The sequence below is a fragment of the Artibeus jamaicensis genome, unplaced genomic scaffold (genome assembly GCF_021234435.1).
Source record: "Artibeus jamaicensis isolate MK-2021 breed Jamaican fruit bat unplaced genomic scaffold, CSHL_Jam_final contig_64, whole genome shotgun sequence".
In the NCBI taxonomy this organism is placed as follows: domain Eukaryota; kingdom Metazoa; phylum Chordata; class Mammalia; order Chiroptera; family Phyllostomidae; genus Artibeus; species Artibeus jamaicensis.
The window spans coordinates 45,191-189,369 of record NW_026521911.1 but is presented as its reverse complement, the minus strand read 5'-3'; the positions used below and the strand labels follow the sequence as shown (position 1 = coordinate 189,369).

General features: G+C 38.8%; 11 protein-coding genes, 1 non-coding gene and 1 pseudogene across 17 annotated transcripts in view; 6 read left to right on the top strand and 7 right to left on the bottom strand.

Annotated features, from left to right (window-relative positions):
• Window positions 1–6,136, bottom strand: part of TRIM68 (tripartite motif containing 68) — a 7,937-nt gene extending 1,801 nt beyond the window's left edge. The window contains exons 1-7 of one of the 4 annotated variants that reach the window (XM_053670874.1): window positions 6,068–6,136; window positions 3,100–3,581; window positions 2,355–2,450; window positions 1,238–1,495; window positions 848–870; window positions 180–280; window positions 1–50 (exon numbers count right to left, since the gene is read on the bottom strand). The exon at window positions 1–50 is cut by the window's left edge and continues 1,801 nt beyond it. In XM_053670874.1, coding sequence (XP_053526849.1) covers window positions 1–50; window positions 180–280; window positions 848–870; window positions 1,238–1,495; window positions 2,355–2,450; window positions 3,100–3,525 — 954 coding nt within the window. In that variant the 5' untranslated portion in view covers window positions 3,526–3,581; window positions 6,068–6,136. Of the gene's footprint in view, window positions 51–179; window positions 281–847; window positions 871–1,237; window positions 1,496–2,354; window positions 2,451–3,099; window positions 3,582–6,055 lie in introns of those variants that run through there. The other 3 variants (XM_053670875.1, XM_037135730.2, XM_037135733.2) reach the window with 3 other exon arrangements.
• Window positions 6,137–17,132: 10,996 nt separating this feature from the next.
• On the top strand, window positions 17,133–18,101 carry LOC119042138 (olfactory receptor 51D1). The gene has a single exon (XM_037135740.2). The coding sequence runs from the start codon at window positions 17,157–17,159 to the stop codon at window positions 18,099–18,101; it is 945 nt and encodes a 314-aa protein (XP_036991635.2). The 5' UTR covers window positions 17,133–17,156.
• Window positions 18,102–31,183: 13,082 nt separating this feature from the next.
• LOC119042121 (olfactory receptor 51E1) lies at window positions 31,184–32,196 on the top strand. The gene has a single exon (XM_037135713.2). The coding sequence runs from the start codon at window positions 31,243–31,245 to the stop codon at window positions 32,194–32,196; it is 954 nt and encodes a 317-aa protein (XP_036991608.2). The 5' UTR covers window positions 31,184–31,242.
• Window positions 32,197–43,018: 10,822 nt separating this feature from the next.
• Window positions 43,019–43,981, bottom strand: LOC119042150 (olfactory receptor 51I2). The gene has a single exon (XM_037135763.2). It carries the CDS (start codon window positions 43,979–43,981, stop codon window positions 43,019–43,021), a length of 963 nt encoding a protein of 320 aa, XP_036991658.2.
• Window positions 43,982–51,305: 7,324 nt separating this feature from the next.
• Window positions 51,306–52,268, bottom strand: LOC119042135 (olfactory receptor 51G2). Its single transcript, XM_037135737.2, has one exon. It carries the CDS (start codon window positions 52,266–52,268, stop codon window positions 51,306–51,308), a length of 963 nt encoding a protein of 320 aa, XP_036991632.2.
• Window positions 52,269–61,126: 8,858 nt separating this feature from the next.
• On the bottom strand, window positions 61,127–65,800 carry LOC119042103 (olfactory receptor 51E2). Of its 2 annotated transcripts, none has more exons than XM_037135694.2 (2): window positions 65,644–65,800; window positions 61,127–62,884 (listed from the first exon to the last, which is right to left on the bottom strand). In XM_037135694.2, exon 2 carries the CDS (start codon window positions 62,833–62,835, stop codon window positions 61,882–61,884), a length of 954 nt encoding a protein of 317 aa, XP_036991589.1. In that variant the 5' UTR covers window positions 62,836–62,884; window positions 65,644–65,800; the 3' UTR covers window positions 61,127–61,881. The 2 variants fall into 2 exon arrangements, with proteins under 2 accessions (XP_036991589.1, XP_053526782.1); XM_053670807.1 differs by lacking the exon at window positions 65,644–65,800 and adding an exon at window positions 65,223–65,278.
• Window positions 65,801–65,805: 5 nt separating this feature from the next.
• LOC119042104 (olfactory receptor 51F2) lies at window positions 65,806–79,505 on the bottom strand. 2 transcript variants are annotated; one of them, XR_008392576.1, is made up of 2 exons: window positions 79,331–79,505; window positions 65,806–65,942 (listed from the first exon to the last, which is right to left on the bottom strand). XR_008392576.1 is itself a non-coding variant. In XM_053670808.1 (2 exons), exons 1-2 carry the CDS (start codon window positions 79,337–79,339, stop codon window positions 71,998–72,000), a joined length of 939 nt encoding a protein of 312 aa, XP_053526783.1. The 2 variants fall into 2 exon arrangements, 1 of the variants encoding a protein (XP_053526783.1); XM_053670808.1 differs by lacking the exon at window positions 65,806–65,942 and adding an exon at window positions 71,998–72,927 and having other exon boundaries at window positions 79,331–79,339.
• Window positions 79,506–80,825: 1,320 nt separating this feature from the next.
• LOC119042152 (U1 spliceosomal RNA) lies at window positions 80,826–80,988 on the top strand. Its single transcript, XR_005081163.2, has one exon. It is a non-coding gene; the product is annotated as a U1 spliceosomal RNA (small nuclear RNA).
• Window positions 80,989–87,418: 6,430 nt separating this feature from the next.
• LOC119042125 (olfactory receptor 51F1-like) lies at window positions 87,419–92,470 on the top strand. The gene is made up of 2 exons (XM_037135718.2): window positions 87,419–87,460; window positions 91,502–92,470. The coding sequence occupies exons 1-2, from the start codon at window positions 87,419–87,421 to the stop codon at window positions 92,468–92,470; spliced, it is 1,011 nt and encodes a 336-aa protein (XP_036991613.2).
• Window positions 92,471–104,173: 11,703 nt separating this feature from the next.
• LOC119042122 (olfactory receptor 51F2-like) lies at window positions 104,174–105,124 on the top strand. The gene has a single exon (XM_037135715.2). The coding sequence runs from the start codon at window positions 104,174–104,176 to the stop codon at window positions 105,122–105,124; it is 951 nt and encodes a 316-aa protein (XP_036991610.2).
• An 8,140-nt stretch (window positions 105,125–113,264) lies between these two features.
• On the bottom strand, window positions 113,265–114,217 carry LOC119042123 (olfactory receptor 51F2-like; annotated as a pseudogene).
• Window positions 114,218–124,687: 10,470 nt separating this feature from the next.
• Window positions 124,688–130,854, bottom strand: LOC119042133 (olfactory receptor 51F1). The gene is made up of 2 exons (XM_037135736.2): window positions 130,772–130,854; window positions 124,688–125,675 (listed from the first exon to the last, which is right to left on the bottom strand). The coding sequence occupies exons 1-2, from the start codon at window positions 130,852–130,854 to the stop codon at window positions 124,688–124,690; spliced, it is 1,071 nt and encodes a 356-aa protein (XP_036991631.2).
• Window positions 130,855–134,698: 3,844 nt separating this feature from the next.
• Window positions 134,699–137,961, top strand: LOC128628259 (olfactory receptor 51F1-like). Its single transcript, XM_053670815.1, has 2 exons — window positions 134,699–134,818; window positions 136,972–137,961. The coding sequence occupies exons 1-2, from the start codon at window positions 134,699–134,701 to the stop codon at window positions 137,959–137,961; spliced, it is 1,110 nt and encodes a 369-aa protein (XP_053526790.1).
• The last annotated feature ends 6,218 nt before the right edge of the window (window positions 137,962–144,179 follow it).

Here is a 144,179-nt window from a genome sequence, read left to right as displayed (position 1 = left end):
AGACACGATGAGGCGTGAATAAGCAGTGTCTGGATCAAGGCGCACATCAGCTAGGGAAAAAGATCCTGGTTGGTGACACTGGTACAGAGTGAGGGGCCACCCAGAGCACACTGAACCACTTAATTTTTGTGGGGAGGGTTCCCCCACTGCCCATCACAGCCTCCCCCAGCATTCATTACCTGCGTATGTCTTCAGCATCTCTCTTAGGCCTGGCACACAGCAAACTGTTTTTAGCTCCAGGGAGACTGGTTCTGGCCGCTGCAGGTTCCAAGAGTTGCTCCTAGTGGAGGAGGGTTAAGCCTTGGGACAAGAAGTCTTAGTTCTGCTATAAGGACCTTCCCTTCTTTCCCTTAGTACACAAAAGAGGGGCTTAGCAGGGAGGTGTCCCTCTCCTGCATCACCAGGCTAAGCAGAGATGTGATGATTATTCAACTGAGCTGAACCATTTGTGGCACAGGGAGAACATCTGTGCTGTGAGTAGGGTTATGTGCACCTGATGTGGGGAGAGGAACACGGTGTGCCAGAAGAGAAACGCTACACTGAAGAGCTTAGAACACTAATGGTTGCATCTGCAGGGTTTTTCACTCCTTGGGAGATCTACTGGAAAACATATGTTGTAACTTTTCTGAAATTCTTACTGGTAATACTTGAAATGAATCTTACCAAACACAATGAAGAAAAAAGAAAGATGACCAAAGCTTCTTTGGCCAATATAAGGAAAGAGGAAGAACATTATGGAGCAGCTCCTGCTTTTCTGTAGTACTGGGTCTCTGTTACTTCTCCACTTCTGGCCAGGCCCCACTATCCCTCCCAGGTTTGCCTAGGGGCTCCAAGGATGAGGACATACCTGTTTAAGACTTCCTGAATACCCTGGAAGGAGAAAAAAATGAAGCACATGAGTATGTGCTGTTCCTGGGAGGGATCAGATGGACGATGAGCTCTGGAAGGGGGTTTCTCTAAGGGCAGGAAAGGTGGTGAACAAGGCTGGAGAGAAGGTATGCAAAGGTGGAGGACAGAATCCTACAGGAAGGGAGCAGCGCAGGCTGAGCTGGACTGGTCGATTCCAGGCTCCATCTCAACTGTCTAGCTGAAGGGGAAGGGCTGGTTTGATGCCAGAGCTGCCTAGACACTGCTCCACCTATGTGCCTACAATGGGCCGAGTTGGACAACCAACCAAAGGTAGAAAAAGAGCAGGCATTAGTGAGAATGGGGGTGGATGGTTATGAGAGTCACTCACCTGCAGCATCCATCGGACAGGCCTCTGAGACCTCTCTTCCAGCTCTGCCATCAGCCTGCACAGGACCCGGCTCTGCTGGATGAGTGCGTCGTGATTCAACTCTAGTTTCTGTCTGGTCTCCCTCTCCTCCTGCTCCAGGCTGGCTAGAGCTGTGGCTGCTTCTACGTCCAGCTGCCGACCTGGTGGTTTTTTCTTTAGTAATCGCTGATACTTCTCAAACTCCCACATGATACTCTGCTTTCGGGTTTCTACCTGCATCTGCACAGCCAAGATCAGAAGCACTGATATTGTTTGTGTAAGAGCCACCTGGGACTGAGGAAACCTGGGTGTGTGTGCACGCGCACGCACACACTCTGGAATGTTTTGGTACCAACTGTGTGCCAGATACTACAGAGGCCAAGACAAAGTACACTATTTTTCCTACCTTTCTGTTCCCACATGCTTCTGTGCGTGCTCCTGGGTCTCTATTCCTTATTCTTATCGGCTCCAGTCGGGCCCAGGACATTATCTTGGTACTGTATGCTCTACTTCCTATTTTCTGAATAATATATCCTATTCTCAAAATAACAACCAGAGCATTACACTTAAGCCTTTAAGGCACTGTGACAGCTATAGTGCTAGATGTGTTTGCTTCTTTCTGGTATTATATCAGTTCAATATGTTGTTTTTGACTGGTTCAGGTTATCTTCTATTGATCTAAAGTTCTGATAGTTTGGTAGTTACGGTCCTCAAATTTATTTCAGAGGGGATTTTCCAGGATTTTAATAACTTAATTTTTAGTATGTATGCTCTACCTGGGGAAAGTGAAACAGAAACCATGTTTTACTAAGCATTACACAAATTGTACCACCACGAACTAACATATAAGTGAGCTGTGTATAAGGACATATGAGGACATTAGGCCAGAGGTTACCCCAATATCACAAACAAGAATCTGGGATGAGAAGTTCATGGCCCGCCTGTGGCTGCACACCTGGTAGAGAAAGCTGGTATGAATGTTCCTGGCTCTCTGACCTCAAACTCCACATTCTGCTTCACAGAGATGAGGGAGCTACCATAAGCCAGCTCTAGAACAACACTGGGACCACCCAAACTCCTTCCCCAGGTGGCAACCTGCCTTCCAGGTGGCAGTTCGTTTCCTCTCACCAACTTCCAGCTTCCAGGCCTCTTCTTGCTCTTTCCTCAGATGTTCCAGAGCCTCGTGGAGTTTCCACTGGAAGAGATTAAAACCTCATGAGGTCACCCCGGGCAGCTGGGTTGCTAATGACGCTCCCTAGCATTGGTAGGTAATGGGAAAAGAAGTGTCCCTCAGGTGATGAGCCACAATAAATGCCAGGAGAAGGGGGATGCCAAAGGAGTGGATTCCTGCCTACATGACATTCAAAGTAGCTTCTGATTTGACAATCACTTCAACTCCTGGAGTCTCTAAGTTTCTTTAGAAGAAAAGGACTGTTTCCAAGCTTGCCAGAAAACCACCTTGGCCTATCCACACCTCTTTTTATCCTTACTTGCCAAGTTATCCTATGGCCTCCTAAAACCTTCTTTGTATTCCAAGAACCCCAGATAGACCAGACTGGTCTTCAAATTCCCAGTAAGGAAGCATCTTTGAGTAAGGCATTAACCCACTTAGGAACTGAGGATGGGGTTGGAGGTGGGAGGGAAGGAGGTCAAAGGAGATCAAAAATGTTAAGGAGAGATGTGGCTCACTATATCAGATCCCAAGATTCTATGGGCATGAGGACCAAAGGTATCAGTTTTCATTTTATCTCTGGCCTCTGGTCCTCTGGCCTGCAGTCCTTAATTTAGAGATAGCCAAGTGAGGAGCAGGGGAGAGACTGGGGTAGCTAGCCTCTCTCTCCCACCTTATACTCCCAGGCGACATCTTCCATGGGCACGACACTGTGGGCCTCATGCTCAGGGGACCGGCTGCAGGCCTCACATATGATCAGGCCATCCTCTTTGCAGAACATCTTTAGCTGCTCTCCGTGGAGATCACACACATTAGCCTTCAGCCCCATTCCTGGGTGCAGCCCAAGCAGATGGACTTTTTCTACCACACTGGCCAGCTGCCAATTGGGCCTCAGGTTCCGGGGCTGGACAGGAGCCCGGCAGAGAGGACATGTGTAACCCCAGTTCTGGGATTCCCCTGGAACCTCCCAGAGTCCAGAGAGACAACTGTGGCAGAAGCTGTGGCCACAGTCAATGCTCACAGGATCCCTCAGGTAGGTCATGCATATGGGACAAGCTACTTCTTCCACCACGGCTTCTACCAATGCTGCAGGATCCATGGTTCCTTTTCACAGCCTCCTCAGAACATGAACAAAACCAGGCAGAGGAATAAAGGCTGAGAAGAAAAGAAAAACAAATGAGAAGAAAAGGTAACAGAGGAGCAGAGGAATCAATAAAAGGGAAAATTAATGAGTGGAAAAAACAAGTTTCTCCTTTTGATCCTTCATTGACCATATTTAATAAGCACTGGACTTCCCAACTGAAGTTCTGTTTGGGTGACATTACTCACACCACAGAGGGACAACTGGGGATGCCTAAGCAAGTTGGAAGTTCCGTTTTATTCATTTGGTCACCTCTGACCCTCCTCTGGGTTTGCCCACTCCACCTCAATCATGCTCTCCAAATCAGCATTATTTCTCTTGAAATTGGATGAGGTCACACAAAATGTGATGTTTCAATAGCTAAACTAAGACCAGAAATACCCCAGTCTCAGTCTGTGGTATGTTTATATGTATACTTTTACACCTCAAGGGGCAAAAAGGTAGTATGCCAAAACCCCATTGCCCATGTGCTTAATTGGTTTTCTTGTGAAGTAGAAGAGCACAAGCAATCCTTTCCCCACAGCCTGTAAAGCCCTGTTCCTTATCCAGCACCAGCTTTCACTGAGATGCTAACATTCTCAGCCTTCAGTGATATGCTGGAAGCAGAGATGAAACACCCTGTGGCAGATAAAAACAAAGGTCACCGGATGTTAATCAAACCTATACGATGAAGTCACTACCTCAGCAAGAAACCGGGGATTTCTGCCAGGGCCAATTGTTTGGAACTTACATGGCCAATGGTAGGCTCTTGGCACAGTTGGCAATGTTTACTTGTTTGCTTTGCAAGTTTGTGTTGGTAGCTGGAGTCTGTAAAGGGAAGAGGCATCTTGGACTTAGTGCTATACCCATAGCACCTAAACACTGCCTGAAATGTAGTTACTGCTGAAGAAATATTCCTCAAATAAGTAAGTCATTTAGACACAGAAGTAGTTCCTAAACTCAAAATGCTTTTATAATTGGTTAACTGAGAACATAATATTAATAACAGCAAGTACCTCTTGATCACTTATACTACATACCAGACACTATTTTCACAGTCTTAAATAGAAACCATTATTCTACTGTTCTCATTTTACAGATGCTTAGTCCTGGGCCCCACCATTCTATCTTGGGCAATTTACTAACCTCTCCAGCTTCAACTTATAATAAAAATTCAAGAGAGAGAGAAACCACTGTGATTTTGGGTATTCCAGTAAGTGTTCCTAGAGGAAATGAAGCAGCAAGTAGATTTTGCAGGACTCTCTGTTAAAGGCTAGCAGGACGCCCACCCTGTCTCCTGCTTTCTTCTGCTCCCACTATCATTACCAAACTGTGGGATCCAGTATCCTAAAACCTAGTTTTATGAAATCACTAACTCACTGAGGAGCCTATCGTGGTTCCTGAGCACCCAGTTCAATAGGAAGCTCTTGCTCTTCATCTTTGAAACTGTCTGTGTCAAGTTAAGCAGAGAGAGTAACTTCCACACTTCCCTGGAAGCCCCACACCTGTTTATTCTATACTACCTGGGTTCCTGCTGTTCTCCCAGCTTGAAATGACTTCTCCATGATTCTGCTGTTAACATCATCTGACATGTATGCATTTATTTATTGTCTTATTTCCCACACTAGAAGTTTCATGAGAATAGTGACATCAGCAATTTTGTTCACTACTATATCTCCAAGTCCAAGAACAGTGCCTCCAATATTTTTGAATATATGTAATTAAATGTAACTGTTGAGGGTCAGCTAATTGTAGGCTGTAGTTGGAAGAAGTGTCAACATCCTCATGTAATACAGAGCTACCACCTAAGGCTGACAGGATACAGGTTGAAATCTATGATTGAAAGCTGCAAAGATCAACATAAGAACAAAAATGGAAATTGAAAACTGGTGGGAGTAGTGAAGTGAGATAAAGAAATCTCAAAATGATAAATCAAGAAAGGCGGTGTAAGCATATTATTTAGATTTAGTGGGGTGATAAAAAGATCTGAATATGAAAATTTTAAAAGCGGTGACCTCCGCAAAACGGATTTAGGGGTGGGTAGGTATTGGTCTTAAACAAAAAACCTGTTTCATAGTGTTCTTTTTTATTATACATAAACTACTTCGACAAAACTTTAATTAGTAAACGTTTAATTGCTTCCAAATTGCCTTTAGCAGGGTGGGGAGTGAGTCAAAGAAAGACATTTATTTAGAGGGGTGGAGCTTGTTAAAGACTCGCGAGCAGGGGCCAGAGTGGGGAGAGTAGCAAGTGGGGCGGTGATCTCTGGGTTTGGGAGCAAAGGGGGATGGTAACCTTCTGGCCATTGGGCGCGAGGCAGGGCCCCGGGGCAGCGGGCGGGTAGGCGGCAAAGACGACTCCACAGAACCTATGACTTCAGGAGAGGCACGGTTGTCTACCCACATCTCCCTCCTTAGCCCGGACTAGCGCCCACAGGTGAAAGCCGAAAGTGTAAGTACTAGGCTCCTACTGCTAAGTGTCCAAAAAAGTCAGAAGCCGCTATTCTTACCACAGCACTTACCGCAGGCCCCGAGAAGGTCCCAACAGCGTCCAGCTCCTCAGCCTCCAGCAGGGCTCTCAGGCTCCGCCCACGGGACCGAAGCCAATGAGCGGTGGGCAGGGTTCTGCGCACTAGGGGCATCTTTAAGGGAACAGCCAATCACAGACAGGGATGAGGAAAACCCTAGCCAACCGGAGGAGGGAACGGAGACTTGCTCGCCTCTTGGCTTCCCGTTTTTTTTTTTTTTCTCCGCTATCTTGGTTTTTCTGACCCTTTCTGCAGCACAGGGTCCCTCACAGGTGTATAAGGGCCAAAGAATCAGTCCCAGGACGGGGCGAAGGGTGGGGCTTCCGGGTGAGACCTATCAGACTCTGCTTTAGTAGAGGCCTAGCTGGCTGTGGGTCCGAGGAACTATTCACGTTTAATGCTTCCGCTCTGGCTGACCAGTAGCTCTACTGAGCGAACCTTGTTCCTTCCGGGTGACGGTACCTGATGTTCACTTGCCAGTTTCTCTTGTTGAACTCACCAGCATGTGAGATCAGCCATATCTGGTTCAGTGACCCAGTTTAGCGCAGAGCTGGACACATACATGCTGTGGGCTTTCCAGTTTCCAGCAAGATGAGGGATCTGTACTGGCCCCAAGCTGCACATACTGGGTTCTTGGAAAAAAACTTCCCTTGTGTATTTCAGAGGCACAGTCTTACCACTATTTCCACAACCTACTTTAAAGTTAGAAGCGGATACTGGGAGCTGGTGGAGTGAAACTGGGATAAATCTCTAGGCACGAACTGACATTTAAATAAATTTAAAAAAATTTTTTTTTTTTTTTTTTAAACAGCGGGTACTTCTTCCTCCGCCAAACACAGGGATAAACACATACTGCTACTTAAAGTTGTGATTTGGGTTTTTCTTGGACTCCTTGTAACTTTTCCTGATATTTAGGTGTTTACTGAATAAGCAAATGAAGGCACATCCTGTTCATGTGGAAAATAACAAAGAACTCTTCAGTTGAAGCTCACTTCCATTGTTTGGATTTAAACTCTTTGTGTCTTCAGGCCAAGATTAGGGCCCAAGATACAGTTGAAATTCTGAAGAGTTAGGCCCAGAAAATTCCTGAAGCAATTGGGGCCATGAGCAAAAAAGATGTAACTGAGGTCTGAGCTGGACCCTTTGTCTCACCTGATCTAGAGAAATGGCTGCCCTGACAGAAGAGTGAGTGAATTAATTGAAACGAGTTACTTTAAACATTTATTAAGCATCAAGTTTTTGCAACATTTTGTGCTGGATGCTGGGATTATAACTGTGGGTCACACAGTCTCTGCTCCTAAGGAGCTCAAGAGCGAGTTTGTTGTATTTCTCTGGAAATTCTGTAAAGTTAAAACAGTTAATGTGGAGATCTTTTTAATTTATAATGTGAAATTATCCATAACCATAACCCCAAAGTATCTGTTTGCTAAAAGTCCTGGCAAAAGGGCACTTTAGAGTTTCTGGGGTTTGAGGCTTGTGTTCATGAAGGGGGAGGGGGATGCTGGACAGAGAGCTTTTGGAGACAGATGAGTCCACAACCCAGGCACAGAAGCTCTCTTTCCCAGTCTCCCTCAGGGTGCTTGTTTGCTGCGAGAGGCACACAGGTGTGTCCAGATAATGCTCTGTCTTTGATACATTCCTTTGGCTGCAACTGCAGACCTTAACCCTCCACCCTCTGCCTAAATCAAGAAAGATCAGGACAAGTTGAGTGGCTGTAAGATGAATTTTATCTGTGCTTGGAGAGGAGTGGCAGGAAGGTGGTGCAGATATGGAGGAAACCTGGCTAAGGAAAGGGTAGGGAGCTTGTACAAAACCCTGGAGCCCGTATTTGTGGAGGGAGACTAGAAACTGACCACACTGCATGTCATGTAATCTGCCTTGTTGAGAGACCCAATTGGTTTCTCTCTGTCTCCCTACTCCCTGCCTTAGTATGTGCCACAGCTTAAGTTTCATACAATTTTAGGTCTGAATTTTTTCATATTTAAAAAAATTATGTATTTATTTATCTACTGCAAAAAAGACATCTCTAGAGAAATTGTTATAGCTGTGAGTAATCCGCATTAATATCTGAAACAGTGAACTGAACAGATAATTGAACATATGTAGAGAATTGACTCACTCTATTTGAGGTTTGTTTTTTCCTGAAATCTATCCCAAACATTGTTATAAGGTTTCTATATGCTCCCTTGTTCCTTAGTTTCTTGTAGTTCATATATTGTCTCTTTTTAAAATTTCTATTCCACACATTTTTTGCTAAATATCCTAACACATTTCTCTGGTTAAACATAGATGCTTTCTCTCTTTCCCATCTCCCCATCCACCTCTGCTTTGGCAACCATCAGCTTGTTCTTGTATCTATTGGTCTGTTTTTGTTTTGTTTTATTTGTTGGTTTTATTTTTCCTTGATTTCACATATAAGTGAAATCATAGTGTATGTGTTTTACTCTGTCTGACTTGGCTTAGCATAATAATATCTTCCAATTTTATCCATGTAGTCACAAATGGCATGATTACATGCATTTTTTTGTGAGAAAAAATATATATAGATAGATACTATATATATAATATTAAGATATTATATATTATATAATATCTATATTTATTCCATTTATGTAGGTCTTCTTCGGTTCCTTTTAAGGATAACTTCTAGTTTTCTATGTAGAAGATCCTTTATATCCTTTATTAGATTTAATCTTAGATACATGATTTTTTATATTATTGTAAATCTGTTTTTAAAAAATCATATCTATTTTTATTAAAAATACAGTGGAGTCTTGTACATTGGCCTTTTATTCAGCAGTCTTTATATACTTACCTATTAATTCAAATTATTTCTCGATAGATTTTTTTTGCATTTTTCTACATATGCAAATCACTAACCCACAAATAATGATTATATAATTTCCTTTGTCTAACTCCTATATCTCATAGTTATTTTCTTGCCTTATTACAAGTTATCAACATAAGGAATCACTTCTATCTTCAGGCAAAACTGTGCTGTTTTCTTTGAGGGTGTTTGAGGCTTTGTGTTGACATACCCAAATCTATAGCATTACTCATCTGCAAATGGAATTTGGATACCCTTGGAGACAAGTGAACATTTTCTTAAAGGATAGATATCCTTGTAAAAGCAGCACCTAAAATGGAATCTAAGAATGGTTAGGATGTATAGGAGGGGAACAAAGAGGTCGACCATTCCAGGCCAAGCCAGAGTTTGAACAAATACTTAAAAATAGGTATGAAGAGAAAGAACTTGCATTCGAGGAACTGAAAGAATACCATACTGAGGGACAGTTAAGGTGTCATGAGAAGGTGCTGGGGAATTATCTGCAAATCCATGTCGTGCGGGGCCTCTTAGGACAACAATTTGAGTACATTCTCAGCCAAAGTTTTTCATTATTGGTTGGACATTTTAACATCCTGTTTATGTTGATTGATTTGCTCCTCTTTCTTGTGAAACTATTGGAAAAAATATAGAGATATAGTAGTACTTTAAAACCCACACCATGATCTACCTTAGCAAGTATCATTACTGTAACAAGTGCAAAACTGTTTGAAAAGTTCCTGTGAAAAACAGCCATTTAAAAACTGAACCAGCTTGGTACCTGATGTTAATCCTCCAAATTTAAGGGAACTTCTCATTAGACATGTCTGAATTCAAGCAGTGTAAATGTGAATTATGAGTGAACATCAATGAGAGGACCAATAATCTTTGCATTGAGAGCAAATCAAAGAGGATTCTGTAAACCTCCTCTTATGAATATGCACATAAATGTTTATCCTCCTTACCAAAAAGGAGGATAAGATCTGCTCAGAAGTATGACAAATAATTAATTTCATAATGTTAAATGCTTTAAGTTAAACAAAGAGAAAAGGGTAAAGAACGTCTTGGCCGGAAGAGGTTCTAGACTTCTGGCCAAGAGAGAGGTGTAGGCAGACATACTGTGCCTCCTTGCACAACCAAAAGAAGGACAACAAACTTAAAAACAAAAAACAACCAGAACTGCCAGAAAATCAAACTATACGGAAGTCCTACCACCAAGGAGTTAAAGAAGAAACATTCATCCAGATGGGTAAAAGGGGCAGAGATGGGCAGCTGGGCAGAGAGGGCCTGAGGCAAGGTGGCAGCTGGAGGACCGGGGCAACCAAGGCTGCATCTGGTGTGGCGGTTGGTTGACCATGTGTGGCATTGAATTGCAGACTGGGCAGACCCACATTCGCGTGCAGTTAAACTGGAAGGAACAACTAGGGAGTGAGACAGATGGAGTTCCAGCATGGGGGAAATAAAACCTCAAAACTCTGATTGAAAACATCTGTGGGGGTTGAGGCGCCAGTGAGAGAAACTCCCAGCCTCACAGGATAGTTCATTGGAGAGACCCACAGGGTCCTAGAACGTATACAAACCCACTCACCTGGGAATCATCCCCAGAAGGGCCCAATCTGATTGCGAATAGCTGGGGAAGTGACTGAAAACTAGCAGAGAGTGAAGCAAGTAGCATTATTCCCTCTCATACACCTCCCTGACATATAGCATCATAACACAGCCATGTGGGTTGCCCTGCCCTGGTGAACATCTAAGGCTCCACCCCTTACTATGTAACAGGTGTGCTGAGACAAAAAAAAAAAAAGACCCAAATGAAATAACAGATCAAAGCTCTAGACAAAATACAACTAAGCAATGAAGAGATAGCCAACCTATCAGATGCACAGTTCAAAACTCCTAAGCAGGATGCTTATAGAATTGGTTGAATATGGTGGCAAATTAGATGAAAAAAATGAAGGCTATACTAAGTGAAATAAAGGAAAATGTGCAGGGAACCAGCAGTGAAGGGAAGAAAACCAGGACTCATATCAATGGTATGGACCAGAAGGAAGAAAGAAACATTCAACCAGGACAGAATGAAGAAACAGAGATTAAAAAAAATAAGGAGAGGCTTAGGAACCTCCAGGACATCTTTATTCCAACATCCGAATCACAGGGGTGCCAGAAGAAGAAGAAGAAGAGCAAGAAATTGAAAACTTATTTGAACAAATAATGAAGGAGAACTTCCCCAATCTGGCAAAGGAAATAGACTTCCAGGAAGTCCAGGAAGCTCAGAGAGTCCCAAAGAAGATGGACCCAAGGAGGAACACACCAAAGCACATCATAATTACATTACCCAAGACTAAAGATAAGGAGAAAATCTTAAAAGCAGCAAGAGATAAGGGGACAGTTACCTACAAAGGACTTCCCATAAGATTAGCAGCTGATTTCTCAAAAGAAATCCTGCAGGCAAGAAGGGGCTGGAAAGAAGTATTCCAAGTCATGAAAGGCAAGGACCTACATCCAAGATTGCTCTATCCAGCAAAGCTTTCATTTGGAATGGAAGGGCAAATGAAGTGCTTCCCAGATAAGGTCATGTTCAAGGAGTTTATCATCACCAAGCCCTTATTATATGAAATGTTAAAGGGACTTACCTAAGAAAAAGAAGATAAAAAAATATGAACGGTAAAATGACAACAAACTCAGAACTATCAACAACTGAACCTAAAAACAAAAACAAAGACAAAAACAAACTAAGCAAACAACTAGAAGAGGAACAGAATCACAGAAATGGAGATCACATGGAGAGGTATCAGTGGTGCGGGGGGGGGAGAATGGGGGAAAGGCATAGGGAATAAGAAACATAAGTGGTAGGTACAAAGTAGACAGTGGGGAGGTTAAGAATTGTATAGGAAATGTAGAAGCCAAAGAACTTATATGTATGACTCACAGACATGAATTAAGGGTGGAGGTTGCTGGGCAGAGGGGGGATAAAGGGGAGAAAAAAATGGCAAAATTGTAATAGCATAATCAATAAAATATACTTAAAAAGAATTAAGAAGAACAGGGAATAGATGTGTATCTTTTCCGTGTGGAAAAATATTTGAAAGCTGAAAAGTAAGATAAGGCATGGCACATTGTAGCCATGGGATAATTTTGGTACCTCTGGGACTTGGTATGAAAAAGGAGAGGAAGACTTGCTGGAGATGGGGTTATAGAGATACACTGAGATGGCTCATTGAAGCCTTAGGAGCTGGGTTAGGAAGTATGAACACCAACTTTTCATTCTAATGTCACTGGGAAGATACTACAGACTGATTTGTGTTTTGAAGATTATGCTGGCCACTGTGAATTGGTAAGTAAACTATTCAATGAGGCTCAGCAGTGAACAAATTATTCAGCTGATTTAGGCAAGATATTTTCTTGGCTTGAACTGGAGTAAAGGCAAAGGAGATAGAAAAAAATAATCTAATTCATGAGCTATCCAGGAGAAAAATAAAAAAGACTTGGTAAATTTTTCTTTAAAAAGATTAGTTTATTTTATTTTAAAATTATTTAATTGTCGTTCAAGTACAGTTGTCTGCATTTTACACCCCCTAGCCATCCCCACCTCCCTCCCCTAATCCTACCCTGCCTTGGTTTTGTCCAAGTGTTCTTTGTAGTCGTTCCTGAAATTCCTTCACCCATGTCCCCCTATAATCTCCTTTTACCTCCCCGCTGGTTACTGTCAGATTATTCTTAATTTAATGTCTCTGGTTATATTTTGCATCCTTATTTGTTTTGTTGGTTAGGTTCCACTTAAAGGTGAGATCATATGGTGTTTGTCTTTCACTGCCTGGCTTATTTCACTTAACATAATGCTCTCCAATTCCATCCATACTGTTGCAAAGGGTATGAGCTCCTTCTTTCTTTGTGTTGTATAGTATTTTTCAATTACAGTTTAATTTCAATATTATTTTGTATTGGTTTCAGGTGTAGTTAGACAATCATATACTTTACCAAGTGTTCCCTCAGATATTTCCAGTACCCATTTGGCAATATACACAATTATTAGAATATTATTGACTATATTCCCCATGCTGTACTTTATATCCCCATGATTATGTTATAGCTTCCAATTTTTACTTCTTAATCTCTTCACCTCTTTCACTCAGTCCCTCAACATACCCTCCCCTCTGGCAACCAGCAGTACTCTCTCTGTGTCTATGAGTCTGTTTCCATTTGTTTGTTTATTTTTTTCTTTAGATTTCACATGTAAGTGAAATCATATGGCATTTGTCTCTCTTTAACTGACTTATTTCACTGAGCATAATACCCTTTAGTTCTAACCAGGCTGTTGACAAAAGTAAGATTTCATTTTTTATGGCTGAGTAATATTCTGTTGTGTATATGTACCACAGTTTTTTTATCCACTCATCTGCCACAGTTTTTTGATCCACTCAACTGCACTTGGGTTCATTCCATACCTTGGCTATTGTAAATAATGCTGCAATAAATATAGAGGTTCATATATTCTTTCAAATTAGTGTTTAGGGTTTCTTTGGCTATCCTCAGAAGTGGAATTGTTCAGTCATGAGGTAGTTCTATTTTTAATTTTTTGAAGAGCCTTCATACTGTTTTCCATAGTGGCTGCACTAATTTGCAATCTCTTGTAGAGCACAAGGGTTCCCTTTTCTTCACATCCTCTCCAATACTTGTTTGTTGATTTATTAATGATAGCCATTCTGACAGTTGTGAGGTGATATCTCATTGTGGCTTTAATTTCATTTTTCTGATGATTAGGGACATTGAGCATCTTTTCATATGTGTATTGGCCATCTAAATGAAGAGGACTTGGTGATTGATTGTATGGATTTGGAGAAGGGGGGGAGAGAGAGAGAGAGAGAGTGAGGCAGTGATGATGGCTTCCAGATATCTGGGTTGGGTAACTTAGTTATTTCTGTGATAAGAAATAGAAAACATAGAGTGGGAGCACAGATGGGGGACCAGAGATAATGAACTTGTTGGAGGTGCTGAGTCTGAGGTGTCCCATGGTAAACTGAATGGTGATGTTCTATAGACATTGCCATGTCTTGAGTTCAGGATATTGGTATGGATTGTTTGGGAGATAGAAGCTATGGAAGCAGGTGAGACTGCTCCCACTCTACTCATGGTGACCATGTAGAGGGGAAAGCGTAGAGAGTTGACCAGGATCATAGCCTTGAAGAACCACTAGTAATATGAGAAATAAAGGACAGAGAGCCTTTCAACTAACTCCATCCTGTGGACATTTGTGTTCAATTCTCTCCTGGCTCCAAAATATGCATTTAAAAAATTTTCTAGGCTCTATTAGTTCTTCACATATTGCTCATTTTATTGATTTTTGTCATGTACAAACTTATTAAAAGAGTTGTGTATATTCACTTTCTCTACTTCTTCCCTACACACTCCTTACTCTACTTCATTCAAGATTCTGTTCCCACCAGCTCACTTCAACAGTTCTTTGCAAGGTAATCAGTGAGCTTCTGTTTTTAGTCTATTTACTGTTTGATCTCTCAGCAGCCTTCTGCACTGCTATCTACTCTTCCTTCCCAGTGTATTTTCTTCCTCTGGCGCTTGTAGCACTATTTCAACTGGATTTCCTTCTATGTTGGCAGCTCTTCCAGTTTAGAATATAAACACAAACATTCGGTGGAGAGTTACTAATATCTCCTTTTACTTTTCAACTCAAACTGAGGCTAAGGGTGGTCATACCATTAGTAAGTGGTTGGACTTGAATTTGGACACAAGTCTATTTCTTTACAGAGTCCTATATATAAAAACCACCACACTACGCTGTCTCATTTGGGGGAGAGCAGAAGAACTACGATTAGTGGCTCAAGAAAGAAAAGGTGTCTTGAGAGGGAGGAAGAGCTAAGGGGCAGCACAGTGCTGTGGAATGAATTGATTCAAGGTCAGGTCTTTGATCCTTGAAGTCATTGTCATACATACGGCCCAATCAGACACGGGGGTGCAACTTCCCTAGATTGCCACAAGGGGGCAGTATCAAGAAGCGAGAAGCTGTCTGAGCCTAGCTCTGATTCCTTTGGATAGTGCATTCTGAACGTGAATAGGAATATGCAAATGCAGGTCTGTGTGCTTTCTCATGTGTGCCCACACCTTCATTCCGGTAGCTTCTTTCTCCCAGCATGGGTCATTTTTCTTCTTCTATCCACCCTAAGGCACCTGCCTTCCCTCTCATCTCTTGAGCTGTCCTTAGAATGGTAACAGCACAGTCCCTTTGGGTAGGAGTCAGGGCTTAGCTTTCCTGGGGCATCAGAGCAGAGTGTTGCTCCCAGGATGCTCAAAGTAATTCACCCTTCATTATTCCTCATACTCCCTAGGGCCCAAGAAAAGCTATATATAGGCAGTGGCCTTGGACAGAGGTATTGTAGGTGAGTACGCCAGGCTCAGTCCAGGGAGGCGATCTGACGGGTGGCTTGTCACAGAGACCTGGAGGGGAGGAGGTATTGCTGAGAAAGCCTGGCCTTTGCTCAGAAAGCCTGTTTGCTTGGAGAGGTCTGCCTGCTTCTACACCTCCCAGATTACAGAGACCTGGATCTCAGACCTTGTTCAGGGACCTACTTAAAATGGAATTTCTTTAAACCACTGAGACCTATTCTGAACTTCGGACTCTCCAGTTCTAGCCTCCCACCCTTCATTGAAGAAACAAGGCAAGGGCAATTCATTTACCCAGGGAAAAAATATGAGTGTGTGTGGTGTTGATTAGTAAAGAAGAAAGAAAAGGAAGCTGGGTGGGAAGTTACATTGGAGGCACACTGCGAAGGGCCTTGGATGCAGACCTGGTGGTTTCAACTCTATCTTGAAGGCTTTGGGAGTCACTTGTTAGTTGCTAACCAGGAACCTGACATGTCAAGTTTGCTTGTGTAGGTGGTAGTGATGTGAAAGGTGGATTGACACAGCCTGGGTGTGGAATCAGGAAGGTGAGTGAGGAAGCTCTTTTCACAATCAGAGCAGAGTGGATGATATAATGAGATTGGGAGGGAGGGAGGATGTGTTAAATAAGAGAAAGGATCATAGATTAATTGGAAAGACAAAATCACATTTGGCAGTGAAAAAGCAGAGAAATTAAGATGGGATTAAATGGGACTGAATGACTGGTGTGACTGAGTGGTACCATTCTGAAGGAGTCCTCTTTGGGGCAAGATAAGTATGAGGCCCATAGGCTATTATTAGGTAGAAGTATGAAGAGGCAGAAGGTTATATGGGTCTGGATCTCTGGACAGAGACTTAGAACAGAGTAGTCTGTATAGTGGAAGATGAGCCTGGGGCATTATGTGACCACCAGGAAGAATAATGGAGGAAGGGGGTGTGTGCCTGTGGACGCCAGATAGCATCGCAACATGACTGGTTTTATTTTTATGTCTCAGCTGCATCTGGTTTCCATGTCACATCGCAGCCAAACACAATCTGGGTCTGACTGTCATGTGGGCCTTGAAAGATCCTGATGAAAGAGTCTGATTTTTCTTGGGGGCTAGGAATAATAGTTTTTCTTCACCCTCCTCTCCCCACCTCCCAGAACACCAGACTAGCTTTTCCTCAGCCTCTCAGATTAAAAAAAAAATCATCTTAAAAGAAGACTGTTTTTTAAAACCAGATTTCTGAACTCCTCCCCTGAGAATTCTATTCTCTGGTCCTGGAGTAGGACCCTAAAGATAGTGTTCTCAGTAACTGCTTCAGATGAATCTATCAGGGAATCTGTCTGAGAAAGGCTGCTCAGGCCTAAACACAAACTTGTCTCTTGAAATCCAGTCCCAGACTGAACCCCTGATTACTGCCCTAAATCAGATCAGAGTGGTCTTAAAGGTAAACACAGACTGAGCCTCGAACTCTGGATCCAAACCAACTCTAACCCCACATGCACAAGAAGAGCCAGGGTCCATGTGGGAGGTTCTGTGCAAGGTCATTTACTCTGTTGGGGAAGTGGCCAAGAGCAGTACCCTGGCCAGCTACATCTGCTCTAGAAATGAAGAGCTGTTGAACATGTTTTCTGAGTGGGTCGTCACATGCTGAGATTAATGGGACCTCTGAGGAGGTATGCACAAGGAGACTTAGAGTAGAGAGAAGCTGGAGTTCAGAATTACTAGAAATACCGGTCTTTCTCTTTGCTACTGTCACTGCTTCAGTGCCCTTTCCTTACATCCCTTTTCTCTTCTGAGCCACTAACTGAATGATGTTTCCCCTTTTCCCTTTCTTAGACCTTGGACTTTGATTCAAAAGCCTCAGCTCTTGGGTTCTGCCATGGCCAGTCCAAATGGAACTGTGGTCCACCCAGCATACTTCCTGCTAGTGGGCATCCCTGGACTGGGACCTAACATTCACTTTTGGCTGGCTTTCCCTCTGTGCTTTATGTATGCTTTGGCTACCCTGGGCAACCTGGCCATTGTTCTCATTATCCGCATAGAAAGGCGCCTGCATGAGCCCATGTATCTCTTCCTGGCCATGCTTTCCACCATTGACCTAGTCCTGTCCTCTGTCACCATGCCCAAGATGGCCAGCCTCTTCCTGACAGGCATCCAGGAAATTGAATTCAATGTTTGTCTGGCCCAGATGTTCCTTATCCATGCTCTGTCAGCCATGGAATCAGCTGTCCTGCTGGGTATGGCTTTTGACCGCTTTGTGGCCATCTGCCACCCACTGCGGCATGCTTCTGTGCTCACAGGGCCTAATGTTGCCAAGATTGGATTAGCTGCCCTGACCAGGGGATTTGTATTCTTCTTCCCACTGCCTTTCATCCTGAAGCGATTGTCATACTGCCAAACACATACTGTCACACATTCCTTCTGTTTGCACCAAGATATCATGAAACTGTCCTGTACTGACACCACAGTCAATATAGTGTACGGACTCTTCATCATCCTCTCAGTAATGGGTGTGGATTCCCTCTGCATCGGCTTCTCCTACATCCTCATCTTGAGAGCTGTGTTGGAGCTGTCCTCTCGGGCTGCAGCAATCAAGGCTTTCAACACCTGCGTGTCCCATCTCTGTGCTGTGTTGGTCTTTTATGTGCCCCTCATTGGGCTCTCAGTGGTGCACAGGGTGGGTGGCCCTACCTCCCTGCTTCATGTGATGATGGCTGATATCTACCTACTACTACCACCCGTGGTCAACCCCATTGTTTATGGAGCCAAGACCAAGGAGATTCGCTCACGGGTCCTCCATATATTCTCACAAGGTGGCAGGTGAGCAGGATAACCTCCCTAGCATCCTCAATTTCTACCAAATGTGGGAGGACAGGATCTTGTTCACTCTCCTGGTGGTTGGAGTGTCAAACCTATTAGGCTGTCATAAAGTTATCTGAAGATCTCTTAAAGAGATTTCTGTTTCCAGGAATGTGCCAATGCAGAAGAACTTATGACCCAGTCTGGACAAGCCATCCTGGAGAATGCTCACCCTAGTGTGTCTGCTCTGGTGGTCTTGCCTTATTTCCCTCTTCCAACTAGAAAACACATACAGTTTTGACATGGTAAGGCTGTAAATGCCACAGCTCATGATTAATTCCTGTGTTGATGTATGATTTTAATTATTCTTACTCCCATAAATCCACGTCAGTGAAGCTATGTGGGCCTTAAAGACTCTTTCTTAGGCCTTGAGGTGGCTACACAGTTAGTTTTTGTGGGGGATGATAGTAATGGAAGAGAGGGGAGGGAGATAGTAACAGGAGAGAAGTCAGTTCTCATGAAATGTTTACATTTCTGTATGCATGTGGGAGTATTTATATGGAAACTGCCAATGTTCATCTATGTGGCCCTACTGGAGACTGCTTTCCCATAAGAGTACTATGCATTCTGATTGTGGCTGTGAGTGTGTAGGTATATTTATGTGAGTATGAGTGATTTTCATTGTGTGTGTGTGTACAAAGAAAAGGTGCCAGTTATGCATTTGTGTCTTGGTGAATGTGGTAGGTGTGTCTTGACATGCATGTTTCATGGGCAATGGATCTGATTGCACATTGATTGTGTTTCTGTGGACTGTGTCAGTTGGCATGTGATATGCATCTACTGAAAATGTTGGATAATATCTTTGTAAGTGTTTGATAAAAATGTTGCCTCTATTTTTATTCACATTTGAAATATGAAAAGTGCAAAATATAAAATATTATACATTTGTAACAATTTATATAGAATATCTAATACGTATGAATATGTGGAATGTGTGGAATTTGGATGGCTACAGTTTTCAGCATGTGTGGTTCTTGTATTTGGGCATATGTCTGTTGTGTATAGTATTTGTGATATGAAATCCTTTTGTATGATACAAGCATCTTCAGTCATACACAGATGGAATATAATGTCTGAAGGACATGTATGTATGTGGGTATGTGTGGTGTGTGTATGCAGTGTTTGTGGATATTGCATGTTAGGGCATGCGTCTGGTGCATGTGTTTTAGGGCATATTTCCTTTGTGTGGTAGCTGATGATTATGTGGCTCAAGAGTGAAGACAGCATCTGCGTTCCTGGGTACCGACTGCAGAATTGTGACTCCATGTATTAGGGGTGGAGGTAGGAAATTACGGTGCTCCTGGATGTGGAAGTAATTTCCAAGTCTGAGAGCCACCTCTGGGGCCCAGTTTCTTGGACTGGGCTCCATATGGGTATGGCTCAGCCTCTGGGAGTGATTGGAAAGCAGAGTGCTTCCTTTTCACATCTTCTCCAAGGCCAGATCACACCTTCTTTATCCTGACCAAAGCACTTTAGGTGCTTCTGTCACCTCTTCCCATCTTTCCTCCCATACTTCCCACCCATCCTGAGGTATTGATCTTCCTAAATCTCTGGCCTCCTGTGTCAATATCAGGTCCTAGTACCTTCTCCTCTCCCTCCCCTTTCTTTCTGGTGTACCAAACATGTTTAAATGTCCTTGGTTGCAGGGAATTTCTCTTAATCCCTGTGGGGAAGCAGTGAACAAGAAAGAGGAGTGGGGCAGGGAACCGATATGAGACACTGCAAAGGCTCTGGCACCTTCTATGAGCCTCTTGCTGTAGGTGTAACCACTTAACTTCCAGCTCTTGGAATCTGTTACATCAAAAATGTTCACACTGATGGAAAAATAAGAAATAAAAAAATACATTAAACATTTTTCACATCGAAGAAAACAATGCAGGTTCATTTGAGGCAGAGGAAAAAATAGTAGGACTTACGAGGTTGAAATCCTGAATCATCATAGAGTGGCACACCGTGTAACCTCTCTGGATCTCGTTTCCTCTTTTGTGTAATGAGAAATCACAGTAGTGATGATGTTGTGAAGCTTAAATACTGTGCACACCCTTTGTAAATTGCAAAGTGTTGTAAAAATGCAAGAAACAATCATATTCATGTTTGCTTAATTGTATTGCTTTTGGAAACATCCTTCACATCATGGTCTAAGTGAATGGTGCCTCAGAATTGTGCAATGCATCACTGGTTTGGCCTGAATTATGGTCATTAATTAAAGCAACATTTTTATTTTTTAATAAATTGTTTTCATGAAGCTTCAGAGAAGTTGAAATTCATTTTCCTGTGAAATTCAAATCTACCAATGAAATGCAATGAAAGCTTTTCAATGAAAAAGCTTTCAATGAAAGGTAAGAAATTCTTTTAAATGTGGTTGATATCTCTTTCAGGAAAAGAGGCATTGTGGGATTGAAATTAAACATCATCTATGTTAGGATCACTAACATAGATATTTGGACATGGTACCTGGCCATACTGAACCTCGGTACTTTTGGAAACTGTAAATACTATAGAACAGAAATATATTGTGGCTGTTGTTGGGTGGTTGCAGGATTAAAGGGGATAATAGATGTGAAAGCACATAGAAAATAGAAAGTGATCAATAAATGTTGATGGCAATAGAGTCAGTCCTTACTTGAAGTCATTGATAGGCCCTGTGATTTTAAGTGGAATGACTTAGAACAAAACCAGTTCAACCAGAGGCTAACTGATATAAGCAAGAGTTTAAGTTCCTCATCAATGTTATAACAAAACGACATTGTATAATGAAACTGATAAAGTGAAGTATATTTATTCCATTATGGGGGATAATATTCAAAAACACAACGTCTTTGTCTATCATAAGCACATTCTGTGAAAAGGCTAGAATCTAATCCCTTGTCTCATTGAAATGCTACTGGTTTTAGACTAACTCATGGCCTTCTTTCTCGGTAGATCTTGGTACATCTCTGAGTCCTCTAAAATCTCCTTACTTGAATAACTGATGGTGACCAGGATAACTTGCTGTTGGAAAACTTGGCTAATGCTAATTGGATTAAGCACTTCCTCTAGGCTTCCACAGTCTCTGTGCTTCCTTCTATCATAAAACTTAACCTCTATATTCCAACTGGATGATTGCTGCTCTGTCACAGAGCTTCAGTAGTTACATGATAACTGTTTGTTTATCCTCCATTATAGAACTTAAATAGCCATATGATCACTGTCTGTCTCCCTTGAGGACAAGAACTAAGTTTCTTATCTGCACAGCCTGGCATATAAGGTGCTTATGGCTGTCTGGCTGGGGCCTCTCTGAGAGAGGCAGAGGCTGAGTGGCTTCTTCACTTTACATAAACAAATTCACTCTGATTTCCCCATCCATTCTCATGTCTTATTCCTTTATCTATAAATTATAGTGCTTAATTTGACCTGTGCTATTTTATGAAGTCCACAAAGTAGTATATTTTGCCATGCATAGTGTACATGGTTTTGCCCACATTTTGGGGGGAAAAATAAGGATGTGCATTATACATTGGTAGTATTTGAAATACATTGTATCTGTTCTTGTGTTTTGTAATTATTTGTTACATAAAATTTTCTGTACCATAACATGTTGAGAAATAAATGCTAAAATTTCTTTATAATACAAAAATAAGCATCTAAATATAAATAAATAAATAATTAAATTAAAGATTCAAAAGAAAGTTTTTTTCTTGAAAGTTTGGGTTGAAAACATGGGTGGATATTAGACACAGCAAAATATGGTATTGTACTTTCCACTGCTATTAATGATCAATTATGATCCAAACATTATACTGTAGACAAAGTTTGATTAAATATTCCCACTACTGAGGCAAGATACTTCTGCATTCTCTACTCATTATCCTGTGATTCTTAAAGTTTTCTAGTCTGGCTGTTGAGAACAATCATTGTATCTGACCCTAAGTGAACACTGGGCATGCTAAGTCTAATATTATCTGGTGGAATTTTCCCCAGCTTTAGGTAGCTTGCTCACACACATGTGCTGATCAGTGGTCAGCTGAATTTTTGAAGAGGACCCTCTACATATCTCTCTGTAGAGTTCTCTCTCTCTCTGTAGAGCTCTCATCTCTAATACTCTGCCTTCAAATTCTAGCTAGCTTGGTCTTCCTGAACTCTCACTTCCATATCCTCAAATTATGGTGTGCTCTGGACTCTGGGAGCAATCTCCATTGCTGTGCTACAGCAGGGAAACTCTCTCAAGGGTTCACATCACGTGTTTCCATGTCTCAGGGCTCACAGTCCTTCGTTACTCAGTGGTTTACTCACAAACCACTGTTTTATATTTATTGTTCATTTTAGGTCTCTTTGTGTGAATGTTACCTCCTGTTACTCCATCAAGGTCAGAAATAGAAGTTCCTGGGGATATTTTCTTTAAGTCTTCACACAGTGTAAGTCTAAAGAGGAGGTTGTGGGAAGGGTTCAAAGGTGATGACAGCAAGTGTCAGGCTGCAGGTTTGAAGGTGCCTGGAGCTCTTTGTGATCATGAGTTTTGATGTGGTCTGAGTTGAAACGGCCTGATTTGACATTGTCTATTTTTGCACAGCTGAAGTCAGCACCCCTTGTGCTGTGAATTTAAAACTTACAGCTGGGAAATTATCAGTAAAAAGTAAGGAGAGACCAAGTAAAATTCACTTTGCTTTATTTATAGACATGTATTTTTAAACTTATTTAAATATGTAAGGTATTTACTTTCACATTCAAATTGTTCTCTAACTCTTTAAATATTCTCTTGCTATTTTTGCCTTTAAAAGAGAACCCAGACATCCTTGGTCTTATATGGCTGGTGTTGGGGTTAGAGGAGGATTAAGGAAACCATGCCTTCCTTTCTCAGCCAGAAGTTCAGAATCCAAGGCCAAAGAGAAAGGCAGAGGCAGGGTCCCCGGGGAGCCCTGGTATGAGTTAGCTAGACAAAGGACATAGGGCCTGGGGACAAAGATGTAGCCCTAGAGCTTTGGGGAAAGGGAGATGGGTCCATTAGGATCCAGACTTAGTAAGAATCCAAGCAGACACCACCAAAGGAAAGAAGGTGGAGGACAGAGAAAGCTTTGGGAAGGCTGTGAGCTGGTGCTTAATCATGGGGGTTTCCCAGAAAGCTTATGCTACTTTTCCTTTGGCTGAGTTTGATGAGTCTGAGGAAAAACTTTGAGAAAAGCCCTTCACGCAAAAGACCATGGACACACAAATTTGTTTCCCGTAGCTTTTCCTCACTCATTCCCCGTGCCTAACTTCATGTTGGGAACTGGCACAGGGCTCGTCTGGGGAGGACTCCAGGGATCCCCTCTCTTTACTGCTCCTCCTTCCTTATCCCTCCAGGCATTCCTTCCCAGGACACAGATAAGACAGAGAATAGATAAATAACCCTGACCAGGGAGGTCCACAGGAGGGGGTAGAAGACAGAGAGAGCTGCACTGCCAGACCTGTTCAGAAGGAGTGCCTGTGAAAAGGGCACACATTCCTGCAATGCAGCTGAAGTGAGTGCAGGAACGCAGGGGTATGTCCAGGCATGAGGGTTGCTTGTATCTAGGAGTCTCTCATTGACTTGCTGAGTGAGTGAGAAACCAGGCTGTGAAATCATAAATACAAGGATGGGGCCAGGGATATGAAGGTGGCCTGACTCAGAACAGACAGCCTCATCAACAATTTCTGTGTTTGTGTGGTGAAAGGAAGCACAGATGATGTTAGATGCTCTTGTGGGGAGTTTTCAAGCAATTTTCACTCTACTAGGTGCCCATCTAGAGCCTGGCAGGAGTTGGTTTAAATGAAGGTAAACAGGGACAGAGAACAGATGGGGTTGGAACTGACCTGGAATTAGATTGGGGTTTGTGTGAACAGGGCCAGTCCAAGGCTGGTAGTATGGTCCTAGCTCAGCTTGTGATTAGGAGTCACACACTATATATAATTCTGTTTGGGCTCTGAATGGGGTCCAGGCCAGTTGGATGCTCTGCTTCAGGAGTCAGGCTATGACTGAGATTGAGATTTAACACTCTTCCCAGGCTTCTGTGTCTCGGATCAGGGTCAGTGTCCCATTTAAAAAGGGAATTAGGGTCTACACTGTAATGTCCCCTGCCTTGTATTCTTTCCTAGCCACATTGAACTTCTTACAGCTTTCCAAACAAGGTATGTTCTGTTTAACAAGGTATTGGTGTGTCCTCTTTCTCTCTGGGTCTCTGTATTTATGAGAGTGCACTTTTAAAAACAAATTAGAGCTACTACCCTTTGCAACAACATGGATGGAACTGGAAAGCATTATGCTGAGTGAAATAGGCCAGGTGTCGAAAGACAAATACCATATGATCTCACCTTTAACAGGAAGCTAAACAACAAAACAAACAAGCAAGCAAAATAAAAACAAAGACACTGAAATAGAGAACAAGGGGACAGTGACCAGAGGGGAGAGGGGAGGGAATTTAAGGGGAGAAAGGGGAGGGATTTGGAGGAACAAGTATGAAGGACACAGGGATGAGGACTAGGGGGGGAGGAAATGGGAGGGAGGGGGGGCATGGGGCGGGGGGGGGGCTGGGATGGGAGAAATAGTCAAAAAGCTGTACTTGAAAAATAACTAATAAAATAAAAAAAAGGGAACACACACACACACACACACACACACACACACACAAATAAAAACAAATTAGATCAGGTTTGTTGCTTAAATTCTTCCAGATAACTCATAATCAAATCAAAGCTCCTCACCTTGTCCTGAAAGCCACTACATGATCTATTTCCTTCCCCCCTTCCCCCCTCATTTTCTAAAACTGTCCTGTGCTCTCGATACTCCACCCACATTGACTTTCTGTCCTGAGAACCCCCAAATTCATTCTTGCCTCAAGGCCTTTTCTTCTTGCTGTCTCCTCTGGCTGGAACCATCTCTCTCTAGATCTTAGAATGGCTGGCATATTTCATCACACAGCTCTCAGCTTATATGTCACCTTCTCAGAGAGGCAGCACTGACTTCCATCGCAAATATGAATGCCCGTCCCTGCCCTTTGTCTCCTGTTATTCTGTCTTGTCTTGAGTGCACATGTGTTTGTCTGAAATGGTCTTGCTTATTTATTTGTTATTTTTTGTTGTTACCTTCCTAATGCATGAGCTGCATAAGAATACTGATTTTTTTCTGTTTTATCTCCATTTTGGGGAAACTAGTAGACATATGTTTTTGTTGTCTAACTGAATGTTGCTGTCCCCATGCCCCTAAGCCTACCTGGTTAACTACTACTGGCCTCACAAGTCTTGGCTCAGATGTCACCTTCTCAAGGAAGCTCTTTGAGCATGACAACCTGGTGAGTTAGTATCTGTTTGCTCCCAAGGCTCTTGTACTTACCCTTGTCCTAGCATTTTTCACAAAATGCTATGATGGCCACGTATTTGTCTCAGTTAATCCCTACTGCTGGAGGGCGGACCTATGACTTGTTCACAAGGTACAGATATCTTAATATCTCCAGTGCTTAGCACAGAGTCTGGTCCATAGTAGATATCCAACCAATAATTGTTGAAGAAATCAGTATTTCTTCAGCTATTCCCTATGTGCAGGCAGCAGCCAGAGTAGCTGTGTTGGGCACTGATAACTAAGTCTAACTGTCCAGGTCTCTGGGACTCATTGGCTCTGGTCTTCCTTGGGAAGTAGAGGGGCAGGAACCAGAGCCCCTGGGGCTCTGCATAGGAGTGATTTTGGAGGGCCAGGCTGACTTGAATGAGTAGAGTGGGGCTGGGAGCCTCACTTTTTATCTAGTTAGAAATTGCACTTTCTTATCTTTCCATTATGGTCTAAAAAGAAAGGGCAGGGTCCTGCAGGGGTTCATTTGCTTTATTAAATACAAGCAAGGTATGGGGATCAGAGTATGTGATAATTTGGAGTGGATGTGATTCTGGGGCTACCACCCTGATAGATTATTAGGAAAATGGGCTTCTCCTTTGTGAATTGAATGATGACCTCCGGCCATCCTTGTTCATTACAGCATTGCTCCTGATGTTGGCCTTCACTCTCTGGGCCTGGGACCAGAAGCTAGAGTCTCTTAGATGTTTCTGGGCTTCCCTCTGAGACATTGTCTGTCACATGTTCCCACAGAGGCCAGCAGTGGTGCACGAGATGTCTACCCAATGCTGTAGGCATGGAACATTCTCTGTGCTTAGCCCAGATATGGAAGTGACCACAAATCCCCTCTCCCATCCCCTCATTCCTTTTCCCCACTGAACCTGATCCAATGCCCTGAGTTCTCAAGAGGCCCTCTAGACTCATGGGTCCTCAGATTTCGGATTCCTTGTAAGTTAACATTGAAACAGTCCTTAAAAAGCGTTGACCCATTCTTAAGGAGTCTGGTGAAGAGGCAGGGCAGTAAGTAGCCTGGCCTATTGGAAAGCACATGGATTTGGCAATGAGAAAACTAACTAACCCTCAACATCCTTATCTGTCAAGTGGAATTAATAATACCTGCCCGGCAGGTTGATGACAGACTCTAATCATATGTGAAGGAAGTACTGGGTAGTGGGTAAAGCTGTTTAATTTGTACTGTGTGGACTGCCCATGCCACAGTCAAAGAAGTTGGGGCTGAAAGGAAGAGAGTGCCCGCATCTCTGTCAGGAGGGTCTTCTTTACTTTCCTCTTGGGTTCCCTTCCCAGGATCTACCTGGGCCAGGTGTTCTATTTAGCACACCCTCACCTACCCTTCCTCTTGGGAAGAATTTATTAGCTTTCAGAAGGTGCACAAAATTAAAAGCATCCTAGAATAGGGGAAAATGTAAGGCCTTGGAGTTAGCCAATCTAGGTTAAATTTTTACTTCACCAGTAAACTGGCAACAATTTTTCCCCCTTGGGACACCAGTTTTCTCACATACAATATTTAGAGAAGATCCATAGAATTTTTATTATAAGCTTTATGCAATATCTGCAATTTTGTCGGCACTCAATGACTTCTGCTATTACCACAAAACAATATAATCTGTTTTGGGAGTGACCTCATTGTTCTGTTGGGTCAGAAGAGATAGAGCTGATAGCCGTGGCCTATCTCTCTGACTGCTTTTACTTGGGTCTCTGAGAAGGCAGGAGCTGAGAAAGTTCTGGGGAAGAGTGTGAGCAAGGGCTGGTCATGGGGTCTGAATTGGCACTGGGGGACAGAGTGTTAGAGGCCGGGGGAAGGAATGAAGTGGACTAAAGACCTCAAAGTGGATTTCTACTCTTTGAAGCTGGGGCTCCTGCTCCCTCATCCTTGAGAAAAGGCCAGCATGTCCTCCACAGTTCTCCAAGGGACATTTCTGGGACTTGCCAAGACAGTGCGACTTTTTTAGAGAGAAATCTTAAGCATGGGATAATTCCCTGGAGGTGAGAGCAGTGTAGGTGGCCTTGCTAAAAAAAAAAAAAAAAAGAAAAAAGTTTCTGTGTTTGTTTTTCCTTGATTGTGCTTTATTTTTAAATTAGAATGATTTAGTTCCAATTTCCTTCGTAGCTCCAAATGGTCTGTCTCAGAGTATATGCCAGTGGTTCTGATTACCAGTAGTTGTTCAGGCTGGAAGTCATTTGGTCCCTCTGCCTGCCTCCTGGTGGGACTGTGGGAGATTGGGATTCCTCAGGGGTGGGCAGTCTGAGGGGTGATTCTTGAGCCCTCTGGCTGGCTCTCTCTCCCAGTCCTTTCTTTCTGTCCTGCTGCAGTCTTCTGAGGTTGTCTGATATTTTACCTCCAGCGATAGCTGCCCATTTCATGCTGCTGAGACACTGCCCTTCCAGTGCAGATGAATCTTCCTCTCTGATTTCTCCATATCAGTGCTCAGTCTTTGCCATTGTGAGAGACGAACTGCTTGTCACTGTGTGTGTGTATATTAGTATGTGCTTGAAGTAGAGTGGCAGTGAGGTGAAAAATAAGAGGGAAATACATAGTTTTTAGGAACTTCATACCATTTCAGAGATCTTGTCTCCTGTTTTTATGGAAACATAAAGAAAAAGTGCTTTGCACACTGATGCGGTTTTTACAATGCCTTTTGACATGCCTTATCTCATATAATTTTGCAGCAGTACTGTGAGTTATTGTGTCCTCTGCATTGGTTTATAGCTGAGACTTGCATTGCTGGCCTCAGGACTCTGCTCATTACATCATTTTACCCTTGGAGGTTATAGGATCGAATATGGCAATCCATGATTCTTTCCCAACATGTCTTCTAAGACAGCACATTTTTATCCTGGTATTTGCCCTGCACTATCATTTCTGTTCATGTGAAATTTCTGGGTGGTATGGATATCTGGTTCTCTGGGGAACCAGAGCCCTCCTGCTAATGTCTCTAGGGGAGGAATCCTAGGTCACCTCCTCTCTTGGGCACAAACTATGTGTATGTCCACTTTACATTTATTTAGAGCTGAGGCTTTCCACCTACTCTATTCTCCATGTGGGCTCACATGTCCCCTGGCTCCCTGGGTAAGAAAGGCCTTTTCCATTTGGCCCTAAAGATTCTTGTTCTGAAGTTAAGACCACTCCACCCTAAGCTTCTAAGCATTCTCTTATTCTTTTCAGAAGTCTCTAAGTTCAGTGAACTATCAATCCTTCCCACATTCTTGATTGTGTTTTACTCATTAGATGCCCATTGAGGGAGTCTTCCTTTATTAAAACTCATTTTTGTTTTCAACACACATTAACTAAGCACTAGTAAATATGGTAGGGTTTCTGTCCCTACCATAATTCAGGGGAAAGCAATTACGCAATAATTTATAATTCAAGAGAAAACAATTATGCAATAATTATAGTTCAGGAGGTTAAATTAATAAAATGAGACCTAAACAAATTTCTCTGGGAGCATAGAGCAGGAAATATTTAATTATACCCAGGGGAAAGAGGTTTAGGAAAATAGCGTAGGAGAGAGAGAGACAGTTAACCAGGATGTGAAAGATGAGTAAGATTTTGCTCAGTGGAAGCTGAGGAGGGAGGCCTGGAAGGATCTTGACAATGGGACAAGAAGTACAAAAGATGAAAAGACACAGAGGTATGGGGATCAATGCTCCTTTATGAAACACTATGTAGTCTAAAACTGCTGAGTCACAGGGGTCATGTTGGGGAGTAGTAAGAAAGAAACCTAGGACCGGATACTGAAGTACAGACCTTTTACCCCAGCCTGGCAGTTCAGTCTTTATTTTAGAATCAATTTGCAGATTTCAAAGGATTTTTTTTAAAACAATATTCAGTGACCTGCTTTCTTTTGGTTAGATTATTGGGATTGTACAGATGGAAAAGTTTGCACGAGAGTCATGGCAATCAGAATCAGAGTGTCTAGCTTGTGTGACAGTTTTGGCCACCATAACAGGAAAAGGAAACACTGGAGGCTAAAAAGTTAACAAAAATAGATAGGGTTTTCTGCACACTTACGATGTGCCTGGCACTGTGTTTTATGCTTCACATTCAACATCTCATTTGATCCTCACTTCAACCTCTATTAGGCAGTGACTGTTATCCTCATATTAAAGGTAATAAAACTGAGGCTTAGAAAGGTTAACTGATTTGCCCTAGATTACACACCTAAGGAAGTCCTTGACTGGGATTTGAAAGATTGACTTCGTAACTCATATTCTTAACAGCTATGTAACGCTGCCTCTGGAAGATTTGTTTTTGGACAGGGAGAGTTGAATGTCTCTGTGAGATAGACAGGCAAGTCCTTTGGTAAGACTTTGGGATTATGAATTTGGATCACAAATGATAATTCAGGGCTTGCCAAATAGATTTGGGAATCAACAGGTTATACATAAAATGGGTTTACTGAAGGGAATGAGATTTCCTAAGAAGAGGGATACAGAACAAGAACAGTGAGGATAAGATTCTGAGAGCATTGTTATTTAGAAGTATGTTTAATGGTCAAGCAGAGGAGGCTGAAGGTCCAGAAAGGAGACCAAGAACTAGTGATCAGAGAGAGATGAGGAGAAGTAGCAGGAAGAGGGAGACATTTCAAGAAGGAGGGAACTGCTCACAGTGTCATATGCTACAGAGAGGTCAGTACAGAAGACTTAAGTGACATTGATGGCTTTGGCCTATTGCCTGAAATTCTAGGTTAAATATGACTCCTTATACCTTCTTTTTCCAGCAGTTTGAATTAAATTCAGTCATTGTGTTCTAAATCCCATGCTCCTAGTGATTTCCCCTTTGTGTCTGGTCTGAGAGAACCTGTAGGTGACAACTTAATGGTAGAATAAAGTGTATTGACACATCTTGAACCCCAGTGACTGGTGCAAGCCCTTCCTGCTGGTGGCCATGAACACTCAGTTCTTCTCTGGTTCCCCAGGCAGAAAGGCCCTACCCCATGGCCAGAGGGCCTATCTTATATATCTACCTTTGCTTTTTTAATTCCCAAGACAAAATTATCTTAAATATACCCTAAAGTAAATGGCACTATTTCCATAGCTTGCTCCCAAACTGTAGCTGAATGTGTATGTGTAATGCGTGTATGTATACACATACATATTAAATCTATACAATTCGCATAATCTAATAAAGATGAGCAACATGTGAATATTTGTGGATGCTAGAAAGGAAAGGAGGAAGTTATCTAACTCTGTAACTAAGGGGTTCCCAACCCCTGGAGCCAGGGACTGGTACCAGTCAGTGGCCTGTTAGGAGCAAGGCAGCCCAGCAGGAGGTGAGCAGTGGGCAAGTGAGCGAAGCTTTGCATTACTGCCTGAGCTCTGCCTTCTGTCTCCTCTCCTCCTGCCCCACCCCCCACTCTCTGTGGAAAAATTGTCTTCCACAAAGCCTGGTCCCTGGTGCCAAACAAGTTGGGGACCACTGCTCTGTTTCAACTGAGAGAGATGATCTGAGCAAACTCAGACCTGACATTTTTCACCTCAGCAATTTCTAGTTTCATCCATCACTTTTGTAGCCAGGGGTGGGATTAGTAAGTAGAGCTGGTAAATTTTTATCTGGGGCTTGAGTTTTGAAGGATGGTTAGGTTGAATTTAGAATAGAATCAGGGTTTGGATAGACAATGAAGTTAGAGTCTGAGTCAGAGAATAGGGCATCAGCATGGAGGGGGAGAAGTATGGTGTTGTGGTTCTGGAGGATCTGACAATAGCTCATCTTTGCATTTCAGCCTTTCCTGGCCTGGCATTGGTTGGTTCGTTGCAGCTCAGCTTCTTCACTATGGTGGGCCCTGATGGCAATGAATCCAGTGCCACATATTTTGTTCTAATAGGCCTCCCTGGCTTGGAAGAAGCTCAGTTCTGGTTGGCCTTCCCATTGTGCTCCCTTTATCTCATTGCTGTGCTAGGTAACTTGACAATCATCTACATTGTGTGGGTGGAGCACAGCCTACATGAACCCATGTATATTTTCCTTTGCATGCTTTCTAGCCTTGATGTCCTCACCTCCACTTCATCCATGCCCAAAATGCTGGCCATCTTCTGGTTCAATTCTACTATCATCCAATTTGATGCTTGTCTGCTGCAGATGTTTGCTATCCACTCCTTATCTGGCATGGAGTCCACGGTATTGCTGGCCATGGCCTTTGACCGCTATGTGGCAATCTGCCACCCACTACATCATGCAACTGTGCTAACATTGCCACGTGTTACCAAGATTGGCGTGGCTGCTGTGCTACGTGGTGCTGCACTTATGGCACCCCTGCCTATCTTCATCAAACTGCTGCCTTTCTGCCGCTCCAATACCCTTTCCCATTCCTACTGCCTACACCAAGATGTCATGAAACTGGCCTGTGCTGACATCAGTGTTGATGTTATCTATGGCCTCATTGTCATCATCTCTGCCATTGGCCTGGATTCACTTCTCATCTCCTTATCATATCTGCTTATTCTCAAGACTGTGTTGGGCTTGACACGAGAAGCCCAGAAAAAGGCTTTTGGCACCTGTGTGTCTCATGTGTGTGCTGTTTTCATATTCTATGTGCCGTTCATTGGATTGTCTATGGTGCACCGCTTTGGCAAGCGGCATGATTCCCTCCTGCCGGTCATCATGGCCAACGTGTACCTGCTTATCCCTCCTGTGCTCAACCCTATTGTCTACGGAGTGAAGACAAAGGAGATCCGGCAGCGCATCCTTAATTTTTTCCATGTGAGGACCCACACTGTAGATACCTAGGTATCATTGATCAAAATTCTTATTCATTTGAAGTCCTTTAATTTAGATTTTTGGTATCAGCACTTTGGGAGACAGCATTAGGGAAAATTTTTTCTTAATAAAAGCACGACAGATCCTTCAGAGAAGAAACTGGTTGGAGCATCTCCATATGGATGGGGCAGCAGAGCCGTGTACTCCCAATCCCCATTTTTGAAAATAAGTTTTCCCTTTAGCCCTGGAGTGCCATTGGGATTGAGAGAAATAGAATGAAAGACAGAGAAAGACAGATCTTTTATTCCTATTAGGGAAGCAATGTGATTACTGTAAACAAAAATCTTAGGCACTCTGAACATATAAAAAAAGTAATGATATAGTGAAACTCCAATAAACTTGTCACCTGAAAAGAAAAAATATTGTTAGCATTTTGGTGTTTATTTTTTCAGATTTTTATTAAGTGTTTTTTTTGTACATGCTTCTGTATGGGCATATGATAAATGTTTGTATGTGTTTTATATTTGAAATCCTATTGGAGACACAGGCAGATTAATAATAAACAGATAAATCAGGGCTTCTGGCCAAGATGGAAGTGTAGGTAGATACAATGTGTCTCTTCACACAATCAAAATAAGGACAACAACAATTTAGAAACAAAAAACAACCAGTATTGACAGAAAATTGAATTGTATGGAAGTCCGACAACCGAGGAGTTAAAGTAGACATATTCATCTATACCAGTAGGAGGGGCAGAGTCAGGCGACCAAGCAGAGAGGGGTTGGGGCAAAGCGGTGGCTAGTGGGCCCTGGCATGCAAGACAGCAGGTGGAGGACCCAGGGAGGCTGTGGATTGTGGAGGGGCATGATGGGCAAGGTGGCTGTCTGACTGGGTGGTCCCACATTCACAAGTAGATAAACCAGGCAAAGCTGGGGAGTGAGACAGACCACGTAACCCAGGGTCCCAGCAAGGAGAAATAAAGCCTCAAAACACCAATTGAAAAACACCTGTGGGGATTGAGGTGCCAGGAGACACTCCCAGACTCACAAGAGAGTTTATTGGAGATACCCACAGGGCCCTAGAATGTACATAAGCCCACCCACATGCGAATCAGCACCCAATTTGAATTTGCACCCACATGTGAATCAGAAGGGCCCAATTTGCTTGTGGGAAGTGGGAGAAGTGACTGAAATCTGGCAGAGAGTGGAGCAAGTGCCATTGTTCCCTCTCAGACCTCTGCCCCACATACAGGGTCACCACACAGCAAGGTAAGTTGCCCCCGCCCTCCATGAACACCTAGGCCTCTGCCCATCTCTATGTAACAGACATGTGAAGACAAAAAAAAAAATGGCCCAAATGAAAGAACAGATCAAAACTCTAGAACAAATACAATTAAGCAATAAAGAGGTAGCCAACCTATCAGATGCATAGTTCAAAACATTGGTAATCAGGATGCTAACAAAATTGGTTGAATTTGGTTGCAAATTAGATGAGAAAATGAAGACTATGCTAAGTGAAATAAAGGAAAATGTACAGGGAACCAATAGTGATGGGAAGGAAACTGGCACTCAGATCAATGAAGTGGACCAGAAGGAAGAAAGAAACAATCAATCAGAAAAGAATGAAGAAGCAAAAATTCAAAAAAAATGAGGAGAGGCTTAGGAACCTCCAGGACATCTTTAAACGTTCCAACATCTGAATTATAGGGGTACCAGAAGGAGAAGAGGAAGAGCAACAAGTGGAAAAGTTATTTGAACAAATAATAAAGGAGAACTTCTCCAATCTGGCAAGGGAAATAGACTTCCAGGAAGTCCAGGAAGCTCAGAGAGTCTCAAAGAAGTTTGACCCCAGGAGGAACACACCAAGGCACATCATCATTATATAAGCCAAGATTAAAATGAAAGAGAGAATCTTAAGAGCAGCAAGACAAAAGGAGAGAGTTACCTACAAAGGAGTGCCCACAAGACTGTCAGCTGATTTTTCAAAAGAGACCTTACAGGCAAGAAGGAGCTGGAAAGAAGTATTCCAAGTCATGAAATCCAAAGACCTACATCCAAGATTGCTGTATCCATCAAAGCTTTCATTTCGAATGGAAGGGCAGATAAAGTGCTTTTCAGATAAGGTCAAATTAAAAGAGTTTATCTCACTAAGCCCTTATTATATGAAATGTTAAAAAGACTTATCTAAGAAAAAGAAGATAAAAAACTTGTACAGTAAAATGACGGCAAACTTACAAGTATAAACAACCACACCTAAAACAAAAACCAAAAACTAAGCAAACAACTATACCAGGAACAGAATCACACAAATGGAGATCACATGGAGGGTCAGCAACAGGGGAGTGGGAGGAAGAGAGAGGGGCAAAAGGTACAGAGAATAAGTAGCATAGATAGTAGGTAGAAAATAGATAGGGGGAGGGCAAGAATGTAGCAGCTAAAGAACTTATAAGCATGACACATGGACATGAACTAAAGCCGGGGAATGTGGGTGGGAGGGGGTGTGCAGGGTGGAGGGAAGTAAAGGGGGAAAATGGGACAACTGTAATAACATAATCAATAAAATACATTAAAAATAATAGTTGAACAACAATTAAAATAAAAAAATAAAATAAAAATAAAGAAAATAAAATAAAGAAAAAGAAAATGTTGAAATGAGAAAAAAGAAGAATTATTTTGGCACCTAGTAGGAATTTATTTTGGATATTCATATATTTCTACAACATCGAGTGGCTGAATCACTGACTTTTATGGGTCACCACAAAAAACAAAGATATAAAAACTATCACTCACATAAAAAATATGCTACATATATCCAGATAATTAATCTCAATTCCACTTGTGAAGAGAAAAAAGATAAATATTTCATGGTTAAAAAAAAATGAACAAACAGACACGTTTTACATATTTTTTTATAGAGATGCAGCCATTATTCTAGATTTTTAGAAGAAATTCTAGGTCCAAGGTAGTTAATAATGCTCAGGATAAAGTTTCATAGGTTTGATACCAGATGACTTAAACATTTTGTGAGTGTAAGTGTGAAAACACACACACACACACACACACACACACACACACACACACACTGAATCTGCTGGAAGGGCTTAAAGTGGAGGACAGGAATGAGAGGGAGAGACTACCTCTTTTAAGAAATTTGGCTGGAAGCTAGTGTAGGTTCAGGGCAAAGACCTTCATTATATGCCTTTTACACGAGCATCCTTCTACCTTTCTCATTTCCTTTTTATATTCCTGTCTCTGGTCATAACATCTCAGCCTTCAACCTTTTTTGAGTTCTGAGGAAGTATGAATAATATTAAATCTGTATAGGAGCCACTTGTTCCTTTTTGTAGGTTCTACCTAGAAATACTTTATAAACATGTCTCATGTTCTCCATTCTAACTATCAGTGCTCTAGTCCACATACTCACTTTTTGCTTGGACGATTGCATACCTTCCACACTGGTCTCCTTGCCTTTCAACATCATTCATATCAGTCCTAAATCCCATATCAGCTTGAAGGAGTTTTTCGAAACACAGCCGATTATCTAACCTTCCTGTTTAAAATCCATTAAATATCTTTATTGCCTTGTATATAGAGCCCAACCCTCTTAGAATGTAAGTAGGCTCCTCCTTTACTCTTCTATACCTATTTCCATCTTACTTTTCCAGTAAATATTTTGAATATTTCCGTATACTATGTTATTCAGCTACCATGTAATACTTGCTATTTCTTAATGATTTTATATGCTTCTAAGGCCTCTTTTTCTTGCCTGAATTGCCTTTTGCCATTTTATTTTAATAATATCTCATACAATGAAGCTCTTTATGATTTGCCAAAGCCAAAGCTAAATACAAACAAACAAAACAAAACATACAATCCCCAAACAAAACTCTCCTCAGTGTTCCCAGATCTCTTGGCATACAATTAAAAAAAAAAAACTGAACCATTTCAAGTTCAGAAAAGTTTGTGAGACTTTTGAGCTATATCTATTCAAGTTAGTGAGGTAAATTATATCACTCCTTTAACTGAGATAAGACTCCTTTGGATACAATCAATAGACATGCATGTGGAGTGTTATATCCTTCTACTATGTCTGCCATTCTTCAGCTAGGCAGACTTGAATTTGGGAAAGGGCCATATTATACCATTGGCTTACAATTTCAGAGTTGATGTTCACTGTTTGTTTTTTAAAAGAGGTACTCTCAAACTTTTTCTTGTCTATTCTCCTGGCATCTCATAACTTTTTCTATTACTCTTTCTTGATCCAAAGGAAATGAAGCTGATACAGAATCAGATTACAGTCTTCCCTTTCCACTCCTAAGGAAGTCAACAGTGATGCAGGGCTTTTAACTCAAAGAAAGTTGAAGAATAATGGTATGGAGAACCTGGGGGATACCTAAAATAGGGACATAGAAGAGGATGCAATTTTTAATATCAGACTTCACCATGGAAACCCACAAGCAAGGGACATGCCTGAGTGAACTTACAGGAAGAGCTGAGGCAGATGGCACCATATTACTGTGTCACTATCAGCATCGCCTGATGAGCACATTTGTTTAGCCACTATTTAATGAACATTTATGGAAAGATATAATAAGATAAGACATTGTGTTGGAGGAGGCTAGGGTTACAGAGAAGAATAAGGCAAAAACCCCAACCGTAGGGAGCTTTAAGTCAGTACATATTCTCCAGCACAACGATCTTCAACGGGTGCGCTGCAAACAGCACACTGGCATGCCACAAGGGTTTTTCAACATGTGACACCTGACTATTTAGTCAGAGGTACTGACCTCTTTTCCCTGTGATTGTTAAACTAAAAATATGAAAACAGCTAACACAACAATAGCCACCTGGTGTGAATGAATCAAAATTGTTTTTTGGTGTGCTGCAGAATTCCAACCATTAGTTTATTTGTGCCACGAGATGAAAAAGGTTGAAAATTGCTGTTCTAGCATATAACCGCAAGAGCTTGAATCCTGACCCCAAAGCATCCTTTCTTTATTTCTGCTACTGAAGTTGCAGGTTGGGATTGGGGTAGGTGGGAGAAGGTCCACTTTAGACCACCAGTTCCAGGGTAGCTTGTATAAGAAGTAGAGCTGTTTTTCCTCTAAGGTCCTCCTTCACAGACGTTTTTAGAGCCCTGATGTAGTTTTTCCTTCTTTTCCATTCTTTTATTCTTTCTTTTCATATTTCTTACTATCATAATTGACAGGAAATCTGTTCCTTTCCTTTATTTTTAAGATCTTCTTATTGGTCATTGTTCTTTATTAAAATATAGGTATAACACTGGGAGGACACCATACCGGTGGCATAGGGAATGTAAAATTTGGAAGATAGAAATTAGAAAACCATTCAGAGAAAAGTGTCTTAGCAAATGAAGGTAATGGGAAAAAAGACACTAAGAAGAACTGAAAGATGTATCACCCTTTCTTGATTCAGACTTGGAAGGTTTTATGTCTTTCAAGGCATTTTCTATCTTATTAAAGTTATCAAATTTACTGGCATGAAAGTATTTATAATATTTTCCTATAATACTTTTAATATCTGTAGCATCTGTAGTGAGGTCACCTCTCTCATTCCTTGTATTGATGTCTCCCTCTCTCTTTCTCCCACCCCCACCTCTCTCTTCTTGTTGAATCTGGATAGAGCTTCATGTATCTTATTGCTTTTCTCAGTGAAACAGATTTCAGTTTCACTGATTTTCTCTTTCTTGTTTTGTTGATTTCTTCTCTTTATCATTTTCTTTTCCTGCTTAAATAGGATTTAATTTTCTCTTATTTTTCTAGACTCTTAAGGTGTAAGCTGGGGCTACGGGATCTTTTTTTCTTATATAGGTGCTGTAACGCTAAACATTTCCCTTTTAACTACTGCTTGACACCTACATCCCACAAACTTGGTATATTTCCTTTTCATTCAGTTCAAAGTAACTAATAGTTTCCCTGTTAACTTCTTCTTTGAACTATAGTTTATTTAGAAGTGCATTGTTTAGTTTTCAAAGGTTTGAGGAGTTCCTCAGAGCTTTTTATGCTATTGCTTTCTAACTTAATTTCCTTGTGATCAGAGAATATACTTTACATGATTTGAATCTTAAAATTTATTGAGAATTATCTTCGGGCACAAAAGATGCTTCTTACATGGTGCTGATGCATGGACAAATGCTCCTCAACTGTACAAGAGACCTACCTACCTGGAGAACTTTTTGAAAGTGCAGATTTCTAGGTCTACTGTTATTAGAGATTCTAATTCCAGAGGTCTTACATAGGGCTCAGCAAACTGTACACTGAAAAAGTTTTATAGGTGACTGTGAGAGGTAGCAAGATTGGGAAGCACTAAGATGGGGTAAGAGGAGTGGTAGATGTAGATAACATTGGTCATTTGAGGGTGGCTGCTAGCTGGTAGGGGAGGAACTTTTTCAGAGCTGTGCTTTATTTGTAGTCATGTTGGGTATGGACCAGAAGACAGTCTTGCTCTTAACAAGCATAGCAACCAGGCAGCTCTGCTTTCAAGGTCACCACCCACTCCCTCAGGCAGTACCCCCACCTTTGTTCAGGTCCATGGGTCATGCATATAAGTCCTTTGGCTACTCCATTTCCTATACAGTACTTTACATCCCCATGGCTATTCTATAGCTACATATTTGTACTCAACTCCCTCACCTCTCACCCATTCTCCCACACCCTTTCCCATCTGGCAACCATCAAAATGCTCTCCATATCCCTGATTCTGTCTCTGTTCTTATTGCTTAGTTTGTTTTATAGATTTAATTGTTGATAGATATGCATTTTTTGCCATTTTATTGTTTGTGGTTTTGATCTTCTTTTTCTTAAATAAGTTCCTTTAACATTTTCTACAGTAATGATTTGGTGATGATGAACTCCTTTAGTTTTTTCTTGTCTGGGAAGCTCTTTATCTGCCCTTTGATTCTTAATGATAGCTTCTCTGGGTAGAGCAATGTTGGCTGTAGGTCCCCACTTTTCATCCCTCTCAGGGAATTCCAGGGTGGGGCAAACAGCGTTAGGTTGATGGAAACTCAGATATGGTGTCCACCTGCCAGATGTATAGAGGGAGGGATCATCCAATAAACAATGGCCCCTGCCAGCATTTCTGCCTGGGAGAAAGCTGCTCCTCTAAGCCATTGCTGGACAACCCAGTTTCTCCCCCTATGTCCCTTGCACCTATTGAACTGCAGCCCTAGTGCTGGAGCTCAGAGCAAGTGAGTCCGAGTAATCAGTGCATGAGCCCTTTAAAAGGAATGCCTGGGACTACAGGAACCCTCTGTCTTGCTTATCTACGATCTCTGCTAGTATTTATATCCAGAAATTATGGGGACTTGTAAAGTCAGCAGTGGAACCCTGGACTGAGGGTTCTGGTTTGGGACTGGGACTCCTGGCTCCTCATGGGGGACCTCCCCATCTGAGATAATCTCTCCCAGTGGTTAAGCACCCACATGGGTGTGGGATCATCCCATTCCTGGTTTCCTACCAATCTTGATGTAGCTTCTTTATATCCTTATTTATAGGGTTTCTGTTCAGCTAGATTTAAGGTGGTTCTGAATGATGGTTGTTCTGTAGTTTTGTTATAATTTTGTTGTGATTATGGGAGGTTTCAGGGAGCTTATATTCCTATGCCACCATCTTGACCAGAAGCCCCATCTGTTTCTTTCTATTTATAGGTCTACTCCCCTTGACTATTTCAATAGCCTTCTAGCTGGTAAATTTGCATACATTATAGCTTTAATTCAGTCTGTTCTCTACCACACAGTATAAAATAATCTGTCTAAAATCAATATGATCATATCAAAACCACCCTCATCCTTGCTTACGGCCCTAATAATTTCCCATATTTCTGATTGGTCCTCATTTATGTTTTCAGGCGTATCTTGAGCCATGGGTTCCTTGCTCTTTGACCTCCAGTCACCCTGCCTTTCCTTCCTTCCCTTCCTTTCCTTGACCACACCATGCTTCTGCTCCTACAAGATCTTTGGAGACATGTTTTTCTTTTCCTAAAATACCTTCCCCTAAACACCCACTCTCCCCTTTTTCTAGTTAATTTATCTTCAATAATTAGACATTAATTACCACTTCTTGAGAAAAGCCATTCTTGACCTTTAGAACAGGTTAGATACTCTTATTATTTGCTTTCACAGAAGCATTCATTAATTAATCCTTCTATTTAGTCACTGTAGTAGGCAGAATTCTAAAATGCCCCACAAAAATGTCATGTTTGAGTTTCCATAACCTTTGAATATGGTGAAATGTCACTCCCGTGGTTGTGTTGTGTTATATGACACAGTTGACCTTATGATAGGTGTGGGTGGAAGTCCGGCCCACAGAATTCTCCCATCCTCCATGATGGTAAATAAGTCCGACACAATCTTGCTGTTCTGGTGGGGAAGGGAGTGGCAATTCCCTCCAGTGGAGAATGCCCTGAGCCCTTCTTCCAATGGCTTTTATTGAGAATGGTATGTGTAGGTGTACACAGCATGCATGCATAGTTCATCAGTCAATGTCAAAAAGGCTATAGCCATACAAAGACAGGTATTATCTATAGGTAATAATTGAAGGAACACAGAGATCTGTCATAGGTCAGGGTCTGTTAGTATGCTGATGCCAGAGGGTCTTTAAGACAGATTTCATGAGATAAGGAGTTTATTCCTTGTGCCTTGAGCTGAAGCATCAGGTTTATATCACCAGGGTTATACAAAACAAAGCAGAGCAAGCTTCACAGGATACAAGGTATATTTCAGGCCTGATTCCCACGGGGACCCTCAGTGTTAGACTCAGGCATGCTTGCCATCTGTGGTTTTACCTGGTTTTCCAGGGAGACTTACTAGCCCCTTTCAGGGCTTGTTCCCATGGGGCTACAGTTTCAGAAACCACACAGAGTGGTCCCACAGATAGGTAGTTCATATCTTGGTAGGTGTGATCTAATTACAAGCCCTTAAAAGAAGAGGGATGTACATCTGGTGATAAAAAAGATTAAAGAGATTTAATTTATCTGTACTTCTTGCGTAAGAATAAAATTGGTTTTGGTACCATTGTATTCTCATCACCTAGCAGGGTACTTGGCACACAGGGGTCAGTAATAAAGCCAAACAAACAACAACAAAAAACCCTGTTTGTTAATACATAAATGGTGAAATGCTCCAAGTTTGATACTTGGTAAGTATAACAGACATGTTTGACAGAATTTAAGATTTGTTTCCCTGACTCTAAAGTTTGTGTTCTTAGCCACTGCAACATAGGATATTACTTCCCCAGTGCAGGGGAAGTAATATTGTAATATTGAACCTCACCCTTTCAGGAGAAGTGTTGATGGGGGAGGTATGAAGAAAGACACACATGCCCTCACAACTTCACTTTGTAAGAAGTTACACTCAAACAGAAATGTACTGACTTATCTTAGTAGAGTAATTGTTTTCCTATAAATGTTCATGGAGCCAGAGTGTTCCACTGAGGTATGAAGAACATCAGTTTCGGGAAGATGGCAGGGGAGTTCCCCTAGAGTAAAAAAGTTGGAAACCTTCACTAGGTGAGAGGGCTTAATTCAGTCAATCCCTTGTGTTTCATTTCTCACACCTTCAGATCAGCTATCCAAGTTCATCATGAAAACTTCTCCCAGACTTTTGTAATTACTTATATGTATTCTTTTTTTCTAAAACACCAGAGGCTGCCTGGAAGTAAAATCTCCAACTTGCCTAATGAATTAATCCAATGGGGACTCAAATTCATTTCCACTTTCAAAAGAATATTGGACTACTGTTATTCCACAAACACCACTAGGCACTGAGTTTACTTTGGCACCTTGGGAGTTACAGTATTGTTGAGTGACAGATTACTGCCTTTGTGCAGGAGCCAAACACAGTCCAATGTATAATGTAGAAAAGAAAGTTAATTAGGATTTTCTGAGAAATTAGGCTTATGCTTGACAGATGAGAAGGTAGGTAGAAATGCCATGCAGGTCAGTGGGGCGATGAGAATGTTGTAGGCAGAGTAAAAGGTGTCTGGCAAGACCCTAAGACCAGATAAAAACTGATAGTGTGTTAGGCTCCAGTCTTGTTCATACATCCAACACACTTCCAATCTGCAAGTCATACTCCTAACTTATTTTATCGTAAAAAGTTTTAACAAACGATTCGTATGCATTAGATAACAAACCAAACTACTTAGTCTGCACTATGTGTAGTCCCATGTAGTCTACCTTTCTGACTTCATCCCCTACCTCTCCCTTTTCAGACCCTTTGCCACAGTCACACTGGTGAAGACAGAACAAGCGGTAGAGATGTAAACAAGTACAGAGATGCTCATCTTTCCACAAACACTTTTACTTCTTCAAAATGTGGAGTCTCGTTACTATGTTGCTCTTTTTTTTCTAGATTTTCTCTATTTTACTCAATTTCTATGTTGCCTAGAACCCATCTCCCCTGAACCCCCACATTTTTTACAAAGATGAAATAAAAAGGATCCTCTTCCTTGTTGGGGTTTGTCCAATTTTTCTAAGCAAGTTCTGGCAGCTATCAATTTGCAGCCTCTAGTAATCTCTTGCAAATGACTTTATTGTGATACTTATGAGTATAAGTTTATATTCTAGTTGTATATATACATGCCTTTATCCTGGCATAAAATTGTGTTTCTGGAATGGACCATGTTTTATATATTTCTCAGTCTTTAATCCTCAGCACTGTTTCCACTATAAAGCAAATGATGAACTAAATTTGTAACAGAAATAAGACACATGATCTTTCCACTGTTAACATAGACAAAAATTTTCTGTGGTTTCTGGAGGTAGCAGGTTTCTGTGAGCCTATAACAAGTCTCTTTTATGGTACCTAGGCTGTGCTATACTTCATAGTTTTATCAGCCTTGGCCCTTCCCCCTCAGCACTCTAAGCATGGCCTCCCTGATGGGCTTGGATTTCACACTGTAGATGATGGGGTTGAGCACAGGGGGCACCACCAGGTACACATAGGCAATAAGAGCATGCACAGTGGGGGTCAGGTGCCTTCCAAAACGGTGAATCATGGACATGGTAATGCCTGGAATGAAGAAGACAAAGACTGCTAGGATGTGGGAGACACATGTGTTGAGGGCCCGGACACGCTCCTGGGGAGAGGCCAGCCCCAGGACTGTGTGCAGGATGAGAGAGTAGGACAGGACAATGAGCAGGGAGTCTATGCCTCCTGTGGACAGAACCACATAGAGTCCATAAAGGATGTTTATGGTGATATCAGCACAAGCTGTTCTCATTACATCAGGATGGAAACAGAATGAATGGGACAAGATGATCTTGTTAGGGCAGAAGTTCAGACGTTTAAGCAGGAATGGCACTGGGAAGAGGGATAGTGCAGCACGGGCCACAATAGCCAGTGCAATCCTGATGATGATAGTATTTGTGAGGACAGTTGCATAGCGCAGGGGCTTGGAGATGGCCACAAAGCGGTCAAATGACATGGCCAGGAGCACCGAGGACTCCACCACAGAGAAGGAGTGGAGGAAGAACATTTGGGCCAGGCAGGCATTGAAAGCAATGAGACTATGGTCAAACCAGAGCACAGCCAGGGTGGTGGGCAGTGTGGACAAGGTGAGGCCCACATCAGTGAGGGCCAGCATGGACAGGAAGTAGTACATGGGCTGGTGCAGGCTGGGAGTCCTCCTCACAGCCAGGAGGATGAGGCAGTTTCCAGTGAGGGCTGCAGTGTACATGCAGGAGAAAGGAATGGAGATCCAGCCATGAAAGGCCTCCAGCCCTGGGATGCCAATCATCAGGAAAGCAGGCGGCTGGAAGAAGGAGGTGTTGACATAGGACTGGGAAGGGAGCATCTCTGAAAGGCAGAAAAAGTCTCCAGAAGGATGTGACCTCTTCAATTGGGGCAGACAAAAGACACTGACAGGACACCTGTCATTAGGAAAACATTTGTTTATGCTGTACAGGCTTTTAAATTAATTACTTCTTGTTTCTCATTTCTTACTTTGTATTATTATTAATGGTTCTAGGAAAATGCATACATTAGCCAATAAGTTCTCAAAACAAATGCAGAATGTAGGGGATACTTTAACTTCTTTATGATTACCAGAAAATAAATGACTGAAATGGGTTTAGAATTTAGTTGTTTCTAAATATAAGTTCTATACTCTTTCCAGACTCCTTGTTAAGTGAAGTGATGTTTTTAATATACTTTATTTGTAAAGCATTCTCTAAATGATAATTATCACCACCATCATCATCATCGTCGTCTTTGTCCTGGTCTTTAGTGTTATTCCAGTGATATAGCATTTTGCAACATTTCTAAGTTCTTTCATACAGTTGTTTCATAATTACCTTGCTGACAGACAGAGAAGGGAAATATTTTAGCTAACGTGAAAGAAGAGAGATTCTTAAGCCCACCCCAGGAAGATAGCAGTTTTACCCTGGATCAGTTATTAGAATTGAATAATAAGTTATAAATTTATTAGTGTTTGTGGGTTTTTTCTGTTTGAGGGGCTCAAGTATATATCCTAGAACATTCTCTTTTAGTTAAGTCCAAGTAATAATAAATTCTCAGGCTGAAAATGAAAATCAATACTAGGAAAGTTTTGATAAATAAAGAGACAGTTGATCCTCACCAGGTCACTGAGGATGCTTACATATATGGGGTCCATCTATGCCTTGCCCAGAGAACATCAGTGAGGGTCACTGGATACCAGTATAACAGGCTACACTTTGCTTTTGGGGAATCATCCTTTCACTCCATTTATTAACATTCCCCATAGAATTTTGAATACCAGCTGAACATTTTGTTCAGCCCCTTAGCACACCCATGTTGAGGCCTTTATTTGCCCTTGAATGTGGCTCCCAGTAAATCACTCAGCACTGACATCTGCTCTAGCTGGGAAGGCCACAGGCGCAGGGGCCAAGGACCCAAAGTTAGAATTTCTATAGACACCAACTGAAAACATGAATCAAAGATATAAATTTAGATTCTGTTAGTGTTCAGTGGGATCTGTTCTAATTTGGGGGTTTGATGCTGGGCAACTAAATTTACTAACTTATCAATCATTGAATATCTATGTTCTGGATATTAGATTTCTCACTATTTTGTTTGTTTGAAAATTCAAAATTCAAATTCAGGTCTATCTAGCTAAAACATTTTGAACAGTCTCAAATTTGACTGCCTGTATTGGCCAATGGGCGGTGCTAGATGCTGGGGATTTGGGAAGTGGGGGGCTGTTTGGATCAGGTTATCTGGGTGGGATTGTTTTCCTCTGGTTTTATTTGCAGGGCCCCAAATTAGTGATGTGACTTTTCCAAAAACTCTTCTGTTTACCCCTCAGCATGAACTTTTGGGTTTTTCTTACAGAGCCATTCATTGTGCTAATCATCTCCTCATTCTTACCTTTCATTTTACTGATCCAAATCACGTTTCATCAGAAAACCCATTCAAATTTATTGTTCTGATTTGAAAATTTCTGCCCTGTGTTTTTTTCAGGTACAATCAATGAGTGAACAAGAAAATGAGTTATTGATTGAAAACCCCTTAATTTTTCATCTAGTTCCTTTCCACCCCAGCCCTTAATACAGCACCACTTAGGTGTGTATGTTTCTTCACAATTTGTGCTGTATAGTTTGTACATGGTAAAGGCAAGTGGCTCTTTCAGATTAATACAACTGAAACTTATTTTCATCCAGTCTTATTTGGATTTCTTAGAATCAATCCAAGAAATAGTCCTTGTTACTGGGAGTTTAAGTCAAAATGGAGGGTGAATTCTGGCCTGCCTATATAATTTACAGGAATTTAAGGATTAATTTTTACCTGGGATGAGTGTCACAGTTCTTTTTATTTTAACGTGCATTGATTTATCTATTGGTGAGTAATGAACAAATCATCAGTCCCTTATGTTAGAACTTAATCATTGTCCCTTATTTGATATGTAGGTCCTGTGCACCTCTGCATGTTTGTGTGATCTGCTGCTCTTGGCTGTGGTTTTAGGATCCCATTGCTGAACTAAGCCGAATATTATAAAAATCTCAGAGCTCACAGGGGCAAAATACAAGGGTAAAATTATAGGGTACCATTTAAGACAAATTTCTAAAAGTTCAGGGCAACTTTTACAGGATCAAGCTAATTTCTTCCTTGTATCTGGATAATGCTTTTTCCATTTTTATGATTTATGACTCTGATGGTGTTGTGAGGGTTCTGACCTTGGGAAGGTATTCTGTGTGGTGAAAGCACAGTTTGTGTGTGTGTGTGTATTCACTAAAATGCCCATTTTAGTAGAACAGTTTGGATTGCCATGTTTTCTGATTCCCATGAAGTCCAAAAGCAGTCACTTAAACCTGGAAATCCAATTAGGTTTGGTCCTCTATTATTCTCTCCAGGACATAAAAGGGTCAAAGATATTTAAAAATTGTAGGTTTCCCCTGAGAGATTCAATCATTTCTATTTTAGGACTCCAGGATTTTGTTAACTTGTGACTGGGTACATCTGGGAAAGTCAAGTTGCCTAGGAACAGATGGTGGAATCCACCATGCTTTCTTTACCCTAAAGTCAAGCACTTTTATTTTTCTTTTTTCCTAAAAGGAAATGCTAAACTATGTGATGTGATGAAGGTGTTATCTAATGCTATGGTGGCAATAATTTTTAATGCACATGTAAGCCAAATGCTTTTCTAAAAGAACCCTTCTTAATGAAAAGATGTGAAGACATTCTTAGTTTAGATACCAAGCATTCAGGTCACTGGCCGGATACTATCTGGGATGGAATCTTAACATACCTTTGTACTATGACCCTACTTAGAGGAACAAAAGGGTAGTAATCTGGTTGGACACAGAGTCTGGCTTTCTCAATAGTTATCTGATTTGGGAAACCTCTGTGCTTCAGGAAAGCAGCCCCTTAACTTCCTACCCCTTCTTTAATGTGATAGGCCTGCCATCTACGGATGCGGGCTTCCTTACTTTTCTCCCTGCTTTTGACATCTGCTCATCCTCCACCCCATTAGCTCCTCTACCTGGTAGCAGCTGACAGAGAGGGGATGTCAGACTCACCAATTAGTCCCTCATCCCTCTAAGTAGTGTAGATGGGATTGTCTGAGACCCAAATTACTCACTCTGCTCGTTGTCACAACCTTCTCTGTCTCTTCATATCCTGAATAAGCCCAGGAAAACTCTGCAACTAAGATGTTACCTTTATGCCCCTGGCTGGATGCTTTAGTGTGTTGCTGCTCCACAGGGATGTCCAGTCACAAAGGAGACTTTGCTTATTTTTTTCTGCACAGTGAGAAAATTGGAACCTCTGTGCATTCTTGGTAGTGATGTAAACTGCTGTAGCCACTGTGGAAGATACTATGGAGGTTCCTCAGAAATTAAAGAATAGAACTGTATTAATGGTTAATTAATCCTACTTCTGGATGCATACCCAATAGAAATGATATCAGGATCTTGAACAGAGATCTGCAGAAACATCTTAAGTCCATATTTATGTTTCCAAATATTGGCCTCTAAATCCTGCTTTCAACGTACTCATTCCCCACCCCAGTTTTTTGCCAGTGTTGCTGATATTGAGCAAAGTGCCTGCCTGTGTGTCACCCTTGGGATAACTAGAATGAGGGAGTCCCTCCCCTAGGGACACTGAATTTTAAAAGGTGAGGTAGAAGAGAGTGATGTATAACTAAAGTCTAGAGTTGCTAATGTTATATTTTTAGGCAACAGTGGGTGGTCAGAGAAAGGCTTCTTGAAGGAGCCTTTTGGAACAAGGGATGCTCATTTGCACCATAGATGTGACAGCCTATACCTACAGCTATGATTGCTTGAAATGTAGTGTAAACTTAGTAAGTAATTGTTAAATAAGTGAATAAAAAACTTCAGGCTATTTATTTGGGATTATGATTCATAAATAGTTTTGTTAAAGTAATGTTTCAGAAGCCACCTCTGGGCCATTCCCTTAGCCAGGGTCTGAAGGCATCATTGCGAATCAGGAATCCATGCTGTCTTTAAGGAACTAGGATCAGTACAAAGGGTAATTTCAATAGCAGCTTGTAAGTGCTCTAAAAAAGGTGTATGCAATCAACAAAGGGAACAGAAAGAGAAGATCGAGGAGCAGGATGAAGAGCACAGAACATTTGATACCTTCTGGAGAAGATGAGAGTCTTCTACTTAAGAGGGAAAAAGTTGTGGGGAGTACTATTGCAGCCAAGAATGCTGGGGGATTCACTCCCTAGCCTTGAGTGGTGATGGATCCATCATTCTGCTGCCACCACATGCTACATTCTTTCACCATCTTCATTCTTTCATCCATTAAAGCATCACTTACTGAGTGGTGAGCTTTTATGTGCCAGGCCCATGCTAACTAACATATAGTCCCTGATTCTTAGCCTCAAGAATTTTACCATCTCATATACAATTATATACAATTACAGTATAGTGGCTTAAAAACAACAATTGAAGGAAGCCCACGGTGCTCAGGGATCACTGTTGAAACCCCTGACACAGCTTGGGTGAGAATTAGCAAAATTCCAATTCTGGAGCCTGAATGGAAATTACATTTTAATAGAGAGAAAGTATAATTATTTTGCTTCCTTACTTCCTCTGCATTTTAATTCTGTACTTTGAATACCAATGAATCAGCTTATTCAGGCTCTTTCCTGTCTCTTAAAATAGAGGAGTACCCTGCACATATAGTAATTGTGTATTGTATACCAATGCTCCTTGACTTCTTCTGGAATTATCTTTGGTAAACTCATTGTGGTTTGAAAATGCAGTGTATATATGTATGTGTGCACATATAAATACACATATACACATATGTTTTGAAATATGCATATGTATTTCCTCATACTTTTTAGTTTTTATAAATTTCAAACTATGGAAAATTAAAAGGCTATTATAATAAACACTTGTTTTCCCATCACCTAAATTGATAACATTTTTGTCATATTGTTTTGTCTCCCTATCTATTCATCTCTTTTTCCCACTCTCTTACACTCATATATTCACACACATGCACATACACACATGGACACTTGTAATTTTCACTGATTTCCTTGAAAATAAATTGTAGACATTATAATCTTTCTCAATAAATATTAAGTATGTATATCCTAAAGGTAGATTTTCCTATACAACCACAGCGCCATTTTCAAAATTAAACAAATTATACTAACCTAATATCATAAATAAACAATATATGTCTAAAGTTCACAACTGTTCTAGTAATGGATTGTTAATGCGGGCATTTGGTTATGGTTAAGCCCCTTTAATCTCTTTTAATTTAGATTAATTCCCCTGGCATGGTTTTTATAACATCACAAGTAAATTCCAGGCTTGGGGTTTATGTGTGTGTGTGTGTGTGTTGCTTCCCATATGCAAGATTTTTCTGGTGATTTCCTCATGGTTAGGTTCGGGTTGAATATCTTTGGTAGGGATTTTGCATATATGATGTCCTTAATGTTCATAACAATAGGGTAAAGCCAAATTATCCCACTATGGGTTAAGTTTTATCCCTTGCTTAAGGTAGTTATTGTCAATCTCTTTATTGTAAAGGTACATTTATTCTTTTGTATTTAGTAACTAAACTTTGCAGTGATATTTTGAGACTTTGTAAATATTCTGTTTTTCAATATCCTTTAAGTATTTTTAATTACTTTAAATTACATTAGCCCTGGCTGGTGTAGCTCAGTGGATTGAGCACGGGCCTGCGAACCAGACAATTGCGGTTTGATTCCCAGTCAGGGCACATGCCTGGGTTGCAGGCTGGTTGGTTCCCTGCAGGCCAGTTCCCAGCAGGGGACACACGAAAGGCAACCACACATTGATGTTTCTCTCCCTCTCTCCTTCCCTTCCCCTCTAAAGATAAATAAATAAAATCTTTAAAAAATAAGTAAATTACATTAAAAACTGTAGAAAGGTAATTTTCTAAATCTGTCAATATCTTTGCACTTATTACATGCCATTCTTTTATAAAGAAGAGTTTTCTTCTTCCTTTTTCCCCCCCATTTGTATATTTTCAATGTTCTAGTTGACCTACCTTTGGCCACTGGTAGCTTCTCCAAATGAGTTTCTGCATTTGTTCATATTTTTTACATTATCCTATTGTTTTTGTGTTCTTTATTGCTTTCAGGCATGTATCACCTTTTGTTTTCAGTTGTTTCATACTTGGAATTAGCAATTGTTCCATGGATTCCAGGGTTCTGTAGTGGGAAATGGCATTTAGAAATAGTAGGGGGCGCTAGCTCTGCTTCTCACTACTGGTGTCATTGCTTCTAAGGACTTCCGGAGGCCCAAGGAGGAAACACAGAGATAAAAGTTTTTAAAAATATGTCTACATTTTTTCCCATTACTGTTGACACAGATTTAATTTCAACTTCCATTTTTTTCTAGACTCTTCCAACAACCTCCTACATGCAGTCTTTTTCTCCTCCACTCTTACCTTTTCAATCTGATATACACAGGTAAGCCAGTGCAAATTTTACAATGTGATAGCCTTTCCATGGCTGACTCTCAGACAAAGAGTAAAGGCCAAATATTTCAATCAGATCTGAAACACCCCAGAAGTCTCACCATTGCTCATTGTCTCTAGTTCATCTCCTGTCCTTCTTCCTCCAAGACCTACACAAATTCTGAGTCACATATGATGACTACTAGCCTTTCTGGAAGCAGACCAAATAATTACACACCTCAGTATTCTTACATTGTTTTCCTTTATTAGGTGTGCCTTCCCCTTGCCCACCTTTTCTGCCTGACTGACTCCCTCTCACCTTCCTCCTTCTTACCCAAATACTTTCCAATTTCCTCTCAAAAAGGCAATAAACCCTCTTGTAGATTCCTAAGCATTTGGTATGTACCTAGCAAAGCCTCAGTATACTTGGTTATAATGGTGTAGTTATAAGCCTTTCTCCTCCAAAGTAGGGAAAAGATCTTGCATGGTTCATGTTAATATCTAGTAATGAGCACAGATTCTTAAACAAATAAACACTGGATGCAACAGCTGAAATTAATGAGTGCAGAAAAGAATCAAGACTGTTCTTCACTTATCAGTCTGAGGGTTTCCATTTGCTTGTCATACTCTTGACTGAGTGTCTGGGTCAAGGCTCAAAATAAGGGCTTTCTGGGAAAAGATATGATTGTTCAGCCATGTTTCCCCCAAAACTTTGTGGTTTCTTCTTGATTTTATCAGCCTTGGCCCTTCCCCCTCAGCACTCTGAGCATAGCTTCTCTGATGGGCTTGGATTTCACACTGTAGATGATGGGGTTGAGCACAGGGGGCACCACCAGGTACACATAGGCAATAAGAGCATGTACAATGTGAGGCAGGTGCTTTCCATAACGGTGGATCATGGACACACCTATGACTGGGATGTAGAAAACCAGAACAGCTAAGATATGAGAAATACAAGTATTGAGGGCCCGAATGCGCTCTCTGGGAGAGGCCAGGCCCATCACTGTATGAAGAATAAGGGTATAAGATAGGACAATAAGCAAGGAGTCTATACCCGCTGTGGACAGAACTACATACAACCCATAAAGGATATTGATGGTAATGTCTGCACAGGCCTTTTTCATGACATCTGCATGGAAGCAGAATGAATGGGATAGAAGGATCTTGCCAGGACAAAAGTTGAGTCTCTTTAGTAAGAAGGGTAATGGGAGGAGGGACACAGTGGCTCTAGCCACAATGGTCAGTCCAATCCTGGTGATGACAGTATTGGTGAGGATAGCTGCATAGTGCAAGGGCTTGGAGATGGCCACAAAGCGGTCAAATGACATGGCCAGGAGCACCGAGGACTCCACTGCAGAGAAGGAGTGGAGGAAGAACATTTGGGTCAGGCAGGCATTGAAGGCAATGAGACTATGGTCAAACCAGAGCACAGCCAGGGTGGTGGGCAGTGTGGACAAGGTGAGGCCCACATCAGTGAGGGCCAGCATGGACAGGAAGTAGTACATGGGCTGGTGCAGGCTGGGAGTCCTCCTCACAGCCAGGAGGATGAGGCAGTTTCCAGTGAGGGCTACAGTGTACATGCAGGAGAAAGGAATGGAGATCCAGCCATGAAAGGCCTCCAGCCCTGGGATGCCAATCATCAGGAAAGCAGGCGGCTGGAAGAAGGAGGTGTTGACATAGGACTGGGAAGGGAGCATCCTTGAAAGACAGATGAGGTCTCCAGAAACATGACTTCAGTCTTGGCAGAAAAATAAGAAGACATGACACAATTATTGGAAAACAATACCAGCTCTGAATTAAGTGACATGGGTTTATATGCAATAGCAAATATAAAATATAAAGATTAAAAAATGTACTTCAATCATATGATTCTTGTCTTTTCCCCTCCTGTTATGGGGGCTATAAAATGCAAAGCAACAAATGAACAAACAAACAAGCAAACGAACAAACAAACTCATAAATGCAAACAGTAGAAGACAGTTACCTGAAAGGTGGTGGAATGTGGGGGAAGATGAAGAGGTAAAGTGGGTCAAATATATGATGATGGAAGGACACTAAGCTTCAGAGAGCGAGCACATAATAGAATATACTGATACTGTATATTACTAAGTTTTATACTTAAAATTTATATAATGTTAGTAACCAATGTTATCCCAATAAATTTAATATAAAGTGTACTGCAACTAAAAGCAAACTAGAGAATTACTAAATTTTAATTTGTTGAGTATGAAAGTATCATTTAATCTATTAAACACTAATCTATCCATGAACTGAAGAAAACAATGATTTAAAAATATATGTGAAATAATTCTAAAGCCTCTAATCAAAACCACCCTATTTTAAACGACAAAGAGTGACCTCCTGGAAAACAGTTGTTAACATATTGTAGAAGCCTGAAGCGTTGACAGTATGGGTTCGTCATCTTTGGTTTTCTGAGTTGCTTTATATCCTAAATACAAAGTAGTAAATAAACAAGAACACTTTAAAGGTAGGTTAATAAAAATAACATGAGAGAAACAGCCACCCAAATATCTTTGAGCAGACGTTTTAAAAACCATCAAAAATAAGCCTGTGAGTTCAGAGAGGTTTTAGTCTGAATGCTGGGCTGTAGAATTATGCTATATTTAGCCAATGTAATGGGTTTGCTCTGCAGGTAAGAATGACCTTCTTTTTTTTTCCCCTTTAGGAAGTGGGAGAGTGCCTCTAGAGCAGAAGATTGTGCATATTATGATAGAATATTTTCAAAAGAAATAATATTGCTGATAGTGTCAGTTCTGTCAGCCTCTATTCTTTCTCAGATTTTTTTTGGCAAATATGAAGCAAAGGTGTAGCTCACCCCATTCAAAGATTAGTGAAAAGCAGAGAAAGTCCAACATAGAATTTAAGCAGATATATTTTGTAAAAAGTCAAAGGGACAAAACAAGTTACAGGTGTGTAAAAATACTCTTGGACATCAGGAATGATTCAGGAAAGAGAAAAAATTCTGTATAAAACTTTCCTAAATAAAGCAATTAGGGAAATCATGAACCAAATCCAAAAATTTGTGATAGTGAAGTATAAAAATGAGTTGCTAATAAAAAGAAGAAGCTGATGAGAATGCCAGACTGGAGGATGACTTGACGCATCCTCTCAGGCGTTCCTTGTTGTGAGAGGCTGTGGGGGACATCTCTCTCTGGAAATGTGGTCTGATATTCCACCTCGTCTCTGAGCTGTAACTCTCTGAACCTTAGGAACACAGACTCCTCAGGCTCTCTTTTTCAAGCAGAGGATGAGACTACTATCTCTTTCATTGTCCCAGACTGATTATTTCTCCTTCTCTGCTTTATTTCCAGACCATTCCCATTAACATCTCCATCAGCTGCTGAGATGCCACAGTCACCCATCTGGGAAGTGGGGACGTGGGTGTGTTGGACCCCAGGTTACTCACCCTGGCTGTTGTCTCAGGCTGCTCTGCCTCTCCACAGTATGCAGGAGCCCAGGATGTCTTTGTGGCAGAGGAACTGAGTTTTATCCTGTTGCACAGAGATGCCTGAGAGGCAGTGCCCATCTCCAGGGAAAGAGAGGTTTGGGCCACAGGGGAATCACTCCACTTACATCCCTGGGGAATGAAAATGCTGGGGCTCCTTTTGGAATCAGGGGAAGTGTTTAGAGAAGTAAACACTAAGGGGGAAGAGAGACAGAATCATAGACTCTACAATATCCCCCCAATTTAAATTGTTCTATTCAGAGATTATTAGCTTCAAGGGCCCACCTGCATTCGAAATCCATTCAGGAGAACATTCCTAGTGAGGCTCCAAGATGAATCCCACAGGACTTCCTAAGTCTTTGCAGAGAGTAAGGATATAGAGTGATATATTGAGAACCTAAATTATTGGCCTAACCCAGCTGAGGGAGTCAGGGAAAGCTCCCTAGAGGAGGTAGAGAAGGAGCAGACTTCTGAAAGGCCCACAGACCCTGTGCTAAAGACTCAGCTCTCATTCTAGGACAGATATCAGGACTCGGGTCTTGTAGCTTCAGACTGGGGCTGTTGAAGGGGAGGGAGCTTGGACAGTGAGGAGAGCGCTATAGAGCCCATCAGACATGGGTTCTAATTCTTGCTCTGTTTCTCACCACATACAAGGTCTGTCTCTGTTCTTTTCCACTTTCTGTGGAGAGCTCCCTGCCAAATAGCTTTGGCCTCAGATGTTTCATATGTCAATTTGGACTAAGGTCATTGAGCTGGAGCTACTTTCTATGGACGCATTTACTTCTCTTTGATTTTGGTTGCACCCTCCCAGCTGAACTGGGTTTAGACTGTCTGCTTTTCCCCCCAGAGGTAATACTCACACTTAGGGAATAATCACACAGCTTTGAAATACTGTATCAAAATGAATTCATGGTGACTAACCTGAGCTGAGATGTTAGCATCACTTCACAATTCTTTCCTTTCAGTTCTTAAATTGTCATCATTCTTCTCAAGTTCTCTATCCAACCTTTCATCTTGACTGTCAGTGGGTAACTTGATATTGCTCCTAACTTCATGCAGGAAATGGAGGCCATCAAGTGTGTCCAATCCATCTGCTGTCTTAATCACTTCTACTCCCACACCCTGCAAGAGAGACCACTCTATGGCACTTGGAGCCTCTTGTCAATCCCTCTCCATCCTTTGAACCACTTCTCTGTTGGCTGCTTATCACTTACAGGAAAAATAATTTAAATGCTATAGCTTGGAACCTAAGATGATTTAAGATTTTGTTTGTGTATTTAAAAAAGTTTTTTATTTTGATTCTATGTACCTGTTACCCAATTCTCCCAATGGTCACAGCTTGCAAAGAATATACAAGATCAAAATAAAAATACTAACATTGTTACAGTCAGGGTCAGAATATGTCCATCACCACAAGGATCCCTCATGGTGTCCTATCATGGCCACTCCCCATCTCCTTCCTCCACATTTCCTTTATAATCTCTGGCAATCACTAATGTGTTCTATATAGCTATCTAATTTTGTCAATTCAAGAGTGTTATGTAAGTAAAATCATATAGTATGTAACATTTTGAGATTGTTTTTAACTCAGCATATATCTCTGGAGATTTATTAAGGTTATTTCATGTAATAATAGTTCATTCCTTTACAATTCTGTGTAATATTTCAGGGCATGGCTATACAACAGTTTGTTTAACCACTTAACCATTTACTAATGGAAGAACATCTGTGTTGTTACCAGTTTTCAGCTATTATGAATAAGGCTGATATAAACCTATATTGTAGGTATAAGTCTTTGGTGAACACAACTCTTCATTTCTCTGGGATAAATACCCAAAAGTGTCAATGCTCAATCACATGTTAGTTGTTGACATTTGGGATGATTAGAAACTGCAAATATGTTTTCCAGAGTGTCTGGCTGTACCACTTTACATTTCAACCAGCAATGTATGTATTAGCCAATTTCCCCACATCCTTGCCAGCATTTGATGTTTTTACTTTAAAAAAATTTTTAGCCATTCTGATAGATGTATAGTGGTAGCCCATTGTGGTTTTAATTTTTATTTCCTACTAGATAATAATTTTGATGATCCTTTCATGTATTTAATTGCCTCTCTTTTTAAATGAAATGTCTCTTCATGATTTTTATTTATTTATCGTTAGATTGTTATTTTGTAGTTGAATTTTCAGAATTCTTTATATATTCTAGATACTAGACCTTCATTGTATATGTAATGTTCATGTATATCTCCTACTGCGTAGTTATATTTTCATTATCTCCATTGAATCTTTGATACAACAGATGTTTTTAATCTTAACGAAGCCCAATTTATGGCTTTCAAAAAAATAAATCATACTTTTGGTGTCAAGACTAAGAAACCTTTGCCCTAGATCAGTTATCAATTTTTAATTAATTTTTGAATGTATGGAGGTATAATGAACAAATAAAGTTGTAATACATTGGAAGTGTACAATGTGGTGATTTGATATATGTGTACTTGTGAAAGATTCCCACCATTGAGTTAATAACACATCCATCGCCTCACATATTTTTTTCTGAGAACACTTAAGTTCTACTCTCAGCAAATTTTGAGTGTACAATATTGTATTATTAACTATTGTCATTACATTCCACATTAGATATTCAGCACATATTCATCTTGTAACCCAAAGTTCATATCTTTTTTCAACATTTCTCTATTTCTCTACCTTCCAGGCTGCTGTCAACCAACATTCAAATCTCTGTTTCTGTGAGTTTGACTTTTTTCTTCTTGATTTCACATGTAAGTGATGTCATGCAGTAGTTGTCTTTCTCTGTCTAGTATATTTCACTTAGCACAATGCCTTCTAGTTTTATCCATTTTGTTGCAAATGGCAGGATTTTCTTCTTTTTTAAGGCTGAGAATACACATATATATAACACATATGTCATGTTTTCTTTGTCCATTCATTCATCAGACACTTAAGTTGTTCTCATATCTTGGCTATTGCCAATAATGCTGCACTGAATGTGGAAGTACAGATATCTCTTTGAGATGATGATTTTGTTTTCTTTGGACATACTCCCAGTCAAAACCGAAATTGCTGGATCATAAGGTATTTTACTTTTTGAGGATCCCCATACTGTTTTCCACAGTGGCTGTCTTACCAACAGCTCACAAGGTTCCTTTTTTCCCACATCTTCACCAACGTTTGTTGTCTGTTATCTTTTGGATATATCTGACACCCATTATAATATCCACTATTGTTTATTTTTGTATTTTCTTCACCATTTAGAGTGTCTGGGACATTAAAATGATTTTTGAATTGTCAACATCGAATGACGTCAAAGAAATGACCATTGGGCATGACTTTTGACACCAGCTGGAGAATTGGTGGTCATCATTGTCAGAAAGAATCTCAAATATATGATGCTGGTAATCTCTGCTCATAAATATGAATGGGCAATAAATCTTGCCTTCAGATTATAAGAAAGGCTGGAAAATAAATCTTGCCTTCTGATTATAAAAAAGGTTTGTTACCGGAAACAAACACATTTGTGTTCTGTTCTTATTTTCTTGTCAGTCCAGTTTGGTACATATAACATGCTGCTCGGAGATGGGGTCTAAGTGAAATTAATGGCGGATGGACTGTTCTTCTTATGGGGAAACCTCAGACTCTGTCTCTCAAGGGGAATTGGATACCTAAACTGGTGCCTTCCACTGTCTGGCCAACATAAACATGGCTGGGAACAGAGTAGTGTTTTTACAGTTTTTGGTCCCTGGAGATACTTTTTCACTGGGAAAGATATGCTTACTGCATTGAGCAATTGCCTGAGACCCAGAGTTCTCTCACAGCTGCAGCTGCCCTGGACCACCTCTGTGAGATAACTCAGCTCCCCAAGTACCCAGAGGGCATCCTCCTGGAAGGTCTTCCCTATCAATGGGAAGCAGAATGCAAACATTCTCCCAGGACCAAATAAGGAATATGCAATGGCCATACTGCCCTTTAGGGTTTTTAAAATTATTTGTTATTTTTATTTTTTATTTTATTTTATTTAATTTTTGCCCTTTAGTTTTTCACCTCTAGAATGACCACATTTTCCTGGAAAAGCTTTGAAAATTATGACCTTTTTGTTGATCTTCCTCCTTTAGTGCATAACATCAGTCATTTCAATCCCGTCTGAATCCCATTTAAATCCCACCTCCCCCATCTATCACACTCCATCCCTTTTTCCCATCCCCCAACCTTAGTCTTGGTACTGGTGTAAGAGGTGGGTTGGGGAAGTCCTGTTCCTAAACTCCAAGCTCTCAGGCTAATGTGACTCAATGAGTACTTTAAAAAAATCTCTGCGGCTTACTTGTCACAGGCAGAAACACACATTTCTATCCCTTCAATATCCATCTCAGGCAAGGATTATTATCTGCCTCCTCCATGGAAGTAATAATAATGAATACTTAGTGACTTCATACTATGTACTAAATACTGTCCTGAGTGTCATACATCAATGATTGCATACGATTTTCACAAAAACACTGAGGGGTAGATACTGTTATTATCCCTAATAAACAGATGAGGATAACAAGCCTCACAGAGAGTATATTGACCTCATAAGTCACTCTACTGTTTGATCTTTCCGTATAACTGGGCTTCCTTTTAGAGAGCCATGAATATCCCCTGGGGTGGACAATCCTTAATCTTTGATAACAGTTTTGGTTTTTGGAAAGAGCCCTAAATGGAAGAAGATTCAGAGGGCAGGAAATCAAGTTGGTGCTATGTTTGGGCAAATAGCAGGTGTGGCCTCAGGAAAGGGGTTCCTGGAAGGTTTCAGTCTTGCAGGCTCTTTGAAATTGGTTATTCATGGTTTCTTAATGCTCAAAGCACATGATATTTAGAATGGGGATGGGGTTTAGAGGTCATCTGATTTAATAACCAGTTTTTAGTAGAGTTCAAAAAGATTATATGAAGTAGACAATGTTACCTACCTATTGGTGGAACAGAAACAATAGTTCAACCAACATTCTATCCCAAATCCTTTCCCAGGGCTTTGTCCCCTCTGAATACAGGGGATCAAACATCATCCTCTTTAGGCTACTTTTTAAAAATGCTTAGGAATATATTTTCTTTAATTCAATATATCCAAAATACAATCATTTCAACATGCTCTTGATATAAAATTGATAGAGAAATAGCATACATTTATTCTTTGCTAATTATTGCAGTGAAACATATATAACAAAATTTATCATTTGAAATTTCTTTAAGTGTATAATTAAGTGGGACTGAGTATATTCACATTGTTGTGAACCATCACCATTATTCATTTCTAGGAATTTTCATCACTTCAATCTGAAATTCTGTACCCATTAAACAATAACTCTACCTCCTCTCCTCCCTCCAGCCCCTGGTAACTTCTATTCTACTTTTTGTCTCTACGAATTTGCCAGTTTTAGGTATTTTGCATAAGTGGAGTCATGCAATATATGCCCTTTTGTGTCTAGCTATGTCACTTAGCTTGTACCACTTAGCATAATATTCTCAGGGTTCACCTATGTTGTAGAATGTATCAGAATTTTATTTCTTTTTATGGGTGAACAATATACCATTGTATGTATACCCCTACATACATTGTATGTATTTATTCATTCATCTGTTGATGAACACGTGGGTTATTTCCACCTTTTTGACTATTGTGAATAAAACTTCTATGAATATTGACATATAAGTCTTCAGAGGACTTTTAAAAATAAAAATCTTAGGGCAAAGGGAAGGGTAGGAAAGACACGAAGAATATTAGTAAGTTGAACTGTGGTGGTATACAGTGGGGAATTTGGGGAGCAAGAGATACACACTTTATTAAATTGTCAGTCTGGCCATGCTCTTAGGTATCTGGAAGTAGGCAGGAAGGTGTCATTGAGATACAGTAATGCACAGGAGGAGAGAGGCAGATGTGGGTTGTGGGGAGACACACAGATGGTTCAACCTCATGAAATGAGGCCCCTTATCTCATTGTTTGGAGTGAGTCCTAATACCTGAATCTCCACTTTTACAAAGCACAGGCACGCCTTTGTTTCTATAGGGAAGTCTCCTCTGTGTTCCATTTTCTCTCTTTCCCTCAGTCCTGTTCTATATGTATTGACTAGCTGCTCTGAGCAGGTAATCATGATTGGATGCTCTGAGGTTACTTTCTCTTAAGTGAGAGCCCACAGGTTGGAGTCTCCCCCATGGTTTATCCGCCTATCCTCCACCCAAGATTTGTTCAGTGAAACTACTGAGGGGGAACAGGCCCAATGATTATAGTCAGATTTAAGGTTCTCATCATATCCTGAGAAAAGATGCATTAGCATCTTACAGTTGTACCAATACACTGCACTGGTGGGAAAGAACACTGGGAAACCTCTCATATCTTCAAACTGAGTTTAGAGGATTCTATAAATACAAAAAGAATAGGTATAACACTTAGCAAAATTTAAAATATACTTTTATTGTATCTTATAATTAAGTTAAAATCCAGACATTTGAAATGTTTGACAGATACAGAATACACTAAAAATGGGAGGCACAATTGAGAAGGTATAAGAGATAAATAGACAAAAGTATTATTATCCCTTAATCTGGAAAGAAGTCAAATGTAGAATATGAAAGGTGGTTGTAAAACATGAAGAGTAATCTGGATATGTAGCCCACAAAAGGGCAGGGTTACCTCTCAAAACACATAGTCATTCATCTCATAAAGCACACAGCAGAGAGAAAATAGGATTGCACAAGGGGAGGAAATAAATGGCAGATGTTAAACAGAAAGCAATACAACATGGAAGTTAAGTAACTGTATTTGATCAGCAAATGCAATTTCCAATCTCGGCAAATAACTAACATATTTTTTGAAAAACTTGTTTCCTGCACTTAGAAATATTTTGTTAGGACACATTTTCAAAAGTGAGATTTCAGCATTAAAGCCTATAACTTTTAAAAAGTTCTTGTTGCATCCTGCCAATTATACCTGCCATCAGCTGTGATGTTCAAGGATATACACTTTAATACAGTTTTCTTTTTCACTGTGGATTTTCATTAATGAAACTCCTAATTTGAAAGACAAAAATGAGGCCTTGGGTTACTAGTCATATAGAGTAATTTTCATTTTTTAAAAAAGATTTTATTCATTTATTTTTAGAGAGAGGGAAAGAGAGGGAGAAAGAGAGGGAAACATCAATGTGTGGTTGCCTCTTTCATGCCCCATACTGGGGACCTGGCCCACAACCCAGGCATGTGCCCTGACTGGGAATCAAACCGATGATCTTTTGGTTTTCAGGCTGGCAGTCAGTCCACTGAGCCACACCAGCCAGGGCTAATTTTTCCCTTGTTTTGAAGCAGGAGTGTCCAACCTTTTGGCATCTCTGCACTACAATGACAGAAGAAGGTTTATTCTGGACCGCACATTAAATACGTTGTGACATGTAGTCACAAAACAAATCTCATAATGTTTTAGGTAAATTTATGATTTTGTGTTGGGCTGTGTTCAGAGCCGTCCCGGGCTCCATGCAGCCCATGGACTGCAGGTTGGATACCCCTGTTTTAAAGCCAATTGCACTTTTTTGTTACTCTATTTTTAAAAAAATACTTTTTGGAGCATCAGTAGATTTTCTAATTAATTTTTTATATAATAAGGATATCAGTAATGTTTTGATCTATGGAAGGAAATCATGATATTTCCTTAAATATCACTCTGAGCTGAGGCAGAATTTAGAGATCTTACCAGAGAAAAACACTGAACTGCTTATAAGAAACTGAAATTAAGCGAGCATTAGTAAGTAGTTATATCAAGCCATTAAGGATAAGGGGAAATGTGGTGGTAAGGGTCACCTGCATCATACAGTCTGAAGATCCTTGTCACAGCTGATCTTGAACATAGCCAGAACTCGAGTTCTGATCTGTTTGGTTTTGGCACCGTAGATGATGGGATTTATTACGGGAGGTAGAAGTAGGTAGACATCACCCATGAGAACGTGCACAATGGGAGGAAGGCTGTTTCCAAAACGGTGCACCACTGAGAGGCCAATGAGAGGCACATAGAAGGCTAACACCACACTGATGTGTGACACACAGTTTCCAAAGGCCTTGGCCCGCTCTGACTTGGAGGGCAGTTGTAGAACTGTTCGTATAATCAGAAAATAGGACAAGGTGATGAACAAGACATCCATGCCCATAACCAACAGAATGGCAGTAAGACCATAGACCACATTGGGCAATGTGTCCGTGGAGGCCAACTTCATCACATCCTGGTGTACACAATAGGAATGTGAGAGCACATTGGAGCGGCAGAAGGCCAGCCGCTTGATGAGCAGAGGCAGTGGGATAAAAAAGAGAGATCCACGGACTACGGCCACTATGCCAATCTGGGCTGTTACGGTATTGTTGAGCACTGCAGCATGGCGCAATGGGTGGCAGATGGCTATATAACGGTCAAAGGCCATGGCCAGCAGGATGGTGGACTCTATAGCTGAGAGAGCATGAATAAAGAACATCTGGGCAATGCAGGCATCAAAGGTAATCTCCTGGGAATCAAACCAGAAGAGAGCGAGGATCTTGGGCATGATGGATGTGGACAAGGCCAGGTCAATGGCTGCCAGCATGCAGAGAAAGAGGTACATGGGAGCGTGCAGGCTGCGCTCCATCCTTATGATGAAGACCACGATGCAGTTTCCAAATACTGCCATGACATACATTGAGAGCAGGGGGAAGCCTATCCAGAAATGAGCTTCTTCTAGTCCTGGGATACCAATAAGCACAAAGGTGGCATGTGTGAAGTTGCAGGAACTCATAGTTGGCACGGAGAAGGGGGCACGGAGAAGGTCAGGTCACACTGGCAGCCTGGTAGGACATGGAGCACAATCAGAGAGGCCAGATCTGGAAACTTGGGGACTGAATGCACTTTAGCTCTCCTTCCCTGTTCTCTCCTCCTTCTTCCAAGCCATTTAGGCTCTCATAAGCTATGAAGCCATCTTCCAAAGGGGAAAGTGACAACTCGCATTCATTTACTGATCATTATTCTTAAGGTTCATTTACATATTTAAAAGGGAACCTGGGAAGAATGAAGCTTATCCAAAAATGTATCCTTCTCAAGTTCCCTCAGACTCCTTCTTCTGGCCCATAACTTCATTGCCTAGATACTGGGTGGTCCTTTACTCAGATAGATATTAAGAGATACCCTATTAGGAACTGGTTCAAGATAGGGCTGTGTCCTCTCCTCTCCTCTCCTCTTTTCCACCTCCATCTTTTCTCTTCTTTTCCTTCAGTTATTCATTCCTTCCATAAGCATTGACTTATATGACTTACTGTGTATGAAGTTATTTGCTGGATGCTATTGATACAGAGGTGAAAGACCTCTGTACACCTTTTACCCTTCAGATATCTTGCCTAGGTTGGAAGACAGATAAGTAACAAAATTATTAGAGTTTTGGGAGAAGTGTTAGCATAAAGTGTGCATTTAATGCATGGGCAGGGGAGAGGAATGATCAGAGAAACCTTCCTGAATAAGATGATTTTTCTATTCAGTGTTGAAACATGAATAGAACTCACACAGACAGAGAAGGAGATAAAGGGCATATTCAGCCACTGAGAATGAGGAGCGTTTTTTTTTCTTCAAATTTTTAAGATTCCATGTCCCCAGATCTAAGGTCAGTGGTGGTGGTGTGTGTGTGTGTGGGAGTGGAGGTGGGGTGAGAAAGAAAAACAACAGCATTTTTTGAATTAAAAAGAAAAATACAAAGCCAAAAAGATAAAAAATAAATCTACTAAGAAAAAAAGGAAACATTTGGGGTCATTGAATAAAAGGCAGTACCTCTGTCTTATGACTTCCCTGAAGATAAAGGTGCTGACAGGTCGTGTAGCCTCCAGCAGATCCTAGCTGTTTGGCACGGTCCCTGTGAAGGCTCTTCTCTCTGCCCCTGGCTGATGGGTTCCTACACACCTGAGAGCTGCCTCCCAGGCCACTCTCATTGCCTCAAAGAGAACTGGGGCTAAGTCCAGATACTCCTAGAGCTTTGTCTTTCCCGGAACACTGACCAACAAGTCATTCATATTAGGGCAGACATTTGCTATTTGGAAACCCGCTATTGCTCTGCCCCACCACCTCCCCAAGCCTAAACACACGTGCTCTGACTTCATTAAATGTTTTCCCTACTAGGCCCCCTAGTGCCCTGGTTTTTTACACTAGAGAAAATTAGTGCTCTAATTTTCTCTAAATAGCCAAGGCCTTGTTTTCAAGAAGAGCCTCTGAATCTTGGGAATAAAGTCTGAAGGAGTTTTTATCAGTGGTATTCAGGTTAACCTGTTCATCTTCCTAGGATTCTTCTTCTCTCCTAACCTGGGTCCTTACTGCAACTGGGAGATGCTTTCCCATTTGGCCTTAGTGGAGAGTTTAGAAACCAGTGGTCTTAAAATAAATATGATAATATGGGAACTAAAAGATTTGACTTCATCATGGATATGCCAGGAAGAACAAATCCAGGACTTAAGGCTTATAAAATTCATACTTCTGACCACTATTTGCTCATCTCCATCCTCAGAACTTGACATAATAGCTACATTCCTTGACAAGTACAGATCCCAACTTTGGACCCTAACTACTGTCATAAAATAAAAAGCCCTTTTCAGAAGCAGATAATTGCAGCCTTCAGTGAGATAAAATGTAGCTTATATATTGTATCCAATCATCTATGTATTTATCATAGGTATCTTGGGGAAAGAGATTCAGAAATACAAACAGATCAGGCTGAAAAGTATGTGGTAATGCTAAGGTAGCTTCCCTGGTGGGAAGCCAGATCACTGGACCTCTGTGTCCAAGAGAAATGGGACCCGGGTGAAGAAAAGAGTAGGCATGGAAGGTAGTAAGAGGAGCACAGTAACATATCCTCCCTTTCCAGAGGCCTCCTGCCCATGGTGCTGCATGCAGCACTCACAGATATAAGGGTCTCTTTTGGCCACAGAGTCAGGTATTGTCCTGACCCCTCTCTCCACAGGGCATCTTTTCTGCCTTGCTGGTAGCAGTCTAAGATTTGGCCCATCATCTTGTTTTCCCAGTTACCTATTCCAGAAGACCTCATGTCTCCCTCCCGTGTTGCCTAGCCTTCTGCCTAACATGACCCCTGACTAGACTCAATTTCTACTTCTCTTTGTGTCTAAATGTGGCTGTCGTATTCATACTCACTTGCCTTACTGGATAGTCAGCTAATTCTCTGGGACATTCCTTTTTGTCTTATGAAGGTGTGAGTGGCACACAAGGACTCCCCCTGTCCTGTCATGAGGCGGTTTGTGAGGTCTTCAGGTTCCCTTAGGATAGCAGGATTTGGGCTTTCTAAAACCAGGAGAAGATGCAGTCCCTTGAAAATGGTGCAGTCTTACTGAGAGGGAACAGCTGGAGCTGGCTCGCCCCTTCTGGCACAGGCTTATTCATAATGCTGCCCAGGAGGCCCATGGGAATAGGCTGGGAGCGTGAAGTGAGGCTCCCAGGGTGTGGTGGGCGGTACAATAACTCTATGTTCTTTTACATGTCATTCCTACAAGGTTCATACTGTTTCTGTCTCTGGGGGGAAGGGGAAATCGCCAAGGGCCCATCACCCCACACTTACAGATATATGGCTCTGGACAATCTGTCTCCCTGTTGCAGGTGACTCAAACTCTCACAGTCAGCCACAGTCAGTGCTTTTCCTTGTTAGCCACTTGGCCAAACACAATAGCCAAGGTGCATTTATTAGTTTTGTCCTTGGAACCTAGAAGTTCAAATCCTCTTTAAAAACCAAGATGTGCACAGGTAATGTAGTCTTGTCATTCAAAGGGTGGGCATGCACTTCTTCAGCTTTTCTTTTTCCATGTTTCCTTTCAAGTGATGAAACAGACCTTGATGTATGGAAGTCACTCTTTACTGCACCTGTGTTATAGAGAAAGGTGAGATGAGATAAAAGCTTGCTGTGTTAGGTCACATAGTTAATTAGTGATAATATCAGTTGGAGAATCAGTTTTTCTGACTGTTTATTCATTCACATCCAACATTTACTTATCAAGGGCTCATAGTATAAAAAGAAAAAAAAAACAGCCTCCCCCCCCCGAAAAAAATAAAAACCTCTCATCTTTATGGAGTATACATTCTAGTGACAGGGATAGACAATAAATGGAGTTAATAAAAAAACCCAAATAGAATGTTAAGTAATCTTAAGGATACAAAATAAAAGAAAGATGGGAATTAATAATTATCAAGGGGGCAATTGAAATTTTAAATGAAGTTGCCAGGGAAGGCCTTACAAAAGGGAAACATTTGAGAAGAAGGCTGAAGGGAGGGGGAAATATATTTATGAAGATATTTGAGAAAGGCCATTTCAGGAAGAAGATACAGAGATTACAAATGAAGTTCTAAGAAGGGAGTATATTTGGTAGTTTAGAGCAACAAGGAGACCAGTGTGCCTGAGCAGACAGACAAGGGGGATAACAGCAGGGAGATGAAATTATAGAAGTGATGGGGAATTTAGTCATACAGGCCCTTATAGGACTGACAGGACACTAAGGGGTTTCATTTAGACTCTGGGTTTGAGTAGCTACAATAGTGGTCATATGTCTTCTACTGGTCTGGCTTTCAGGAAAGTCTCTGATTCATTGTGAGCTTGCCTACCTTAGTCAGAACATGATATTTGCTCTGCAAATCACCTATTTCTGAAATATCCAAATTAGTCACTCCTTAGAGATGTAAGTTTATAAGTTTCAAAGATTGTTAGGCTCTGGAGCTATTCACACATTAGTGTGTGGGGGTGAGGTGGGAGAGAAACATCTATAGAGGTAGTGTGAGCATCTTGGCTGTCTGCGTCTTGAGTCTGAAGTTACTTCTCCTTTCTATTGTTAGGACTCTGAGTACCCCCTCTCTTTTTTTTCTCTAGCCCACATCACTCTTTCTCTTTCTCTCTTCCCTCTGTCCATACTCCACCATATTTTGTCTGTTGAAACAGGCTCCCAGCATGCAATTCCACATTATCTGAACTTTTTCACTTACATCTAACAGTGAATAAAATATATGCCTGGTCCTGAGAAGTGGGCAGAGTCTGTTGCGGAGAGATGGTTACAGTAGGTTCTGAAGAGGGATGTCATGCACAAGGAAAAAAAAACACAGGTGCTGCAGGAGCACCTGGGAAGGACAACAGACAGACTTGAGAAGTCAGAAAAAAGTCTATGAAGAAAATTCAAAATTTAAGTCAGGAGGAGGGAGAGAGTGAGGGTACTACAAGTGGAAGTAACAGCTTGTCAAAGGCTTGAAAGTGAGATAGAGCCATCAGGGTTAAGGACATGCTAGTTGTCTTATGTGCCTGGAGCAGCACACAGAGGGAAAGTGCTAAAGCTTGAGAGAGGAACAGAGCCAGGTCATCAGAGATTTTATTCTTTTTATCACATGTAAGCCCTGTTTTGATATCTAGAAGACAGAATAAATAAAACCAAGGACTTATGCTCAATTATTTTACCTTGTAATGAGAAACAAGAAAAAAAAATAAACAGATATTTAGTATTCTGGGGGATAAAAGTTCTAGAAACTGAAAACAAGGTGGGTAGGGAAAAGAGTGAATGCAGACAGGAATTGAAGGGGAGAGGTGTTGCTATTTTTTATAATGTCAAGGGCCCTGTAATAAGGTGATGCTTAAGCAGAAACATTCATAAAGTGAGACAGTAAATCATGTAGGTACCTGGGGGAAAATATTTCAGGTGGAGAGAACAGCAAATGTGAAGTCTGATGTTGAAGCATGCTTGGTGAGTGTAAAGAAATATTTGGCGGTTAGTGTGGGTCGGTATAGGAGAGTGGATAAAGGGAAGAATAGCTGGAGATGAAGTTGAGTTGGTGAAAAGGAGTCAGGTATAAAATATAATGACTGTGAATTTCCCCTGGGTAAAACAAAAGGCTATTGGAACCTGTTTAACAGAGGAAGTGACATGATTTGTCTTGTGTGTTTGTGTTGTTTCCTGGTGAAGAAAGATCCACCAAGAGACTATCATATTCAGTTTGAAGATGACAATGGATTGGATCATGGTAATAGTAGCAGAGGTGGTAGAAAGTTGGATTTCAGAAATTGATATCTGAAATATCTGGAAGAAAGAGTTATTAGCATTTGCTGATAAGTTGGCCATGGAATGGGAGAGAGATGCACCATGCCTGGAAGTGTTCTGTCTCAGCAAATTAAAAAGCAGATTTTCTAAGGTTTTTCTTGGGGGGAGTGTAATTCCTCTTTTTAAAAAAATATACTTTATTGATTATGCTATTACAGTTGTCCCATTTTCCCCCTTCACCCTACTCACCCCTCCCCCTATTCCCCTACCTTTAGTTCATGTCCATGTGTCATGCTTACAAGTTCTTTAGCCTCTACATATTCCATATTATTCTTAACCCCCCTGTCTATTTTCTACCTATCATCTATGCTACTTATTCTCTGTACCTTTTCCCCCTCTCTCCTCCTCCTCCCGCTATCCTGTTGCTAACCCTCCATGTGATTTCCATCTCTGTGGTTCTGTTACTGTTCTAGTTGTTTGCTTAGTTTGTTTGTGTTTTTGTTTTAGGTGTGGTTGTTAATAACTGTGAGTTTGCTGTCTTTTTACTGATCATATTTTTTTATCTTCTTGTTCTTAGATAAGTCCCTTTAACATTTCAATAATAAGGGCTTGGTGATGATAAACTCCTTTAACTTGACCTTATCTGAGAAGCACTTTATCTGCCCTTCCATTCTAAATGAAAGCTTTGCTGGATAGAGCAATCTTGGGTGTAGGTCCTTGCCTTTCATGACTTGGAATACTTCTTTCCAGCCCCTTCTTGCCTGCAAGGTCTCTTTTGAGAAATCTGCTGACAGTCTGATGGGAACTCTGTTGTAGGTGACTGTCCCCTTTTCTCTTGCTGCTTCTAGGATTCACTCCTTCATTTTAATCTTGGCTAATGTAATTATGATGTGCCTTGGTGTGTTCCTCCTTGGGTCCACCTTCTTTGGGACTCTGAACTTTCTGGACTTCCTGGAAGTCTATTTCCTTTGTCAGATTGGGGAAGTTCTCCTTCATTATTTGTTCAAATAATTTTTCCACTTGTTGCTCTTCCTCTTCTCCTTCTGGTACCCCTATGATTCAGATGTTGGAATGTTTAAAGGTGTCCTGGAGTTCCCTAAGCCTCTCATTTTTTTGAATTCTTGGTTCTTCATTCTTTTCTTGTTGGTTGCTTCTTTCTTCCTTCTGATCTACTTCATTGATCTGAGCCCCAGTTTTCTTCCCCTCACTATTGGTTCCCTGTACATTTTTCTTTATTTTACTCAGCACAGCCTTAAGTTATTCATCTAATTTGGTACCAAATTCAACCAATTCTATGAGCACCGTGATCCCCAGTGCTTTGAATTGTGCATCTGATAGGTTGGCTACCTCTTCGTTGCTTAGTTGTATTTTTTCTGGAGCTTTGATCTGTTCTTTCATTTGGGCCCTTTTTTTTTTTTTTGTCTTCTTGCACCTGTTATGTATGCAGGGTGGAGCCTTAGGTGTTCACCCAGGTGGGTCAACCCAGTTCGCTGGGTTATGACACTGTATGTGGGGCAGGGATCAGAGAGGAAACAATGGTGCTTTTTCCTCTCTCTGAGGGATTTCAGTCCCTTCTGCCACTTCCCAGATGCTGATTCCCAGGTGGGTGGGCTTGTGTACATTCTAGGACCCTGTGCGTCTCTCAAACAAATTCTCCTGTGAGTCTCTCCTGGCACCTCAACTCCTACAGGTATTTTTGGTTGGTGTTTTGAGGCTTTATTTCCCCACACTGAAGCCCTGAGTTGCATGGCCTGTCTTGCTCCCCAGTTTCCTGGTTTATCTGCATGTGAATGTGGGACCATCAAGTCCACCAGCTGCCTTGCATGCTGCGCCTGTCCACAATCCGCCACCTCGCTGGATCTGCCTGCTGCCACCCGGTGCCCAGGGTCTGCCAGCTGCTGCCTGGGCACCTGGGGTCTGCTCGCTGCCATCTTGCATACCTGGGGTCCGTCAGCTGCTGTCTTGTTTGCCCAGGGTTGCCAGCCACCACTTTTTTTTTTTTTTTGCTGTGACCCCTCTCCATTCCTCCTACCAGTCTGGATGAATGTGTTTAAGTCCTTGGTTGTTGGACTTTCATACAGTTCAATTTTCTGTCAGCTGGTTGTTTTTTTGTTTCTAAATTTTTGTTGTCCTTATTTTGGTTTTGTGAGGAGGCACAGTGTGTATACCTATGCCTCCATCTTGGTTGGGAGTCTGATTTTCTGAGTTTTGAGAGACTGTGGTTGATCATGTTTTTGTTTTGATGTGAGTACATGGACATAATGAGTCTAACATTATTACTGGACATTCAGGTGGAAATACTGATATGTAGGCAGTTAGATATGAGTCTGAAATATAAATATTAGCTTGGGATTTTCAGCATATAGATGGTATTTAAAGGCATAAAGCCAAATGAGATGACCAAAGTGGAAATACAACAAAGGAAAACAACAGGTCTGGGAACAAAATCCTGGGACCTTTCGGCATGCACAGATCAAGAAGATGATGATTATAATAACTGAGACTAAAATATTATTGATAAATATGCTGAGAATTTTGACATCATCCTTATTATTAAATAGTAATATAGTCACGTAATGAGTTCCCCGTAGATGTGACTTCTACTTCTTTGTTGAAGCTAATACCACTGACAGGGCCCACATTCACTGAGTGATTCCAATGTGTCATTGAAGTATGTGCTTTAAAAATTTGAGACTTAATGGATATATCCAACTTGAAAAGTAACTTGCTGTATTAAGCAGTTACATAAAATATATGTCATAGATGAAAATATTTCTAAGTAAATGACACAAATTATAATTAATTTGAAACCTATAGTCATTTTTCAGTTTCTGCTAGGGCAGAAACTTGATGGAGGTTTGAGACATATTCTAGAATATAGTTAGTTGGGAGAGAATAGGTAGAAATACACTTGTGAGATTTAAAAATTTGTTTGGGCTTTTTAAAAAATATTTTATTTATTTATTTTTCGAGAGAGGGGAAGGGAAGGAGAAAGAGTGGGAGAGAAACATCAATGTATGGTTGCCTCTCATGCATCCTCTGCTGGGAACAGGCCTACAACCCAGGCATGTGCCCTGACTGGGAATCGAACCTCGATACTCTGGTTCGCAGGCCCGCGCTCAATCCACTGAGCTATGCCAGCCAGGGCTGTTTGGGCTTTTTAAACCTCCATAATTTGGTTAAAAATTTCTAGAGGAAAGAATTGTATAATTATATACATATATCATTATATATATACACATATATATTTATGTATAGTTATATATAATTGCTAATAATTGCTATATATATATTAATTGTATAATAATATCTGTAGTTTACAGTATAGGCAGCAATATACCATTAAGTTAAGAGTGTGAAGGACCCTGGAGTCAGTATGCATGGATGTGAAATATGGCTTTGTCAGTTACCAGCTGTTTAAACATGCTATTTAGCATTTTGTGTTTCAATTTTCTCATTGATATTAGAAGTAACTACCGTATAATATGTTTGAGTATAAGATGTGTTAATAGATGTAAACAACACCTAGAACCATTACTGGGCAAAGAAAATAGTAAATGTTAGTTAAAATTATTATTACAGTTAGGAAATACTACCCTATTCTCATACAAGAGTGATTTTTTTCATGATGTGTTGTTCTAACTGCTGTGAAGTGGATAGAGTCAAAAGAGAAAGACTATTAGCAGTTTAGAATGAATGGTGATGGGGAGAACACCTTTTAGGCTGTTTATTCCTTCCATTCTTATGTCTCTGTCTCCATGTTTTTAAAATAGAGTCAAACTAGCTGATATCCTACATATAGCCCAATCTTGATTTAAAATTTTTTATCACTTAGCTTTAATGATTACTAATTCTGTTTTTTAATAACATGGCCTGATATATGCTGTCTCTAGAATTCTATGAGTCTATGTGTCTTTAGAATGAAGAATTTTTATCACAGCTCTACGTATCTGTTTGGTCTTCACACTATAGATTATGGGGTTCATCACTGGGGGGATCAACAGGTAGGTGTTAGCAATCATAGTATGTACATAGGGTGGGGCTTGCTTTCCAAACCTGTGAACAAAGGACAGACTTATCAATGGAATATAGAAAATAGCAACAGCCCCAATATGGGAGATGCATGTGCTAAAGGCTTTCTTCCTTTCTTCTGGGGATGCAATACTGAGGACAGTCTTAATGATCAAAACATAAGAGAGGAGAATGAGGATTGAGTCTAGCCCAACAGTAGAGATCATGGCTGTCAAGCCAACTGCGCTGTTAATCCTGGTGTCTGTGCAGGACAGCTTCATCACATCAGGGTGGAAGCAGTAGGAGTGGTGCAGCACGTGGCTGCGGCAGTAGGACAGTCTTTTAAGAAGGGCTACCATTGGTGTCAGCATTAGTGTTCCCCTGATGACAATGGCCACTCCAATTTGAGCTATTCTGGAGTCAGTTAAAATGGTGGCATACCTGAGAGGATTAGAGATGGCTACAAAACGATCAAAGGCCATGGCCAACAGCACTGAAGATTCCATGACAGTGAAGAGTTTAATAAAAAACATCTGTAACAAGCAGGCATTAAAGCTGATCTTCCTGGCATTGAACCAGAATATACCCAACATGGTAACTAGGGTGGATATGGACAAGCCGAGGTCAGTGGTGGACAGCATGGAGAGGAAATAGTACATGGGTTCATGGAGGCTGGGCTGAGTGACAATGGCAAAGAGAATCAGGCTGTTTCCTGAGAGGGCAGTTACATAGAGGAAGCAGAAGGGAATGGAGATCCAGGTGTGGAAGGCTTCCAGCCCAGGAACACCAGTTAGCAGGAAAATGATGGAAGAGGATGTGGTATTCTGGAAGTTGGACATGCTGAATTATAAGTACAGAATTCCAAGGTGAAATGCTGGAATGATGAAAAAACTACATTAAAAAATCTAATTTCAAATAATTTTATTGAACCCCAAACCAACCATAGATGAATATCTATATACTATGCAAATATGAATGACTCATTCAAATTGATAAAAATAATTGTAAGTTTTTAACTGCTGTAGTAGGTACCATTCAATTTATTATTATTATTTTTGTATGTATGTCAGCCCACAATTTTTCTTCTCTGGGGCCCTTCGCTCATAGCTATGTTTATACTATGTGACCTTTCCTTTCATTCCTCTAGTCAGAGATGACTGGACTAAATAAAGACATTTTATCTAAGGCTGACTGATCATATTTCATTCTTTCTGGAATGTTTAAATTGTGATAAAGAGGTTGCACATTGGTTTTCCTGTATAGTTGGCCTCAGAGAAAAACAGATTGGGGCTATGGAAGAGCAATAATACATCAGCCAGAAGGGTAGAAAGCAGAGAATCTTAAGACAATTTGGGAAACCAGAAAATACCGAGAAAGAGATATTTGTTTATAATACAAGTAACATATTACATTGTAATAAATGTCTTAGGACCAGTGCAGTCATGGGCAGCTTACTACAGTATCTAACCTTCATGGTGGCACTTAGATCACAGCACCCGGCATCACATTTGAGAGAGATGGAGAGTCAGAACAGACTTACCACAGTAGGGACAGAGGCCTCTGCCCCCACTTGACATAACGTGCTGCCACGTTCAAATATATTTCTCTCTTCAATCTGCTTGAAGACGTGTTATTCTCCAGAACAGATTTCTTTCTTTTGTGGAAACATACTTTCCAAGAGATACCTAATACAATATTACTGTTTTGCTTTGAAGGGAAAGCTATAACTTGACAGCAAATATCTTCTGGCTTTTTTTTACTGAGTAGAGAATTCAAACTAGGTGTATGGGTATGTATGAGTTGGAAGAGGGGGCCTGGGGAAAACAGAGTGGGCATCTCTTGTGGCTGGAGAGAGGGTTCAGTAATTGGAAAGCACCCAGCATTACAATAAGTGTTCCTTGGGGAAACCCAAAAGTTTTCAGCACACACAAGTTCACCAGATAAAGTGCCACCTCAATGATTCCCTAAAAAAAATTAGTTTAGAAATTGGAAAATTGTGAATAAAAAATTAGAGAAAACAAGAAATATTGTTACATGAGTTAAATAAATGAACTTTAATATAAGACTCTAAAGTTTAGGGTTAGAAGAGTATTCTCAGGGAACCAGTGAAATTACTGTCAGGAATGCATCATCCAACCTCATAATGAAAATAAGAGTTAACAGGAAGGGGGGCATGCACTAAGAGAGGAAACATCTTTTTGACATTACTTCCAGTGACTGTTTATTAAATGTCATGAATACTGTTGACATTATACAGAAATCAAGCCTTGCCCAACTGGTATGCATTTCACAATAAGCTGTGAAAGTTTAATAGGCTAACAAGTTCTATTAGCACTTTTCATAAATAGACTGATTCCTGAAAAACATTTTTAGTAACTATACTTAGCCTTGAAAAAACTATATATTGAGCAGGACAAACTAATTTGTATTTATTAAATAAATGATACACATGATAATTTTACATAGTAGGTGCATTGCTCATTTTCCACATGTTTTTGACCTGTTTATTTACTATTATTGATTTACAGAACCTGGGACTCAGTCTTTGAAGTCAACTCCTGGAGTTTGTGGGAGGTAGACTGATCATGAAACAGGGAATTTTTTAATTCTATGTATAAAAGGATCTGGGTATTTAGAGATGGTTAGTTAGAAAAATCAATGCTTGAAAGAATTCTATGTTTTGTATAAGTTGAGATGTATTCCAAGGCTTTTAGAAAATCATATGTAAAAATTATTGTGTCAGAATGAACTTGTAATATTTCTGCCTTTGCTCTTGCCTTATGTTCTCAGAGACACTTACTGAGCACCTACTTTGTGCACAGTAGAAACTACGACATAACATGAACAAAACTCCCCCTAAAGATTTATAATCAAGTGAAGGAGAAAGACTAGCACTATTTCTAAATAACTCTAATATCTAATATACAATGATGAATAATAAGAATGGCTGTGAGAGTTCAAAGTGCCTTCACATGTGTTGACTAATTCTGGCTATCACTATGATCTTTGTGATGTTTATGATAATACGTGTGATGATTGAGTTGTAATTTTGATCACTGAATTTTAGGTAATTTTATGAGATCAGTTATTTTTTTAATTGCTGACTGAAGAATTCTCACTCATTCTAACTTGTACATGGTTCCCTTTACATTATTTCATTAATTCAAACAATTTACTCCTTGCTCATTGCATTCTTCTTGTCAGTTTCCCCTTCCATTTCTGGCTTGGAGCTTGGAAGAAAAACAGAGTTAAGGTTGAAATGATCTGCACTGAGCCTGGCAGAAGAGAACACCTTCAAATCTAGCACCGCGCTTTCTATATCTCCCTTCACCTGCTCCTCATTCATGCTGGGCCCAGACACAGGGGGTTCCTTATTCCTTTCCACAGTCAGTGACTCCATGTAAGCTCTTGATCATCTGCCATAAACACCTAATTCATTTCAATACTAAACTGAGAGCTCACACTGTGTATTGTGTCAACAGTAAGCATATGAAGCAAATAAAACAACAGTGGTTTGGTACCTGAGAAAGTCAGAGAGGTTGTCAGGACTTTATCTTTTTAAAGCCAAAACCTTATTTTTAATAAGAACTAGTGACTTATGGAAATGAGAAATGAAAAAGCACAAGTTTTGAATACGTACTGCATGCTGAGCACCGTATTAGTTACATATCAGAGGATATGTAACTCTACCATGGTTTGCAGAGTGTACAAGGACATGATGTTTCTAAGCAATAAGACAGAGAAATATTGTGAAGTGACAGATACTGAGTCTGTGTATACAAGAATGTGTCTGTAAGTCTTCAAGAATTATTAGTTCCAAGAAATCTTAACAGAGTACATAAACTATAACTGTGTAAACTTTTGATGAATAGCTAAAAATGGAACTGCCTTTTGACCTGGCAATTCCATTTGCCAGGATTATACCCCAAGAACCCTGAAACACCAATCCAGAAGAACCTATGCACCCCTATGTTTATAGCAGCACAATTTACAATAGCCAAATGCTGGAAGCAACCTAAGTGTCCATCGCTAAATGAGTGGATCAATAAACTGTGGTACATTTATACAATGGAATACTATGCAGCAAAAAGAAGGAGCTCCTATCCTTTGTGATGATGGCATGGATAGAACTGGAGAGCATTATGCTAAATGAAATAAGCCAGGTGGTGAAAGACGAATACCATATGATCTCACCTTTAAATGGAACCTAATCAACAAAAAAACAAGCAAGCAAAATATAACCAGAGACATTTAAATTAAGAACTAACTGACAGTAAGCAGAGGGAAAATGGAAGGGGAAGAATGGGGGGGGGAGGAGGAAGGGTTTTCAGTAACGACTATAAAGGACACATGGACAAAACCAAGAGGGGCTGAGATCAGGGGAGGGAGGTGGGGATGGCTGAGGCAGAGTGGTGGGGAGAAAATGCAGATGACTGTACTTGAACAGCAATAAAATAAAAATAAATAACCATCCCTGAAAAGTTTTGATGAATACAGTAAGTTCATGAGGATGAAAAGCAGGAGAGAGAGTTTTTGACATAGATAAAAAGACATGAGCAGAAACTGAGGGAAACAAGAAAATGTAAGAGAATTGCCATGCTGACCCTTACATGTGAAGCTGAAGGACCCTGGGGGGCCAGGACATGAAACTCTTGCATTCATGGAAGAATAAGGAACTTAGATTTTAGTTGCAAAGCATCAAGAGCCAGGCATTTTCAACTATTTTATAAGTAAACAAATCATTTTCTGTCTCTTCTAATTTAACCACAACAAAATTCCTTTCCTTTTTAATACCTTATTTTGTGCTACTAATTTTTGTTTAGCATTCTACAAAATTCAAGTTTTATCCCAACCCAATAATGAAAGCTTCCCACACTTTTCTGTAGATGTTTTCAACACACACCCAATTTAACCAAGATATATCAACTATATATTATGATTGGCCATTGTGCTTAGTCAGTGAGGGTGGTAAGACATAAACCTTGTTTCTCTCTCCATTTCGTGCCATATGTTTTATGAAAAAAATGTTCTTTGGACAATCTGCTTTTGTTTATTTTTATTTCACCTTCACTAACAATCTGGAATCTTTCTCCAGTGGCTCAAAGAAAATTCTCCAACTGATGTCGCTAATGAGTTTCTAAATACCAAATCTAAAAGTTTATTTTCAGGTTTGTTTTTCTTCTCTTCATCTCAATTTTCTTCTCGTGTTTCCCACTTCCTCTTTGAAACTTTTTCCTTCCTTACCTTCAATGACAGTTACTCTGTGGGTTTCCCTGTCCTCATTTACCAAACAATATTTTTGTTCTGTGTCTTCTAAGTATGGTATTCTTTAGGAGTCTTTCACCCCCCCCCCACCCCCAAGAAGTCCCTTTTCTTTTCTTGCTGTCTGAGATAGTACACTTTTCTTGGAATATCTTAGTTATTTCCATGACATTAAATAGCATTTATATCAAGATGATTTGCAATACTGAAATCTAATCGTGGACTCTCTGAGCTCTATATTTCAAAAGATGATAGAATTTTTAAAGCTGTGGCAAAGTTTCAAACTTGAAGGCAGTAACAAATTGTGGAACTAGAGCGAGGAGATCACATCAACAATTTAGAAAAAAATAATTCGAAGCAGGAAAAAAATCAAAGGTCACTGATGGATGCTGGTGAATAAAAGGTAAATAAATTTTGTCTCCTCTTGAGGGACATCTTCACTCACAATCCCTCAGATAACCCAACCTCAGTGTGAGTCAAATCCAGTGTGTTCCTTTCCCCATTCCAACTTCACTCCCTCTCCTACGCTTTATTTATTAGTAAATGACATCAAACTCTAGCAAATCATCTAATTAGCATTACCACCCTCACACACACAGATGTCCTATACAACCATTCTTTTCCCTCTCTCTCATCACCTATATACAAATATACAATTACATTTTGTATGGATTCTACTTGTGAAATGTCAAAAACTAGAGCATCAGGTGGTCCACATATGAAGTCAAAGTAACAGCAATATAGTTGGTAGTGGGTGCTTGAAGGTGTATTTCATTGCACTTTCTTACTTTGAAGGAATGTTACTGTTTACATCAAAGAATAAAAAAAGACTAATGGATATGATTAGGAGGAAGCGATACAATTCCCCTGAGCTACTGTTTTGGGTTGCCATTTCCCTCAAGCCTGTTTAATTCATCTAATTCGTCCAATTGGATGAATGAATTCACCCAATTCACTTAATTCATCCAATCCATGTACAACCTTCCTTTTCTCTTGTGAAAAATAAGCTATAGTCCTTCAACTAATTTTCCTGTGCACTTAGATCACAATTATTTTCTTCATTCTTGCACTGTTGTGAGCTGCAGCTTGTGTTTATGTCTTTAACTGCTGAAGTAGATCATATGTCATTATCACTACTGTCCAAGCCATTGTCAATGTGTGTGACTGACCTGGGTTTGGATCCTTGCACTAACTCAAAACACTAACTAGTTTTGAGACTTTGCACAGCAATGCTAATAAAAATATTAATCATAACAATAATAGCTGCCACTTACTGGAACTTGTTCTGTGACTATTACTGTGCTGAGCATGTTACAAACATATACTTTTAATTCTTAGTACAATATCATGTGGCAAATATTATTAAATTCACTTTAAATTGTCTTTTCTGCTAAAGAGACTGAGTATCAGAGAGATTATGGAACATACAAAGTGTCACACACAACTAGGGAATGTCTGAGCTGAGATTCCAAACCCAGTTCTTCAAAATTCCAAGGCTTATGATTTTAAGAACTATTTCACTTGCAAGTAATATAAACTTTTTTGATCCAGTTTCATCATCTATGAGGTATAATATGCCTAATACAGTACCTGGCATGCAGTAGGTATTCAAACTGGTATTTTTTCATTTTTATTAAGAAACATTGAGCTTAGAAATGAGATTTTTAAGCCCCTGACAACCTCTTTGGTTTTCTCAAGGACCAAACCACTAAACACCATAAATATATTAGCACAATGATCAAGTCATTTGATTAACAAACAACCAGCTATCCAACCTACACCAGACAGAATGAAATATAGATTTCCTGAGAATAAATAATTCTACTAATTTTTCCATCCACCTCAGTCTACCACCTCACTCTCTAACCTGATTTTGTACAGCATGAGGAAATTCTGTCCTGTGGATAAGAAGCCTCAGTTCATCCAGAGTCAAGTGTTTTCATTGAACAAAACAGATTTACTTACAGATCCCATACAGCAGTTCTGTCTGTTCCTCTTAGGTTGACTTAGAAGGCTGAGGAGGCTGTAGGTTCCAAGGGAGATTGGAGCTTATAAGGGGACTTGTTCCAGCCTCATAGAGACAGTGATGAAGCTGAGAGACCAGTTCCTGCTGGTGGTGTAACTTGTTCTGTCTCCAGTGTCTGGATGCTCCCAGAAGACTTCTTTTTCCCTCATACAAGTCTTTTTATATCTGTTCCTTTATGGAGTTAGTTATTGTGGCAATGTGTTTTAGAGGCTGATATATACTTTATTGTCCTTGTGCCCTTTTATGGAAGGGCTCTTTGTAAAAACAGTTTTGAGATATGATTCATATACCTTAAAATTTACCCGATTTTAAAGTACAATTCAATAGGTCTTTGTAAACCCACAGACTTTTGCAATAACATCATCACTGTCTAATTTTAGAAAATTCTTGTCATTCCAAGCAACCTCATGCCAATTAACAGCCACTCTGAGGAGGAATTTTTAAGATGAAATTTTATACCAGATTGCTAAAAGGCATCTGCCTTTGCAAATGTAAATCAGACTTTACTCCCTAATGCTTTAGCATCTATGGTTACTCACAAGAGTCATATTTTATTAAGCTACCTGGACTTTCTAGTGTCCTCTCTTTCTAAGCAGAAAAAAAACAATTGACTTATCCTCACATGTATCTAGTACATATTTCATAAGAGTGCCCTTATATTCCAAACATCATGCTGAGGATTTAAAAAAGAATACAATGTAGTTCTTACTGCCCAGGGTCTCTAGTTTAGCCTAGAAAACAGATTAACCAGTAGTCATCAGTGTTGACGACAATTGATAAGGTGATCTTTGAGGGGTGAACTAAATGCTTGATGAATATAGTAAGGAAATCTCAGTCTGCAAGTTAGGTGTGCAGAAATAGAGTTTTACTTTTTCATAATTCAGTCTATTTTCTATTTTAGAATGCAGCCCACTAGATGGAAAAAAACTAATCACAATAATTTGGGATTTTTCCCACTTGTGTTCAGATATTGAGGGTTGTGCATTATATCACAGAATTTAGGTAGGTGGGTGATGGATCTGGCCAGTAATGTCAACTGAGGTGAAGTAACTACTGCCCTCTTTAGTCTCTAGTAAACAAACAGCTCCCACAGATTGATGTAGCCTTATGGCCCCTTTGGATCCTCAGATATCCCCACCGTTTCTGGACCATGCTGAGCATAAAAGTTATCCTTGATTTCTGTCTCCTACGCTCTGCATACAAACCTGCAAATTTTGCCAATATCTTTGAAAATATTACCAGAATTTAATACTCTCTATCACCTCCAAACATACCAAGGCACAAGTGTCTCCCACTTGGGTAATTTCAGCAGTTTCTTAACTATTCTCCCTGCTTCTGGGCTTATCTCTCGCTACCATCCAGTCTGTTTCACCAACAGTAAATGCATTGGCCTGAAATATTTTATTCTTTATAATGTAACAAAAAATAACAATAATACTTATCTAGCAGGGGAGATACCATGATCATGAAGGTGGATTTCCCAGGGTCAGGCTTATCTGTTGCACTCTGGATGTGCTGAGCCCTGCTCATTTCCCCAAATGTGGGAAACTCGACTGCATAATTTGTGGTAGTGGGGGCTGTGTTCATGCTTCCTCCCCAAAAACCATTTTATTATGCATTCTGTGTCTAAGATTTTATATCAATTTTTTTTGTGGTAGAAAAAATAATGACCCATGATGTCCTAATGGCTGGAACCTGTAAATATGCTACCTTTACATGGAAGAAAGAAGTTTGCAGATATGTTTCAAGTTGAAGACCCAGATGGGGACATTATCCTGGATTATCTGGGTGGGTCTAATCTAAGCACGTGAGTTCTTAAAAATAGAGAACTAGAAAGATGGCACTATACAAAGAGCTTGCTCCACTGTTGTTGGCTTTGAAGATGACAGAAAGAGATCACAAGCCAAGAAATGTGGCTAGCAACTAGAAGGAGAAAACAGAAGAGTTTTAATTCTTTCCCAGGCCCTATGGAAAGGAATGCAGCCCTGCTGATGCTGTGATTTTAGCTCTGTGAGACTCATTTCAGACTTCTAACCCACATAACTACAAGATAATAAATTTGGTAGAAGAATCTATTATTACTTTGGTTTATGCTGTTACCAAGGATTAAATAGTTTAAGTAATTATTTAGGTCTCTCAGTTAATAAGTGGCACAACCAATATTCAAAGCTTGGGATATTTGGGGACCCTTTTGGTTTTTAAAATTAATTTCTTAGAGAATTTTCACATAACTATTTTTCCATTAATTCCAGTTTAAGTCATTCTAAACTTGATCGCACATGTGCATGTTGTGTGCCAGACAAAATGTTAAGACGTTGTCACTTGTGTAAGCTTATATTTGACATACGAAAGTTTGTTCTGTTGTGTCTGCTTACGATGAACTACTCGAGACTTTTGAAAACAGTTTCTCTACCAGGCTGGGAAAATTCTAGGGCAGTGACTCAATTCCCATTAGTCTCAGACATAACTTAGAAGGGATCACATTTATATTTACCCTGGCCAAAAGAATGTGACTTTTTTCTCAGAGCAATAGTGCTGCAGGAGTATCATGCGCACTCTGTGCCTTGGTTGGAGCACGTGGAAATGGTGTGCACACTGGAATGGCGCTGACTGACACTGGTACACAGGCTTTCAAAGCAGGGCTCTTCTCACCGACCTACTCTCCACCCAGCCCAGTGAAAGAGTCACTGGTAATTTGATTCAACCTTCTAAAGTATGAGCGAAATGTCCCTCAATAAAATTACATAGCAACAGAAATGTGCAGTTGTCAAAACCAATACCATTCAACCATGGAAACATGCCAGTCTGTGACATCATTTGCCTTCATATTTATGTTTTCCAAACTTGTTAATACAAAAAGAAAGAGCAGAATTAGAAACAAGAAAACTGTGCCATAGGAACTTGCAATAAGTGTTATTTATTATCAATATTTCACTACCGTTAATAGTGAAATATTTTGCCTGTCAAATCAACAAACACTTTTTAAAACATAATACACAATATTGTGTTTCTGTGTTATAGTGGACTAAGCAGTATTTTATGAAGTTTGTGTGAACTTCCTGGAGGTGAATTTTCCAGTATATTGCCTCAGCATGCCTATAATCTACTTCTAAAAATTCATTCAAAGCAATTTATCAGAAGTGCAGACTATGTTTTACAGAAGGAAACATCAATTGCAGCATTGTTCACAGTAGTCAAAACTATAGGTAACAGAAATTCTCAGCGACATAAAAATAAAATGTTATATCTAGTCATAAAATGGTATTCAATCTTTAAAATTCATGCATGTAGCAGTTTATATGGATAGTCATGCTGAATGAGGAAGTGGAACAGCAGAAATCAGGGCTAAGAGTCTTATAGGGCAATGCATAGTGCAAGTTCTGAAAGAAAGAGAAAGTATGAGACAGGAGCAAGAGCCCCGAGGCATATCAGGTAATCTAGGGTTAATGTACTCAAATTGTAGAAATAAATCTAAAGTAAGCAAACAATAACAAAAAATGGTCACTGCATTAATGATTGTCCTGTTTAGGCCACTATTTATAAAAAATATCAGGGTCCTACAACTTCTACTGACCCTCCAGGGTCTGATGAAAGTCTCATTTTCCTCTCCTCCTGGACCCAGCCATGTGAAATTATTAGCAGTTCTTCTATCCTGTTGGTTTGGCCAACACCAACCATTCGATTTTAGTGGACAAGGAAATGTATCTCATTCTTACCTCTCTCATTTAACTTCTCTGGCTATTCTTATTATTCCTATTTATCTAATTCCTCTCTGCTCCTACTACATCTTGTAATGCTTCCATAAGCATTCTTTATTCATTATTCCAAAAATATTGTATGCATACCATATATCTGTTATTAAACAAGATCTGAGGTTATAACAGTGAATGCAATAGACATTGCCCCATGTATACAAAGTCTAGTGGAGGACATGGTTAAGTATATGAGAAATTACAATACTGTGTTATAGTTACTCTAAAATGGGAATTAGTAGAGATCTTTGCTATTGAAGGACTAGTAGCATAGGTATCACCTGAATGCTTGTTAGATATGCAATATATTTGATGTACTGAATCATAGTCTGCATTTTTGGAAGATACCTAAGGGACTCTTGTGACAATCATGTTTGGGAAGAATTCATATAGATTGCATAGGTGTTGGGACAACCTAGCCCCAGGTGGTCAAGGGAAGCTAATCAAATATAATTGCTAAAAGGAGATCTAAGTAAATAAAAAATAACGAATTAAGCATACTTCTTGGCATAAAGAGCTGTGCCAAGAACTACATTGCTTTGCAAAAATCTGTTATATAGAAACAAATAGTGTGAAACTATTTCCAGGGGAACTAGGGAGGAGGGGAGGAGAGTAGACAGTATTGTGAACAGTTAGAAGGTCAAGAAAATGTTTTAGGCACAGGGAGCAACTGTGGTGTTTCGTCCCACAAGCTAACTCAGCACAGTATTGGGAAACCATGGAGCAGGGCAAGTGAAAACAAACACAAAAACAAAACAAAAAGCAAAAAAACCCCTACAACATTCAATTTACATTAATGTATCTTCAGTTTTGAAATCAGAAAACTTAGGAAAAACTATTTTAATTGTTATACAAATGTAAATTTTATGTCAGTAAAATCTCTTTTGAGTTACATTTGGGGCAGAACCAAGGAATCAATAAACACCTTAGTACTACCACGATGAACAGATTGAGACAAGGCTCAGAGCGTGCCATATTCAGAGAACTGAAGGTAAGTTCAGCAAAGTTGAAGCAGCGAAGGTGGAAAGACACTGCTCTCAGGATAGGGCCAGAGGGGCTGCAAGGCCAGATTCCTCAGGGAACTAGGAAGCAAAAAATCGGAAGCAGAGCAATGTCTGAATCAGATCTGTCTTATTGTAACGGTGCCTTATCTATCAGAAGTGGGAACTTCTGATAGAAGGTAGAAACTACACTTTTACATCTCATGTCTGGAACACAGTATCTGACACATACTTGGCACTAAATGACAGTTTATTAAATTGCTATATTAATGAAAAACCATAATAGTGTGACAAATAGTATATTTTGAATGTGCGCAGAGTTTACTAATGGTAAGACTTTTCCATGAATTAATATTGGGTCATTTTACTTATTATATAAAATAAATATGTGAATTAGATATAGTTATTTTCCTTATGTAAAAAGTGAAGAAATGGAGGTGGGTGGTTACATAGTTAGCACAAGGTCACACATTAAGTGATGAAGCAGAGTTGGACCCTGGCTGTCTGGTTCCAAATACTTTGAGTGTAACCAATGCTGTGTCAGCTCTAATTGGGTAAGTGAATACGCGGAAGGTGTTCAAAATATTCAGGGCAAGCCAACTAGAAAAAACTTAGCCATTCATTATGCTTTTTTTCTCTGTTTCCACTGATAATTAGGCCTGGAGTGGCGAATGATTTAAATCCCCTTGGTTTGCTCTAGAAAAGAGGCTGAGGTTCTGCTAACTGCACATTTCCTGCAGCTGTTGCTCAGGGACCAGCACTATTCAGATTGGAGTCTTTAGCATGAGCAGCAAGATTTTCACATTTGCATCTCTGTAACAGCCTGGGCATCTCCTTTGCTTTTGTATCTTGGGAGCTTCTATACGAATTGCGATTTTTCCCACTGAGTCTCATACATTTCATGGCAATGTTATCCCAGGCTATGAAAATGTCTCCCCGATTTGCTGAAGGGCTTTCTGGAGAAGGACTGTTTCTATTTGTCTGGAAGCTATCTAAAAACAATGGCATATTTTATTAGGTTCTTGATGAATTTCTGGAAAGGAATGTGTCTTTCCAGACTCTCCCAGGGATCTAGAATCTTTTAAAAGGAGAAAAAAAATTAAACATAACAATTAAGGTGCCTGCTCTGCAGCAATGCTAGCGCAAACAGTTGCCTCACTCCCTGCCCCCTTTCCATACAGCATATCTTTGCAAGGCAACATAAATCTTGGCACAGCTTTGTATGCCAAGAAGTATGATTAATTAGTTATTATTTTAAAAACTTAACAACCCTCTCAGTTTACCACTAATTTTTGAAGGCTATATTAATAGACAAAGGCTGAAGCCATTTATGAGTTTCCACCGTTTTGGCATAAACTCTGTTAAACATGCTTAATTATCTCCACCGCAGAGGTAAATGTATTGGTTTTAGTGTTAGGCCACCTATCAGAACAGCCTAGTGCCTTGGTAAGCTTTTGTTGGATACATAAGAGATTGAAACAGTTTTGTAGTTTTCTTTAGTCACTTTTGAAAAAAATATAGACTTTATTCTTTAAAGATGTTTTACGTTCACAGGAAATTGAGGGAAAGGTGTGTAGATTGACCATACATCACCTGCCCCCACATGTGCATAGCCTCCCCCATTGTCAACATCACCCACCAGTGTGGTTCATGTTACTACTGATCATTCCACATTGGTCCATCATCATTATTCAAAGTCCATAGTTTACTTTAGAGTTCACTCTTGGTCTTGTGCATTACATGGGTATGGACAAATGTACGACGACATATATCCACCATTATAGTATCATACACATTGTTCTCCCTGCCTTAGAAAACCCTCAGTGCTCCATTTATTAAATCTGACTTCCCTCCAGCCCTTAGCAACCGCTGATCTTTTTACTGTCTCCATAGTTTTGCCTTTTCCAGAATGTCATATTGTTGGAATTATATGGCTTTTTCACTGAGCAATATGCATTTAAAATTATTTCATGTATTCTTATACTTGATGTCTAACTTTCCTTTAGCACAGGAAATATTTTATTGTCTGGATGTATAAAAGTTTATTTATTCATTAACCTACTGAAAAATATACAGGGTCTGGCACAAATAACACTAGAAATCTTTTTATTATAAAATCTTTTATTACCACAAAAGATCTTTCATTATAAAATCATATGTAATATAACAATATTATATCAGGCATCACCCTATGGCATTTAAAAAATGTTCAACTTAAAACTATAAATTAATTCACCTGTATTATTACCCTACCAACCTCACTCAAGCAGGTGTTACTTTTACTGGACCCTGTATTGGTTGCTTTCAAGTTTTGGCAACTATGAATAAAGCTGCTATAAACATCCGTGTGCAATTTTTGTGTAGACATAAATTTCCAACTTGTTTGGGTGTATACTAAGAAGTGAATTGCTGGACTGTGTAGTAAGAGTATGAATACTTTTGTAAGGAACCACCAAACTTTTCTGCCACAGTGGCTGTATCATTTTACATTCCCGCCGGCAATGAATGAGAGTTTCTGTTGCTCCCCATCCTCACCAGCATTTGGTACTGTTAGTGCTCTGGATTTTGGCCACTCTAGTGGGTGTGTAGTGGTATCTCATTGTTGCTTTAATTTGCATTTTCTAATGACAAGTAATGTGGAGCATGTTTTTTGTTGCTTCCTTTTAAGTTATCATTTGTTATGTCTGTGCATAAGTTAGTAACAACGCCCAAGATATTCATAATGCCCAGGAAAGGTCTTGGGCTCTGAACCATGTAGTATTGTACTGGTTTCAGTGAATACAGTTACTCAGAAACTGCTTTGTCATCTGGGCTCTTATGTCTTATGATTGCTGTGCCACTGACAAATGATGGGAGCAAATTCATCATGTGATGAAAGATTCCTATCTCATGATCACATGAATGATGGGAGATTCATTAATACCACTTATCTCTTAAGTGGTATTAATTTTATACCATTCAAAGCTGTTCAGAGGATTAGCAGGGCACAGCTGTATAGAGTTCTCCCCTAGGAATTTGTTTCTAATGGGTAAATGTCTCTCACCAGGAAGCTTCTGGGCTCTTTATAAAGGCTCTCTTTCTCAAATCTGATAGCTCTCCATTCCAGAGAACTCCCTATGAGTTCTCCTGGCAAAAGGGAATATCTTTAGAGCTGGTTGAAGGGGGCAAGAATGATGAGAGACTGTTTCCCCAGCCTTAGCACCTTTCCCTATGGCTTTAAAAGACTCTCTGCTACTGTCTGAGAAGAGTCTTCAAAGGCAGGGGGCAGGATCAAATGAACTCCCTTTCAAGATCCAGGACTTCTTCTTTGTATGAGGTCAGTATTTCAGTACATTGAAGTATTTTCTGAACACATTTAAAGAAAATCGATAACTTCATTAGTATATATTCAACACATGCAGGTATTATATATATTCATATATTTTATAATTTGAAAACAATTTCAGTATTGTTCAAAATAGTCATTAAAATATAGACTATAGTTATAAAGCCATGAACATGTATTCATTCCACATTTTTAAAAAATTGAAGTTCTTTTTAAATAAGGAGTGACAAAGCATACAATTTAAAGTCAGAGAGAAGAAAGTAACATGGTTCTTCTGAGCCTTGATTTTTTACTCTTAGCCTCAATTTTCTTATCTATAAAAAATAACTAATAATACCCAAAGCATATTACTGTAATAGTGATGAATATGAAGCTTTATAGTTGGGGAAGTCTATCTATATTCTTGGTGGTCTGGTTACAAGCACATTTAAATCATAGCCCTGGAAGAATTCTCCTTGGGAGAGAAAAATTATTCAAATATATCTTTCCAAAAATAGTTATTTAACATTTGCTCATTAGTTTTAGTGTAAGAACACTCAAGGGTGATTTAAGAAATATAGAATTAAGCCCTGGCTGGTGTAGCTCAGTGGACTGAGTGCCAGCCTGTGAACCAGAGGGTCATTGGTTCAGTTCCCAGTCAGGGCACATGCCTGGGTTGTGGGCCAAGTCTCCAGTTGAGGACATGTGAAAGACAACCACACATTGATGTTTCTCTCCCTCTCTTTTCCCCTCCCTTCTCAACTTCTAAAAATAAATTAAAAAAGAATTATATAATTAAAAATAAAAAAATAAAAAACAAAAGCTGTCCTAGCCACTGATAGGGTTCTCTGCATTGGAGTAGTCTTACTATGTTCCTTTGATTATATAAGTTGAGTTGAAAAAGGATATTGTGAGAAGCATGTGGGGCAGTGGAAAGAAGGATTCTGAGAAAAATATAATAAAGAAAATTTGGGGGCACATAATACATTTAATACATTATTACTATTGTTATTAAAGAGAAGGCTAGCTTGGAAACCCAGATAATCCCCTGGGGTTTCTTAATTGATTTGCTATCATAAAAAGAGCCTTAACTTGAGAGCCTGCTTCCACATCTTTAAACTTAAAAACCACGTCTTTAAGGTTGTTAAAATTTTATCTAGAAAAATAAGTTTTTATCAGTATGTCTAAATTTGTATGAAGTCTTAGTATCAAGAATAATTACCAGATTAATAAGAATTCCACTAGTTTGTCATCTCTTTTAATATATGCCAACATGGTTACATGACTTTACATCTAACTTGAGGGGGGTCATATATTGGGATCACAACATGTGCTTGATATTAAGCATCTGGGGTCTATAACTATGATTAGATGCAATTCATTCATCTATTCAGCAGATATTCTTAGATGCTACTGTGCCAGGCATTTTTTCTGGCTCTGAGGTTATAGACCTGAGCAAAACTGACGAAGTCCTTGTATTTTCCTGGGGGTCCTTTTTGCCTTCGTGGCTATGCTTCTACAGCCTTAATAATAGATATTTCCTTTGTCTTTTCCTTAAGTACTGCTAAATTTCCCAGGGTTGTTTCCTCAGATTTTCTTTCACTTAGATTTTATTACTTCAAGATATTTTTACCACTTTTGTGACTTCAATCCTGACCCCAGTTTGACAACTCTGAAGACATTATCAGGAGGGCATCACAGAGGTTCTTGCAAGTATGTCATGGGTGAAAAAATGAGGCTTGTCTTCCAACTGATGTCAAAGCGCTCACTACAAACTCCTGGATTTTATTTTTGTTTGGCACTGTCTCAAGTCAAGCTTTGCAGCCATTAATTTTTTTTTGTGTGTGAATCCTCAAGAGGCTTTCTATACTGAGCATTTTTCTCTTTCTTCAAATATCTAGAGAAAAACCTTGGTTACGTCTCCTATAACCAATCATTCTCATTCAGGTTGAAGCTACTACCTGTTCATTCGATTTGGCGGTTGGAATGAGACTCATCAAGTTAACTTATACTCAGATATTTTCTTTGCTAGAGTCATGTACAAACCTTCTTGGAGTACCACGTCATTTTAACTCTGTCCATTGTACACACTGCCATTTCATAGAGATAAACATATCTATTGAGATAAACATGTATCAATGATTGAAAGAGGAACCCAGACTTTAGAAACCATACATTCCTTCTGTAGATAAAAGTAAAGTATCAGGAAAAAAGAGTATAATAATCAATATAGAGGAACTTCTTTGATTTTATAGAATTATTGAGCTGGGTAAATGCATGCTTATATCCTCAAACAGAGAAGATGATTCATAATCATCATCATCTAAATAGAGGTGAGTCCAGATCAGTGATGGTTTCTTAGGGAACTCACTGCCCCAATACATTTTCAATGCCCTTTGGCAAAGATGGAAATTCAAACTTCTGAGATATCCTCTCCAATTAATGTGTGAAAGCTTCCATTGAATTTCATTGTTTTTGTTGAGGTTACCTTTAGGATATCTGTCTTTTGGGAGAATTTTCCTTAAATAATGTTAGGTTCAAGTTACTGCCTGTATAAACATTTTAATATCTATCACTCACTATGGTGTATTTGCACAATTTTAACTGCTTTTTCCTGATATTTAGATTTTATCAATAGTTGTTTCATATTTGTTCAATCATAAGTATTTTTCTGATGAATATTTAATATTATCTTATTTCCATATTGGGTACACAAGAATTTATATATCTTGAACTTCTGGCAAAGATAGAGGCATAGGTAGATATACTTTGCCTCCTTGCACAACCAAAAGAAGGACAATGACAAATTTAAAAACAAAAACAACCAGAACTGCAAGAAAATCAAACTGTATGGAAGTCTGACAACCAAGGAGTTTAAGAAGAAACATTCATCCAGACTGGCAGGAGGGGCAGAGATAGGCAGCTGGGGCAGAGAGGAAGCGAGGTGAGGTAGTGGCTGGCAGACTGGGTGGTCCCACATTTGCATGTGGATAAACCAGGAAGAACAACGAGGGAGCAAGACAGACTGCACAACACAGGGTTCCAGCATGGAAAGGAGCACTCAAAGTCATGAAAAGCAAGGACCTACATCTAAGATTACTCTATCCAGCAAAGCTATCATTTAGAATGGAAGGGCAGATTAAGTGCTTCCCAGATAATGTCAAGTTAGAGGAGTTCATTATCACCAAGCCCTTATTATATGAAATGTCAAAGGGATTTATCTAAGAAAAAGAAGATGATCAAAACTATGAACAGTAAAATGACAATAAACTCACAACTATCAACAACTGAACCTAAAACAAAACAAAACAAACTAAGCAAACAACTAGAACAGGAACAGAATTACAGAAATGGAGATCACATGGAGGGTTATCAGTGGGGAGGGGGAGGGAAGAAAATGGGTAAAAGGTACAGAAAATAAGAAGCATAAATGATAGGTACAAAATAGACAGGGGGAGGTTAAGAATAGTATAGGAAATGGAGAAGTCAGGGAACTTATACGTATGAGTCATGGATATGAACTAAGAGGGATGAATGCTGTAGAGAGGGGGGATGCAAGGTGGAGGGGAATAAAGAGGAGAAAAGTGGGACAACTGGAATAACATAGTCAATAAAATATACTTAAAAAGAACTTAGAAATTTTAATGTACTCTTAAGGGTTTTTGCCTTGGAAACTGAGAAATGAAGAAGAGCAGGATTAATTGTATTTTGTGTTGCCATATGGTTGCCCAGAAATACCTCACCTCTCCATGATCATAGAATTATAAAACTGGAAAACATATTGCCATTATCTAACCTATTTCATATGAATATGGAAATGTACTGAGCCTTGATATTACACGTGGAAGTCTTGCTAAAACCTATGTGTCTTCTACAGTGCTCTGTCTCTCTAGTTCATCCAAGATCAGCTTCAAAGCTAAGAAAATAATAACTGGGTATGCACTTCCATTGAAGAATGGGAAAAGTTCACTAGTGATCCTAAATTATTTGATATATAGAAGAGAGTGGCAAATATTTTCTTCTGTTTTTACAGATATGATTTTTCCCCCCTAGAGTAATCTACTTCTTTCACTCATCATGCCATCCTTCAATCAGAGCATCTTCCACCCTGCAGTTTTCTTTCTTACTGGCATCCCTGGTTTTGAAACTTACCATGCTTGGATCTCCATCCCATTCTGTTGTCTCTATGCAGTTGCCATCTCTGGGAATAGCATGATATTGTTTGTCATCATCACTGAGGCGAACCTTCATGAACCCATGTACTATTTCCTCTCCATGCTGTCCTTCACAGACCTAGGACTGTGCTTTTCCACATTGGTCACTGTGCTGGGTATTTTCTGGTTTAATGCTCAAGAAATCAGCTTTAATGCCTGCATTGGCCAAATGTTCTTTATCCATGGTTTTACATTCATGGAGTCCTCAGTACTCCTGGCAATGGCCTTTGACCGCTTCACGGCCATTTCTAACCCACTGAGATATGCCACAATCTTAACCAATTCAAGGATCATCAAAATTGGCTTTGTAATAGTTATTAGGGGGACAACAGCTTTAGTTCCTTTACTTCTGCTCCTTAAACGATTGTCCTTCTGCCGTAGTCATGTCCTGCACCATTCATATTGTTTCCACCCAGATGTGATGAAGCTTTCATGCACAGACACCAAGATCAACAGTGCATTTGGCCTGGCTATTGTCATCTCTACTGCTGGCTTGGACTCTGTCCTGATCCTTCTCTCTTACATTCTAATTATCCACTCTGTGCTCAGCATTGCCTCCCCAGAAGAGCGGAAAAAGGCTTTTGGAACCTGCATCTCACACATAAGTGCTGTTGCCATTTTCTACATCCCCATGATCAGCTTGTCACTGGTGCATAGATTTGGGAAGCATGCCCCTCCCATTGTGCACACTCTCATTGCCAATGTTTACCTGCTTATTCCTCCTGTAATGAATCCCATAATCTACAGTGTAAAGACCAAGCAAATTCGCAAAGTTGTGCTAAAAATATTTCTTTCTAAACTAATTTAGGAAATTTTTAGAATACTATATCTTTTCAAAGTCTCCTGTAATTTATATTTTATTATCCACCAGTGTAAGTCACAACTATACCTTGAAAAAAGCATGTTTATGCATACTTTCACTCTATTCTGATGAACTAGTAACCTGCTACTTATACAGTAAATCCACTGACAGCAGGGACTGGGTCTTGTGGACTTCTGGTGCTTCCACAGATACTTCACTGGACACAGAATAGGCCCATGGCTAAAATACATCTATAAGCCTGGATGGATGAAGTCATGCTTTGGGGTCTAGACACTCTCATCACCTCTAGCACATGTAGCTATTCAAGGGATATCTGATGTAATTTAGGTCAATAGGAAAGTCTAGGTTTCAGTAATTCTTAACAGTTACTTGGTATGATTATTATTTCTCCAGAACAGATTATTCATGGCTGAGGGACGTAAGTATAATAAACAAGAATAAATGTAAGTAGAAAGTTACTTGTTAATCCAAAAAGAGCCCATTAGGTTTCTTTAGGGGGGCAACCTGGCTCTTTATCTAGTCTTGTGGCTGGCAATTTTGTGCGTGTGTGTGTATTTTCCTCAAATAGCCATTTCTGAGGCACTTGCATTAAATAAAAGAAGAGCCCACTGTCAGAGGTCTATACGTTTTTATAAATTTTGCTTTAATAGACCTGTTGTAACAATGCTCACTCAAGGTTGTCTGAGTCAATGCTGATAATAAATCTGGTTAGTCTGATACAGAATTTGGAAGAGTAAGTGATGAAGAGTCTGCTAAGATTTTTTGAGAACATTGCAATTGTTTGCAAATATTTCTAAATTGATAGTTCTGTATAATGGATATTCTGTGCCTTAGATGGAAATTTTGATAGTCTTACCATTCAGGTTGATATTGACATTGAGCAGGGAACTGCAATATATTTTGGAGCCTCAAATAAGGTACCTGACTTCCACAGTTATTTCAAAAGGAGCTGTAGAAATCTGTTTTTCTAAGATAGGAGAAAGATTAAACTCTTAGCTGAGCTATTTCTGTTATGTTATTTAGATTCAAATGCTTCAGAATGCCAGAACTTCCATGATGTGGATCCTGCCTCTTGGTTTTGCTTCCTCACTTGTTCACTGACTTCAACCCAGGGTTCCAGGTGTTTGGAACATGTTATTAGTCACCTCTGTTCTTTCTATGGTCTGTGCACCCTTGTTTCCTGGCAGACCTGGGCTGATCTTCCTGCAGATGAAAACATGCTTTTCTGTGCTCATCATAAACATACCCTGTTGTAATCACCAAGTTTATGTCTGTCCCTTTACTGGGTTTTGAACATTTAAAGGGAGGTGACTTTGGTCTATTCTCTGTATCACCAGTGAAAAACTCTGAAATGTGGTAGATAAAGTGTTTGTGAGAGAATTAATGAAGCTTTTATGCATTTACTTGTTCTTGGCAGCAATGGAAAGTTTTCTGAAGAGAGTATAAAATTCATCCATGTGATGCTGGAGAATACATTTATCAGCAGGGTAAGGGGGTAGTGTGGGGATCAGGAGTGAGCCCATTCACAGAGCAGTTGTTCTTGTTTCATTTTACCCTCACAAACTTGTAACAAAATCTTTTCAAGACTTACAATCAAGAAACTACAACATCAGTCCCTGCAAATGTAAGTGCAATGAGACAGAATGGAAGGAAATTGTGAGGGATAATGAAACCTTAGGAAGCTTCACACTCGGGGGCCATAAAGACGAACACCAGGAGTTTTCTGATTAATTGATTTCGTGCAGCCTGAGTCGTGGCTCCTTATGTATGTCATCTATTGCTGAGTAAAACATCTCCCCGGCTCCTCAGGCTCTTTCCTGGGAACAAGCATAGGAATACCACATCTCCATACTTTATAAGTAAAAATACTGTACTCGGGAAAATCAGATGGCATACACTGGATTTCTATAAGAATGAGGAAGATTTATTAATTGCAAAGAGCTCTTTCCTTCAATCTGTACCTGTGGCTACATTCTCTTCTAACTCATGGGGTTCAGTTAATCCATGGGGCATATGTTTGCTGCTTGGAGCAGGTTGTTAGTGCCCATTAAATTGGTGAAATGAGAGTTTTGGGTTGAGTTACATTTCAAAACTGTCCCCTAAGGCCAGCTGTTGGTACTGCTACCAACCACCACCACGATCCTTATCCTCACTCTCACTTCCTATGATTAAATGCTTCCTACTACTAAGTTTGATAGCATATTAGATGCTTTACAGATGAGCTACTAATTTCACAAAAGTGGAATCTGATGTAAAGTTGTTATTTGGAGAACCTCAGCTAGTTGGTGACAGTTCCAGCATTTGAATCTAAGCTTGCCTGACCCTATCAATATATAGCTGACTCTGTAATCACGGAGAGAGGTAACTCACAGTAGCTCTCCACAGAACTAGCAGTATGCTTTTACAGTGGGCTTGCAATGTTAATTTATAAAAGGAGAGAGTTACTATCAATAAATGGGGGACATAAACATGTACAATAAAAGAACAGAGTCTTCCATCATAAAACAACAAAAGAACCATATATACACACAGAGGCACAAACACAAATTTCTCTGTGGGAAGGAGGGAGAGCTCAGTAAGATAAGGCCAATAAAACCACCTGTGTGATTTCAGGAAACAGCATAACTGAAATAGGCAAAACAAAAATGTGATAGATTTTCAAACTCCTTGATTTAGAACTCTTTAATTTAACTTACATCAAGTATATATTGTTATCCTGCATTATACAGAAAAGAATGCAAGGTATTTGAAGTATAATGATGAATTAGCAATGATCTACCTGCCTATAGCTTATTTTAGTTGGAAAGTCTTTTTTTCCAAAGAACTTATGATTATGAAATGAAATAACAACTATTTCAGTGTATAAATAAAAACAGATGTTTCTCCAGAAGAGGTAGTAAATTCTTCAGACTTGAAGTAGAGAAAGTGATGTCACAAAATCTTCCTAAAATAAATAAATTAATGTTAAATTTATAAATGGATCAATGGAGCAAATAATGAGCCTGAAGAATTTAGCTCAATTCAAAGAAGAGTGGGAAGTACATGAATTAAGAAAAGCATAGCAGTGCAAAAGAACCTGCTGTGTTTGGTAGTTTAGTGACTAGGAAAAAACCAGGATGACTATATAAAAAGGTTTCTGGGGTTGGGGAGAAGTTGGGTACCAGTGAGAGCATGTTTTGGTGGTATTTCAAAGATTCTTGACTGCTGTGGTAAAAAGATAGAGTTTCAATTTTGTGCTAAAGGCAATAATGAGCTATTTCTGTGTGAGAACTTATGTGATGATGTATTTTTGAGATTACATTTGCATCAATATGGAGAATTTGGAAACACTAGCAACTAAGGACAGGGAAATCACTTATGAGAATATTGTAGTTCTTTCAAAAACTAATGGGAGTTTTATTTTAAAATGGAGGTGATGCAACTGGAGAATAAGAAAAGTCAATCAAAGGCCATGTAAGATGTGAACTTATGTAAGTTTGGAAATTGGATGACCTGGACAGTTGTGTAAGCAGAATTCTAAGAGATCACTCAAGGTTCCTGACCCCTAAATGCTGGTCCACCTCTTGAGTGTGAGTGGACCTATGAAAGTCATGGGGTATTGCATCTGTGATTATGTTACATTGTACAGCAAAGGGAGTTTACAGATGTAAATGAGGTACCCTGATTATTTGCTTCTGAGTTCATCAAAAGGGAGAATCTGCTAATTATTTGAGCATTTAAAAGAGATAAGGAATGACAGAGGATTCCTCTGCTGGATTAGAAGATGCTAAATGTCCTTTTGCAGACAGGTCCAAATAACTGGAAGCTAAGAGCAACCCTCAGCTCACATCAGCAAGAAGACAGAGACCTCAATTCTATACCACAAGGAGCTCAATTCTGCCAACAATGTGAAGGAGTCTGGATGAGGACCCTGAGCTCCAGATGAGAACACAGTCCTGCCTGAAACATTGATTTTAGGCTGGTGAAATCCTGGACAGAGATTCTGTTTATGTTATGCACTTACTGAAATGTGAGATAATGAAAGTATTGTGTTAGGCCATTAATTTGTGCTAGTTTTTATGCAGTAATAGCAAATAATGCAACAAAGTATGTTTCAGTCCAAAAAGAAGCCTTGTGTCAACAATTTATTCTGTCATTCATGATTTTCCCAAATTTATAAATCATTAATTGTACTCTTGATTTATTATATACTATTGGTTTAATCTTTATTTCAAATGCATATTTTCCCTATTCTAGGTTCAGAGTAGTTTGGGCATGTGTATTCTCTCCACTTTTCTTATAATCTTGAATTCATCATTGTTTTTCATGTTAACAATATTGTTACTGTTACAATTCACATACAACACAATTAATCCATTGAATGTGCAAAATTTAATGGTTTTGTTGTATTCATAGAGTTGTGCAACTGCCATCACAAAAAGTTTTAGGATACTTTGATAATCATAAAAGAAATGCTGCATAACTCCTTTCCTACCTGGGTTCTATATGTTAGGATTGCTCTGATACTGGCAAACCACTTGTGAGCAAACCTATGGGTAATTCATCAATGCCATCTGTTCCTTACTTTTGCCCTATGAAAGTTTTGACTTGCAGGTCTTCAGGGTTGAATTACTGTTGAACTTGAATTGAAATTCTTCCCCAGGACTACATTTGGGGAAGTAAAAGTGAGCTAGACTGAAAATAAATTGCCCTTTATACTCTGTCATTCAGGCCACAAAAGGTTAGCAGGACACAGCTATATAGAGTTCTCTCCTAGGAATTTGTGTTTCTGCTGGGAAAATGTCTCTTACCAGACAGCTCTGGTAAGAGACCAGTTCTCTTTATAAAAGCTTTCTTTGTCAAATCTGATAGCTCTGTCACTGTCTTCCTGAGAACTCCCTATGTCTTCTGGCAAAAGAGAACCTCTCTGGAGATGGTTTAAGAGGGCAATCTCTCTCTCTCTCTCTCTCTCTCTCTTTCTCTTGGCTCTCTCCTCAAGAAACGGCAGGATCTGGCAAGGATGTAGTGTAAAGGGAACCCTTATATATTGTTTGTGGGAGTATAAATGGGTTGAAGCACTATAGAAAATAAGGAGGTTCCTCAAAGAATAAAAATAGATCTATCATATAATTTAGCAATTCCACCTCTAGGTATATACTCAAAAGAAATGAAACAGGATTTGGAAGAGATATATGTACTCTCATGTTTATTGCAGCATTATTCACACTAGCCAAAATATGGAAATAACACAAATACCCATTCACAAATGAATGAATAAAAATGTGGTACATACACCCAATGGAATATTGTGCACCCATGAGAAAATAATATATTCTCTCATTTGTAACAACATGAGTGGACCCTGAATGCATTATGCTAAGTAAGATAAATTAGACAAAGAAAGACAAGAACTGTATGATATTACTTACATGTGGAATCTAGAAAAGCTACACCTATAACAAACAGAGTAAAATGGTGATTACCAAGGAGTAGGAGGTAGATAACAGTGATGGTATCTAAGTGTTTGAACTTGTAATGAGTAGTAAAAATGCCACAGAGCTCTCATACACAGTATAATGACCACTGACAATATTATACAATAATTAATGCAATAAATACTGGTATATGAGAAATCATATATCAAAGTAACACACACTGTACACCTTAAACTTACACAGTGCTACACATCACATTTATCCAAAAACAAACAAACAAACAAACAAACAAACAAACAAACAAACACGGTTTCCTGGAATGACTCTTTAATGAGAACATGATAAAATTAAATGACCTCCCCTTCCAGACCCACAAATTTATTTTTTGCATGAGGTCAGTGTTTAGTGCATTGAAATCTTTTTCTGAATATGTTGGGGGCTGTATAATCTTCAGATAGTTTATAAGACAACAGTTCAGAAATTGGTAAATTTGTTAGTATACCATATATTCAATGTATTCATTTGCTGTGATAATTTTAAAATAATTGCTGCAATGTTTAAAATACTTATTACACATATACAGCCATGAACATGTGTTCATTTATTCCACAATTTAAAAAAATTAAGTTTTTTTTAAAGTAAGGATTGGCAAAAACATGGCATTTAGAGTCAGGGAAAAAAAAGTTCAATTCCTGAATTTGCCACTGGCTTATTGGGTGAATGTGAGAACTTGATTCCTCTGAGCCTGTTTTCTAATCTTTGCCTTAGTTGTTCTATCTTAAAAAAGAACTAATGAGACCGATGCATGTTGTTGTGATAGCAGTGAATGTGAAGCTCTGTACTGGGAGCTCTCTATTTTTGTGGTCTTGGTGGTCTGGTTATGGAAAATAATTCTCAGAGGGGGAAAGAGTTATTTCCAAAAATAGTTATTTATATTGGCTCAGTAGTTTCAGTGCAAGGAAACTCAAGGGTGGTTTAAGAATCACAGAATCTAAGAAAGGTGAGTTTTCAGGTGGACTTTGGGTGATAATGATGAATCAATACAGGTTCATTAGTTGTAACAAATGCACTATCTGGTGGGGGATGGTGCTGTTGGGGAAAGCTATATGTGTGGGGGGAGGGTGTATTTGGGAACTCCCTGTATTTTCCTCTCAATTTTGCTGTGTCCTTAAAACTGCTCTAAAACCAGAGACATTGAAATTAAGAACACACTGACAGTAACCAGAGGGGAGGTGGGAGAGAAGAATAGGGGGAAAAATGGGGGGAGGGCTTTCAGGAACATGTATGAAGGACACATGGACAAAACTAAAGGGGGGTAGGATAGAGGGTGGGAGGTTGGAGATGGGTGAGGCGGGAGGAGTTGTGGGAGAAAAATGGAGACAATTGTACTTGAACAACAGTAAAAAAAACTTACTCTAAAAAATAAAATCTTAAACAACAACAATAAAATTAAATAACGGAATATTTTACATTTTTTCATTTTGATTATTCCTATAACTAAAATTGATATTATTAATGTTAATATACTTTAAAGTTTTTCCATTTTGTTTTATAATTCTCTACATGAACATTTTTCACCAAAAAAAAAATCTTAAGCAGCATTCTCAGGCAATATGAGAAGAAATGCACATTTGGCAAAAGAAAGGGAACAGGATGACGTGAAAAGGAAAAGAAAAAAACAAAAGGAAAGCTATCCCTGCTCCCAAGCTCTGCTAATGGAGATCCCTTTACAAGGTAGTCCTACTATTTCCCAGGAGTTTTCTGATTAAGAGGTTTCAGGAACCTGAGTCTTGGCTCCTTATATATGTCATCTATCCCTGAATATAACACATCCCCAGCTGCTGAGGCCCTTCCTGACAAACAGGGCAGGAAAGACACGTCTCCATACTTTGTAAGTAAAACTACTGCATTCAGGGGAAAATGAGACTTTACACATACCATTTTCCTTTAAGAATGAGGGAGATTTATTAACTGCAATGAGGGCTCATGGGTGCCTATGGAAAACTGTGAAAAGTTTCCCCCCTAAATCTGTATTTGGGGACACCATACTCTAACTGATTGGGTTTCTTTGCCCTATGGACCATATGTCTTGATGCTTACAACAAGTTGTTAGCCTGCCTTTGCAATGGTGAGTTTTCCAGTTGGTTGTGTCATGTTTTAACACCACCAACAGGGCACTGGCACCACTGCCCTTGTCCATCACCAACATCATCCTCATCCTCATCCACATTTACTGTTATTAAATGAATCCCATACACTAGTTAGCTGATTAAATGTTTTATAAATGCTATCTCATTTAATCTGCACACATTAATGCTTTTGGTAGACTACTAGTTTCACAGAAGTAGAATATAATATAAAGCGCTTATTTGGAGAACTTCAGCTAGTTGGTGGGAGAGCCAGCCTTTGAGCCTAGGTGTACCTGACCCCATAACCATATTAGTGACTTTCTATATTCAGGGGATATAGTCCTGCACGGAACCTGCAGCATGCTTCTACAGTGGGCTGGAATATTGTATTTATGTAAGGGAGAATAATTATCAAAAATGGAGGGAAGCACGTGAAAGTTTATTTAAAATGCTAAGACAGAATCTTCCATAAAAAACCCCGAACACACACACACACACACACACACACACACACACACACACACACAGTACTCTCATTTTTTTTTAGAATAAAAGAAAGTTCAGTGAGATTCTTCCAATAGTCACATGAATAATTTCAGGCTATGTGGCATGAATTGTCAACACTGGAATATATGGAGATCCTGATGTATTTCCAGAGTCCTTGGTCAGTTTATAACTCTTGGATTTAAATTATATCAAAAACCATCTATTATCTTCTCACACTGCACAATACAATGAAAGATATTGGGAATAAAGGGTAGATAAACAATTATCTACCCCACCCTCTGCCATGGCTTATTTTAGTTAAAGAGACATATTTTTGAGAAATTTATGATCACACAGTAGAACAACTACTAATCCAGATGTATAATCAAAATGAAGGTGAATTCAGAGGAAGAAGCATTTCTTTCTGACTTGATCTAGAAAAGGCGATGCCACAAAATGCTTCCAGAAGTAATACATTAATGTTGAATGTAAAAATAAAGCAAAAGAGAAAACAATGAATCTTTAGAATTTGGAATTTAGGCTCATTCAAAGAAACATGGGAAATATATATGAATGAAGCAAAGTAGCAGTGTGAAAGAACACGCTACATTTGGTAGTTTGATGTAGTAGGAAAAAGCGCAGGTTGACTGTGTGGGGTTTGGAGTAGCGTTAGGTGATAGTGGGAATACCCTTGATTGCTGTGGTAAAGAGATAAAGAGATTCAACTTCATGTTGAAGGCAATGAAGAACTCTGTATGAGGAGTGATATGAAGATTATTTTTGATATCACACTTGCATCAATATGGAGAATTTAGAAACACTTGCAAGTCAGGACAGGGAAATTATTTATAAGAATATTGCTGTAGTTCCTGTGAAGAGTAATGAGAGTTTTATTTTAAAATGGAGCTGATGCAACTGGAGGATAAAGATGGTCAATCAAAGGCTATGTAAGATTTGAACCTAGGTAAGTCTGGAGATTGGATGACCTAGACAGTTGTGTAGGCAGAATTTGAAAAGGGCCCTCAAGTTTCCTGCCCCTATGTAGTTGTCCAGCATAAATCCACTCCTTGAGTGTGAGTTGACCTGTGAATGTGATGGAGTATCACATCTATGATTGTTATGTTGTATGGCAGTTCCCAGACGGAAATAAAGTCCCTGATTATTTAACTTTGAGTCAATGAAAAGGAGATTATTCTGGGTTAGACTGACCTAATCATTTGAGCCTTTAAAAGAGACAAGAAGCAGTGGAGAGAGTCCTCTACCAAATTAGAAGATGCAGAATGTCTCACTGTGACAGGTCCATATGGCTGGGAGCAACCCTTGGCTCACACCAGCGAGAAAATGGAGACCTCAGTCCTATATCACACGGGGCTCAATTCTGCCAACAATGTGAATGAGTCTGGATGAGGACCTGAGCTGAGCTCCAGCTGGGAACACAGTCCTGCCTGAAACCTTGGCTGCAGGCTTGTGAAGGCTTGCAGAGATTCTATTTATCTTCTGTTCAGATGTCTGACTTACTGAAATGAGAGATAATGAATGTGTCTTATTTTAAGCCATATATTTGTGCTAGTTTTTATGTAGCAACAGAGAACTAATTCAATAGACTACGGCACAGTCTAAAAAGAACCAGATTTCAACTTAGGTGTGAATGATTAAAGAGGGAAATGAGGATAAACAAAAATTCAATAAATTGTTGGTTAAGAGAAGTACATTCATGCTATGGGGAGCCATGGTTAGTAAGAGGATTTTTGTTGTTTGTGGTTTTTGTTTTTACATTATGTTTTGGGTGAAAAAGAAGTTGGCGTATTTACAGACTATGCTATTGTTACCAATGAAAGGGAGTACAACTTAAAGAAAAAAGAAAAAAATGTTGCTGTTATTTCCTGAAGTAGAAAGAGATCTAGGTATTCATTCTTTTGTCACTGTTTAGAGAATTTCCACATTCCCTACCCTCTTAATGATAATTCCATGCTGGATCCCAGTTGCCTTCAAATGTGATCTTTTAACCCTTTGTATCTCATACTATAGTGGCATTCTGGAATATCTAAATCTACACCACTTGGACATGCCTAGAATATCTTCATGGTGATTTTTACTTATTATCCCCTGCACAAGTAATCTTCATGTTCTCAAGGAAGCCTTTCTTGACCTTTCCCCACACAACTTTTTAATATATACAGCCTCTGTATCTTAAACACAAACACTTTATTGTGTCTATTACACAACATTTTATTTGTTTGTTTACATGTTCGTTTTCTTCACTATCCTATCCTTTGATAAGCATCCTTGAGAGCAGGTGCCATGCCTAATTTGGTTCTGCATCCCTATTGTTTCGGTTATAGGATACACTCAGTAATTTAATGCTCCCAAACATTAAACTAATTCCAAAATTGATGGAGAAGCCAGGTGATAGTGTTATCTTTGGCAAGGAGCAGGAGTTCTTCTTCTGAATAAGGGAAGAATTAAGAAAGGTTCAGAAAATCATAGCTGTGAAGGAAGAAGAAACCAAATGAAGAAGAATTAATCAGGGGGCACTGCCTAAGTCACGGAAAGAATATTCCCATCTTCTCTCTCAACTATGAGATGATAAAACTCATGGATAAATGTAAGGGGTATGCAAATAGAAGTGTAAAAGGAAGTGTAAAATGATTGTATAATGTTTTAACTTTACTTTTTAAAGGTGACAATAGCTAATATTTCACCTTTCGCATCACAGTGTGATAGCCAAGTTTTCATATAAAGTAACTTAATTCTCAGAATAATTCTGTGGGGTATTATAGTATTAATACTTTAGAGATGGAGAATTTCAGGAACACACAGTTTAGTTATTTATCATGTGAATTACTCAGCCAATAAATATATCACTTCATACTTGAACCCATAAGAGTTTAGAATATATAATCCTAAAAATTTATTTGGGATGCCAAATAAAAATTTATGATATCAGAATATTAATAATACTGACCTTTGAGACCCTCTGTACTCAAACAGTTCTGTTTGTAATAGTCTTGACTGCTTAGACTTGTTATGTGGTATGAAAATTAACTAGGTACAATTCAAGTTATAATATTACAAATGGGATGTATGTTTACATAGGATATAATCACAACCACTAATAGCTACTAGGGGTTCAACAAATGTTATCTCTTCATTATGATTAGATATTATCAACTGGATTGACAGAAAATATCCCAGTGATGAAGAAAATATTCCTTTTTGGGTCACTGGAAGTTAACTTACTTTATTGCCTATATTGAATTACAGCATATACGGTTTACTGTTCATCTAAAATGTCATACAACCCTACAGACATATTTCAACAACATTCATTGACGGCCTGCCAAGTGAAGTAAGGAAGTGATGGCTATAATCTCCTTGAACAGACATGTGAATTTAAATAAAATGGGCCACTGTTAGATCTGTTTGTGTACAAATCCTGTATCCTCATATAATTGTTCATTTCCTATTTTCTGCTCCTTAATTAGATGTGGTCTTAGTTTTCTTTTTTTTAATCGCTCTTTATGAGCTTTGTATACAATATAGATATTATAGTTTATGAATGTTTACCCAATAAAATTAATTTCAAGTACTGCATTATAAAGGGATGTAATTTATCATTGCAGGATACTCAGTTTAAGATTCTGCAGTTTGAATTCAACATGTCAACTTTCCAGAATACCACATCCTCTTCCATCATTTTCCTGCTAACTGGTGTTCCTGGGCTGGAAGCCTTCCATACCTGGATCTCCATTCCCTTCTGCTTCCTCTATGTAACTGCCCTCTCAGGAAACAGCCTGATTCTCTTTGCCATTGTCACTCAGCCCAGCCTCCACGAACCCATGTACTATTTCCTCTCCATGCTGTCCACCACTGACCTCGGCTTGTCCATATCCACCCTAGTCACCATGTTGGGTATATTCTGGTTCAATGCCAGGAAGATCAGCTTTAATGCCTGCTTGTCGCAGATGTTTTTTATTCAACTCTTCACGGTCATGGAATCTTCAGTGCTGTTGGCCATGGCCTTTGATCGTTTTGTAGCCATTTCTAATCCTCTTAGATATGCCTCTATCTTAACGGATCTTAAAATAGCACAGATCGGAGTAGCAATCATCACCAGAGGGACACTAGTATTGACTCCTATGGTTCTGCTTCTTAAAAGACTGTCCTACTGCCGCAGCCACGTGCTGCACCACTCCTACTGCTTCCACCCTGATGTGATGAAGCTGTCCTGCACAGACACCAGGATTAATAGTGCAGTTGGCTTGACAGCCCTGATCACCACTGCTGGGGTAGACTCAGTCTTTATCATCCTTTCTTATATTTTGATCATTAAGACTGTCCTCAGCATTGCATCCCCAGAAGAAAGGAAGAAAGCCTTCAGCACATGCATCTCCCATATTGGGGCTGTTGCTGTTTTCTATATCCCATTGATCAGTTTGTCCTTTGTCCACAGATTTGGAAAACAGGCCCCACCCTATGTACATACTCTGATTGCCAATGCCTACCTGCTGATCCCCCCTGTGATGAACCCCATCATCTACAGTGTGAAGACCAAACAAATACGCAGAGCTATGCTGAAAGTTCTCCATCCCATGGCAGCGAAGAACTAGATAGGTTTTTAAATTTTCTATTTCTGGTTATTGCATAGATGAGTAAGTAAAATGACACTTAGAGCAGTTAAAATGTTGAGTCTCAGGCTTGGGATAAAAGCATTCTAAAAGGTCACCTTTTTAGAATGGTCTACATTCTAAAGATGGTCTACAAAAAAAAATTTAGGTTCGAAATTCTCTATCACTATTTTCTTCAGGTAGGCAAGTTTACCTGTGCCCTAAAATGTGGCAAAAATAGGGCTAGATTAGAGTTAGAGAAACAGAAATAAAATGATTGGATATTTTACTAGAATTCTCTAATTCAACACCTCAGAACTTTGGACATCCCTTAGAGTAGCCTCCATTTCCCCTTCAATATTCTCCTGTACTTATTTTGAACTACAGTTTTGTCTCTCAATGTTATTTCATCTTCTTTTTATATTTCATGGGTTTCCCAAATTTACGTGTTACTGATTATATTTGTACTTATATTCTGGTGTTAATATTAAATTTTCTCTTTCCAGACATATTTTTCTCTCTTTTTAAGGTAAGAATAGTTTGGGCATGTGTACTCTCTCCATCTTCCTCATGTAACCTCCAATCTTCTTCATTTTCAACACAATATTACAGTTTTATTATATTATAATTTAATCTACGTGTTGTATAATTCACCCATTTAATATGCAAAAGTTTAATATTTTATAGTCTGTTACAGAGTTGTGCAGCTATTGTCACAGTAAATTTTACATTATTTTTATAATCCACAAATGGAGCTCTGTACCCATGAACTGTCATATCTCATTACCTTCCATCACATCCAGCCTTAGGCATCTACTAAGCTCCTTTCTGTCTCCATAAATTTGCCTATTTTGGACATTTTATATAAATTGACTCATATAAGATGTAGTCTTTTGCTACTGGCTTTTTCAATTAGCATAATATTTTCAGGGGTCATGTATTTTATGGTACGTGCAAGTACCTCACCCTTTTCATTGGAAAATATTTCATTGTATGAATCTATCATGTTGTATATAGCTAATTTTTAGTTACTGAACATTTGAATGGCAGCACCATTTGTTAAAAACACTATTCTTTCCTCATTGAAATGTCTTGGCACCTGTGTCAAAAATCAATTAACAAGAAGTGTGAGAGTTTATTTTTGTACTCTCAATTCTATTCTGTTGATCTCTATGTCTATCCTATGAAGGACTACATTGTCTGGATGACTAGATTTGTGGTAAAATTTTAAACTGTTAAGTATAATTGTCCAACTTTGCTCTTTTTTTTTGCATGATGATTTTAGCTGTTCTAGGTGTCTTAAAATTCCACATGTATTTTGAGACCAGCTGTCCATTTATACAAAGAAACAAACTTAAATTCTGATAGGGATCATGTTACATCTAGAAATCAATTTGGTGAGTGTAGCTGTGTTAACAATATTAAGTCTATGCCATAAATATGGCATATATTTCCATTTGCTTAGGAATTTTAAAATTTCTTTGAAGCAGTTTGTGTGTGTGCATTGTTCTTCATATGAAAATGTTGCACCCCCTTGAGTAAAATTTATGTCCAAGTACTTTTATTCTATTTGATGCTATAGTAAATAACTTTTTTTCCTAATTTTGGTTTTTGATTTGTTCATTGCTAGTATATAGAAATATAATTAATTTTTTATATATTGCTGTTGTGAACTTTGATTAAGTCACTTACTAGTTTTAACAACTTTTAGTCCATTTCTTAAAATGTTATCTTTAAAAAATCAGATCATATACTTATAGAAATAGTTTTACTTTCTCCTTTACAATCTGGATAGATTGTATTTCAATGCTTTTTCTAGTTGACTGGCTAGAATGTATATAATGTGAAATAAATTGGTGAAAATGGACATCCTTGCTTTATCGTAGGGGAAAGCATTCAGTCTTTATCATTTAGTATAATGTTACTTGTGAGTTTTTCATAGACATCTATTATCAGTTGAGGAAACTCCTTTTTCTACCTAATTTTTAAATGTTTTTATAATAAATTGGTGTTGATTTTGTCCAAAGCTTTTTCTGCATCTATTCACCTATTAGGATTATCATGTGGCTTTTGTAATTCATTCTATTGTTTCCCCAATGTTAAATCAACTTTGCAATCTTGGAATGAATCCCACTTGCTCGTGATATGTAACCCTTTTTATATGTTGCTGGATTTTGTTTCCTAGTATTTATTTAACTGAGATTTACATCTATATTCATAAAATATACAGGTTTCTAATATTCTCTGCTAGGTAAAATGGCTTCATAGAAGAAGTTAGAGTGTGTTCCTTCCTCTCCGTTTCTTTGGAAAAGTTGTAAAAAAATGATATATTTTTAAAATATTTATTTATTTATTTATCTTTAGAGGGGAAGGAGAGGGGGAGAGAAACATCAATGTATGGTTGTCTCTAGTGCGTCCCCTGCTGGGAACTGGCCTGCAGGGAACTGGCTTGCAACCCAGGCATGTGCCCTGACTGGGAATTGAACCGCGATCCTCTGGTTTGCAGATCTGCACTCAATCCACTGAGCTATACCAGCCAGGGCCAAAAAATGGTATTTTTTTAGGTATTTAGTTAATTCATCCATTTAAACCTGGTGAATCCATCCATCTAGATCTAGCTTTAGTGAATCTATTTAGACTTGTGTTTCTTCTTTGGAAGTAATTGGTAAAATTATTAATTCAGTGTCATTAAAGAACCAACTTTTGGTTTGTTGACATAATCTATTATTTATTCAATTTTCTATTTTATTAATTTCTACCAAAATAGTCATTACTATTTTTCCTTTTCTTTTTTTATAAAGTATTTTATTGATTATGCCATTACAGTTGTCCCATTTCCCCCCTCTTCATTCCCCTCCACCCTGCAAACCTTCTTCCACCCACATTTCCCCACTTTAGTTCATGTCCATGTGTCATAAGTTCTTTAGCTTCTACATTTCCCATACTATTCTCACCCTCCCCCTATTTTCTCCCCATTATCTATGCTACTTATTCTCTGTACCTTCCCCCCCCCTTCTCCTTCTCCCACTCCTGTTGCTAACCCTCCATGTGATCTCCATTTCTGTGGCTCTGCTCCTGTTTTAGCTGTCCACTTAAGTTGCTTTTGTTTTAGGTGTGGTTGTTAATAACTGTGAGTTTGCTGTCTTTTTACAGTTCATATTTTTTGTCTTCTTTTTCTTAGACAAGTCCCTTTAACATTTCATGTAATAAGGGCTTGGTGATGATGAAATCCTTGAACTTGACCTTATTTGAGAAGCACTTTATCTGCCCTTCCATTCTAAATGAAAGTTTTGCTGGATAGAGCAATCTTGGATGTAGGTCCTTGCCTTTCATGATTTGGAATATTTCTTTCCAGCTCCTTCTTGTCTGCAAGGTCTCTTTTGAGAAATCAGCTGACAGTCTGATGGGAACTCCTTTGTAGGTGACTGTCCCCTTATCTCTTGCTGCTTCTAGGATTCTCTCCTTCATTTTAATCTTGGCTAATGTAACGATGATGTGCCTCGGTGTGTTTCTTCTTGGGTCCAACTTCTTTGGGACTCTCTGAGCTTCCTGGATTTCCTGGAAGTCTATTTCCTCTGCCACAATGGGGAAGTTCTCTTTTATTATTTGTTCAAATAAGTTTTCCACTTGTTGCTCTTCCTTTTCCCCTTCTGGTACCCTTGTAATTCAGATGTTGGAATTAAAGATGTCCTGGAGTTTCCTAAGCCTCTCCTCATTTTTCTGAATTCTTGTTTCTTCATTATTTTCTGTTTGGTTGTTTCTTTCTTCCTTCTGGTCTACTCCAATTATCTGAGTCCCAGTTTTCTTTCCATCACTATTGGTTCCCTGTGCATTTTGTTTCATATCACTTAATGTAGCCTTCATTTTTTTCATCTAATTTGTGACCAAAATCAATGAATTTTGTGAGTATCCTGATCACCAGTGTTTTGAACTGTGCATCTAATAGGTTGGCTATATCTTGGTTGCTTAAAAGTATTGGCTCTGGGGCTTTGATTTGTTCTTCTGTTTGAGCCATAATTTTTTTTCCTCAGGTCATGCCTATTATGTAAGACGGGCAGAGCCTTAGGTGTTCACCAGGGTGGGGTGACCCAGTTTGCTGGGTTGTGATGTTGTATGTGGGGGCAGGGTCAGAGAGGGAACAATGGCTCTTGCTCCACTCTTTCTCAGATTCTAGTCCCCTCTGCTACTTCTTACAAGCAAATTGGGCCCTTCTGGTGCTGATTCCTGGGTGGGTAGGCTTGTATACATTCTAGGACCCTGTGGGTCTCTCCAGTGAATTCTCCTGTGAGGTTGGGAGTCTCTCCTGGCACCTCAACCTCCACAAGTGTTTTAAATCAGTGGTTTTAGGTTTTATTTCCTGTCGCTGGGGCCCTGGGTTGTGCAGTCTGTCTTGCTGCCCATTTTTGCCTGGTTTATCTGTGTGAAAATGTGTTTCCATGGTCAGCCAATCACCTTGCGTGCCTCATTGGGTCTGCCCATTGCCTCCCTGTGCCCAGGTCTGCCAGTCACCATCTTTTCCTGCTGCAACCCTTTTCCACCTGCTGCTGACTTCGCCCTGCTTACTGGTCTGGATGAATGGTTGTCCGACTTTTGTACAGTTCAGTTTTCTGTCTGTTCTGGTTGTGTCTTTATTTCTAAATTTATGTTGTCCTTAATTTTGGTTGTGTGAGGAGGCACATTATTTCCACCTACACCTCCACCTTGGCCAATCAATTTATGTTTTTCTTTTTCTTTTTTTTTTAAACTTTTTTATTGATTATGCCATTACATTTGTTCTATTCCCCCCTCCATGCTGCATGCCCCTCCCCCACCATGTCCCCCTTTAGTTCATGAACACGTGTCTCAAATTCTTTAGATTCTGTATTTCCCCTGCTATTCTTACCCTCCCCCTATCTATTTTCTATCTACTGTCTATGCTACTTATTTTCTGTACCTTCTCCCCCCTTCACCTCCTCCCACTCCCCTGTTGCTATTCCTCCACGTGATCTTCATTTCTATGATTCACTCCTGATCCAGGTGTCCTCTTAATTTGCTTTTGTTTTAGGTGTGGTTGTTGATAACTGTGAGTTTGCTGTCCTTTCACTGTTCAACTTTTTTATCTTCTTTTGCTTAGGTAAATCCCTTTAACATTTCATATAACGAGGGCTTGGTGATGATGAACTCCTTGAATTTGCTCTTATCTGAGAAGCACTTTATCTGTCCTTCCATTCTAAATGAAAGTTTTGCTGGATAGAGCAATTTTGGTTGTAGGTCTTTGGTTTTCATGACTTGGAATACCTCTTTCCAGCTCCTTCTTGCCTGTAAGGTCTCTTTTGAGAAATCAGCTGACAGTCTGATGGGAACTCCTTTGTAGGTGACTGTCCCCTTATCTCTTGCTGCTTCTAGGATTCTCTCCTTCATTTTAATCTTGGCTAATGTAACGATGATGTGCCTCGGTGTGTTTCTTCTTGGGTTCAACTTCTTTGGGACTCTCTGAGCTTCCTGGATTTCCTGGAAGTCTATTTAATGGGGAAGTTCTGCCATAATGGGGAAGTTCTCTTTTATTATTTGTTCAAATAAGGTTTCCACTTGTGACTCTTCCCCTTCTGGTACCCCTATAATTTGAATGTTGGAACGTTTAAAGATGTCCTGGAGGTTCCTAAGCCTCTCCTCATTTTTTTGAATTCTTGTTTCTTCATTCTTTTCTGTTTGGCCATTATTTGCTTTCTTCTGGTCCACTCCATTGATTTGAGTCCCAGTTTCCTTTCCATTACTATTGGTATCCTTTACATTACCATTCATTTCAATTAGTTTAGCTTTCATATGTTTCTCTAATTTGTGACTAAAATCAACCAGTTCTGGGAGGATCCTGATAACCAGTTTTTTGAACTGTGCATCTGAAAGTTTGGCTATTTCCTCATCACTTAGATTTATTGGCTCTGAGGCTCTGAGTTGTTCTTGAGCCATTTTTGGTCTGTTCACGCTGGTAAGTAAGTAAGAGGGGAGAAGCCTTAGTTGTTTACCAGGGCGGGGCCACCCAGGTCGCTGGTTTCTGACGCTGTATGTGGGGGCGGGGTCAGAGAGGGAGCAATGGCGGTCCTCTCCGCTAGCCCAGTTTGTCCGTCCCTCCACTCGCCCCGGCCTGTTTATCCAAGCAGAAATGTGCGAGCCTGCTGCCCCGCGCCGACATGTGGTCTCAATGCTCGCCTCTTCACTGGTTTATCTGCACGCAAATGCACGACCTACTGCAGACAGACAGCTGCACCTCTTCCCTGTGTGCACCCGTAGCTAACCCGTGATCCGCGCCTTCGGCTGCTTGCACGCCACCAGGTCAGGGATCTTTTTGGTCAACCAGCTTCGCTGCTGGCTTACCTGTTTAGCCGAGCGTTTTTTCCTTGTTTTCGGACTCCGTATTGTCAATTTTCTGTGTGGTCTGGTTGTGTTTATCGTTGTTAAAAATAGTTGTTCTTAGATTTGGTTGTGCACAGAAGCAAGGTGGGTCCACCTACGCCTCCATCTTGGCCTGTTTTTCTTTTTCTTAAGTTTTATTTTCCCTTTTTCTCTCCAGTATCTTAAAGTGGAAGTTTAGGTAATTGATTTTCAGTATTTCCTTTTTCAATAGAGGCATCTATGGCTATAAATTTTCTAATAAGAACTCGTTTCACCTTATTTTAATTTATCTCAAAGTATTTTCTAATTCCCTTTGTGGTTTCCTTTTTGGACATTGATTATTTATGAAGGTATTATTTAATTTTCAATATTTATGAATTTCTAAATTTTTGTTATTAATTTATAATTCAATTTCATCTTCTCTCACTTCTCTTGGAGCTACAACCTCTCTTTACAAGCATGGCACTAGACTGGATAACATACAGTATTTTCAGCTTGCAGCTCTGCCTTATGATAGAGCTGGAAAAGGGTGATTGGCACTCCAGTATTCTCTGACTGCCATATCTGGAATTGAGACTCTATTATATATATAAGTGGAGCTGAGTGGATAAAGAGAGCTGCTGACTTCTTGACTACACTCACCAAGAATTTAGCTTTCATAATTGGAGCTGGGATATGGGGAATGAGAAATATTGTGGCCCGCCCTTCTTCAAAGATACTATAGCCATACACTGAGAGCTGGTAGGGGTGGGATGGAGAAGTGGGGAAGGAAGCCCTGTGTTCTTGGCTACACCTATTTGGAGTGGAGCTATCAATAGGCTGAACTATGGGGAAAGGGAGAGGCAAAAGCTGGGTGCAATTCAAGTGAACAGTGACTCTCATTGTTCTCACAGTGATTTAACAGATTTTCTTAAACAGTCTTTCATTTGCAGCATGCACTTAAGGCAATTTCCTAAGAATTTAAATTCATGTACCTGTATCATACATAGTTTTTGCTATTTATAATAGTTTTCCTGGGAACAAGCTCCCAGCTCTCCTCTTGTTGCCATTCTGAATGTTTATCTCTCTAGTTCTTGACTTTATAGTTCAAACAACACATTGTTATTGTTTTCTGATTGTCTCAGGTTGGATTACACATTCCTTTTATATATTCTTATTACTCCTTCTGCTCATATGTATAAATTGTAACACATCACTCAAAGACTCCAGATTTTGATTGGCTACTTTTCTTATATACATATTTCACTAATTGTGACAATATTGTGTTTGTCTCTGACACTTTACCATATTGTACAATTTTCAGAAATAGTAAACTCTCAGTAATTAAAAAACGAATTGATGGTAATTAAATTATGCACAAGAATTCTAAATAAGGATCTAATTTAATCTAAGATTAAACAAAACTTAACTTTTTATTATGTATACTTTACAAGAACAAAACAGGACAGATATGAGTTAAGCATAGTTTTAGAAGTTTGGTCTAGCGGGCAAAGTATTCATTTTAGCTATTGCCATTCATGCTTTCAAAACTTTACTAACATTTTCATAATATTAGGGTGTTTCATTGGGCATTCCTAAGGAGTACTTGTAGATTAGTAATAGTTTTATTGAAAATAAAAAATACATTTCTGCCAAATGGCATTACCCACCCAACCCACCCCACCTTACCTAGTTTTTCAGTTGTTGGGTCACTGATAGAAAAGATATTATCGATTAAACACTAGGTCTGGGAAGTGATAACTAAGGAGTAGATTTTATTGTAGAGGAGTTAGATTCAGACCTCAGACACCCCAGGAAAGAGGACTTTTTTAATGGCTCTGCGGATCTGCTTGGTTTTCACACTATAAATAATGGGATTCATCACTGGTGGAATAAAGCAAAATACACATTGGCCATAAGAGTGTGTACATAAGGAGGTGCCTTTTTTTCCAAACCTATGGACAAAGCACAAGCTAATGAGAGGGATGTAGAAGATAGCAACGGCACCTATGTGGGAGATACAAGTGCTAAAGGCCTTACGACGCTCTTCTGGGGAAGCAATGCTTAAAATGGTCTTGATAATCAGGATATAGGAAAGAAGGATAAAGATGGAGTCCACTCCTGCAGTGACTATGAGGGCAAAAAATCCTAAAATACTGTTGATCCTATTGTCTGAACATGAGAGCTGGATTATATCAGGGTGGAAACAGTAAGAATGATGGAGTACATGGGTTTGGCAGAAGGATAGTTTTCTGAGAAGCAGAACCAAAGGCATTAGGATCACTGTCCCTCTGACAAGAATTGCAAACCACACTTTGATGATTCTGGACTCAGTCAAGATGGTATTGTATCTCAGCGGGTTACAAATGGCAATGAAGTGGTAAAAGCCATTGCTAGGAGTACTGAAGACTCCATAACAGTAAAGAGTTGAATGAAGAAAGTCTGGACAACACAGGCATGGAAAGTGATCTGTCTTGCATTGAACCAGAATATGCCCAGCAAAGTGACTAGTGTTGAAATACACAAGCCCAGGTCAGTGGTTGAGAGCATAGAGAGGAAATAGTACATAGGTTCATGGAGACTTGACTCAGTGATGATGACAAATAGGATTATGCCATTCCCAGAGAGGGCAGTTATATAGCAACAGCAGAAGGGGATGGATATCCAGGCATGGGCAGCTTCTAGTCCTGGAACTCCCGTCAGGAAAAAGATCAGAGAAGAGGAAGTGATGTTAGGAAAAGACGACATGATTACTACAGAATAATAATTCTGTTGATATAAACTGTCCTAGAATGGGAAATGAAAACACAATTCAGCAATTTTGTTATGACTTATATTAACTGTAGCTACATAAATCAAATTGGACATTATTTTTTCCCTTTGCTCCTCAGTTTTTATTTCTTTTCTTTTTGCTATATTGATCTTTTCTCCATGATTCCGTTTACCAATTTGCAATAGGAAATCTTTTTTTTTTTTTAAATCTCAGAGGTACTTTTTGTTACCTTCTACTTCAACCTTAAGCATTTTCTTTTCCTCTTCCATTGTACTCCCCGTGTAGAGAAAAACTGGATCAAGATATCTGAAAATACTACAAATATAATAAATATCTCAAAGTAAAATTAGTTTTAACAAGAAAGAATGATTATTTAACAAAAACATGAATGTTGAAGTATTATGTTAATACTAGTACATCATCATGGAATTTATACATTTTAAAGCTATATAGCCTTTCAGAAAATAAATTTATTTAAGAAAATAATTTTACACAAGTCAAAAAATATCCTATTTATTATTTCCTGGTCAATGGATATTACCCCTCTTTTGCTATGGTTGTTTTTAGTGTAGGGTTACATTTCTGGTCTTCATTTTTTTTCTTAGCTATTGTCTCTCTGTAGTTGTGTTGATGCATAACTAATAATGAACATTCTCTATAATATCACCTTTGACAGTTTTTCCTTCCAGAGTCAATTTTATTAAATTTCAGGGCTAAGAGTAAACTGGCTGTACAGAGGCCTGGTATTAGATACCTCCTTCTATAGCCTAGTGTTTTTGCAATCATTGCTACCCTTTACTCATATATAGTTTCAGAAAAATATACTTAAAGAGCATGTCTTCATTAAGGTAAATAACACATTTGAGCTTTCACTGTAACATTAGATCACATCTGGTATAAGACGTATTATGTAGGCGAGGTCCTGGGTAGCTTTCTTCTTCCTTTCTCCTTTCCCATATTGACTTAATTCTTGTGATCTAGTCCCCTTATGTTCTGGAAATCTTGCTAAACTCTCCACTAAGCCAATGTGGTGGTACTCTGAATACTGTAAATTTTCTTCTTTTTGAGTCTCAAAGACTATTTGCTTTTCTCATAGCCTCAGTCATTAGCTGGCATCCAATTGGTCCTTCATGAACATTCAGAATCATGCCACTTACCACTTGATTTGGAGAACACATGAGGAGGGACCCCCAACCCCCTGGACTTATTTATAAAAAGTTGTATTTATTCTCACATGTTTAACCTTCAGTCAACTTCAAAGTACTCTCCATTTGATGCAATACACTTAACAAAACTTTTTTTCCCACTTCTCAAAATGGTTTTTGAATTTGTCAATTGTGACACTGTTTAGTTCTTCTGTCGTTTTTTGTTTCACCTCTTCCACATCAGCAAAATATTTCCCTTCAAGAACTTTTTCCATGCAGGGACATAGGAAAAGGTCGATAAGAGATTAGGTGACTAGGGAGGGTTGGGCATGGGTGTCACGCTGCTTTTTGTTCAAAAACTGCTGAATGCTCAGTGTGGTGTGGGCAGGTGCTCTCATAAATCACCTGTCGTGAAATGTGCAAAGGTGTTGAGTCTTAAAAAAATTCACTGAAGCTGAACACAGCCACTCACAATGATGCTAACTTATTCACTGATGTTACAGATGGATTCCTAGAACACTCACCTAGTGAGGGAAGCCTGTATTGTAAGGGGGCCACCCTCCAGAAGGTAATTTGGTCCACCTGGGTTTTTTTGGTCCACCCTTATACTTCTATAGCTTTGTTATACCTACCCAGTTTTACCGTCTTAGTTATTAAAACATTTGCCTCCAAATTGTAGTGTATGACAGCTCTTCTACTTATTTTAGTGTTGACTACTTTTTGTTTAATCCTCAGCTACTATTATTGCCTGCTAGTCTCAAATTTTATACCTGCATTCACAGGCTACTGAGATCCCACTATATCTCACATCTGAGGCTGCTCAGTGTGGGTTCATCACAAAAGAGTCTCTTGCCTTTGGTGTTATCTAATGTTAATATTAAAGATGATTGAATTTCATGATATCCATTATAATTTTCTTGTTCTATGCAATTATAGTTTAAAAAGACATCACAGAAATAAGCTTGAGGGCATTACTCAATATCCTAAATATGTAAGAAATATAGAAATGGCCCCATGCTGAAAATAATAAATGTATATTATAATGATTACGATATAGTTACTATGCTGCTTATAAGCTGATTCATGAAGTTCATAATTATTAACTTTATAATTATTTGACTGAAAATTATTTAATGAAAAACATCAATTTCTGACTCAATTTTCTAGCATCATTTAAAAATTAATATGCAAAACTAAAAATCTCTTACTGGAAAACATTTTAAAGGCCGCACATATAGAAAAATGGGGGAAGGTCATAGAAAAATAATGATCTTGAGGCTAAAACAATCAATCTAAATTTAAGCACATTTTATTTAAATAAAATAAATTAACAGGAAAGTCAATATTTAAGGCCAGTGTCCTCAGGCAGGAATATAACAGCAGTAGGGTTCAGGAAGAAATACAATTTGGGTCCCTGGCTGGTGTGGCTCAGTGAATTGAGTCCTGGCCTGCGAAACAAAGGGACACTGGTTTGATTCCCAGTCAGGGCACATGCCTGGGTTGCAGGCCAGGTCCCCAGTCCAGGGTGTGCCAGTGGCAACCACACATTGATGATTCTCTTCCTCCCTTTCTCCCTCCCTTTCCCTCTGTCTAAAAAGAAATAAGTAAAATATTTAAAAACAACAATTTTGGTTTTGGAAACTTCCTTGAAGGTGGTCTAAGACATTGGCTTTAAATATCTTAATTTACGTTTTTGTGTAATGCAGAATCTTAGAATTTTAGAATTAGAAAGTATCTTGGAAATGTTTTAGTTCCTTCCACAAAATTACATTAACTTTGTCAAATTATTTTCTGTTTGTGTGAAAAAGATTAATTTTATTAGCCTTATTACTGACAAGATGAATTGAAGGAATAATGATGAGTATATAAAAAAAAAGAACACTTAGAAATTATAAAGTTTATAATTAGCCAGGAGGAGAAAACTAAGCACAAACAGATCATTGTGTTTGAATGACTAAAGTATTATATTTGAGAAGAAATTCATTTGACCTGTGTGCCGTTCATAGGATAAACCTTGAACCAGCAGAAATGATGCTAGTAAGATGTTAAGGAGTGTTCTCATGTGTGGAATGAGCCAGAAACAGTGCAGTAGTGACCTTCCAATACTACATGACACAATGGTCACTTTGTCTAAACAGAACTGCTGGAAATGGGATGGATGTATTCATTTAGTCTTTCAGCAAACCTATATCACACATCTACTGCAGATCAGGGCTGGAAAATTAAATGTTAAGTAGAACAATGTGCCTATCCCTAAATATAACTAGTCAACTAGAGAATACAGACAAATTAAGACAGAATTAGAGAGGGTAAAGAGTAAATCTAGCATGTATGAGGACAACAACAAGCTCTTTGTAGAGAATAAAAACTTGTTTTTCCTAATTTATGATGCCTAGATTGAAACCTGAATTCTGAGTTGTCATGAAATGGATTTGTGTGCACACGTGTGCATGTGTATGTGATAGTTAATTTTATGTGCCAGTTTGACTAGGCCACAGAATGCCCAACTATGGGGTTAAACATTGTTTCTGGGTATGTCTGTGAGGGTGTTTCTGGAAGACATTAGCATTTGAATCAGTAGATTTAGTAAAGCAGATTACCTTCTCCAATGTGGGTGGCCTTCATTCAATTAGTAAAGTCCTGAATAGAATGAAAAGGCAGGGGAAGAGAGAATTCTCAATCTCACCTCACTCAAAGCTGAACTGAGACATCAGTCTTCCTCTGTTTTTGAACTGAAATTTATACCATCAGTGCTCCTGATTTTCCTGCTTTTGTATTTGAACTGGAACTCACACCATCAATTCCCTGGTTGGACTTCAAAGGCCTTCTAAGTTGGACTGGAACTATACCACTAGCTTTTCTGGATCATCAGCTTGCAGATGGCATGTTGTGGGATTTCTCAGTCTCCATAATAATGTGAATTTCTCATAAAAATCTCCTTATCTTTCTTTATCTACCATCTATCTAATTTACCTATCTACCTGTCATCTATCTCCTATTGGTTCTGTATCTCTGAAGAACCCTGACTAATATAGTGTGAAAAGAGAAAAAACATAATAGTAGCAACAATTTTGGGATGGAGGACTTAACAAAATATTTTTGTTGTTATTTTCTCATTGGTAAACTGGAGATGATAATAGTTACAGTGACTTTGTGAGGTAGTGATACCTGTCATTTTTAGAATCTCATGATGAGTCAGGCCTGGCACTATATAATTCACATGAATTAGTTCATTTAATTGAAAAATCATATTGCTTATAAAATTTGAGTTAGAGAGATAAACAATTTGTAATATTTAATACCCCCCAAAAGTTAGGCTTCAAATTCCATTTTTGTAAACTCAAAATTTGTGATAGTTCCACCATGCTCCATATCAATGCTTCTCCATGGTGGTAATCCTGGCAGAATAACATTAAAAGGATACACTTTTGTATTACATGTACATATATACATTACTTAAATTTTAAGAATTTATATTATTTTTTCTCTTCAATAGCCATATACTCTCATTGCTTGTTGTCTCTAAATAGCCATAAAAATGCATAGGTATTAGGGTTTCAAACACTTGATGTTTGATGGATTTGTTCTTCACTTTCTAATTTTTGTTGTTCTATTTAAATTTTATTTTCTTGTTAATATTCAAGGGGGATAATGAGCCATCATTACCTTACATGTTAAATTATTAAAGCTACTGGTAAAATTAATGGTGTATGTTATATAATTAGACCTACTGGAATCATAGAGTTGAGCTATAGATACTTCAATTAGATCTACTCATTTTTATAGACACTGCTGACATAGTTAATATAAGTTAATTGATGTCAAATTCACCTCTTTGTTATCAACCTGACATGAATGTCTTAATATCTTTAAGACCATTAAAGTGTAACCCTGGCTGGTGTGGCTCAGTGGATTGAGTGCTGGCCTGTGAACCAAAGGGTCACAGGTTTGATTCTCAGTCAGGGTACATGACTGGGTTGCAGGCCAGGTCCCCAGTTGGTGGTGAGCCAGAGGCAACCACACATTGATGTTTCTCTCCCTCTCATTCTCCCTTACTCCCTTCCTCTAAAAATAAATACATAAATGAAATCTTTTTAAAAAGACTATTATGGTCTATTATTCTGAATGGAGCAACATTATCCCCACTAGAAGAAAAGGAAATAAATTCTCATGCCCTGCTACTAATAGCTTATTATTCATTTTGGACATTATTTATCTCTTTGAAGCTCAACCCTAAGATTTGAGCATCTACCCCAGACATCCCATAGTTTATGTTTTCACTTACAGAAGTCCTATTGTCCTTGCTTTATATGGCAGAATTCTATACTGAAAACTCAAATTAAGTTTTTAAGTTATTTGTAATCTCCATGTCTAGCACCATGGAAAATAAATTTTAGACATATTATCTGATCTAAGGAATACCAGCTAGATCAAATTAACCACATACCTTGGATTTTTTAATCTTCAGAATTGTTTATGATTTTTTTCAGAATGGAAATTCAGTACATTGGAAAGAATCTCTATTCTTTCTTTCTAAGCTGTGCTGAAACAATACAAAAAATACCAGGCCTTTTCTGTTGTAAATTCTTAAATCAAAGACAATTCCACAGCATCTTGTGTTTGCATAGTTGTTATTTTAAAATTTTTTCTTAGAAATGCTTTCTCTAATAAGACCAAATCTCTTGCTGTGGAATGATCCCACGTAAATCTCCTAACATTAATGCATGTTCATTGTCTCTCTGATATCCATGTACTTACATCAAGTGAAGATGATGAGGAACAGACAGGGCTCTGAGGTCCAATTCAGCTTCATAGTAGAGGGTATCTATGGTGAAACCATTCTCAAGAGAGTCATTTACCTATCATGTAATCCTGTTCCTATGGGGTCTTTCTGGCCAATTGTATTTGCTTCTTTTGCCTTTGTGCTCCAGAGTCACTCTGCCTGCCTAACTATTTTCTCTTCAACTGGTTTTATGTACTGTAATTGCTGATTTTTTGACTTGCTATGATTAATATTGAAATATATGCCAGAAACATACAAATATTGAACAAATATAAAAAAGTGAGTGAATATAGTTTTTATAACTATTTTAGAAAGGAGACCATTGAAATAATTTGATCTCTGCTGGGATTTTAGATCCAGTTATTCTACAGACAGAAAGACTTTGAATGGACACTAAAATTTTATATAGTGAATACTACATTTCCGTTGACTTGCATTATTAATTCCAATAATATACATACCATATTTTCAATAGTTGTTTTTGAGGGGCTTCTTTCATTTTCATTTTGCTTTTCCCTATCTACTATTATATCAGCTGGTTTATAATTTTATACCATGTTTGTGGTAAAGTAGAATTACTATTTAAAGATTTCTGTGATTTGAATTATTCAATGTATGTGTCTTTTATTCAGTTTTCTTGAAAGAGGGAGTATCTGTAATAAACACTTTAATGACACTGCAACTTGGCAAATTATATTCTTCAATAAGCTAACTTAAAGCCAGAAACTATTCTTATTAATGCTTATGGTCTCTCTATCTGTCCTACTACCTGGCTTATAGTAGATGCTCAACATATATTGTGTCAGAATATGAAGAAGAATATGATGTGAGATTATGTCTTTGGCTTTATTACTTCTACTTTTATGGCCACAAAGTCTTGTGCTGGTGGTGCCTTGTGTGGTAAAGTGTGCCACTACTTTATCATTCTCTGTAAAGAATTGAGTGTGTGAAGTAGTGCGGGGCTATAAGACTACCAAAATCTGGAGCATTGGGTGGGCAATGAACTAAACTGTGGTAGAGTCTTTAGTGACTATAAGCTGATATGCAATGAACTTGGGGAAGTAATTCTTACAGATACTATTCCATAGCATTTCTATGTCTATAGATAGAAAACATTCCAGAAGTAGTTTATGAAATACATACTATACATTTAAAGAGAACTAGCCAATGGGGTTCGGAACCCCATGGGACTAATACCTAGAAAGGTGTTGAGTAGAATTTATGAAGGGCGAAAAGTGATATAGGCAAGAATTTTAGGTAATGAGTCAGTTTTTCTTGTTGGTTTTAGTGTAGAAGGTCTGTCCAGGAAGAGTCCAGTTATTGTTAATATAACAAAAACAGTTCGGGCAATATTGATGTAATCTGGCAGCCAAGGAGAAATGGACTGGAATGTGCTTATGTGAACAATGATGACTTCACTGTATTAGTCAGTGGGGGCTGTAGATACCACTGAGTGAACATGTGTACACATTCAAAATGATTGGATGAGTAGAGCAATGAATTTGCATCAACATTTGCATTAAGCTTGAACATTCCTCCACAGAAACTTTGCATAGTTCAGAAGGTCACAGCTATGGGCAACTGGTGATTGACAGCCTGATCACAACAATGTGCCCACTCATATATCACATCTTGTACAGAGTCGTTTAGTGAAACAAATCACCCAGGTCACCTAGCCACCCTACAACCCAGATTGGGTGGTCTGTGGCCTCTGGCTTTTCCCAAAACTAAAATCACCTTTGAAAGGAAAAAGATTTCAGACTATCAGTGAGATTCAGGAAAATATAATGGGGTAGCTGATGGTGACTGGGAGAACTGTGTGAGGTCCCAAGGTGCCTACTTTGAAGGGGACTGAGGTGTCATTGTCCTATGTACAATGTTTCTTGTATCTTGCATCTTCTTTAATAAATGTCTCTATTTTTCATATTACATGGATAGATACCTTCTGGACAGAACTTGTAGTTCTTAAAATAATAGGCAAAATATTCCTAAGAAATTTTTTTACTGTCTATAATACATTTAAAAAATTTTGCATTAAATTTTATATTCCCTATATATATGGATGTAAATGTGTAAAGCATAGGACAAATATCACACTTATAGAGATTTGCTATGGAGAAGTTAGAAAAACTGAACTCAAGGGAATATATCGAGGAGGACTTTGGCATTTTCTACAAAATGTTTTATTAATGACAGCATATTTATTATTTTTCATATAACTAAAATTTAAATTAAAAAGTTTTTTTTCTGATTAGTTTATGAAAAACAAAAGGAAAAGAAGGGGTGGGATTTCAGACCTAGAAACCTATAAGAAAACTCTGATTTAGTTTAAACGTTTTAGTGTCCTAGACTAAATCTAAGAGTAGAGATGAAGAAATATTTCCATATTAGAATGGAAACAAAATATGGTACAGATCAATTGGATGTAGAAGCAAAGGGTGAGTGAATATTATTTTTCCTCTTTGGAATCTGGGAATTTTTTAGAAATTATATAGTAGTGCTTAGTTCTGGGAAATATCTTATTCATGAAAAAATGACTTGAATTATTCTTAGTAAAATTGGGCCCAATGTGAACTGGACTAAGTTCTGGAGATTGAGATCACCAGCTCAAAAATTGCCTTTTGCCTATATATTTTTGGAAAGTCAGAGCCATGATTGTTATATAATAGAGATAGAAAACCTGACATCAGTTATAAGACAAATTTCTTACATTATGCATGCCAAACATTGAAATGAGTGACTTATCACTGAAATTATTCAGATGACCTATTTAATAGTGTATTATGTTCAGTTCAATTTGACAGCTATGATTGAGCATCTGTTTTGTTAAAAGTATTTTTTTTTTTAGGTATTGTAGTAGCACTAAAGAAAATAAAGTCATTTAGTTTTACATAAACATACATTTTGTTTTTTCTGTTTTTGTAATCGTTTTTCAGTTACACTTGTCTCCTTTTTTTCCCTGTTGCTCTCCCATGCCCTGCCAACCTCTGCTTCCAAAGGCAATCCCTACCCCATTGCCCTTGTCCATGGGTCCTTCATATATATTCCTTGACTTGACACTTTCTATCTTTCCCCCATTACTCCCCTCTTCCCTGCCTCTGCTCTCTATCAGTTTGTTCTTTATCTCCATGTCTCTAGTTCTGTTTTGCTTGTTTGTTTTGTTGATAGGTTCCACTTATGTGAGATCATATGGTATTTGTCTTTCCCTCCCTGGCTTATTTCACTTAGCATAATACTCTTCACTTCTATCCATGTTATCATAAAGGGTAAGAATTCCTTCTTTCTTTCTGCTGCGTAGCATTCTGTTGTGTAAATGTACTGCAGTTTTTTGATCCATTTATTTATTGATGGGCACTTAGGCTGTTTCTAGCACTTGGCTATTGTAAATAATGTTGTTATGAACATAAGGATGCATAGGTTCTTTTGAACTGTTGTTTCTGGATTTACTCCATTTTATGCTTCTGCCCTCTTTGTCAAATATTAATGGGCCATAGGGTATTTTTTTTAATTTAAGAAATTTAAAGGTTTATGGATATACTACTACTACCACTATTTATATAAAACATAGAGTCAAAAGCACATAAATGAAAAAATTGAGCAAGATCACTATAAAAGGCCAATTATGAGAAGAAAAGATCAGATATCAGTGAAGCAATCATAAAATTTAATGAAGAAGATATTTAAGGATGAGCTTTGACATATAAGTAGAATTTCAAGGTGGAGGAGTGCATGACAAGGTTGGAGTGAAGGCAACAGTGAAGCCTGCTGTTAGGAAGGCTGAATGATGGAGCAGTTAGCTGACTGGTTTTCTTTTCTTTCTTTCTTTTTTTTTTTTTTACAAGATTTTATTTATTTATCTTTAGAGGGGAAGGGAAGTACAGTGGGAGAGGAGTATCAATGCATGGTTGCCTCTTGTGCATTCTCTGCTGGGAACTGGCCTGCAACCCAGGCATGTGCCCTGACTGGGAATTGAGCTGTGATCCTTTGGTTCTCAGGCCCGAGCTCAATCCACTGAGCTATATCAGCCAGGTGCTGACTGGTTTTTTTAGACTGCAGAGTATGTAAACACAGAAAGAGGTAGATTAAAATTTAAAGGAAAGGTGAACCCAAATTTTTGAAGATTTTATCGTAGACAGGCAATCTTGTTTCATTTAGTTGTTGGGTGAGAAATAAATATGAAAGAGATGCTTATTCATTTGTTTATAAATTTTATTTGAGCTAGATATTTAGAAAGTTATTTAAAAGTGAGTGACAGTAGTTTGAGACAGAAACAGCAGAGATGGGAGATCAGTTAATCATTTATAGGAATAGGGTAACTGAGTAGTAGTGAGAATCTGAATCAGTACTTTGTATAGAATATATAAAATTGCCTCAGGTAGGATTAGCTACATTGTAGAGACATTTGAATTTAGATAATGTCTAGTTCCATCCAACTCTAAAATTGCATGGGTTTATAACTCCAAATTCTGACAAGTTTTCATTTTCTTTGAGATGAGTTTCAATGAGAACAATAATTGTTAAATATGACTTCTCTTGGAACATAAGAGTTTGATCATAGCTTTTTGAATCTGCTTTGTTTTCACGCTATAAATGATGGGATTCATCACAGGTGGAATGAGCAAGTATACATTAGCAATTAGTGTGGGCACATAGGGTGGAGCATGTTTTCCAAATCTGTGAACAAAAGATAGGCTGATCAAGGGGATGTAGAATATGGCTACAGCAGTGATATGAGAAATGCAGGTGCTGAAAGCCTTTTTTCTCTCCTCTGGGGATGCAATGTCGAGAACTGAGCGAATGATCAAGACATAGGAAAGCAGGATAAAGATAGAGTCTACCCCAGCAGTAGAGATTATTGCAGTTAATCCAAAAGCACTATTGATCTTTGTATCTGAACAGGAGAGCTTCATCACATCAGGGTGGAAGCAATAGGAGTGATGGAGCACGTGGCTGTGGCAGAATGATAGGCGCTTAAGAAGTAGGACTAGTGGTATCAGAATGATAGTACCTCTGGTAATGACTGCCACACCAATCTGAGCAATCCTTGCATGAGTTAGAATGGTAGCATACCTCAAGGGGTTAGAAATGGCCACAAACCGATCAAAGGCCATAGCCAGGAGCACTGAAGATTCCATGAATGTGAAGAGGTGAATGAAGAACATCTGTGATAAGCAGGCATTGAAGCTGATTTCCTGTTTATTGATCCAGAATATTCCCAGTACTGTTCCCATTGTAGATAGGCATAAGCCAATGTCAGTGGTGGACAACATGGAGAGGAAATAGTACATGGGCTCATGGAGGCTTTGCTCAGTGAGGACTATGAGAAGGATCAAGGTATTCCCAGAGAGGGCAGTTAAGTAGAGGCAGCAGAAGGGGATGGAGATCCAGGCATGGGCCCATTCAAGTCCAGGGACCCCAGTCAGGAAGAAGGTAGGGAATGTGGAATTATAGTAGGTTAACATTATGGTCTGAAGGAGCTGAATTGTCTTGCGAGATCTTGACTTTCTAAATTTAGAATTTTAAAATTATTTTTAGTTAAACATTTAGTTAAAAAAAACTTTGGCATACAGCTCAGCAAAGTTTGTTATCTGTATGCACTCATGTAACAACTTCCCCAATTAACTGATAAAACATTACCACCAGCCCGGGAGACCCTAATGCCTTATACTCATCAACGTCCTCTTCTACTATAAACATTCTTGTGATTTATGTTACCTTAATTACCTTTCTCTTTTCTTGATCTTGATATAAATAGAATCATGCAGTATGTATTATTAAATTTTTCTTCTTTCATTGAATAGTTATCTGTAGGATTCATTACTGAAATAAGACATTTAACTAAGTTCAACTTACTTAGCTAAATTTATTTGGTGTTTACCATTTACTATCTTGTACTCATCAATATTTTTGTTATATTTTTAGCTTTCAAGTGAATATATAAATTTATATTTATTAATATGTTCTCATGGGAATAAGGAGTTATTTTTGGCTAATTGCTTAATAGAATTTTTGCTTATAATAGATATTGAATATGTTTTTTCTAATGAATTTATATCTTATTTGCCATTTCTGAAAATTTCTATTTAACTAGGAGTAGGACTTTGTCTAAAAAATAATTGACTAATTTTACCCTGGATGGAAATTCAGAACTAGTAAACTCAGATTCTAAGTGAAAATTCATTTTAACAGTGGGCAACCACCTCTTTTCAGGAAATCCACTACAGATATCTTTACGATAATTTAGCATGTTTTGGAAACAAATAAAACCCTGGGACAGAATTAAAAGTACAGGGAGAGGCCTAGGTAAACATTTAATTAAATATAAAGGAAGCTTCTTAAACCAGAAGTAATAGAGTAAGTTATTGAATAAGTGAAATTGGGCAAACTGTATTTGAACAAAATAATAAAGCATATACCACAATATATATTTAAATTATTTCCTGATGGTTATTTACTTATAAATAAATCACATGTAATGTGAATTAAACTCAGGGAAATATACAATCCTTGAGCAAGAAAGAATTTTCTAATAATAACACAAAATATATAAACCATAGAAATAAAGATTAATATATTCAGTTTGACAAAATACAAAGAATTGTTCAATGGTTAAAAAGCCCTTTGTCAAAGGGATAGTTACAAACTGGGAGACACATTTGAAGCATATACAACATTCAGTTGAGTAATATGCTTACTCTGAAACAGTAAAGACAATATAAAAATGAGCAAAAGATGTAAAAATGGAATTCCCCAAAGAAAAGCTGCTAGTGATATAGGAAGAATACTTGATTTTACCATCTGCCAAAGGAATACTAATTAAAACAATTGTTTTTAATCAGTTATAAAGATTAGTAAGAATTGTTGGAGTAAAAGAAAACTTCACTCTTACATGGTGGAGAGAAATCAGGTAAAAGGTCCATTTGTCATTATTCATTCAAAAATTAGAGACTTCATTTCCTTTGAATTAACAACTTAATTCCTCAGAAATTACCAATAGTGATAACAACAGCCACTGTAGCCAGTGTGCATGTATATCAATAATTACTTTAATAATTTGGTACTAAGTGTTTATGCACTTAACCCTCAAAAAAACTTTTATTTTCAATGTCATAGATATTTATAGACAGATTAATATATATGATATTGTTCTAAATTCCTTAAATTTGACACTGGCCATATTCCTTATTATACTAAAAAAATCATGGAGCTATTGTTTACTGAGAGATAAATACCATCTATGTTTTTAATTTATTACTTTCTTTGACATTTTTGAATGTGTTAGAAAATTCAGAAAAGTCGTTTTTGAATTTTATTCTGCTATTTTGTTTCTTCATTTAATTCAAGAGTACTCTCAGGAATCTCTAAAAAAGTAGTAAGATTTCTACTCTGACACAAGTACAGCTTCACCAGCTCACCCAGGGTTTGTTCCTTAGCATCACTGTGTTGTCTAGAGTGGACAAAGAGTCAGGGTTCAGAAACTAGGAGGCTAGCATGTCCTTGGAATTAGGCAAGACCAGATAGTCTGGAATTGATCTCTGTTTTGTGACCTCCACCTTCCAGTTAACCTCACTCTACTAGACTCAATTTCTATCAGTAAGATACTAGGGTGGGTAATTGGACATAAGTTAGAATATGTACCTGAGGTTTTACAAAAAGAAGGCACATAGTTTTATTCTCATTTAGTTTCTAGGATGCATGAATAATCCAGAAAAGGGTAAAACACCTTTGATCTTTTAGAAATAAGAATATGAAGTCTGGTTTTCTAGATTACTAGACATCTCTCATATATGCTAACTGAAATAAGCCAGGCAGTGAAAGACAAATACCATATGGCCTCACCTATAAGTGGAACCTAATCAATAAAAGAGACAAGCAAGCAAAATATAACCAGAGACACTGAAATTAAGAATAAACTGAGAGTAACCAGGGGTCAGTGGGGAGGGAATGATGGGGGCGGGGAGGGAAGGATCATCAAGGAACATGTATAAAGGACCCATGGACAAAGCCAGAGGTGGGGAGGATCGAGCCAAAGGGTGGGAGGTGGGGATGTGTGGGGCGGGAGGGAGTGATGGGGAGAAAATGGAGCTAACTGTACTTGAACAACAGTAAAAAAATAAAAATAAAGTGAATTAAAAAAAGGAAAATTTTGAACATGTGAATGTATTATAGCCCCAATTTAAAAGATGTTAATTAAAATAAATATTTACATTGGCAGGAAAATCTCAGATATTTCACTCAGCCACATTTTTACTGATATGTCCCCTAGAGCAAGGGACATAAAGGAAAGAATAAACAAATGGGATCTCATCAAAATAAAAAGCTTCTGCATGGCTAAAGAAAACAGTATTAAAATAAAAAGAGAACCAACTGTATGGGAAGACATATTTGAAAATGATACCTCAGACAAGGGTTTAATCTCCAAAATATACAAAGAACTTACACGACTCCACTCTAAGAAGACAAGCAACCCAATTAAAAAGTGAGCAAAGGCCTTGAACAGACACTTCTCCAAGGAGGACATAACAGAAGATCCAGAGACACATGAAAAGATGCTCAATATCACTAGCTATCAGAGAGATGCAAATTAAAACCACAATGAGATACCACTTTATACTGGTCAGAATGGCCATCATAAACAAAGCAACAAACACCAAGTGTTGGAGAGGTTGTGGGGAAAAGAGGACCCTAGTGCACTGTTGGTGGGATTGCAGACTGGTACAACCACTATGAAAAACAGTATGGAATTTTTTAAGAAAACTAAAAATGAATCTGCCTTTTGACCCAGCAATTCCACTGCTAGGAGTGTATCCTAAGAACCTTGAAGCACCAATCCAAAAGAACCCATGCACCCCAATGTTCATAGCAGCACAATTTACAATAGCCAAGAGTTGGAAGCAACCTAGGTGCCCATCAGTAAATGAATGGATCCAAAAACTTTGGTTCATTTACACAATGGAATTTTATGCAGCAGAAAGAAAGAAGGAGTTCCTACCCTTTGCAACAGCATGGATGGAACTGAAAAGCATTATGCTGAGTGAAATAAGCCAGGTGTTGAAAGACAAATACCATATGATCTCACCTTTAACAGGAACCTAAACAGCAAAACAAACAATCAAGCAAAACATATAACCAAAGACACTGAAATACAGAACAGGTTGACAGTGACCAGAGGGGTCAGGGGAGGGAATTTCAGGGGAAAAGGGGAAGGATTTACAGGAACAAGTATAAAGGACACATAGACAACAACTAAGGGGGGTGGAAATGGGAGGGAGGTGGGGAGCACTGGGGGGGGGGTGGTCTGGGATGGGAGTAAAAGACAGAAAACTGTACTTGAACAATAATTGAATAAAAATATTTACCGAGTGAAAAAAATAAAGGAAGATGTGGAGTTATATCCTGCTGCAGAGAAAAATCAGTTACCATCACATGATGATTTGTGTAAACGATGGATACCAACACAATCCCTGGAATGACATAATGATTTCTCTGTGATGGAAAATGCCATGAAATCAAGTAATTAAATGTATTTACTTAATGATTCATCTATTCCCAGAGAACTATTTGAGCAAGTCCTTCACTATATTTTCCTAAATTTAGAAACAGTGTTTGTGGGATGACACAAAGTAAACCACCTACGTGGAGGTGCAGCTGTGGCTGTAACCTTTGAATGTCAGGCGCTGCAGGCTCAACATCTGGGGCCTGGACTAAAGATAAACTAGGTAAGAGGTTGCAGGGTGAATGACAGGATAGTTTTAATACTTTTATAGAAAAGAGAAGGTAATATTTAGCCAGGTTCTGTTAGATATCTTTACTTGTTGTTACTTTAATTTAGCAACACCATTAGTAGGCTTTGACTAACATTCCTAGTTTCAGGTGAGAAGACCTAGGTTCAGGGGGACGAACTTATTGAAGGTTCCCACTGGTGGATATGATGAAGCCAGAGTATGTATCCAGGGCTTTCTGACTCTGAAAGTGTTATCATGTTACTGTGCACACTGCTACTGGTGTTCAGACAAAATTAAAAGGAAATAAAGCAGATTCCTGCAGACCAAAAAGATTGAATGGGATAAATGCACTGCAGTAAGTGTAAACCAATTAGAAATATAAGTTAAACAACAGTGAGGATATGCCAGTGATTGTATTTTGGAGTTTGGTTATTATATGTGTCAGGAAATATATAAGTAGCACAATTTTTGCTATGATTAGCTAAACAGATGAAAACAAAATATTTATATGAGATTTGGAATTTCTTTTGTTAAATTTTATTTTTCAGTTAGGGTTTATATCCAATATTATATTGTATTAGTTTCAGGTGTACAACATAGTGGTTAGACAATCATATACTTTACAAAGTGGTACCCCCAATATTTCCAGTACCCACCTGGCAGTGTACATAGTTCTTATAATACTATTGACTATATTCCCTATGCTGTCCCTTATATCCCTGCGACTATTTTGTGACTGCCAGTTTGTCATTTTTATGAATTTGGAATTTCCCAATAGGTCCATGGAAATGAGAAAAACAGTGGTAACTAAGTATAATCAGAAGCTTCTAGGCTTCAGAGATCAGAGAATAGGGAAAAGAGAGAAAAGGATTTTACCTTTCAAGATGTGGAAAATTAGAATGGATACAAATATAGATATTGAAGGAGCAATTCCAGAAGACGAGGTGAATTATTGTCATTAATTTCACTTCCAAAAAATTCTTCCTCCTATTTATCTAAGCTAAATGACTTTTGATGCAGCTTAAAGTCACCAGAAGCATTTTATTCTAGATACGAACAAGTACTATTTCTGATCTGAGAGTAGCTACTTGCCTTGGCCTTTAGACAGGGAGGAGGGACTCCTCTTACCCTTATTTAGCAAAGGTTAAATGAGGATCTCCCATTTACCTCTCTGAATGGAAAACTTTTATAAGCGTCTGTGATGGCGTAACCATTTACCCAACTAAAATAAATATATCCTTGGGGGATTCCCGAGCGGTCTGTTGTGCTTCATCTGTCTGCCCCCTGGGTGAGTTTGCTAGCACCAGGACATGTGGAAGCTCAGATAAGTGGAAAAGAGCCAAACAAAGAGCAATCAGCATAGTGACACAGTAACTCTGTGTTTACATGTTTTAATTGAAAATAAAATTGAATCATTACTTTGAATATGGTTACAGAACTTATTTTTGAATTTATTTCTGAATTTTATTCTGCTGTGTGTTTCTTATAAATAATCTATTAAGCAGATTTTTGTGTACAACCATGTGGAATGACAGATGCTATGAAAATATCTCCATATAGTTAGTGGCCTAATTTCAGGTATACAGTATACATGCATTAAGTGTTGTTAAAGTGAGCAAATGGATTTCTACAAATCAGAAGCAAGCAATAAAATATAATTACAAAGTCAAGGGGCTCCATAGGGGTTTCCTTTTAATAGAAGAAGATACATTTCACAACATTGTTACCAAACAGCACTTGGGGTTCTGTTGCCTGTTGCTCATACATTCCAGAGGTAGAGATCTGGTGAAAAAAGAAAGGAGTCGTTTATTTGAAGGCTATACAATTTTGGAAGAATAATGGGCTTCTGCCTCAATGCCCATTTCCTCTAAAACCCCCCAAGGACAAATAACACTACATCCTCTGCCAGACCAGACCAGATCTAGGCTATGCCCAGAGGTCCTTCACCCATGCAAAAATACTGTCCTTTGGGGAAGACAGATGGGTGCAGCCTGATTATCCAGGCAGTGTGTGCTGGAGTCCTACTTGCAGCGTGCTGCTCTTTCCCCTGGCTGCCGCCCACCAGCCTAGTGCCTACACCAAGTCCTTCCAGCTGTTGGCTCACCACAGTGTGCGCGTGCCTGGCTGGGCAGGGTTGCTCAGTGCAGGTCCAGTCACCTGGGCCACTGTTGCTTCTCGTGTGAAGACAGGCATGGAACAGATTTCTATCTGTAAGAAATCTCCTAATCTCTTGGCTGCTGGTAATAACCCCCACCCGATTCAGGTCTGAAACAATGCCGAAGGGAGGTGCAGCCCTGTGCTGGAAAGGGTGGTTCCCTGGGGGTATCAGGTCTGAAAGAGAATGCATAAAATCCTGTGAAATCTGTTTTGCTAAAAATGCCCTCAATTTAAATGATAAAGGTCCAAGCATAAAATGAGTTTGCTTCCCAAAGTTTTATGGCCTTTTGGAGTCACTCTATGTATCTGACCCTGACTCAGAATAAGCCCTTATAGTTCTTTGAATGTAGTGATCAATTCCTTGATCATTATATTGCCTGACAGTGGTTGTTGAGCTCTACATATCTGCCCTGTATTGCTTTGCAAACTAAACCCAATAAATGCCTACTGAGAAAGAGGTTTAAGGCCTTTCTCCTCTGAGAAACTGATCAACCTCTCTTCCTTAGGCAGATCATGTCTTAGTAGACTTATTCTCATCCACAGCAGCCCCGGAGAGCTCTGTGGGTCCCTCTCCTCTCCTCAGCAATCTGGCCAGATCCCCTCCATTGCAACATGAAGGTCAAGTAGAAGTAACTTTTAGGAAAGAAAAATAAGTTGGTTCTCAAGGTTTACATTAACACTTGTATAGTGATTAATGTTATAAAGTAATTTGAGGTGAGTTATCTTATTTACTCTTGGTTGTTCAGGCTAAAACAAACATGTTTTATTACCTCTCACTCATTTATAAACCAAGTGTTTTACACAAAATCAGTAATTAACACTGTTTACTTACTTAATTTATCCCTTACACTTGAAGATCTGTTTCACAGTAGAGAAAAGAGAATCATATAAACAAACAAAACAGAAGTCATTTTATTCAACTTCATTTGGTTGATGGGCTAGGTCAACTAGTTAATAAAGTTGGTTACATATATAAGTCATAAAAATTATAATCTACACTGAACATTTTCTTTGAATCTAAAGCTTACATATGTGATTTATTTATCATCATTTGATGTAGAGTTAGGGCCTTCTAATGTAGGTCTGCAGATTGGAATGCCGTATTATCTTCTGTTCATAAACCATATCTAATATACTACATACAATTTCTATTATAATGACATAATGACTGAGAAGAAGCAAGTAGGGTACAATTCATTTACTGGGGGCATCGAGGACTTGTGAATCGGACAGTGAGCTATGAGAATTCAGTGGCTGCTAGCATCAGTCAGCAGGTTTTAGAGGAGGAATAAATATTGGTTATTAGTTTAGCAAACTTATTCAGTGAAACTGGCATAGAAATCTTTTTTAAACTACTTCATTGCAGTATGATTGACACATAAAAACTGTGTATATAGTGTGTACAACTTGATGAATTTGAGGATAAGTGTACAACCATGAAACCATCAAGGCCATAATCACATTCATTGTTTCCCAGTTTCCTCTTATCCCCACTATTATTATTCAATTTTTTGTGGTAAGAACACTACATAATATTTATTTTCTTAGCAAGTTTAAGAGTATACTACAGTATTAATTCTTTAAAGGCAATCACACTGAAACTTTCATTCTTTGACACTGACCTGTAAATATTTACACAATGATTTGTTCATAGTTTATCCTTGTTGTTGAAGTATCAGTGCACACATTTGACAGGGTTCCAGGTATGTTTATAGGACTAGAAGTAAACACTCTGCCATTAAGTTCTCATACAAGGAAGTATATGGGGGAAAGGTTAGATACAAATAAAGGAAAAATAACTAAATCAGGAACAATTTACTGGTTTAATTGATATCCAGGCAAACACAGCACTCTGTCAGTGTGAGGCTTCTCTATAAAGGAAAACATAATATTTGGCTGTGCATCTTGAATTTTTCTATGAATGTAGCATTGCTGGGCTTATAAAGTAATGTGCCTTTTACTTAACTACCCAAGAAAAACACCCAACCTTTTGGATAAAATCCCGAATGAGGCCAGGATATTAAACTTGATACCACAGGAAAACTGCAAGTATGAGAGCAAGAACACATGCCTGTGAGAACTGATTCATCGACGGTGAGTTCAGCCATTAGCAAAACGGGACCCACTTAATAGATATGAAACTGACCCATTTCTTGGGGGAAAGTTAATGAGTTATTGAATAGGGGTGGATTCAAGAGTGGATGTCATCCTCCCTGTGGGTCGTTGCAGTAAGGAAAAAATAGGGTTTTGCAGAGTGGGATATGTATTCCTTTTATCTTCATTGTCACCATAATTATTCCAGTGAACATTTGTTTGCTTCCCTGTATCCCCATCATACTGATAATCCAGAGACAATGACATGAACTTCTTTATTCCCCAGTGACAGAGCAATGTCTAAACATTCACTTATATGATAATTTGGTTTATGTGCTTGGCATTTAAGGTCCCTGTGGACCACTTGCCACTTGAGCTAGTAGCTGAAACCCTTCTGAGATTACACAGCGTTGTCCTATATTTACACATGAAAAGTTTTTCTCTTTTTATGACTCTAGGGAAATTTAAATTTTATTGATAGCCTCACAGCTCATATACCACTTTATTATAAAGTTCATGACTTCAGAACTGTAGCTTGTTCTCACTCTGGTAATGAAGACAGCAAAGGCTCCATATGAAGATGGTGAGGAAGCAGAGAAAGGTGTTAATTGTGTTGATGTTGTGCTTTGTTATCTACTCACAAATATTCATATGGGCTTACAGAAAAGTCAGGTACTGCCAAGGTCCTCCCTATACTCAGGGATCCATATAACATGCAGGTGTCTAAAAACTACTAGTTTAAAGTAGAGTATTGTAATATTTTTTCTCCACTTGAATGAAAACTCTAGGAACTGTGGATTAAAAAGAAACTGTAAGAACTGTAGAAAGTTTCATAAAGGGAATGGTAACATGTAAACTTATTACAGGAAATTTACTCTCAGGTAGTTAACTTTACCTAGTATTTTAAAGATGTTAATTTTTCAATTTTCACTATTACTATTATAATAAAAATTTTTCAAATTTTAATATTTTCAATTTAATATTATATTAAAAATTTTCAAGTTTTCACTATTAATATTATAATAAATAATACCACTATTATTTAATTTTTGTCTCCCTAAAATTGCTTTTAATAATGTAAATGTATTTTAAATATTATTTAAAATTTTTAATTGAACAAGACTTTATGACATTTCTGTGTGTATTGATTCAACTGTCTCTTCTATTCTTTACAATGTCTATTAAAAACCTGTACTTTATCTTCAAACCTGTGTCCATCACTACTTCATACTCCTTGAACAGTAGTAAATTTCCCCTAATAATTCACAGGAAAAATAGGAACTAGTTAAAAATGAAGAAATTCTAAAGTATGCTATAACCTTAATGACTCTTTAAGACATTATGATAAGTGAAATAAGCCATCACAAAAGATCAAATACTTTATGACTACATTTATATGAGTTACTTAGAGTAGTCAGAATCACAGAGAAAGAAAGTGGAGTGGTTGTTGCCAGGGGCTGGGAAGGGGGAAAATAAAAAGATACTGTTTTATAGGCACAGAGTTTCACTTTTATAAAATGAAAAGATGTACATAAGATGGATGGTGGTGATGGTTGCCCAACATGGCAAAGGTATTTAATATCACTGAACTGCACACCTCAGAATGGTTGCTGGAAAATTCTATGTTTGGTGTATTTGACCACAATAAATATTTTTTAAAAAAATAGCACTGGATGATATTTCCCTTACATAATCATCCACCAACTTACTCATTTGTCACTTACTAGTGTCAGCAGAAATGATGATCCTCATCTTTATGAGAGCTAATTATTATTATGGTGTATAGCCAATCACCCACTACTTTCTTAAGGAATTTTCTACATCCATTATTTCCTAACATTCTGTATTTCTAGTCTCTTCCTATGTATTGTATGTATCTTTAACATCAGTTTGAAAATATGTACATTTGTCTAAGTTTTCCCATTCTTAGAAAACTCTTAAGTTCACATTATAGTTTTCTTAGGTCATGGCTTATTTTTCTCCTTGCCTTTCCTGATAAGTTTTCAAAAATATTAGATACTATACCCCATCTACTTATTTTCTATTCATTCCTAAAGCCACTGTAGCAGGTTATCATCTCTCAATGCTTGACTTCAACTATTTTTAGGGCCACTAATGTGTTCTCAGAAGCATTTGAAAATTTTAATCTTAGAAGACTTGACCACTCAGGCAATTAAGCAAAGTTGTTCATATAATTCCCTGTCCTGACACATGCTCTCTTGATTTTAAGGTTCCTGCAGGGTTGCTTAGATTTATCTTGCTTTATTGTATTTCCAATAATTTCTACAAAATTTCACCTTCAGCAGTTTACTCTTATAAATCTAATTTCTGAGGTTGTTCACATCCACTGTTGGATTAAAATGGTATTTATACAATGACAACTTCCAAATGTACATTATCAACAGAAATGTGGAAATGTTGTCAGATAAATACCCACATGAGCCCTGTAGACACATAGATATCTTTAAGTGGACTTCTTTTAGTTGTTGCATATGCAAGTCATTCAAAATAAATGCATTGGTATTATTCATATCTCTGAGAATTTAATCTTGTGATTTAATGGAACTTTATAGAAAATAATTATCTTATAATATTTATAATGTATTGGCATATTTACATTGGACTTAAGAATAAACACACACAGACACACATTCACACATGCATACATATTTGTATAAAACACAAACATATATATGTAATAAAATAGAGTTTGATTCAGAGCATTCTCAATGACACAGTACTTATCTATATTTTTAGATAAATTTCTTAACCAAGAGAAAATTTATATCATATTTATGTAACTGTGTAATTTCTTATTTCTATAGGATGAGAGCATTTTAAGAACAAATGCTACAAATCTACAAAACATGGAGATCTTCAGTAACTTGACATCTACATTTCCAACTTTCTTGTTGACCAGCATTCCTGGCCTAGAGTCTGCCAGTGCCTGGATCTCCATTCCCTTCTGCTGTCTTTATGCCATCTCCCTCTGTGGGAACAGCATGATCCTGTTTGTCATCATTACCCACCAGAGTCTCCATGAGCCCATGTTCTATTTCCTCTCCATGCTGTCAGCTACTGACTTGGGCTTGACTGTGTCTACAATGTCAACGACATTAGCTATCCTTTGGTTTAATGCAAGAGAAATCAGTCTAGATGGCTGCATTATCCAAATGTTTTTTCTTCATGGACTAACATTTATAGAATCTGGGGTGCTAGTGGCTATGGCCTTTGACCGTTATGTGGCAATCTGTGACCCTCTAAGGTACACTACTATTCTCACTAATTTCAGGATTATTCAGATGGGCACCTTAATGATTATACGTACTGTAGTATTAATAGTGCCACTACTCTTGCTCCTTAAGCCCCTGTATTTCTGTAGAGCAAATGTCCTTTCCCATTCTTACTGTTACCATCCAGATGTGATTAAACTAGCATGTTCAGATACTCGGGCCAACAGCATCTGTGGTTTAATTGATCTCATCCTGACCACAGGTGTGGATACACCTTGCATTGTCCTTTCTTATATCTTGATCATTCGCTCTGTGCTCAGTATGGCCTCCCCCAAAGAACGACACAAGGTCTTCAGTACTTGTATGTCCCACATTGGAGCAGTTGCTATTTTCTACATCCCCATGATGAGCTTGTCCTTGGTGCATCGCTATGGCCGATCAGCCCCCAAAGTGGTCCATTCAATGATGGCCAATATATACCTGCTTTTGCCCCCTGTGCTCAACCCCATCATCTATAGTGTAAAAACAAAACAGATTCGCAAGGCTATCCTCAGTCTTCTCCTTACAGGTAAACAGAGGTGATTAATTTTGAGAAAAACCTGACGAAACTTACTTTCACTCTAGAAAGGCAACCCTGGTAGTTGACTGCCTATTAGATAATATATCTCATTTGGCTCATCTGTTCAACAAACATTTGGTAAGCATTTCTGTGTTTTCAATTATGAAATATATGTATGATATACCTCAAGAACTTTGTAGTCCAACAAGAATAGAAACAAAAATGTAATAATGAAATAATAAAAATCATGTTCATAGTAATTCACAGTTATTGATTGTTTATTTTACATTAGGTATCCTATTAACTGTTTCTGAGATATGTTCAATTTATTCTTCAAAACAACTCAATGAAACTATTAATTATTTTAGATACGAAGAAATTTAAGCCTATAGACATTTATTTCTTTATCAAAGGCCAGACAAAATTTTAAAATAGAATTACCAAGTGATCCAGTGATTTCACCTGTGAGCATTTATTAAAAAAAAATTGAAATCAAGATCTTTAAGAGATGTCTGCATTCCCAGGTTTGCTGTAAATAAGTCTTCATACTGATAAGTTTGGTGTATATTTTTACGTAAGTGGAAAAAGAGGGCCAAGAGACTCAGTGATGTTGGCAGCAAATAGTTTCAGCATTTTCATTGTTTGGAGAAGCAGCATAGTAGAGTTCTAAGACTCCAGTGTTATACAACCAGAAAAGTACTCTGCCAGCTTTGTGGCTCAAAGAGAAGACATCATAACTAAGTGCATCAGTTTCTTTATCTGCAGAATAAAGTGATGAGCTAGATAATCTCTTAAAATGTTAAGGAAAAGTATACAGGATTAGGATTTTGTATTTTCTTGGCTGATGGAATTTGTTTACAATTTGGACAGCATGAGGAGCCAATGAAGGTTATTTTAAGAAATTTTGTGATTCTATAAGATTAACCTGATATTTGCATAGGAGATAAATTGCAATAAGGAGAAAATGGGGTTAGGGCCACCTGTTACAATGTGTTTAAGCAAAGAGACATTCTGAGGCACAGAATTGTGACGTTGGAAATGAGAAATTTTATTTTATTTTATTTTTTATTTTTAATTAAATTTTATTTAGTTACTTTTCAAGTACATTTTTTTTAATCTATTTCTCCCATCCCACCCCCCCCCCCCGCCCGGTCTCCCTCATCCCTCCCCCCCCCCCCCCCCAGTCCTCATCCCTGTGTCTTTCATACTTGTTCCTCCAAATCCCTCCCCCTTTTTCCCCTTAAATTCCCTTCCCTCTCCCCTCTGGTCGCTGCCCACTTGTTCCCTATTTCAGTGTCTTTGTTTTTATTCTGTTTGCTTGTTTGTTTTATTCTTTAGCTTCCTGTCAAAGGTGAGATCATATGGTATTTGTCCTTCAATGCCTGGCCTATTTCACTCAGCATAATGCTTTCCAGTTCCATCCATGTTGTTGCAAAAGGTAGTAGCTCCTTCTTTCTCTCTGCTGCATAGAATTCCATTGTGTATATGTACCACAGTTTTTTGATCCATTCGTTTACTGATGGGCACCTAGGTTGCTTCCAAGTCTTGGCTATTGTAAATTGTGCTGCTATGAACATTGTGGTGCATAGGTTCTTTGAAATTTATGTTTTAGGATTCTTGGAGTATAATCCTAGCCGTGGAATTGCTGGGTCAAAAGGCAGGTTAATTTTTATTTTTCTGAGAAAATTCCATACAGTTTTCCATAATGGTTGTACCAGTCTGCAATCCCACCAACAGTGAACTAAGGTCCCCTTTTCCCCACAACCTCTCCCACATTTGTTGTCTGGATCCTGAGAGGGGCTGGCTGAGAAATTTTATTAAGTGAAACTTTATTCAGTGCAGCATCAAAGAAGTTATATTTATTATATATGGTAACAGTTTTGATGTTAAAAATAGGAAGAAAGGCCAAAGATGACATCAATACATCAGGTTTGGTAGGTTGAAAAAAAAGGTGGCATCGCAGGGGAGATGAAAATTTTTAGTTTTTATCACATAAAATTTAAACAGAAAGGCATGTTGCTGAGGGGAGCACTTGGTCAAGTTTTTTTAAAGAAGGAGAAAATAAAGAAGAAAATTGTTTAATTGTTTTAAAGCTTTCATTATAAAAAATAACTTTACTCATCAATAGACCAATTAGATTGTTTGTAAATAAGACAAAATAAATTTGATTTTGGACTTGTTGACTTTCAGGTACTGATGGGGTATATAGATTATTTTGGTAGAAAGGTACAGTTAGAAATATTTCATGAGAGTACATGTTCTCCAAGAGCATGTTTTATTTATTTTTACACATAGTAGTTGATAAATAATCACTGAATTAATTGAATGAATAAATAATGAAATATAAATGTATAAATTTATAAAATTAGTTTTGAATAATAGACTTCTGTCTAACACATTGTAGGGCAATAAGTAGAGAAACATATTTATGCATATTGAAAACATTTATTTATTTATTTTTAGAGAGAAGAAAGGGGAGGGAAAAGAGAGGGAGAAAAACGTCAATGTTTGGTTGCTTCTCACATGCCCCCAACTGGGGACCTGGCCTGCAACTCAGGCATGTGTCCTGACTGGGAATCAGACCTGTAACCCTTTGGTTCACAGGCTAGCATACAATCTTCTGAGATGCACCAGGCAGGGTAGAAACATATATTTAAATGAGTATAGACATCACGTAATTGTTTTTGCATATTTTTTAATTGTCATAAATTACCTCAGATTGGGAATTATTCATTAAAAAATTTAAATGATACATAGCACTATTTGTTCTTAGTAGCAAAGTATTAGCAGTAAATTAAATTGATGAAACAGTGATTGTCAGAATAAGTAATTACTTAATATAATGAACAGGAAAATTTTAAGAAGAATTTGAATTATCCATGAGGCATATGTCATAATTTCTATGCCTTATAAAGTTTTTTATCCTTATTACTTTCTAATCTTTGCTTCAAAATTATATTACTCTGCTTCTGCAAGCCTGCAGGAGAGATATGATATATTAATGTATGTGTTTACACTTCATAATTTTATTTATTTATTAATTTCATGTAAGATGTCCAGTTTTCTTTTTAAATTATTATTATTATTATTTAAAATTTTATTTAATTATTTTTCAAGTACAGTTTTCTGTCTATTTCTCCTATCTCTGCCCCGTGCTCCCCACCTCTCTCCCATTTCCACCCCCCTTAGTTATTGTCCCTGTGTCCTTTATACTTGGTCCTGTAAATCCCCCCTTAAATTCCCTCCCCTGTCCCCTCTGGTTGCTGTCCCCTGTTTTCTTTTTCAGTGTCTTTGTTTTTATTTTGCTTGATTGTTTGTTTTATTGTTTGGCTTCCTATTAAAGGTGAGATCATATGGTATTTGTCTTTCAATACCTGGCCTATTTCACTCAGCATAATGCTTTCCAGTTCCATCCATGTTGTTGCAAAGGGTAGTAGCTCCTTCTTTCTTTCTGTTGCATAAAATTCCATTGTGTATATGTACCAAAATTTTTTGATCCATTCACTTACTGATGGGCACCTAGGTTGCTTCCAACTCTTGGCTATTGTAAATTGTGCTGCTATGAACATTGTGGTGCATAGGTTATTTGAGATTGGTGTTTTAGGGTTCTTAGGATATAATCCTGGCAGTGTAATTGCTGGGTCAAAAGGCAGGTCCATTTTTAGTTTTCTGAGAAAATTCCATACTGTATTAAATTAACAAGACAACCAACTGTATGGGAAAACATATTTGTCAATGATACCTCAGACAAAGGTTTAATCTCCAAAATGTACAAAGAACTCACACGACTGCACTCTAAGAACACAACTTAACCAATTAAAAAATGGGAAAAGGACTTGAACAAATACTTCTCCTAGGAGGACATACAGAGGATCCAGAGACACATGAAAAGATGCTCAATATCACTAGCCATCAGAGAGATGCAAATTAAAACCACAATGAGATACCACTTTATACCGGTCAGGATGGCTATCATAAACAAAGCAACAAACCGCAAATGTTGGAGAGGTTGTGGGGAAAACAGGAACCATTATGGAAAACACTTCATAATTTTATAGAACTATTCTGTTACTTATGTAATCAGTGACTTTGTAATCCGTGGTACACTTGGCTTGAGCAGTTGCGCCAAAAGAGAAACTTAAAGTTGAAGATATTCCTCTGTTTGGTCAATTATTTAATCCCTGGGATGGTGACCATTGCCTGAAAGACCTTTGTCACAAATCAAAAGTTCTTAATGCACTCTGTTGGTGAATATACAGTGTCTATTAGACTGGTGTTGGGTAGTTCTGTGACAAAACATATTTCTACTTTTTTTCTTTGAAAACATTGTTTTAATTTTTCAGTTACAGTTGACGTTCAGTATTATATCAGTTTCAGGTATACAGCATAGTGGTTAAACATAAGCCCCGCACTGAAAAGGGGGCTTAGTACACCAGGCCTGCACCCCTGAACCTGATTGGTCAGTGCTAGAGGCTTAGCCACCTGACACAAGCCAGGCCAATCAGATGCTCTCTCATGAGCATTTCTAACATTATATTTCAAAATAATTTCTGAGTAAAAAGAAAAGGCTGCAAAAGAAATCCCAATATGGCCCTCACCCTGATACTTTATTTCCTGAGCAGCCGACAATTCAAGGGACCACAAGAGGAGGAAATGACATACTCAAACTTCGCCACACAGCCTGGCCACTCTGGCTTCTCTGTCTGAAGGATCAGTTGTTTGGCTTCTCCTTGTATTGCCCTAAGAATTTTTCTGTCTTTTGAGATGTGCTCCTTATTAAAATGTGATCTTCACACCATAGGCTATGAAGGAAGACAGTGCTAGCTGCTGAGCTCATAAGCCCATCATTACAAGGAGGCCACATTTCCCGTGAGCTCCCGACAATGACTGAGTGCTGCAGGAAAAGTAAGGCAGGCGCATTTCAGGAGGGCACAGGGCTCCTCTGACAGGTGACTCTGACTTGAGGATACCCCAGTGGCCTTTGCTAACCTGTGAAGAATTGCATTGTAGAGTGGGATGGTGAGTTTCCATCAAAACCATTTTTTGCTTCCTCTACTTAATTCAAGGCGAAGTTTACATCAAATGTATGACAATTGGTTCACCTTCCTTCTTGTCCATTTTTGTTTTCTTCTTGGAGCAAATGTTACATAGCCCCTTGTTCGCTGCTTGTCTATTTTGCCCCAGGGATGTCATGCTCTATTCGACACATGCAAACCTACTTGCACACTAAGCCCTTTGGACCTTGCCCTTTGGACCTTGTTGGTTCTTATGATTTTAGTAATTAACCACCACTATTTGACTTCTACTATGTCAAGACTTCCTCTTATGCATGAATTTTCATGAGCCTGGCTCTCTGACTGCATCTCCTACTGTCTTGCCTGGTCAGCAGATAAGAGCAGCTTCTCAGCTTCTTAGTGATGCTCACTATGGTTTGTAGAGCTCATTCCTAATGGCCTTGGTGAATGATGTGGGCCTCTCATGGAACATCCCTTTAGGTGGGTCTTCTGGCCTTATATAATTTACTTATCCCCCATGCTCATTTTTCTTCAGAGGCTTTATTCTATTGGTAAAAGAACGATTCATAAAAGGAGTGGAACTATGAATACAGTGCAGACTAAAAGCAAAAGGGGAAGGCATGTGGTATCTCAGAGTGGAAAACAGCATGATTCACCTTGAAGATAGTGGATGTATGAGAGGAATGGTGAGAATACAAGCCTTGGGTGCAAACCTGAGTAATGAAGAAAATGAGAAAGTAATTTACTTCAAGGCTGGGAGATTTTGTTAGGTCCAGCCTTCTAAAGGAAATATTTTAATTCATTTTTTCCCATATATCGATCAGATGGCAATATACTAGATGGACCAAACAAAGAGAACAGCCATGGAATATGACAGATGTCCATAATGACAGAATCAGGAATCCCATAGAGTAGGGGAAAAATATAATGCACACAGTGGTACGTCTCACATGCACACAGCTATTTCTTTCTTTCATGTCACTGTCCTTTATTTCTACCTGTGACCTATGGAATGAGCTAGTCAGATCCTTAAGACTCTCCTATTAGAATCCTTCTAATGGTGCTTTCTTGGGCTACTGAGATTTATTAGAATTCTAATTAATTTTACCTCAAGCCTGTTCTACGTATTAAGCCAAGCACTACTTTACTCCTGTGGGAGAGGGGGAGTGGACAGGACAGCAGAGAGCAAAGGGGAAAAAATGGGAGCAACTGTAACTGAACAACAA

Coding starts and splice junctions, on each gene's coding strand:
- LOC119042138 (XM_037135740.2), top strand. CDS start 17,157: ATGGCCAGTCCAAATGGAACTGTGGTCCACCCAGCATACTTCCTGCTA.
- LOC119042121 (XM_037135713.2), top strand. CDS start 31,243: ATGGTGGGCCCTGATGGCAATGAATCCAGTGCCACATATTTTGTTCTA.
- LOC119042150 (XM_037135763.2), bottom strand. CDS start 43,981: ATGCTCCCTTCCCAGTCCTATGTCAACACCTCCTTCTTCCAGCCGCCT.
- LOC119042135 (XM_037135737.2), bottom strand. CDS start 52,268: ATGCTCCCTTCCCAGTCCTATGTCAACACCTCCTTCTTCCAGCCGCCT.
- LOC119042103 (XM_037135694.2), bottom strand. CDS start 62,835: ATGAGTTCCTGCAACTTCACACATGCCACCTTTGTGCTTATTGGTATC.
- LOC119042125 (XM_037135718.2), top strand. CDS start 87,419: ATGAACTCCCTTTCAAGATCCAGGACTTCTTCTTTGTATGAG. Junction 87,461..91,501: donor GGACTTCTTCTTTGTATGAG/GTCAGTATTTCA, acceptor TTTCCCCCCTAG/AGTAATCTACTTCTTTCACT.
- LOC119042122 (XM_037135715.2), top strand. CDS start 104,174: ATGTCAACTTTCCAGAATACCACATCCTCTTCCATCATTTTCCTGCTA.
- LOC119042133 (XM_037135736.2), bottom strand. CDS start 130,854: ATGACAATAATTCACCTCGTCTTCTGGAATTGCTCCTTCAATATCTAT. Junction 125,676..130,771: donor AATTTTCCACATCTTGAAAG/GTAAAATCCTTT, acceptor TTCTAAATTTAG/AAAGTCAAGATCTCGCAAGA.
- LOC128628259 (XM_053670815.1), top strand. CDS start 134,699: ATGAAGACAGCAAAGGCTCCATATGAAGATGGTGAGGAAGCAGAGAAA. Junction 134,819..136,971: donor TGGGCTTACAGAAAAGTCAG/GTACTGCCAAGG, acceptor TTATTTCTATAG/GATGAGAGCATTTTAAGAAC.